Source organism: Hyaena hyaena, unplaced genomic scaffold (assembly GCF_003009895.1).
Source record: "Hyaena hyaena isolate Hyena2069 unplaced genomic scaffold, ASM300989v1 scaffold_311, whole genome shotgun sequence".
NCBI lineage: Eukaryota > Metazoa > Chordata > Mammalia > Carnivora > Hyaenidae > Hyaena > Hyaena hyaena.
In genome coordinates this window covers 1,804,173-1,948,351 of record NW_024080944.1, presented here as the reverse complement: position 1 = coordinate 1,948,351, position 144,179 = coordinate 1,804,173, and the positions used below count along the sequence as shown (strand labels likewise).

At 37.2% G+C, this 144,179-nt stretch overlaps 2 protein-coding genes and 1 non-coding gene across 7 annotated transcripts; all 3 read left to right on the top strand.

The window, feature by feature from the left end:
* Positions 1-23,568: 23,568 nt before the first annotated feature.
* On the top strand, positions 23,569-139,211 carry TFDP2 (transcription factor Dp-2). Of its 5 annotated transcripts, none has more exons than XM_039248548.1 (12): positions 23,569-23,653; positions 31,738-31,804; positions 94,226-94,329; positions 101,645-101,766; positions 103,166-103,213; positions 121,111-121,273; positions 124,490-124,633; positions 127,301-127,369; positions 130,537-130,688; positions 134,055-134,221; positions 138,693-138,798; positions 139,011-139,211. In XM_039248548.1, the coding sequence occupies exons 1-12, from the start codon at positions 23,639-23,641 to the stop codon at positions 139,192-139,194; spliced, it is 1,341 nt and encodes a 446-aa protein (XP_039104479.1). In that variant the 5' UTR covers positions 23,569-23,638; the 3' UTR covers positions 139,195-139,211. The 5 variants fall into 5 exon arrangements, with proteins under 5 accessions (XP_039104479.1, XP_039104478.1, XP_039104480.1 ...); XM_039248547.1 differs by having other exon boundaries at positions 124,487-124,633; XM_039248549.1 differs by lacking the exon at positions 103,166-103,213 and having other exon boundaries at positions 124,487-124,633.
* On the top strand, positions 38,720-38,792 carry TRNAN-GUU. The gene has a single exon. It is a non-coding gene; the product is annotated as a tRNA-Asn (tRNA).
* LOC120242655 (39S ribosomal protein L14, mitochondrial-like) lies at positions 64,216-64,776 on the top strand. The gene has a single exon (XM_039248552.1). It carries the CDS (start codon positions 64,297-64,299, stop codon positions 64,774-64,776), a length of 480 nt encoding a protein of 159 aa, XP_039104483.1. The 5' UTR covers positions 64,216-64,296.
* Positions 139,212-144,179: the final 4,968 nt, after the last annotated feature.

Genomic DNA, 144,179 nt, shown 5'->3' with positions numbered 1-144,179 from the left:
CACTGACCGTCATCTGCTCAGGTTTAGCTTGTCTGTTTTACCAAGCCAATTACTATTCAGCAGTCCTCTATCCAGCCTCAAAAAGCTTTAGTTATGTCTCTCATCAGCTGTGGTCTCCTTTCATTATATAGATGTATAGAAAGGTTTTTTGATGGGTATATCCCTTTTGTTTTTTTGTTTTTTTTTTATTTAAAAAAATTGTTAACTTTTTATTTACTTCTGAGAGAGAGAGAGAGAGAGAGCATGAGCAGGGGAGGGTCGGAGAGAAAGGCAGATACAGAATCTGAAGTAGCCTCCAAACTCTGAGATAGCCATCAACTTAGAGCCCGTCAGCATAGAACCGACGCAGGGCTGGAACCCACAAACCGTGAGATCATGACCTGAGCCAAAGTCGGACGCTCAACCGACTGAGCCACCTAGGCACTTGGGGTATATCCCTTTTCAGTCCTTTCATATCATTTTAGTGCAGTTTCAGGAGAGAATGGATATGAACGTGTATGTTCATAATTAACCAAAACAGCCTTGTAATACATTTTCATTAGTTACATTTGCTTAAAAATTGTATTGTTATAAATTCAGGAATTTCTTCTATCCTCCTTTTCTGCTTATGTTTATTTCAGTTTCATATCATGGGTGAAGAGTAGAAAGATAGGTAAATATAGGAGGGAATGCAGGAAGGCAAGGAGAGAGACATAAGAAAATCAGGCTTGTTAATAACAAAGAGTCAGAGGCTCTTCAAGATTGGTACCAGTGAGACTTTAATGAGGTAATATTGCCATCTTCTGGCTTTTTAAATTTTTTTAATGTTTTATTTATTTCTGAGAGAGAGAGACAGAGAGAGAGAGAGAGACAGAGACAGAGACAGCGTGAGCAGGGGAGGGTCAGAGAGAGACGGAGATACAGAATCTGAAACAGGCTTCAGGCTCTGAGCTTACTGTCAGCACAGAGCCCGATGCTGGGCTCAAACCCACGAACCATGAGATCATGACCTGAGCTCAAGTCAGACGCTTAATCAACTGAGCCACCCAGGCACCCCTCTTCTGGCTTTTTAAAAACTGTGTTCTGTAATTTTATCTGTGTGTGTCAGCTGTAGTGAATTTGGTCCTGTTTAGTTGTTCTCTGTGCTATTGTAGAAAAAGCCTTTTCTTTACACTGAATTTGATTACAATATAATAACTATGTCTTTTCAAGTTCCCAAAGAGAGGATTCTATCTAAAATGTTACAAAAACCATACCCTTTTTCTCTGTAGCTCAATTATTTCTACTTATATTATAAAAACAAGCATTGTTTCTGTATGAAGAAAAATTCAGAATTTTAAAAATTAAGTTTATTATATAAGTAGTTTTTGTTCTTGGTATAAAGTACAAAATGTATAAAGCGTGTAAGTAGCTCATCTTACTATTTCATTAATATTAATCAAAGAAAAGAAATGTGTTCTTTCTACTCTTTGCCATGTATCCAGCCAGTACTGTTGTCTCAGAGATGGTCTTTTTATACAGATGTTAGCATGCCACGCATACTTCTCTATTACTTAGTCTTTTTCACTGAATACACTGGAGGTCATCCAATAGCAATATACAGTGTGCTCCTTTATTCCCTTTTTTAGGCCTTGATTTGATAACCAGTGTACTATTGGTAAACAAGGTTTGTCTTATGTTTTGCTATAAAAATGACACCATTGTGAGTATCCTTGTATGTATGTATGTGTATAAGTGTGTGTGTGTATATATATGTGTGTGTGTATAAATGTGTGTGTATGTATATACATATATATGTATGTATAGTATCATGTGACTCCGTAGGAAAAAAACTCAGGATATATGCATTTATGATTTTCAGTGATATGGTGAAATTACCTGCCAAAAAGATGGCCCCTATTTATTCTACCACCAGCAAAGAATGAAAAAGTCTGTTTTTCTCCATCCTTCTTAATACAGTATACTAATTTCATTATTTTTTGATCTTGTATGTTACAACTTTATTCTTTATTTCTCTTAGGAGAAAGGTTGAACTTTTTTTTTTTTTCCTAATGTTTAAAAGCTATTTGTGGGACACCTGGGTGACTCAGTCAGTTGAGCATCTGACTCTTGATTTCGGCTTAGGTCATGATCCCAGTGTCATGGGATCAAGTCCCGTGTCGGACTCCATGCTGACTGTGGAGCCTCCTTAAGGTTCTCTCTCTCCTCCCACTCCCTCTCTTCCTTTCTTCCCCCCTCCACTCACCCCTGTTCCCACTCTCTGAAATAAAATTTAAAAATTTTTAAAAATTAAAGCCCTTCATATTTTTTATTATATACCCTTTGGTCATTTTTTTTTAGGCTCTTCATGTTCTATTTATTTATAGCTTTCATAGTATAGAAATTAACTCTTTTTCTGTAATGTGAATTGCAAACCCTTTTTTCCAGTTGACTTTTCCTATGACTTGCATTGTGGTATTTTCTTTAAATGACGAAAAAGAAAATATATACACATATCTTGTATTTATATCAGTATTTTTTCTTTTATGACCTCTGGGTTTGGGTTTGTTATTAGAAAGGTTTTTTGCACATATGGAGATTAAGAACTCTAATTCCCATGTTTTCTTCTAGTACCCCCAGAATTGCATTAAATGTTTTGATCCATCTGGAATTTATTTTGAATGAGGTGAAAATTATGGTTCTAATTAATTTTTTCTTCAGACGGTTCTCAATTATCTCATCTCAGCACTATACTTAATACTTACTTACTTACACCCCACTGATTTGAAGTATCAATTTTGACACACACTCAGTTTCGATAAAGAAAGAAACCCATAAGGATTTGGGTTTATTTTCAGACTTAATTTTCTCCATAAAACTATATGCTTTTCATTTACAATGTATAATATTTCAATTATTGTAATTTTAAAACTTGTTTTAATAATTGGCTGGGGCTAGACCTTACTCTGTGTTTCCAAAATTTGTGTGGCTATTCTTGCTCATTTTTTTATATACTTTTTTTTCTCCCTTGGGATTGACTTTGTTTTCTGTCCATGAAAGAAAAAAATTTATTGTGTTAAAATACCTATAACATAACAATTACCAATAATTTAACCAATTTAAATAACTTCAATCATATTAAGTACATCTGTAATGTTGTGCAACCACCTCTCCCGTATTCATAACTCTTTTCATCTTGTAAACTTAAAGCTCTATACTTACTGATAATTAATTCCTCATTCCCACCCCCTATGCCCCAGCCTCTGGCAACAACTATTCTGCTTTTTGTCTCTGTGATTTTGACTATTCTAAGCATCTCATGTAAGTATTATCAATATATATTATATATTTTATGTATATTATTTTATTAAGTCTTTTGTTTTAATTCCAGTATTGTTTACATAGTGTTATATTAGTTTCAGGTGTATAATATGGTGATTCAACAATTCTGTACATGACTCAGTGCCCATCACATTAAGTGTAGTCTTTAATCCCCATCACCTATTTTACCCGTCTCTCCCCACCTCCCCTCCAGTGACTATCAGTTTTTTCTCTATAGTTAGCAGTCTGTTTCTTGGTTTGTCTCTCCTTTTGTTTTGTTTTGTTAATTTTGTTTCTTAAATTCCAGATATAAGTGAAATCATGTGGTATTTGCTTTTTTCTGAATTATTTTGCTTAGCATGATATTCTAGTTCCATCTATGTTGTTGCAAATGGGAAGATTTTATTCTTTTTTATGGCTGAATAATTATCTGTTTATCTCCACACACACACACACACACACACACACACACACACACCCAACATCTTTATCCATTTATCTATTGATAGACACTTGGGCTACTTCTATAATTTTGCTTTTGGAAATAATACTGCAGTAAACATAAGGATGTATGTATCCCTTTGAATTAGTGTTTTTGTATTCTTTCATTAAATACGTAGTAGTGCTATTGCTGTATAGTAGGGTAGTTGTATTTTTAACATTTTGAGGAACCTCCATACTATTTTCCACAGTGGCTGCACCAGTTTGCATTCTCACCAACAGTGCACTGAGGTTTCTTTTTTTCCACATCCTCACCAACATTTGTTGTTTCTTGTGTGTTTGATTTTAGCCATTCTAAATGAGGTGATATCTCATTGTAGTTTTGATTTGCATTTGCCTGGCTACGAATGATATTGAGTAACTTTTTTTTTTTTTAATGTTTTATTTATTTCTGAGAGAGAGACAGCATGAGAAGGGGAGGGTCAGAGAGAGAGGGAGACACAGAATCTGAAACAGGCTCTGAGCTAGCTGTCAGCACAGAGCCTGACATGGGGCCCCAGCCCACAAACCATGAGATCATGACCTGAGCCGAAGTCGGACGCTTAACCGACTGAGCCACTCAGGCGCCCCTATTGAGTAACTTTTCATATGTCTGTTGGGTATCTGTATATCTTTTTTGGAGAAATGTCTAGTCCTGTCTTCTACCCATTTTTAATTGGATTATTTGTTTTGGGGGTGTTGAGTTGTGTCAGTTCTTTATATATGTTGGATACTAACCCTTTCTTTATCAGATGTGTCATTTGCAATATTTTCTCCCATTCAGTAGATTGCCTTTTAGTTTTGTTGATTGTTTCCTTTGCTGTGCAGAAGCTTTTTATTTTGATGTAATCCCGATAGTTTATTTTTGCTTTTATTTCCCTGTCTCAGGAGACATCTCTAAAAAAATGTTGCTATGGCCAATGCCAAAGAAATTACTGCCTGTGCTCTCTTCAAGAATTTTTATGGTTTTAGGTCACCCATTTAGGTCTTCAATCCATTTTTCATTTATTTTTGTGTATGGTGTAAGAAATTGGTCCAGTTTCATTCTTTTGCCTATAGCTGTCTAGTTTTCCCAAAATCATTTGTTGAAGAGACTGTCTCTTTCCCATTGCATATTCCTTCCTTCTTTATCAAAGATTAATTAACCATGTAATTGTGAGTTTATTTCTGGGTTTTCTATTCTTTTCTATTGTTTTAGGTGTCTGTTTTTGTGCCTATACCATAATGTCTTCATTATTACAGTTTTGTACTATAATTTGAAGTCTGAAATTGTGATGCTTCCAGTTTTGTTTTTCTTTTTCAAGATTGCTTTGGGTATTTGGAGTGTATTCCATACACATTTTAAGATTGTCCATTCTACTGCTGTGAAAAATGCTGTTGATATTTTGAATATGGATCACATTAAATCTGTAGATTGCTTTGGGTGGTAAAGACATTTTAAAAATATTTGTTTTTATTTATTATTTAACAGTATTTGCTCTTCCAGCTCATGAGTATAGAATGTCTTTCCATTCCTTAGAGTTGTCTTCAAATTTTTTTATCTATATTTTATAGTTCTCTGAGCACAGTTCTTTCACTTGTTTGGTTAAGTTTATTCCTACATATTTTACTGTTTTTGGTGCAATTGTAAATAGGGTTGTTTTCTTAATTTCTTCTTTCTACTGCCTCATTATTTGTGTATGGAAATGCTACAGATTTTTTGTTTTTTAATGTTTGCTTATTTTTGAGAGAGAGAGACACACAGAGTGCAAGTAGGGGAGGGACAGACAGAGAGCGAGACACAGAATCCAAAGCATGCTGAAGTCTCTGAGCTGTCAGCATAGAACCTGATGCAGGGTTTGAACCAATGCTTTCCTGACTGAGCCACCCAGGTGCCCCTAGAAATGCTGCAGATTTCTGTATGTTGATTTTGTATCCTGAGACTTTATTGAATTAATTGATCAGTTCTAGTATTTTTTGGTGGAATCTGTAGGGCTTTCTATATATACTATCATGTCATCTGCAAATTGTGAAAGTTTTACTTCTTCCTTACCAACTTATATGGCTTTTATTTCTTTTTGTTGTCTGATTGCTGTAACGAGGACTTCCAGTGCTATGTTGAATGACAGTAGTGAGAGTGGACATCGTTGCCTTGTTCCTCATTTTAGGAGAAAAGCTCTCAGATTTTCACCGATGAGTATAATGATTGCTGTGGGTTTTCATGTAAGGCTTTTATTATGTTGAGGTACCTTCCCTCTAGACTGACTTTGTTATCATACATGGATATTATATTTTATCAAATGCTTTTTCTGCATCTATTGAAATGACCATATGGTTTTTGGCCTTTCTCTTATTTATGTAATGTATCACATTGATTGATTTGCAGGAATTGAGCCACCCTTGTATCCTAGGAATAAATCCCACTTGATTGTGGTGCATGATTTTTTTTAATGTTCGTTTATTTATTTATGTATCTTAAATTTTTTTAAGTATATTTATTTAGTTTGAGAGAGAGAGCATGTGCAGGAGAAGTAGAGAGAGAGAATCACAAGCAGGCTTCACACTGTCAGTGTGAGGAGCCTAAGGTGGGGCTATAACTCATGAACACACCAGATCATGACTTGAGCAGAAATAAATAGTCAGAGGCTTAACTGACTGAGCCACACAGGCATACTTGTTTATTTTTAAGAGAGAGGGAATGTGCGTGTGTGCACATGTGAGCAGGGTAGGGATAGAGAGAGAGGGAGACAAAGAATCCCAAGCAGGCTATGTGCTGTCAGTGCAGAACCTGACATGGGGCTCAAACTCATGAATCATGAGGTCATGACCTGAACCAAAATCAAGAGTCAGTTGCTTGACTGACTGAGCTGCCCAGGTGCCCCACAAATGATTTTTTAAATATATTGTTGGATTCAGTTTGTTAGAATTTTGTTGAGAATTTTTGCATCTGTGTTCATCAGAGATATTGGCCTGTAGTTCTCCCAATCCCCTCCCCGCTGATATTTTTATCTTGTTTTGGTATCAGGGTTATGCTAGCCTCATAAAATGAATTTGGAAGCTTTCCTTCCTCTTCTATTTTTTGGAATAGTTTAAGAAGAATAAGTATTAACTCATCTTAAAATGTTTGGTAGAATTCTCCTGTGAAGCTGTCTGGTCCTAGACTTTTGTTTGTTTCGAGTTTTTTGATTACTGATTCAATCAATCTGTTCAAATTTTCTATTTCTCCTGCTGCAGGCATAATTTAGTTAGATGAAACTCATCTTTTATTAGATTGTTCAGAAAGGGCATACGTGCATAGTATTTCCTGGGTTCCACCATATTCAAATACTGGATTTCCCCCCAGTTTTATTGATATAATTGACCTGTAACATTGTTTGAGTGTAAGATATACCACAACACCGTGCAATACATATATATATTGCAAAGTAATAACCATAGTAAGTTTAGTTAACATTTATCATCTCATATAGTTAATATAAATTTTTTTCTTGCCATTAGAGTTTTTGAGATATACTCTCTTAGCAACTTGCAAAAATACAGTACAGTATTGTTAACTATAGTCACCATGCTATACCTTACATCCCCAGAACATATAACTGAAAGTTTGTACCTTTTGACTGCCTTCACCCAATTCACCCCTAAGTTCTACCCTCTGCCTTTGGCAACCACCAACCTATTCTGTCTTTATGAGTTTAGTTTTTTTAGGTTCCACATAGAAGTGAAGTTATACAGTATTTGTTTTCCTCTGATTTATTTCAGTTAGCATAACGCCCTCAAGGTCATTCATGTTGTTACAAATGGCTGGATTTCCTTGTTTTTAAAGGCTGAATAACATTCCATTGTCTCTATATACACACGTAATTTTCTTTATCCATTTATCTGTTGATGAACAGTTTGGTTGTTTCCATGTCTTGGTTATTGTAAATAATGCTGTAATAAACATGAGGGTGCAGATACCTCTTTGAGATAGTGGTTTTAGTGGTTTCATTTCCTTCAGATAAATGCCCAGAGTGAGATTGCTAGATCATATGGTAATTTTAATTTTTTAAAATGTAATTTAATATAACTTTAATTTTTTTGAAGAACCTGTATGCTGTTTTCCATAGTGGCTACATCAATTTACATCCCCACCAACAGTGCACAAGGCTTTCCTTTTGTCCACATCCTCGCTAACCCTTATCTCTTGTCTTTTTGATAATAGTCATTCTGACAGGTATGAGATGATATCTCATTGTGGTTTCGATGTGTACTTCTCTGATGATTAGGGATGAGCACCTTTTCATGTACCTTTTTGCCATACATATGTCTTCTTAGAAAAAATGTCTAGTTCCTCTGCCCATTTTAAAATCAGATTGGTTTTTTTTTTTTTACTTTTGAGCTATATGCTTTTTTAAAATATATTTTGGATTTTAACCCCTTATGACATATATAATTTTCAAATACTTTCTCCCACTTAATAGGTTGCCTTTTCATTTTGTTGATGATGTCCTTTTCTGTGCAGAAGCTTTTTATTTATTTTTTATTATTTAAAATTTTTTAAATTTATTATTGAGAGACAGAGACAGAGCATTAGCGTGGGAGGGGCAGAGAGAGGAGGAGACACAGAATCTGAAGGAGGCTCCAGGCTCTGAGCTGTCAGCGTGGGGCTCAAACTCACAAATCGAGATCATGACTTGAGCCAAAGTTGGATGCTTAACTGACTGAGCCACCCAGGCGCCCCTGTGCAGAAGCTTTTTAAAAAGTTTGATGTCGTCCTGCCTGATCATGTTTGCTTTTGTTGCCTTTGCTTTTGGTGTCAAATCCAAAAAAATCATTGCCAAGACCAGTGTCAAGGAGCATACCCCCCAAACTGCTTTTGGTGTCCTTGAAACTTGAAGTATAGCTTAGCTGGATATAACATCCCTGGTTTCCTATTTTCTTTCCTTCAGTTTCTTGAAAAGACTGCTCTACTGTTGTCTTGCTTTATATGTTATTTTTGAGAAATCTGATGCTAGTCTAATTCCCTTGTCTTTACTTTTGTGAACTGTTTTATCATTTTGCCTGAATGCCCTGAAATTTTGTTTGTTTAGTTTTTTCTTTAAGGAAAAAACAGTTTTACAAGATTATGTGTCCCAGTTGATCATTCTTGGTCAGTTTTCTCAAGTATCTGGTAGGCCTTTTCCAAATGTAGATTCAGCCCTTTCATTTCTGGAGTTCTCTTCTCTTGTAGTTTCAATATTTGTGCTGTCCCATTACTTTGATTTTTTTCAGTAGGAACACCAATAATACTAGTGTTCCTTTCCTGTTGCCCATGACGCTTTTGCTTCTTTATGTCATTTTCATTCTCTTTGTCATTTTCTTCCTTTTCTTCAACATCCTTTAATGAGTTTTCATTAAAATCGATTCTCTCCCATGTGTGCCTTATACTTTAGTTTTTCATCTCTTTTTAAAATTTAGTATGTTTATTTTTATCTTTGAGAGAGAGTGTGTGAACATGGAGGGGCAGAGAGAAGGGGACAAAGGATCTGAAGCGGGCCCTGCGCTGACAGGAGTGAGCCTGATGTGAGGCTCGAACTCCCAAACCTTGAGATCATGACCTGAGCCGAAGTTGGATGCTCAACCAACTGAGCCGCCTGGGTGTCCCAGTAATTTAGTTTTTCATTTCTTAGATGATTTTGTCTTTTCTTCTATTCATGGAGTTCAACTCTAATTTCTTTTGTTTTTGTCTATATTGATTCTTTGTTTCTGTATTTCTGACTCAAGGTTTTTTCAGATCTTCAGATTATTGTTTGGAGATATTTACTTCACTATAAAGGGAGTGTTGGCTTTTCCCAACTCCATGGTTGGTTCTGGGAGAGAACACTATCAACAGAAACCTTTCATCTGTATTTTTCTGAGTTTTGCAATACTTTTGTAGACATATACTTACTTTTGTGCCTCTTCATACTGTGGACAAAGTCTCTAGTTTTAGTGTTCTTCTGCTACTCTTCCCTCTTCTGTTCGGTTTCTTTCTGTTCAGTTTCTTTTATGAATTTGTGGTTTTGGTGGTGAGGGAAAGGGGTAGAAGAAGGGTTGGTATGTCTTGTTTCTATTTTGTTTCCGTATGAGGTATAATTTCTCCCTCTTATTGCCTTTTTTCTGTTAACTGCCTTGTCTGCAAGAGTTACCATCTCCTCTCTCTATCTGTATACTTAATTTGCCGCCAAATTACTCTGAATTCTTTTTACCCTTATGCTCTTTTTCATGGAATCTGTTTACCCTTATTTCACTCTTTGCATCCACAGACTTGCAGAAGGTAGATAGTAGGGTTTCTTAGAGAATTTATTTGTTTTCCTTTACTTACAGGTAATTTGAAGATTGCTGTAATCTCTGTCTCCTATTCGTGATAATGTTGAAGGCATGAGTCCTGTGTGGTTTTATTTATTCTCCTTGTTTATTTTCTATCTATTTGGGGAAGCTGAGAGATTTATAATCAGGCTACCTCCATTGTTCTGTAAACTCGAAAGACCTAATAATTCCTATTTTCATATAATTTTGTACCTGAAAAACCCGAAAGAGTCCATTGAAAAACTACTACAGATAGTAAAAAATTCAGTTTTGTAGCGAGGTATAAAATTAGCAAATAGAACAGGGGCACCTGAGTGGCCCAGTTGGTTAAGCGTCTGACTTCGGCTCAGGTCATGATCTCACGGTTCATGAGTTCGAGCCCCACGTCAGGCTCTGTGCTAAGCCTGGAGCCTCCTTCAGATTCTGTGTCTCCTCCTCTCTCTGTTCCACCCCTGCCTGCATTCTGTCTCTCTCTCTTTCAAATTAGCAAATAGAAGTCTGTAACTTTATTACATACAAATGGCTTGGAAGCTATGATGGAGAATTCCATGTATAAAAGGACAACACCCAGCTAAAACAACAAAAAAACCCTGGGGATAGCTATAATATTAAATATTTAAAACCTAGTGTGTTAGTTTCCTAGGGCTGCCATAACAAAGTACCACACACTCAGTGGCTTAAAACAATAAAAGTTTATTCTCTCACCATTTTATAGGCTAGAAGTCCAAAATAAAAGTGTTGGCAGGACCATCCTTTCTCTGGTGCCTTTAGGAGAGGATCAGTTTCTGGTAGCTCCAGCCATTTCTTGATTTGTGGTAGTATAACCCCAGTCTCTGCCTCCATCTCTACATAGCTGACTTCTTTTTGTGTCTTTGTCTGTATCTCTTCTCCTGGGTTTTTTTTTTTTTTTGAATGTTTATTTATTTTTGAGAGAGAAGGAGAGAACGAGTGCGAGTGGGTGAGGGACAGAGAGAGGAGACACAGAATCTGAAGCAGGCTCCTGATTCCAAACTGTCAGCATAGAGCCTGACATGGTGCTCAAGCTCATGAACCATGAGATCATGACCTGAGCCAATGTCAGACGCTTAACCAACTGAGCCACCCAGGCCTCCCCGTCTCTTCTCATATTGGATTAGGACTCATCCTAGTTACAGTATGTCCTCATCCTATCTTGATTCCGTCTACAAAGATCCTAATTTCCAAATAAGTCACAGTCATAGGTATCAGGGATTAGGAATTGAATGTATCTTTTTGCGGAAGTTTGACCCATAACACCTATGTAAGGAAAAATTGTAAATATCCCTGAAGGGCATAAAGGAGATTTAAATAAATGGAAATCTATTCTCTGTTCTTAGGTAAGAGGAGTCAACATTTTTAAGATGTGTAGCTTCTAAATTAAATTAATTTAGGGAGGATTGACATCCAGTAAAAACACTGACAATTTTTTTTTCTTGAAATTGGAGATGCATATTGCAAAGGCTAAATCAGGAGGTAGACAAGTAGGGGCCCCTGGGTGGCTCAGCCAGTTAAATGATTGCCTCTTGATTTTGGCTCAGACCATATGTGATCTCACAGTGGTGAGACATGATACCCATGTGGGGATCCACACTGAGCAGGGAGCGTGCTTGAGATTCTCTTACCTCTCTCTCTCTACCACTCCCCCCTTTCAAAATAAATAAACATTAAAAAAAAAGAAGCAAACAAATAATGATAATCAAACTAAAAAAGAACAAAATAAAATTGCAAGTAAATGCCATTTAAAAAATCTTTTAATAAACACCAATGAACATTCTGTACTGGTGAAGCTATGGCGAAACAAGTACTTTTATATATTGCTGGTTGGGGTGCAAATTTTCACACCTGTGGGGGACAGTTTAGCAACATTTCTGTAAGTGTATATATCATTAGATCAAAGAATTATGTATGTGTAAGGTTATTCACTGAACGATTACTTATAATAGAGAAGATTGGAAACCCAAATTCCAACAAGAGGGAACTGGTTAAATGTTATAGGCAGTTGTAAAAGGGAATAAGGATATTCTCTTTGTACAGATTTGATATGATCTCGTTGCTGTATTATTAAGTGTAAAAAAAAAAAGCAAGATATAGAACTAAATATTTAACTTTTTTAAAAAATAGGAAAACTAGACTATTTTTATTTTACCTGTACATGCTTAAAAAACCTGGGGCAGATACATAAGAAACTTAAGTATTATGACTTGTCCATACAGAGGTATAAATGAGGTAGGTAGGAAATAGGCAGATGGGGGAGCAACAATGAGAGAATGACATTTCACTGTGTACCTTTTTGTATTTTTTGGCTTTTCTCTCCTTTATTTTAAATCAGTGTTAATTTTGGTTTATTAATAAATAAATATTTAATAAATAATAAATAAAAATATTTAATAAATACTGGATAAATACATACAAATTATAAATTATGCAATAATTATCTTTAAGCGACAGGAGCTCATGCAAGTAAGACAAATGTTCTTATAACCTGCCATTTTTCCAGAAATTACTTATCGATCATTTTTTAAAAAATATTTTTATTTATTTCTAGGAGAGAGAGAGAGAGAGACAGCATGCGCAGGGGAAGGTCAGAGAGAGAGGGAGATACAGACTCTGAAATAGGCTCCAGGCTCTGAGCTGGCAGTCCGCACAGAGACCGACGCGGGGCTCGAACCCACGAACCGTGAGATCATGACCTAAGCGAAAGTCGGACGCTTATCCGACTAAGCCACCAAGGCGCCCTGCTTATCGATCATTTTAAACTGTGTGTAGTATTCAGTTTATATTCTTAACATTTGTAAATAGCACAAACCTTTAATGTCCTAACAATCTTAAATTTAAAATGAAAACTGCTTGGAACTCATCTTTTCATGATATCTTTGAACATGTATATAGTGACATCTCACTTATGTAAAACTTTATGGTAAATTTTGGTTCTCTGTGACCTTGGGCAAGTTATTTAAGCTTTCTGACTCAGTTACCTGCCATCTCCCCCATGGTAAAATGGAATAACTATTCTGCTACTGTGAGGATTTACATCATCATACTCTTATGATGATGCTGATTATAAAATGGTTTCATTTTCACTTGAATATAGATTAGGTACCTATATAAGGATGGTGATATTCCAAGTGAGGATTAGAAATTTTGCTGTTTTCCTCACAGATTGCTCCTTTTTGATTGCCTCCCAATTTTGTCTTTTTGGACTCTTGGGTAAATTGAACGTTTGATGCTTGCGTAGTTATTTGTACGGTACTTTGTCTAAATTTGTTACTACCCAAATGATATTTTAAAAACTCACCTTGCCTCTTGTGATGGATCACATTGGGATAAGTCTTCATATTTGTATTACTTATCTAAAGCTGTGTTGACGGCAAAGGAAACAATCCATAAAACTAATAGGCAGCCGACGGAATGGGAAAAGATAGTTGCAAATGGCATATCAGATAAAGGGTTAATATCCATAATCTATAAGGAACTCACGAAACTCCACACCCGAAAAACAAACAACCCAGTGAAGAAATGGGCAGAAGAGATGAACAGACACTTCTCCAAAGAGGACGTCCAGATGGCCAACAAACACATGAAACGATGCTCAGCATCCCTCCTCATCAGGGAAATACACATCAAAACCACACTGAGATACACCTCACGCCAGTCAAAGTGGCTAAGATGAGCAAATCAGAGGACTCTAGATGCTGGCAAGGATGTGGAGAAACGGGCACCCTCCTACACTGTTGATGGGAATGTAAACTGGTGCAGCCCCTCTGGAAAACAATGTGGAGATTCCTCAAAAAATTACCAGTAGAACTCCCCTATGACCCAGCAATATCACTGTTAGGAATTTACCCAAGGGATATAAGAGTGCTGATGTATAGGAACATACGTACCCCAATGTTCATAGCAGCACTCTCAACAATAGCCAAAACATGGAAAGGGCCTAAGTGTCCATCAACTGATGAATGGATCAAGAAGATATGGTTTATCTGTATAATGCAATATACATGGCAATGAGAAAGAATGATATCTGGCCATGTGTAGCAACATGGATGGACCTTGAGGGTGTTATGCTGAGCGAAACAAGTCAGGCAGAGAAGGACAAATACCATATGTTTGCACGTATAGGAGGATTAGGAGGAACTTAACGGAGGACCGTGGGGGAGAAGAAGGGGGGAAATAGTAGGAGAGAGGGAGAGGCAAACCATGAGAGACTCTTGAATGCTGAGAACAGACTGAGGACTGATGGGTGTGTTGGGGGGGAAGGGGAGTGATGGGCATGGAGGAGGGCACGTGTGAGGATGAGCACTGGGTTATATGGAAACTAACTTGACAATAAACTATTTGCAAAAAAAAAATAATAATAAAGACCACAACTGAGAATTTAAAAAAAATAAAATAAAATAAAGCAGTGTTGATCTGGAAATGTGACTTTGATAAAGAGCTTATGTGCAACAAGTGATTTAATCCATATTGTCATTGTACATAAGTGAATTAATGGTTTAAAATTTGGCTTGCACTGCTTGATAAAAGAACCTTTCTATTAGGTCTTGACAGGATTTCTAAATTTGGGTGATATCTTCTAATATTGCTTCTTTGGTCAGGGTACTTTTTTCAATGAGTAAGAACTAGTAATAAATGTTATAATCCATGAAAATATTTGAAACAAAAATATCAAGTAGGTTTTATTATTGAAGCACATTTAAGGAACATGTCATAAACACAGTTTTGTCAGAGAATAAGGAAGGACCTCTACTTCAATGAATTTACATGGTGAAATGTAATTCTATGTCTGATCTTTCTATAGTATTAAGCCACCAGTTGTGAATTATTTTGCTAATGTACTCTAACACTGCCTAACCCATTTGTTCCCTATTACCACACCTTTTCTACTGGATATAATTGGCTCTATGCCTGAAAATCAAGATAAGCAAATTTAGTAAGAATTTTATGTTAATTAAAAGTAATAACATGAAGGAAGGCCTGAAGACTTGAGTTACTGACTAATGCGTGGGTTTTGTGAAAGCTAACTTGAGGGCTGGAGACCTTTTTTATTTGCTCATATCTGCGCTTTGCTTTGAGTTTTATTTCCTTGAGTTAAGGTTGTTTGTTAGATAAATGGATTATAGATGGTGAATATAAACTTATCTGATGTACCCAAGAAGTGAGCGAGCATTTCAGTTACTAAAGAGTTCTAGAATATAGCTGATATTGCTGGTTTTTAAATAATTAGGATGCAAATAATTTCTACATTATCCTTGGTGAACATAATTTAGTATCTCTCTGGTTCAGATGTTTGGCTCCCTTCTTAAAATCTTTTTGAGGCTTCCCACTAATCAGATGACGTTTCACTGTGCACCTTTTTGCACAGTGAACACCTTTTGTTCTTTCTGGCTTTTGTGTCATCTCTTAGCAGGCTTCCCATTTGCCCTGTGTTTTCAGGTACCTAGATCTTCTTTAGTTTCTGGAACTTCCCATAGGCTTTTCTTTGGATGAGCGTTCTCCTGTGGTGGTTGCTCCCTCTGGCTGTGTTGTACCTTCTGTCTTTGCCACTGGTTTACAAAGTTCGTTTGTTTGTTTGTTGAGTTTGGCTCAAACTTCATTTCCTGAAAGAAATCTCTAAAACTGGAGACCCAGTCCTTTATTGTACATGTTTCCTTTGCATGTTTCTTTTTTGTCTACTATAGTAGTACCTACAGTAACTGTCAAGAAGTAGTTAATTATGAAATGCATGTTTAATGCCTAAATGTAGGTTCCACAAAGGCAGGGACTGTCATTGTTTCTCATAGTATCTTTAATGCTCAGCCTAGTGTTTGATGTGCAGCAGACATTCAGTAAGTATTTATTGAATAAGTAAATGAATGAGTAATGCTGAGGCTACATTATTCATTATTTCACTGCATGTCTGTAGAAGACTTAAAAGCTGTTATTGATTGCTTGCAGCATTAATCAGTTTTTATTGTTGTTCAGAATCTGAATAAAAGCTTATGTAAAACTGGAAAACTTTTTTCAACTTTAAAAAAGTAAGCAATGAACATAAAAGCAATTTTCTTTTCCTTGTTTTTATAAAAAAATTTTTAAAAAATGTTTATTTATTAGAGCGAGACAGAGCACAAGCCAAGCAGGGGCAGAAAGAGAGGGAGACACAGAATCTGAAGCAGGCTCCAGGCTCTGAGCTGTCAGCACAGAGCCTGACGCAGGGCTTGAACCCATGAACTGCGATATCATGACCTGAGCTGAAGTTAGACGCTCAGCCAGTTGAGCCACCCAGGCGCCCCTCTTTTCCTTTTTTTAAAATGTAAAATGTTGGTGGTTCTTTGGAAGAGTAACTTTTAGTAAAAGTGTTTTTCAGAAAGATTTTATTCTTGTGTACTGTTGTTTTCACTTTAAAAACTAATGAAATTAAATATGCCCTATTATAAGTATTTTTCCTATAACTTTTTAAAAAAATTAATGAAACAAAAATGCACAGTTGAATCCAAAAAAACCCTTTTTGTTCATGGTAGGAAAGTGTCACTCAAAATTATGCTATATTAGCTTAATGACCTTTCAGATGTGTAATTGTGTTATATGGTTAAAAATATTTTCATTTTCTGCTGTCAAGTCATTGTTAGATGAGATTATCGTATTACTATTATTTTTTACTTATTTATGTAAATAATCTCTACGCCCAACGTGGAGTTCTAACTCATGACCCTGAGATCAAGAATTGCATGCTTTTCTGATTGAGCCAGCCAGGTGCCCTGAGATTATCATATTATTAAAGGATGAAAAAAAAATATTGAGTATATAATTCAGCAGATAAATATTTTCTTTAAAAAGCCAAAAAACAAATATCACTTGAATTCCAACCATATGCCAGACACTGGGTATATATAATAGTGAACAGATAGGGTCACTGTTCTCATGAAACTTATACTTTAGTTGGCAGAGATAGGCCACATTCTGATAATCACACAAATAAATAAATAATGACAAGCTGCTGTGTACTGTAAATGAAGAAAGTAAGAGAGGGTAAGAAGAGGGAGACCCTGACATAGTCTGGTTAGCAGAAGAGGGACAGTTTTCCCTGTGGAAGTGACATTGAGAAGAGATCTAAAGAAAGAGGAGTTAACCTTGGTGAATATTTCAGGCTGAGGCAACAACATGTGCAGAGGCCCTGAGGCAGTAGGAGCATGTTTTTGAGGAACTGACAGAAGACCAGTGGAAGTGGATAAGAGAAGGGTGTGAGGAAGTGATTCAACACAGAGATGGAGACGTACTCAGAGGCCAGACCAAACATTAAGGATTGAGCCATTAAAATGTGATTACTGTCACCAGTTTGTAAACTTAGGAAATCTAACTGTCTATCAGTAGCAGGCTAGTGATATAAATTATGATATAATTAGGTAAAGGAATGCTATGTAGCTGTAAAAAAATGAAGTTTACTACACATATACTCAAAAATAAAGACAATTTCAATTTAATATTGAAATTAATAAAGAGAAAGAACTAAAAAAAGGTTAAAACCTGACCCAGTGTCATATGAAATGTCAAAGGATTTTTTTGTGTGTAAATTATCCTTTTGTGTAGATTTATTGTAATAGTAGTTACATATTTTGTTATATTTTGAGAATCTATTATATCTCAAGTCAGATATATTATGTAAATTAGCATAGTGATTAAGAAGAGTCTGCTGGTCTGAGATATTCTGGCATTGCCATTTAAACAGTTGGTTAACTATGCAAGTTACCTCAACTCTCTAAAGCTCAGTTTTGTCATCTTAAAAATGTAATAATATTTACCTGATAGAGTTGTGGTGTGAATGGTATGGAATCATACTTGTGAAGCATTTAGGAGAGTGTCTAGATATGCTCATCATCTAAGAAAGAGTTACATACTACCATTTTCTATGAAAATATCTTCTCATTAATACCACTTATCAGAAGTTAAAGTGCAGAAAGAGAAACCAAAGGATATTTTGCCAAAAGCTTATTTGTAGTTGCCTCTGAGAGGTGGGGTCATGGCTGATACTTGTTTCTTTATTTATTTGATTATTTGTTGTGTATTTTAAATACTTTGAAATATAGGCATGTTTTTAAAATTAGTAATGTCTTCATTTAAATATGCTGCCTTTGCTAAAATACAATTTTCATAGCCTCTTTTTCAGGACTGTTAGAAAGTCTACCGATTTAGATGATGTTAATCCTACAAATTTATCCATAATTATTCATTTCTTCTTATTTTGATTAACACTGTACCATTTTAAAAGGCTTTGTGGCTAGAACTGCTAATTGTGATTGGAAAGAAAAAGGGTTTGCATTTTGAGACCATCTGTGGGAGTTGCATTGTTTGAAACTGACAAGAGATCATGGCAGATGGTGAGGTCACAAAGATTGACTTTTGGAGCTTGACATATGTGTTCATGAAGCTGAAAGAAGAAATCTGACTTATTTTTTTAACCAACTGAAGAGTTTAGTGACAGGAAAAAGTGTATAGTTGTTGAGCCAGGATAAAACATAATGCATCAGTGCACATGAGTGGTTTATCTTTGAGAATCACCAGTGCCACCAAAGATGGCAGTTTCTTGAAACATTCAGTTCCATGTTTGTTTACTTTCTAGACACTTCATTTTAATCATATGTTGCAAATAATTTTTAGTTTGAAGACAATGTTTTTTAAAAAAGCAAAAGCTTTAAAAATACTTAGAAATGTGTATTTTTATTTATTATTTATTTGCTTTTTAAAAAAATTATTTATTTCAAGAGAGACAGAGACAGTGTGAGTGGGGGAGGGGCAGAGAGAGAGAGAGAGAGAGGGACAGAAGCCCAACCAGGCTCTGCACTGTCAGTGTGGAGCCTGATACAGGGCTTAAATCCACAAAACTGTGAGATCATAACCTGAGCTGAAACCAAGAGTCTAACGCTTAACCTACTGAGCCACGCAGATGCCTCAGAAATGTGTAATTAATTAATTAATCTATTTTTTATCTTTTAAAAATTTTTATTAGAAATGTGTATTTTTAAATTAAAGGTTATAAGTTCTCACTCAAAGGCAGTAGAGCGTACTTCCTCATTTTTAATTGAATGAGGCAGATCTCTATCGTAATCCCATTTCTTTTTATAACATTTTTCTTAATGTAATTTTATATAATTTAAATTACATTTGAGGGTTTATGCTCTCTGTTTCATCTACTAGGATGTCTTCAGTGCCTAGATTAGTACCTTTCACATAGTATTCAGTGCTTCCTGAATGAATAAATAAATGAATAAAGTTATTGCCTACTTTTGTTAATTTTAGAAGAGTTTTTCTTAACCACAGACACTTTGTTTCCTTTTTAAACTAGATTTATGGTGTGGTTATTTTTTTACGTTTACTACATGTGAATTATGTATTATTTATTTTGGAAGAAGAAACCTTAATTTGTCATGAGAAGACAGCAAACTACTGTTTTCTCTAATGTTGAGGGCTTACACTGTGCTAGGCAGTGTATATCTTGACTCATTGAATTAAGTAGATGTACTATTTATTACTGTTTTGAAGATGAAGAAATTGAAGCATAGAGATGTTAATGTAAATTTACTCAAGAAATCTGTGTGCTTTGGCTCTATCTTGAACATTTATCATTTAGGTAATGTTTAGAGGTTTTAATTTGTACTTAGTTCTGGTGAGAGGATACAAAGGAACTACTGGACAAAATTAAGCTGAAGTTAATTAACGTGATTAAGTGGTATTTTATTGGCAGCCACTTGTTATTGTGTGCTGAAATAATAATGCTCTGTTAATTTTTTCTTTTAGTTGGGTAAATATCACAGCATCGCTCAATAGCCCAGCCATTAGGAAATACAGCACCATACTGAATAGCGAATATTGTAATGAAGCTAGAAGCAGTTCTGGCCATTATAGCCATATTCTGGAATCAGAAACTGGGAGAAGGGAAAAAGGATATTTGCTAGTTGAATCTGGTAGCCCAACCCAATGATGTCTGCTTATATTTTATTGACCAGAATTATTTCATATGGTCAGCACATATGAAAGGGAGACTGAGAATGTAGTACTTTTCTTCAGTTGGGCATATTGCCACCTTCAACTTCTCCTAAGGAAGAAGATACTGGATAGGCAGCAGTTTCTACCTTAGATACATCTAGCAGGTTTCTTCCTTGTTTTTTGTTATAAATACATTTAGGGGTGCCTGGGTGGCTCAGTTGGTTAAATGTCCGACTTCGGCTCAGATCATGATCTCTCGGTTCATGGATTCGAGCCCTGCGTGAGGCCTTCTGCCGACAGCTCAGAGCCTGGAGCCTGCTTCGTCTTCTGTGTCTCCCTCTCTCTCCCCCTCCTCTGTTTACACTCTGTCTCTCCTTCAAAAATAAATAAACATTTAAAAAATACATTTCAGTAGGTCCGAAGGTAATCTTAGAAATATTTAGGGGCGGCTGAGTGGCTCAGTCGGTTAAGCATCTGACTTGAGCTCAGGTCATGATCTCTCACTGCTCGTGGATTCAAGCCTCGTGTTGGGATCTGTGCTCACAGCCACCTCAGAGCCTGGAGCCTGTTTCAAATTCTGTGCCTCCCTCTCTCTCTGACCCTCCCCTGTTCACGCTGTCTCTCTCTCTCTCTCGGAAATAAATAAAAAACATTAAAAAAAAAAAAGAAATATTTAAAATTGACTTTCTGTGGGACCCCCGGGTGGCTCAGTTAAGTGTCTGACCTCGACTCAGGTCATGATCTCATGGTTCATGAATTTGAGTCCCACATTGGGTTTTGTGCTGACAGCTCAGAGCCTGGGGCCTGTTTCAAATCTGTGTCTCCCATATTTCTCTCTGCCCCTTCCCTGCTCGTACTCTGCCTCTCTCTCTTTCTCTCAAAAATAACTAAACATTAATTTTTTTTTTTAAATAAAAGAAATAAAATTGACTTTTTGTGATTAAGAGTATTCATTGTTTATGAATAAATTGCAGGGCATTTGGTGCATTAACTTGGTGGATCTGATGATTTTCATTTGGACAGATTGTATCTAATTTACTGCTAACATAACTCTGAAAAACTCAGTATATCTATTTTCAGATGAGGACACTGAGGCTCAAAGTGGTTAAGTCACTTTGTTCAAGGTCACACAGCTAAGTGTCAGAGCTGAGATTGAGCCTAAAAAAAAAAAAAATCCATGCTGAGGGTGCCTGGGTGGCTCAGTCAGTTAAGTGACCAACTCATGATTTCCACTCAGGTCATGATCTCATGGTTTGTGAGATTGAGCCCATGTCAGGTTCTGTGCTGGGTGTGGAGCCTACTTAGGATTCTCTCTCTTTCTTCCTCTGCCCCTCTCCCCTGTTCTCTTGTGCATGCACTCTCTCTAAAATAAGTAACAGGTTGTTTTTTTTTTTATAGTTTATTTATTTTGAGACAGAAACAGAGCATGAGTGGGGGAGGGGCAGAGAGAGAGGGAGACACAGAATCTGAAACAGGCTCCAGGCTCTGAGCTGTCAGCACAGAGCCTGATGCGGGGCTCGAACCCACGACCTGTGAGATCTGACCTGAGCCGAAGTCGGATGCTTAACCGACTAAGCCACCCAGGCGCCCCTAAAATAAGTAACAGTTTTAAAAAGTTAAAAAATAAGAAAAGTAAAAATACTTTTGTTTTTTTTTTTTGCTCACAGTCTTACTTGTAGATTCTAATTCTAGTATACGAGACAGACATTTGGAGTCTCTATTTCTTCAAGCTCCCATTGTTTATTCTTTGCCAAATTAACTTTTATTTTTTCCTTTCCCTTGAATGTCTTATTAAAGCTTTAATTTTGAAATAATTGTAAAATAAGAGGAAAGCCGCAAAAAATAGGACAAATAACTTCTAAATACCCTTTTCCCAGTTAACCAGATGCCAACATTTTGCCACATTTCCTTTATCATTCCCACTCTCTCTATGTATACAGATTATATGTTTTTTTCATCATTTGAAAGCTAGTTGCTGCTATTGTACCTCTCCACTTCTAAATATTTGGGTGTATGTTTTCTAAAAGCAAGCCCATTCACTTAAAAAATCCCATGGTCCTCTGATCAGAAGCAGGAAATGGAACACTTAAACAATACTATTATCCAGTCTGTGGACTCTATTTTCAGTTTTTCCAGTTGCCCTAATAATGGTGTTCATAGCAAGTATGATCCAGAGTCCACATCAGGATCATACTTGGAGTTTAATTTTTATGTACTTTTTGTCTTTTTGAGTCTGGAATGTTTGTCAAGTTGTTTTTTTTCTTTGATGACACTAACATTTTTGAAAAGTTCCCCTGTTGTTTTATAGAATGACCATCAATTTAAATTTCTCTGATATTTCCTCATGATTAGATTTAGATTATGAATTTGGGTGGAAATACCTCAGAAATGAGAATATATCCGTCTCAGTGCGCTTGTGGAAATGTGTGATGTTGGTTTGTGCCACTGTTGGTGGTTACTTGATAGGTTTGATTACTTTGGCTAAGTGGTATGTGCTAGGTTTCTTCACTGCAAAATTTGAATTAGAAGGTATTTTGTAAGGAGATATTTCAAGACTGTGTAAATATCCTTTTTCTCACCCTCTTTCACCTACTAGTTGTAGTATCCAATAATGATCCTTGTCTAATCAGTTATTATTATGATGTTTACAAACTGGTGGCTTTCTTCTTCTTCATTTTTCTTTTATATTTACTAGTTGGTATTGAATTGCAAAGAAGAGCTTTCTCTTCTTCCTCGTTATTGTGTTTTATATGCTTTTATCACTATGCAGTCCTGGCTTGTTACTTTATTCAAAGAGTTTATAGTCTGTCATAATCTGTTATTATCACTGTGTAGTTGGGCCCTCCAGCTGTTCCAGATTGTCCAGTGGTAGAACCTGTAAGTTGGCTCCTGTATGCTTTTGATATATCTCCTTAATTAAAAAAATCAAAACTTTTTAAAAACGTTTGTTCGTTTTTGAGTGAGAGACAGTGTGAGTGGGGGAAGGGCAGAGAGAGAGGGAGACACAGAATCCGAAGCAGGCTCCAGGCTCTGAGCTGTCAGCACAGAGCCCGATGTGGGGCTTGAACCCACAAGCAGTGAGATCATGGTTTGAGCTAAAGTCGGATGCCCAACCGACTGAGCCACTCAGGCGCCCCTATCTCCCATCTTTTTTTGATCTCTTCCTTACTGTACAATAAAATGTTCAGTCATATCCTGCACATCTCCTGCCCCAACTCTGAAATTGGCTATTTCTCCAATAAGCCCTTCAGTTTCTTTCAATGTATTATCTAAAGCAACATAGTATGATATTTCAGAGCCCAGTTTTTATCACTTGTTAGCTGAGTTGATATGTCAAATTATTTCACTTCTGTAAGCCCCAATTTTTATCTGGAAAATGAGGGTTAAAATGGTAGATGTCTCATAGTGTTATGAAGATTAATTTAAATGATGCGCTTAAAGAACAATGCATGTCACATGGTAAATATATCATAAACGTTGCCTATTATTATTGTTATTATATTACTGTTCCCTCTCTTTTCCCCTTTTAACAGGATGTTCTTTTAAAGAATTATTGAAGACAAAGGTTTTTCTGTTTTTTTAATGGCTCTACAGAATTTTAAATCAAATACAATTTGACATGACGGCAAAAAATGTAAGTATTTGTAAATTTTTAAATGTATTCTTAATGTGAGTTGTACTTTTTCCTATGTACATTTTCTTCACTATTCTAATTAATCAAGTTCATTTTACTGGTATTAATTTATGATTGTTTTTGTTTATACATAGAATGAGATAGTAAACTTTAATGCTGTTTGAATATAGCACTCTACTGGGCATGGTAGCATTTTTACAAATTTCTGCCAAGTTCTGCCTTCTCAACAATTGCAAAATTGCTAGCTGTAGAAAGTTTCCTACCCCTCTGCTTTTTTGGTACTGTAATAAATTTGTTTTTGTGCTTGCTGGAGATTTTTACTTAGAAAATCACTGTTTTCTTTGGCCCAGTTTTTTCTTATGGACATAAGGATGTATGTGTTACTGAGATATTGTTCAAAAGAGGCTTGCTGTCCTCCTTGAGATGATTCCTGAGTGGACATCAGATTCTGGATGTTTTGGAGAATATATTCAGTTTGTCTCCTCTGAGATTTTCTGAATCTACTTCCTTTCAAGTTATTTTCTTATTGTCAGGCTGCATCAATAGATTTGCTTCTAATTATGTGAAGGATCATGCCAGAAAATACATACTACAACATACAGGAAATAACTTATAATTGCTTTGCTGTTCCCAGATTCTAATGTTGGAATCTTTGATGGCATGTAACAGAAGCCATTTTAGGCTACCTTAAAAAGAAAATTTATTATGAAGATACAGGAATGTCTCAAAGAATTTATGAGTATGAATTTAGTGGGCCCTCAGAAAGATCTGAGTACAGGAACTTGGAATCTACCAGGAATTGAAGCGGTGTTTAGTTTCCATTTATTATCTCTGCTTGTGTGTGTGCATCTGCTACATACTCTTCTCTGTCTTTCTGCAAATCATGCTCCTTATTTTTCCAGGCAGCATCTCAATCTATGTGTTACAGAGCCAGCCTGTTCAGAGAAAGAGAGGTGTGAAGGAAAGGAAGGAGGCAGCGTGACAGATCCTGTCTGCCCATGCCAGCTCCAATTCCGAACTACTTGGGGCGGACCTCTGACACTTCTCAAGTGCAATATCTATTAGTGGTTTAGTTAATTGTGACCAGGAGAAGCAAGCATTCTATTGTGTGAAAAGATCTTTTGTAAGCCAGACGTATAGTTCCAAATACTGTCGGTTGTACATCTAAAGAATAACATTTGAAAAAAAAACCTTAATTATTTATCTCTATTTTTCTATTATTAACTTTGTTTTTGACATGCCATAAGTAGCTATAAGTAAATATAGACTTTGCTTCATTATCATTTAATTTCATTAGGATAAATTATCAGGGGTAGTCGGCTTTAATGGAAGTCTGTTGTATATTTGTTAAAGTGCTGTTGGGTGAAAAGAAACAAAGTTTTAGTCTGTGTATTGGAAATTTTCTTAGAGGATATTATCTTGATTTTTTTTTCTCCTTTAGGAAAAAGGGGAGGTAAAAGTTATCCTGAACCACAAGATGGTTAACATTCAAATAGCAAGCATATTTTGGCTTAAAATGTGCCTTGAATCAAATATCATCTTCTTAGTCATATGTACAATTCACTATATTAAAAGTTGTTTCCCTTAAGTAGCATAAAACATTTGAACCAGTGGTAATTATATTCCCATTATTTTGTTTGTATATCTGGAAGAAATCAAACAGTGAGCAATATATTTTCTCCTTCTGCTGTGGCATCCTAGGGGGAGAGGGATAAGTGATTAGCTGATGGTCTTTTGATATCTTTGAGTTAGGGACATGGAGAGGTCAAGCTTCAGATTAGGTTAAGCTGCTGTATGTGGGAAAGAATTGGAATAGACTGTCTAAAAATAACCAATCGAGTTCACTAGCTATTCTGCAATAGATATGAACATTTTTGTGGCTTTAATATGTTTTGTCAGGATGCTTACTGAAAGGATTATACTAGTTCACAGTGCCACAAACAATTCATTGTCCTCCCCCAACCCACCAAATATGTGTACCTGATCCTGTACTAGGCTCCTGCTTTCTTCGGATTTATCGTGTAATGAGAAAAGACAATAAATACATATATAATGTCAGGTAATGATAAATGTCATGAAGAAAAATAAAACAAGGTAAGAAGAAAGAGAGTGATGGTAGCAAGAGGGAGCTCTTTCAACTTAGATGGTCAGAGAGTTCTCTTTAAGGACATGACATTTAGACAGAAATGCTCTTGAGTATCAGTTCAAGAAGAAGAAGCCAATCATATGAATATATGGGAAAAATCATTCCAGGTAGAGGCAGGAAAGTTGTGGTTGTTCAAGGAACAGCAAGATGACCGGTTTTATAAGTGGAACAGACTAATAAGCAAGGGAGAGTAGTAGGAGGTGAAATCAGAAAGGAAGCAGGGGCCAGATCATATGGAGCCTCAAAGACTGGGGCATTGGGTGTGTATTTGAAATATCAGTAAGAAACCATTGGAGATCTGGTGGATAGTTGCATGACCTGACTTACCATTTTAGAAAATTTGTCCTGACTGCTGAGTCAGTAGACTGAAAAGGGGCATAGTAGAAGGCAAGAGACTCGTTTGGCACTTAACTCAGTAGTTCAGACAACAGAGTATGGTGATTTGGGTTGGAGTAGTGATATTGGAGATGAGGAAAAGTGGCTGGATCTAGGATGTATTTGAAAGGACAGCCATCAGGAGTTACGGAGTAATTATGATATGGGGGATATATATTATGATATAGTGAAGAAGTTAAAGAAGATTTCTAAGTATATGGCTTGTGTAACTGGATGAATGGCTGTTCTGTTGAATGAGAAGAGAAACTCGTGGGGAATTATGGGATATTTGTGGTAATGTCATTTTGAACATATTAAAATCATTTTGAACATATTAAAGTTGACAGACTAAAACTGTCCAGGTGGAGATCTTGGTTAGGTAGTTTGATAAATGACTCTCTACCTAAGGGGAGAGCTTTGGGTTGCATATAGAAATTTGGAAGGCATTTCACATTAAATTATTTTAAAGTAGTGTTACTACATGAGATTATATAGAATGTGAATAGATAGAGTATACATGAGGACCCAAGGTCTGAGCACAGCATCTGGGGAGAAGGAGAAACAGCAAAGGAAACTCAAAGAATGACCAGAAAGGAAGGAAATAGTGTTATCCTGATGATCTGGAAGCCAAGTGAAGAAAGTATTTTAAGAAGGAGGGAGTAATCAATTGTCACATGTCACTGAGAAGTAAGTAATTCTTAGACATGGAAGAGATTGCCCAGGTCTTAAAGAGGCATTAGTAAACATGTACTCAAACATTTACATCCTTATTTTCTGTTTCTCATTTTACATTTCTTTTATGAGAGCAGTTTTTTGTGAAGAGTTGTTTTTGCCTTATCCATGCCCTAGTAGATCTCATGATTGCAAATGATAGCAACCCTATTCAAAATAGCAAAAAAATGGAATGTATTGATTTATATAACTGAAAAGTCTGGAGCACTGTGGCTTCAAACATATCTGGTTTCAGGGGATCAAATGATGGTATCAGGGATCTAATCTCCCTTCTTTTATCTTTTGGCTCTATATGGTAGCAGAATATCCTATATTGGCCGTATAATTCTTACCTCAGAAGAAAAGAGGGAACTTTTCTTTTTTAGCATTTATGTTTCAGATTCCATGGAGGAGCCTTGGTTGACTATGCATGGCCCACATGCTTAGACAAGTGGAGAAAGAAGTGGGCCAGGTCTGGGTCATGGGTCCACTTCTGTTCAGATAGCACAATTGAAGCTCAAAGAATAACAGCCATACTGGAACTACATGGATTGTGGGATGGATCATTTTGCAAAAAGGAAGTTCTGTAAAGCTGGCAATATATTCATTGTTAAGCAATAAAACTGTTGTCAGATGGTATCCAGTAGCCACTGATATGCTTCATGACCAGAAATGCAGGTGTGTTCTAACTTAAGCTCCCTCAATATACAATAAGAAATTTGAAAGGTAATTTGATGTGTATTTTGAGCCTCGCCAAATAATCTTTGAAAAAATATGTAAGCTGTGGGCTGCCTGGGTGGCTCAGTTGGTTAAGCGCCCGACTTTGGCTCAGGTCATGATCTCACGGTTCATAGGTTTGAGCCCGTACGTCAAGCTCTGTGTTGACAGCTCATAGCCTGGAATCTGCTTCAGATTCAGTGTCTCCCTCTCTCTCTGCCCCTCCCCACTCACTTTCTGTCTCTCTCTCTCTCAAAAATAAATAAAAAACATTTTTAAAAATGTAAGCCATGATACTCATTACAGAAAAATTAGAAAATACAGATAAGGAAATTAGCCTAGAGATTAGCAGCAGAATTTTGCCTAGGAAGACATCTGTTATACATACAAGTCTGTCTGTGTGTGTGTACAAAATATGTATATATTTTTAATAAAAATGTCATACTGTTTTATAACCTACTATTTAGCTTAATCTCTGTGACGAATGTCTTTTCTTGTCTTAATATCTTTGCAACATCATTTATGTTATCTACTATATGGACATTATACTATCTTAATATTGGCCATTAAGTTATTTTTATTTATATATATATATTTTAAGTTTATGTATATTTTGAGAGAAAGAGTAAGGGAGAGTGGGGGAGGGGCAGAGAGGGGGGACAGAGAAACTGAACCGGGCTCTGCACTGACAGCAAAGAGCTTGATGTGGGCTCGAACTCACAAACTGTGAGATCATGACCTAAGCTGAAATTGGATGTTCAACTGACTGAACCACTGAGGCACCCCAAGTTATTTCCATTTTTTCAACTTTTTTTTTTTTTTTGCTTACTCATTGGGTTGTTTTCATAAGGCAAAGTCTTAATGAAATTATTGGCCCAAAGGGTGTGTGCTTTTGGGGGTGTTTTGTTTCATATTGCTAAATTGCATTTCAGAAAGGTTGCACCAATGTATATATTCATCAGTGATATATGAGAGTGCCATTCCCCTTTCTTTCTTTCTTTTTTTTTTTTATGTTTATTTTTGAGAGAAAGAAAGAAACAGTGTGCGCATATGAGCAGGGAAGGGGACAGAGAGAAGGGAACAGAGGATCTGAAGCAGGCTCTGTGCTGTCGGCAGTGAGCTCCAGGCTCGAACTCATGAACTATGAGATCATGACCTGAGTAGCTCAAATGACTTAGCCACCCCTTTATTTTCTTTTTAATCTTTGTCAGTGTAATCAGCAAAATATGGTATATAATTTATTCACTTCTCTTATTACTAGCTAGGTCAAACTGGTATGCTATATGTTCATTCATTGATTGGTCACTTGCATCTCTTAATTCAGTGTCAAGGTTGAAGAGTTAAAAGTCATTACCATTTGTATAACAATCCATACTCGAGTATTGCTCTCACTGACAATCACATTCACGTAATTATGTAATTTGATCTAAGGAACTCTCTCAGTTTGTCGTGCACATGTGTTTTGTCGGCTCCATTTTGCAGTGACAATTCCAAGATCACCTTGCTTGTAAATGGCAGAACTGAACTTGGAATACAAATCATCTCACTCTGAATCTTGTTTTCTTTCAGTTTTGTCAATCTAAAATGTCAGTGTCTATGAAATTATAATGTTGCTAGTGGGGAATATCATTTGATTCTTAAAAATTAGGCTTGGATATTTTTTATTCTATGGACATTTAGTGACTGTTTACAGTATGTAGCACAGTGTTTGAATAACCCAGTAGAAAACTTTTCTCAGGACCTTATTAGGTAGGAAATTTTACATAAAATGGGTTCACCTTTTTCTTTTGCTCTGTGAACCATTATTATTATATCCTGTTTAAGTAGAAGAAGGAAAAAGGCTATTTTTAAATGTCTTTCCTAGCCAACTTTTTCTATTAATCCTTTTCTTTGAGTCTTTAAACTATAAAGTGTTTATCAAAGCAGAAATTATTGCATTTTTAAAAATTTAATTAAACTAATTTTAGTATTTATTTAAAGTCTAAATACAAACAGTTCTCCATTTACTAGACCAGAATTAGCATACAGTGCTGACTCACAACTGATCTTTGTTTTTTTAGAGTTTATTTGCTGGTTATTAAAATGCAAATGTACTGCTGTTTAAAAAGTTTCCAAATTCATTCACTGCTTCACTCTGCAGAAGTTGGCCATTAAGAGCAGGTGTTTAAGCATAACAGTAACTCAGTAACTGTGAACTCTCTCCACTGTGAATATGTGGTTTCAGTTGAGGTTTTGCCGTTATCTTTGTATAATAACAAAAAGGTATAAACTGGTGCTTTTGAAATAATTGTTAACACATGTGTTAAATGATCACATTGTATTAACCATGGAATATTAAAGGCTGTTTTTGCCTTCTTTGCTTTCTTTTTATATTAGAAAACCAATGAAAGTTTTTCTTTCTCTTTTTATAGCAAAAAAGTTTTTTAAAAAAGGAAGGCATATTAGTGATGCTACAGTAAATAAACCTTTGGCATTTACAAGTGAACACTTAACATTAATAAATATGAACAACTCTGGAGATCCATATGGTGGTAATTTGTTGCAAAGGGTTTACTTCTAATAGCATACTTAAAAGAAGCTTGAGAAGCTCCATTTTAGCTGTCTTCCACTCAGCTGCTGTCATAAAAATTTAGTATTCGATGCTAGAAATAGGTTTGCATCAGAGTTACTTTTCCATGATGTGAATAATATGTAGAAATATTTCTGGTAACATATCTCTTGACAAAAAGAAACAGCTATTAGTAGTGCATTTGAATTATTAAATAATGAAATAATTAGCTCTTACATTATGAAATTGCAGAATATCAAATGAGTTCTCATAAAGAATATATAATGCTAATACAGTGGGTAGTTTAAAAACAACACAAGTGCACAGATATAAAGTTATAAAGCTTTGTGTGCTTTAAAATCTTTTCAGTGTGGTAGTACTTTGAAAGGGTGTTTGAAGTACCAAGTTAGCATTGATACTTGAAAATTACATATCTTCAACGATAGCATAATAATAATAGTAGAACAGTTTATTAGAATCTTGCTTTATGTCAAGTTTTCAAAAAGGAAGAGTTTTTTCCTTCCTGGCTCTATAATAAATTTTTAAAATTTTGTTTGATGATACTACCATATTTAGCTCTGTGTTTCCAGGAAGTCCAGTGGCCATCACATTAAATGAAATAAATTGTCTAAGGGTGAGTTTATAGTCATACTTGCTATAGATAGTCCCTCAGGTATCAAATTAATAGTAAAGAAGGATAACATGGATTGAGCACTTTGTGCCCTACAGTATGCTAGATGCTTTACATGAATTATCTTAATCTTTCTAATAACCTAAACCAATAAGCACTTCTAGCACCCTTCAGATTACAGTTCAGGAGACTGCAGTATAGAGAGCTTGTTGACTTGAACACAACCGCATATCTCGATGAGCCAGAATATGAGCCCAAGCAGTTGTATTTGAGACCAGTAGGCTGCACCTCTGTAGTATTCTTAATGGTGTTTATCTGATTCATTACATATCGTCATGTTGAAAAATGCATAATAGAGGCACCTGGGTGGCTCAGTCGGTTGAGCGTCTGACTTTGGCTCAGGTCATGATCTCACGGTTTGTGGGTTCGAGCCCCGCATCGGGCTCTGTGCTGACAGCTAGCTCAGAGTCTGGAGCCTGTTTTGGATTCTGTGTGTGTCTCTCTCTCTGACCCTCCCCTGTTCATACTCTCTCTCTCTCTCTCAGAAATAAGTAATAATAAAAAAATTAAAAAAAAAAGAAAAACTCATAATAGGCAGTGATTATAAACGATAAAAATTAAGGGCAACTCGCAGGTGGAATTTTGGTAAATCTATTGGCAACATCATGACTGCCACAGCTTGCTTTCAAAAAAAACCATAAGTAAAATCTGTAGTTCTGCTCACAAGTAACATTATTTCATTAATTTTTATCTTAATCTGCATAGTTCCTGTTTTTCCCATTTCAAGCAACATTTTCTTTTAAATTCTACTCCTAGTTTTGATATAATTAATTCATTTTTATGTGGCTGTGTTTATTATTTTACATGGATCTTCAGTGGAAGGTATAAAATAACTTATTAAATGATCACATAATACTTAAGATTCTATTTTTAATTTTTAAAACTATTTTATTCAGGTTGGTTTGACTTCCACAAATGCAGAACTAAGAGGATTTATAGATCAGAATCTCAGTCCAACAAAAGGTAAGGACAGTTGAATAGAAATTTTTTGCATTGAGCCAGTTTTACTGCATTTGTTGTATAAAATATGCAGCTATGTTGTGTTACTTTATGTATAATGATAGTTATATAATATTACTGTGTTGTGTTATCATATACCAAATAACTTATATTATATGAAAGTCAGTTCTGAGAGGTGGGAAGAGAGTGAGGTTGAGAGTGTGTGTGATATTTGTGTTACTTTTCTCCATCTATCTTTCATCAGTATCTTTTAGTATGTAGAGATATTTGGTATGTAGAGATAAATACTGAAATATTTATGGTTGAAATGATATGATGTTTGAGATTGCTTCAAAATAATCCACTAGGGGAACAAGAGTAAAGTGGATGGAATTATAGATAAACTGTCTATGAGTTGATTAAACTTTTTAACCTGGGTGGATAGCTGTATGGGGTTTCATTATTCCTTTTTCTCTTCCTTTGTATATGTTTGAATTTTTTTGTTTTTAAAGGTAGGAACAAAATAGATGTCATTATAATACACATAGCTATTAGAGAAACATCAGCTTCCTCAAAGGGTTTATGTCCAAGGTAGGCTATATGCTCTGGAGAGAAGGCTAGAGAAGTCTATATTTTCAGTATTAAAAAATCTAACTTAATAGTAAAAATGTCTGTGAAAATTTAATTGTGTTATGAAACAGTGAAAGAGATACCATAAACTTCTCATTTCCCCCCCAATGTTTTCATTGTAGTAAAATACACAGAACATAAAATTTACAACTTTAACCATTTTTAAGTGTACAGCTCTGTGGTATTAACTACATTCATGTTGTGTAGTCATCCCCACCATCCATATCCATAACTCCTTTCACCTTGCAAAACTCAAATTCTATACTCATTAAACAATAACTCCCCACTCTCCCTTCCCCGTTGTATCTGGGAACCACTATTATTTATGTCTCTATGACTTTGACTACTCCAGGAACTGCATGGAAGTGGAATCCTAATAGTAATTGTCTTTTTGTGACTGGCTTATTTCATTTAACATAATGTCCTCAAGTTTCATCTATATTTTAGTATGTGTCAAAATTTCCTTCCTTTTTAAGGCTAAATTCTATTCCATTGTGTATTTATACCACCTGGGTTGCTTCCTTATTTTAGCTGTTGTGAATAATGCTTCTATGAGTACAAATATCTCTGGGACTCTTTTTTCAATTCTTTTGGGTATATACCTAGAAGTGGAATTTTTGGGTCATATGGTAATTCTATTTTTAATTTTTTGGAGGAATTACCATTCTGATTTCTTCAGTAGCTGTACCATTTTACATACCTGCCAACAGTGCACAAGGGTTCTAATTTCTCCACATCCTTGTCAACACCTATTGTTTTTTGTTTTATTATAGCCATCCTGGTAGATGTGAAGTGATATCTCACTGTAAGTTTGATTTGCATTTCCTTAATGACTAGTCATGTTGAGATCATCTTTTTATGTGCTTCTTGGCCATTTATATATCTTCTTTGAAAGCTCTACTCAAGTTTTGGAGTTGTGTTTTAGGAATTCTTTATGTATGCTGATATCAATCCCTTATGAGATAAATAATTTCCAGATATTTTCTTCTGCTCAGTAGGTTGTCTTTTTGCTTTCTTGATTGTCTCTTTGGATATGCAAAAGTTCTTTTTTTAACTGAGGTCCAATTCATCTTTTTTCTTTTGTTGTCCGTGCTTTTTGTGTCACATCCATCACATGGTTGCCACATCCACTGTCATGAAGATTTTCCTTAATGCTTTCTTCTATGAGTTTTATAATTTTAGTTCTTTAGTTTAGGTCTTTGATCTATTTTGAGCTAATTTTTATATATAAGGGAAGAGTCACATTAGCATATGAATAACCAGTTTCTCCATTACTGTTTATAATGGAGGTCACGGTCACCCTTGTCAAAAATCAATTGGCCATGTATGTGAAGGTTAATTCCTGGGCTTTTTATTCTGTTTCCTTGGTCTGTATGTCGGTTCATATGTCAGTACCATAATGGTTTTTAAAAAGTTAATTAATTTTTGATGGAGAAAGAGAGACAGCAGGGAGGAGTGGCAGAGAGAGAGAAAACAGAATCCCAAGCAGGCTCCATGCTGTAAACACAGAGCCTGATATGGGGCTCGAACTAATCATGACCTGAGCCGAAACCAACAGTCAGATGTTTAACTGACTGAGCCACCCAGGCGCCCCCAGTACCATGATGTTTTAATTATTGTAGTTTTGTAATAAGTGTCAAAGTTGAGAAGTGTGAACCCTTTAACTTTATTCTTCTTTTTCAGCATTATTTTGCTATTTAGGATTCCTTGTAATACCATATGATCTTGAGGATCTGCTTTTCCATTTCTGTAAAAAAAACTTGCTTTGGCTTTAATGACACCTTTATCCATTTTGAATTTATTTTTGTGTATGGTGTGAGAAAATGATCTAGTTTCGTTCTTCTGCATGTTGCTGTCCAGTTCTCCCAACACCGTCTGTTAAAGAGGCTGTCTTTTTTCCATTGGATACTTTTTCCTGCTTTGTCAAAGATTAGTTGGCTGTATACTTTTGGGTCCACTTCTGAGTTCTCAATTCTATTCCATTGGTCTATGTGTCTGGTTTTGTGCCAAAACCATACTGTCTTGATGATGACAGCTTTGTAGTAGAGGCTAATGTCTGGGATGGTGATACCTCCCGTTTTGGTTTTCTTCTTCAATATTACTTTGGCTATTCGGGGTCTTTTGTGGTTCCATACAAATTTTAGGATAGTTTGTTCTAGTTTTGAGAAGTATGCTGGTGTAATTTTGATTGGGATTGCATTGAATGTGTAGATTGCTTTGGGTAGTAATGACATCTTAACTATATTTATTCTTCCTATCCATGAGCATGGAATGTTTTTCCATTTCTTTGTGTCTTCAATTTCCTTCATAAGTTTTCTATAGTTTTCATCATACAGATCTCTTGTATCCTTCGTTAGGTTTATTCCTAGGTATTTTATGTTTTTTTGTGCAATTGTAAATGGGATAAGTTTCTTGATTTCTCTTTCTGTTGCTTCATTGTTGGTGTATAAAAATGCAACCGATTTCTGTACGTTGATTTTGTACCCTGCAACTTGGCTGAATTCTTGGATCAGGTCTAGTAGGCTTCTGGTGGAGTCTCTTGGGTTTTCTATGTAGAGTATCATGTCGTCTGCGAAAAGTGAAAGTTTGACTTCTTCTTTGCCAATTCTGATGCCTTTGATTTCCTTTTGTTGTCTGACGGCTGATGCTAGGACTTCCAGCACTATGTTAAACAATAGCGGTGAGAGTGGACATCCTTGTTGTGTTCCTGATTTCAGGGGAAAAGCTCTTAGTTTTCCCCCAGTGAGGATGATGTTAGCTGAGGGCTTCTCATAGATGGCTTTTATGATGTTTAAGTAAGTTCCTTCTATCCCGACTTTCTCTAGGGTCTTTATTAAGAAGGGATGCTATATTTTGTCAAATGCTTTTTCTGCATCTATCAATAGGATCAATATGGTTTTTATCTTTTCTTTTGTTGATGTGGTATATCACATTGATTGATTTGCGGATATTGAACCAGCCCTGTAACCCAGGAATGAATCCCACTTGGTCATGGTGGATAATTCTTTTTGTGTGCTGTTGGATTCGATTTGCAAGTATCTTGTTGAGGATTTTTGCATCCGTATTGATCAAGGATATTGGCCTGTAGTTCTCTTTTTTTTGCTGGATCTCTGTCTGGTTTGGGAATCAGAGTGATGCTGGCTTCATAAAATGAGTCCGGAAGTTTTCCGTCGATTTCTATTTTTTGAAATAGCTTGAGAAGAATTGGTATTATTTCTGTTTTAAACTTCTGGTAGAATCCCCCAGGGATGGCTTTAATGTCACCTTAACATTGTGAAGTCCTCCTATTCATGAACATATTTCATATATTTAGGGCTTATTTCATTATATCATTTCTTTTTGAAGTATAAAAATGTTCTGGAAATTGATAGTGGTGATAATTATACAACTTTGTGAACATACTGGAAACCACTGAATTAAATTATATAAGTTAAAAGGTAAATTTTTGGTATGTGAATTATACCTTTATTTAAAAAAAAAAAACACCAACCACTTTCTTTAACTTGATGTTTATTTCCAGCTCTGATTTGTTCTTCCCCTCATTGTCAAACTTCTGGAAGAAGCTATACACTTATAATCCCATTCTTAGCTTTAATTTACTCTTCTGCCCAATGTAATCTGGCTTTGACTCCAGTAATCCCCTGAAACTGCTCTTGGTCTTTTGTCTTTTTCCTTTTTCGTTTATCAGCATTTCACACAGTTAATTTCCCCCCTTGTTTTTTAAATAACATTTTAATTTTAGAATAGTTTTAGATTTGCAACGAAATTACAGAGATAGTACAAGAGAGTTCTCATAAGCCCCTTAGTTTCCCCTACTGTTAATATAATACATTGGTCTAGTACAGTTTTTTCAATTATTGGGTCAAAGTCAACATATGTTAATTAACATAAATCCAACTTCTTCAGATTTCCTTAGTTTTTAGCTAATGTTCTCTTTCTGCTCCAGGAGAGCATCCAGGAAACCACATTACATTACCATCATCCTTAGCCTCCTTCTGGCTGTGACAGTATCTCAGACTTTACATGTTTTTAATTGACAGTTTTGAGGAGTATTCAGGTAGTTTGTAGAATGTCCCTAAATTGGGATTTTTCTTTCTTTGTTAAAAATTTTTTTAATGTTTATTTGTTTTTGAGAGAGAGAGATAGAGTGTGAATCGGGGAGGAGCAGAGAGAGAGGGAGACACAGAATCCGGAGCAGGCTCCAGGCTCTGAGCTGTCAGCATAGAGCCCGAAGCAAGGCTCGAACTCATGAGCTGTGAGATCATGACCTGAGCCGAAGTCAGGCACTTAACTGACTGAGCCACTCAGGTGCCCCGCAATTGGGATTTTTCTGATGTTTCTCATGATTAGATTGGAGTTATGAGAAAAACCACAGAGATAAAGTACCATTTTCATCACAGCATATCAAAGGTCCATACTATCAACATGACTTATCATTGTTGATGTGAACTTTGATCACTTGGCTGAGGTAATGTTTGTCCTATCTGCACTATAAAGTGACTTTTTAACCTCTCCCCCTTTCCATACTGTAGTCTTTGAAGGAAGTCATTATGTGTAGCCCATATTTGAGAAGTAGAGAGGTTGCTCTACCTCTGGAAGGGGGAGTATCTACATAATTTATTTGGAATTCTTTTGCACCCTAGATTTGTTTCTTCTCTATCTCTTTACTTATTTAAGTATATTAGTCCATATTAGTATGGACTGTTGATATTTAGTTTATACTCTGGGTTCAGAGTTCAATACTTACTTAATTTTCTGCTTGAGTTGTTACAGCTGTGGCCACTGGGAGCTTTCAGTTGGTTTTCTGGGTCCCTTTGACATTATGTCCCTTGTTGTGGGTTTGTTTTTGTGGGTTGTTTTTTGTTGTTTTGCTTTGAGCACTATTTGTGTAGCACTACAAGATGCTCTAGGCTCATTTTACATTATTTTCTGCCTACTTCTCAGATGATTCCTTTTAAAGGAGAATGTTATTAGAAACCAAGATCTCAGTGCTGGGTGAACTCGTTGCTACTGGGACGGTATCTTTATTTTTTAATCACTACTTTTTGTGTGTCTGTGATACCACACTTTTTAAGACTTTCATAGAAAGCAGTACACTGTAGCAGTTAAGAACAAGGGCTCTGGAGGACTCAGTGTGACCTGACCTTTGTTGTACTTCTTACACCCAACCAAAGTGTGTAAACCTGAGCAAGTTGATCTCCTTAAACCAAAGTATCCATATCTATAATGAAGCAGGTAGTAATAAGTTGCTTGTAGAGTATCTGAGGATTAAATGAGGTAGTGCACATAAATCACTCTATACAACACCTAGCACATAGTAAGCATTCATTAAGTGCTTGCTCCTTTTCCTCATGTTAATATTTTCATCTTCCTTTTAGGCTGCTCTCTTTCAGTCTACTTTCCTAGCTCTTTCTTGGTCTCCTAAATGTTAATGTTCCAGGGGTGCCTGTGTGGCTCAGTCGGTTAACTGTCTCCACTCAGGTCATGATCTCATGGTTCATGGGTTCAAGCCCTGTGTCAGGCTCTGTGCTGACAGTTCAAAGTCTGGAGCCTGCTTCAGATTCTGTGTGTCTCTCTGTCTCTGCCCCTCCCCTACTTGTGCTCTGTTAATCTCTCTTAAAAATAAATAAAAACACTTAGATTGTTTTTTAAATGTAAGTTTTCCATGGGGTTTTGTCTTAGCTTTTTTTTCTCATTTTGTACATTCTCCACAGGCAATTTCATCTATTCTCATTTCTCTAGTTATTATTTACTTTGTATATGGACTATTGGCAAATCTCTATCTCTGACCGAAATTTTATCTTGAGTTTTTGTATAGCCAGTTGCTTAATGGATACCTTCATTGAGTAACTTAAAGCATCTCACACTCGAACTCAAGAGCTCAGATGCTTATTTCACCCTCAAAACCTGCTCTCCCCTATTCCTTATCTTACTGAATAGTAGTACCATCCACCCTTTCCCCAAACCAGAAATTGAGGTCTCATATTTTATTCATTTTCTTTCTGCTTCCAGTCAAATCATTTATGATTTGTTCATTCTGTGTTCTCAGTCTTTCAGCCTACCCCAACCGTTTTCTCTATCTCTGTTGCTACTATCTTAGTTCAGACTATGATAAACCATTTCCTGGATTACTACCACTTTTGTACTTACATCCAGATTTCTTTCTTTCTGTTTCATTTACTGTAGTATAGCTCTCAAACACAAACCTCAACAGTCTTTCTATGTTAAAAAAAAAAGAAAACCTAGTTTACTAGTTCCTTATTGCCCTCAAGATAAAGTCTAAACTCTGATTTGAAAGATCCTTGGGGCGCCTGGCTGGCTCAGTTGGTAGAGCATGTGACTGTTGATCTCAGGGTTGTGAGTTTGAGCCCCATGTTGGGTGTAGAGATTACTTAAAAATAAAAATCTTAAAAAAATAAAATCAAATAAAAAATCTTTCATCTTAGAGTTCTTGCTTTTATCTTTAGCTGTATCTTAGCTACCTCTTCTTCTGCCACTTTGAACTACATTCTCTCTTTCTTTCATTTCTGTCTCTGTTTCTTTCCTTCTGGACACACCTCTCTGTGCCTGGCACTCCATGATCCCTGACATGGTCCTCCACTCCACTCCACTCCTGACACTTAGTACACCTGGCTAATATCTGTTCATTACTCACATCTGAGTTTAGCTCTTATTCCCAGTTGGCTTATAAGCCTCTAATACTCTCTCCTTATCCCTACTGTAGTGTTTATCACACTGTACTTTACTGACTAGTTTACTTATTTGTCCTTCTCCCCCAATTCTGTAAAGTCAAAGACTTTGTCTTAATTCATCATTGTATCTCTAGGACAAGTATTTCAAAGCATCTATCCCCATAGTATCTGTCTCAAACTAGGAACATTATTGAAAGAAAGAATGTATGTCCTTACCTTCTGTCTATAATTTCTTTGGCCACTGGGCAAATTCCTATTTACTCTTTTGAATCTAGCTGACCACGAATTCCTTTGTGGCTCCTTGTTACTACAGGTCTTTTGTGTTAACCTTTGGACCCTGTACATACTTTATTATTGTCCTTATTACATTATATTGTATTTCTTTATAGATTGTCCTTTTCTTTTGCTAAACTCTGAGCTTCTTGAGTGCAGGGTCCTTTTTCCTATTTTTGTCCTCAGAATCTAGCTTGGTGTCTAGCATAATTATATTCAGTAAATACTGAATTGCAAGAGTTTGTTTTACCATAATGTTCTCCGACTTTTAATCATAATGTTTTATTTGTCTAACCTTTGAGAAGTATATGTAGAAGGAACTTATCTTAAAACTTTGAACAGAGTGTTAAGGAATTTAGAGTGAGGAGGGTTTCTGAGCTTTTTGTCTTAAGATACATCATCTAAGAATTGGAGGTATAAAAGTTACATAGTTAATTAAAATAAGAACAAGCCTGAAGATAATTATATTTAGTCATAACCGGGGGAGTTGTAGAGGATTTAAAAGCGATTGAGTATTTGTATATTCTTGTTATAAATCATGTAATTGTGCATTATTGAGAAAAATGAGAGGTAAAAATACTGTGACATACTTCATTTTGTATGGTGTTCAAAGTCCATCAGTATCTTTGGTGAAGATCAAGGATCCCTCAGTTACCTGGGAGGCACATGCTGTTGGGTGGTCTGTACGTTTGGATATTTCTGGCATGTGGAAAGAGGCCATACTTGCCTGCAAGCTATATACCGTTCTCTGGGAAGCTGCCTGATCAGCAGCTGCTAGGAGGGTTGCACTTGTGGGATGAATTGCTCATGTCTTTGCAGGCAAGTGAGGTCTGCCATATATCCTCCACTTGTTCCTTTATAAGCTCAGCAGAGCAATTCCACTTTGCCAGCTCCTTCATTGCTTGCACATCAAATTTAAAGTATGCAGATCTTATACTGACTGCCAATTCTCCACTGGCTAAGAGATTGCAATAGCCTCTGGCTATTAAAAGTACAACCTATTAAAATGAATTCAGCAACTCAAAAGAGGGAATCACTGAATAATCAAAGAGATTACTCCTGTGGAAGCAGAGCTAATGGAAAAGATGAGAGAAAGCTGTGATAGAAAAGGGAATGAAAACTCTCAAGAGGATACAGTTGCAACATAGAAAAAGTTATTTTGGAACTAAAAATATATTCAGAATTCTTAAATCTAAGAAAGATTGAAAATAAGAAATGGCCAAAGATGCTCAAGGTATTAAAGGGAAAGAAGGAATATTATATAGTGATACAAGGGAAAGATCAAACCAGCAATTCAATTTTTAGAAAATGGGCAAAACTTATGAATAAGGGGTGCCTGGGTGGCTCAGTTGGTTAAGCATCCAACTTCAGCTCAGGTCATCATCTTGTGGTCTGTGGTCAGTGGGTTTGAGCCCCGTGTCACGCTCTGTGCTGACAGCTCAGAGCCTGAAGCCTGCTTCAGATTCTGTGTCTCCCTCTCCCTGCCTCTCCCTTTCTCACACTCTGTCTCTCTCTCAAAATAATAAATAAACATTAAAAAGAAAGTTATGAATAAAGTTACAGAAAAAGAAAACTAATGGTTCTTATACAGATGAAATGGTACTGTACCTTATTCATAAAACACTTGTAATTTGAAAGTACAGTGAGTACCACTTTCGACTCCGTAAGATTGGCAAGTATTAAAAAGTTTGATAAAACACTGTTGTCAAGAATATAGGTTAACATATGCTCTCTTATACTGCTGGTAGAAGCATAAATTAGTACAGCCTTTAGGGGAAGCAGTTTCACAGTACTGTAATTGATTTATCATTCACATTTCCTATAACCCAGCAATCCCAGTTTTAAGAATTGATTCTACTGATGTGCTGGTAAATATGGAAAGTGACTTAATCTTTGGAGTATTATATGTAGTAGCAAAATATTGGAAACTCTAAGTTCATTGGTTAAATAGTGTTCAATATGTACAAAGAAATACTCTGCAGATATAAAATTGGGAATGGGAAAAATATATACAAATATGGAATGGGGGCACCTGGTGGCTGAGTCACTTTAAGCATCCTACTCAATGTCAGCTCAGGTCTTGATCTCATGGTTGTGAGTTCAAGCCCCACATTGGGCTCCACGCTGGGTGTGAGGCCTACTTAAAAAAGGGTTTTTTTAATATGGAATGATCTACAAAGACACATTATTAAGTGCAGAACAATATACTGTATATATAACCATTTGTTTAAGAAGAAGTGAAATACAAGCACATAATGTTTCTTGTGAGAATATACAAAGACTTGACATTCACTATCTGGTAGTAGAGAAACAGTGTCTTTCACAAAGAAGTTTTTAATTTTAATAAGTCCAACTTAGCAGTTTTTTCTTTCACGGATCATGCTTTTTGGTTGTATGTAAAAAATCATTACCACAGGCACCTGGGTTTCTTATTCAGTAGAGTGTGTGACTCTTGCTATTTTGGTCATGGTTTCAAGCCCCACATTGGGTGTAGAGGCTTCTTTAAAAAAAAAGTCATTAATAAATTCGAGGGCATTACATATTCTCCTGTTTTTCATCTAGGAATTTTGCTGTTTACATTTAGGTCAGTGATCCATTCTGAGTTTATTTTGTTAGAGGTGTAATTTTGTATCTAATTTTTTTCTTTTGCATGTAGATGTATAGTTGTTCCAGCCTCATTTGTTGAAAAGATTACCTTTTCTCCACTGAATTGCCTTTGACCTTTGTCAGAGATGAGTTGAATATATTTATGTTGTTCTATTTCTAGGCCCTCTTTTCTATTCTGTTGATCTATTTTCCTGTTCTTTTGCTGATATCGAATTGTCTTCATTACTGTGGATTTATAATAGTCTTAAAGTTGAGTAGTGGCAATGTCAGCTAGTCTTTTGCCTTTTCATGTAAAGTTTAGAATTAGTTGGTTGATATCTACAAAATCACTTACTGGGATTTTTACTGAGTTTGTATTGAATCTGGACACCAAATTGGGAATAACTGACATCTTAACAATATTGATTCTTCCTATCCATGATGGAATATCTCTCCCTTTTGGGGGTGTTGAATTGTATAAGTTCTTTATATATTTTAGATACTAACCTGTTACCAGGTATGTCACTTGAAAATACCTTCTCTCATTCCATAGTTTGCCTTTTGTTGATTGTTTCCTTTGCTGTGTAGAAGCTTTTTATTTTGATGAAGTCCTAGTAGTTTATTTTATTTATTGTTATTGCTTCCCTTGCCTCACGAGACATATCTAGAAAGAAGTAGATACAGCCAGTGTCAAAGAAGTTACTGTCTGCTGAGAAGGACAGATACCATATGTTTGCACGTTTGGGAGGATGAGGAGGAGTTTAACGGAGAACCATGGGGAAGAAGGAGAAAAATAGTAGGGGAGAGGGAGGAAGGCAAACCATGAGAGACTCTTGAATGCTGAGAACAAACTGAGGGCTGATGGGGGTTGGGAAGCGGGGAAGGGGGGTGATGGACATGGAGGAGGGCACTTGTGGGGATGAGCACTGGGTATTATATGGAAACCAACTTGACAATAAACTATTTATAAAAAAAAAACTATTAAAAAAAAGTTACTGCCTGTCCTCTCTTCTAGGATGCTTATGGTTTCAGGTCTCCCATTTAGGTTTTTAATCCATTTTGAGTTTATTTTTGTGTATGGTGTAAGAAAGTGATCCAGTTTCATTATTTTGCATATTGTTGTCCAGTTTTCCCAACACCATTGGTTGAAGAGACATTCTTTTTCCCATTGGATATTCTTTCCTGCTTTGCCAGAGATTAATTCACCATATAGTTGTGGGTTCATTTCTGGGTTTTCTGTTCTGTTCCATTGATCTGTGTGTCTGTTTTTGTGCCAGTATCATACTGTTTTTTTGTTTGTTTGTTTGTTTGTTTTGTGGTTGTTAACATTTATTTTTTTATTTTATTTTTACAAATAGTTTATTGTCAAATTAGTTTCTACATAACACTCAGTGCTCATCCCCAAAGTGCCCTCCTCCATGCCCATCCCCCCCTCCCCCCCACATCCATCAGTCCTCAGTTTTTGTCAGCATTCAAGAGTCTCTCATGGTTTGCCTCTCTCCCTTTCCCCCACCATTTCCGCCCTTCTTCTCCCCCTTGTTCCTCCGTCAAGTTCCTCCTAATCCTCCTATACGTGCAAACATAAGTATCATACTGTTTTGATTACCATAGCTTTGTAATATAACTTGAAGTCTGGATAAATTCCTTAGAATCTTCTGCATATACTGTCATGTCATTTGTGACAATTAAAGACAATTTTACTTTTCTTTTCCAATTTGTATTTCTTTTTCTTCTTGATATCACTGGTTAGGATTTCCAATTCAAAGTTGAATAGAAATAGTGAGAGCAGAAATCCTTGCTGTGTTCCTGATCTTAGGAGGAAAGTAAGCATCAAGTATGATAGCTGTAGAGCTTTCCCATAGCCTCCTTCCATCTGGTTAAGTTTCCTTTCTTAGTTTTCTGAGTGTTTTGATCATGAATGGTTGTTGGATTTTGTCCAATGTTTTTTCTGTACTTTATTATATGGTGAGGTATCTGTAGCCAATGAATATGGTGGATTACATTGATTGATGTTTACATGTAACAAAAACTTTGAATTCCCTGAACAAATACCACTTAGTTATGAGAGAATCTTTTAAATTCTTCATTTGGAGAGTATTATTGCTTAGAACCTGTTCTGTACCATTTTTAATCCTTTCCAATCAAGAGATGATTCTGGGATCCCTGAGTAGCAGCAGGGAACCAGCTAAGGTTAGAGTATATACATTTGTAGTGAAACTAATTGTTTCAGGTTTTGTAACATTTTTTGAACAGATCTTCATAGCCTGGAAACAAGAATAAAGGAATTTGTGGGCAAAGCAGTAGGAACAGAAGGAATTCACAGTTTTACAAAAAGTGTTGCTGGAATGGCTCCCTATAGGGACCTTAATAGTGCATTTCTGCCAAGAAGGGAATGTGAGCCCTTTATTTCTTGATAAGAAAAATTTTTTAAAGTAGTTGGAAAGATGGAAAAGGTAGGGAATTGGTGTTAAAGATTATTTCACTGTTCAAAATCTTAGAAGTAAATTAGCTTGTATATTTTAGATATGTATGTTTAACATTTGCCCATAGGCTCTTTCTTGGATTTTACTTCATGATTTTTGTCCTAAAATATCTAGTAAACTTTTATTTTATATTACTCTAAACTGTAGGTATAAGCAACATTTGGTTGCTATTTCTATAAAAAGTCTTTGGCAGGGTTCTAAATCTAAGGTCATGTTAGGGTGAGTTTGGCCTCTCTTACTGTGCAAGACTTAGTAAGAGATTGTATTTTAATAAACACAGTGAATGGTTCTGGCTTTGCCTTTTAATCTGGGTTTGGTTTCAGGATATTTAAAAATATCTTAATGATCTGAAAATAGACAACTATTCCATTCTGCAAATAGTTTTATTGACCTGCTCATTTCAGTAGCTTGCTTTTCCTGAAGGACCTATATCATGTGATCTTTTTTCTCGTATTCTTCCTGTGTTTGTCTATAAGATAAGCTTTATTTAAATACTAGTGTTAGGTTGCTATATTAAGTAATTAAATAAGAATTACCTTTTGGAAATAAAAGAGTTCCTGATTTAAAAAAAAAAAATTAAAGTGTTGTAAAATAGGCTGTGGTTACCACATCTTTTATCTTCCTGTTAACTGCTTTCACAATGTATATTGTGGTCAGGTAGAATTACGTAACTTTGCTTTGTGTTTTGATTGCATGTTGTAGATTTATAAGTAGGTTTGATAATGGAGTATGTTATACCTGAGTCACAATCAAATGAATAAAAATAAATTTTTATTCTCTATGCTGGTAATTCATATAAATTGCTTTATTATAAACAGTATGACATGATGATATCTATTTTTTTATAGTTCTTGAAATAGTTGTTTCTTATGAAAGAGTGATAAACTGATATTCTTCTTTTGGGAGGAAATGGCTTGTTTCAGTATGATTTTAATACTCACTTTCAGTGAATTACCTTAATACTCAGTTGGTAGAGTAGAGTAGTATTGAAAGTAAAAGGTCTTTCTTTATGTGATTTATTATTTACTTGTATTTTTAAAATGGAATTGATCTGATTATTCTGTTTCCTATTCCCACATGGCCCATTGTATTCTCCTGGAAGAAACCTTTTCACACCTTTAACTTGAGCTAGACATCTTGCTTACTATTGGTAACCAGCTATACTGGTTAGTTTCAAATCCACAACACTAAGGGAAGAAGATAATTTTGATTGCCATTTGGAATTTAGTTCTGAAACTCACACCTTAAATGTTTTCATTTTTTGAATTTGTCTTGTTTGTAAGTAACATAAATGTTCATGAGTTGCCAAATCCAAAGTTTGCCTTTGGATCCAGAAACATACTTTAAGGGTATTGGTATTAAACAAATTTGTTGCCAACACAGTGTTTTAAAAATTGCATCTAGCAATTTACCTCATCTGACATGTAGTTTACCTAAGGATCTGACGTTTAACCTGGTTTCTCCTCCTCCTCTTCTTTATAAATTACATAGTAAATAAAAATGTTCATCTTTTAAAGTTGTATCTGTCTTGGCTTTTAATAGCATAGATTTATTCTTCTCTGTTTTTGTGTTTTACATATGGAATCATGTGGTATTTATTTTTTGTGACTAGCTTCTCTTGCTCAACATTATGTTTGTGAGATTCATCCATTTTGTATGTAGTTGTAGTTAATGCTTTCTCATTGCTATATAATATTCCATTGTTGAATAAACCATAATTTATATATTCATTCTAATGTTATTAGGCATTCAGGTAGTTTTCAGTTTTGGGATATTATAGTTAATGATCTTATGAACATTCTAATCCCTATCATTGGTGAACATGTGCATGAATTTCTCTAGGGCATATACCTAGGATTGGTTAGGATATATATCTTCAGCTTTAGTAGATATTTCCAGATGACTTTTTCCAAAGTGATACTACCAATTTACACTGTTAGGTAGCAATATATGAAGATTCCCAATTGCTGATAGTTTTGCTAATACTTAGTATTTTTCATCTTTTTCCTTATACTAATTCTGGTGGGTGTGTAGTGGTAGTGCACTATAGTTTTAATTTCCATTTCCCTGATGATTAATGAGGTGAAAAATCTTTTCCATGGTTTGGCTATAAATTATGATAAAATGTTGTAGTGTACAGTTCTGTATTAGACATATTTCGTTTCACTCCAGGGAGCTGAATTTCAAGAATTATATTAGAAGTGTTATGTGCATTTAAAGGATACTATATGAGTCAAGGCCATGGATGTGGATTTTTTAAATGGAATACACCTAATACTGGAAATAAGACTGAAGTATTAGTGTAATGTCCTTAATATAACATCTAGTGAAATTTGGCCTGACTTTGTCAAGTGTATTTTTATAATTGAATTTTATTTCACTGTGACTTCATTTATAAAATTGAAGATATGTTCTGATATGAAAATCTTTCAGGAGAATGAGTTTAAGTTTTTTGGCAAAAACAAGTAAGTAGATGGATAGACTTTGTTGGCTGTTGTAATCAGGAACATTGCTAGACTCAAATAAAATATTTATAAAGCACTACACAGATTCTTATATTACTTTTAGAGCTTTGATAACTTTGAAATGTTCTTAACATCTTGGTTTTCTTTTTATTTTATAAACCAGTACCCTCTTTCTAACGCTATATGTGTAATTCTCAGAATTGATTCCTTTCTTCTGTTGTCAGAATCTTTAGAACAAGGTGGAAAGCACAAAATGATTCTAAACCTCTCCACCAAAACAACTATGTGTATGTATATGTATAATTGTATTTAATATATTTAGCTGATTTTTAAATTTTTAAATGTATTTACTATATTTAAAATAATTTGATATAAATGTAATTTTACTAGCTTTGTTAGTATTTTAAGATAAAATTATAATGGTAGGCTCTTGAGACAAAGTAGGACTTGTACCTAAAACATTACCTGACTCGGGCTTAATATCTGTTTATTGAGTAGATGAAACAGTGACAAACTGCTGTCAGTTTTTCTCTTTTCAAATTTTGTTGGAGTTTCCACTTGTCTCCTTCCCTCCAACTTTGGCTCTGGTTTACAAAGGAGTATTTGAGGTGAATTAGAGAAAGTTGTTGTTAATGAACTTTTCAAAGTGAAACTTTTTCTCAAGATAATCAGTGACATAAGAAATTCTACATTATATAGTAATTATTTATGAATTAAGAGAACTAGAGAAAAATGATGTTTTATGAGGAAGAAATAAAAGAAGTTCCAAATATGAGGAAAGAAAGGTGAGGCAGAGAGGGGCGAGCACCTGAGTGGCTCAGTTGGTTAAGCCTCCTACTTCCACCTAGGTCATGATCTCGTGATTCATGAGTTCGAGCCCGTATTGGGCTCTGTGCTGACAGCTCAGAGCCTGAGGCCTGCTTCAGATTCTGTGTCTCCTTCTCTCTGTCTTTCCCCTGCTCACGCTCTGTCTGTCTATGTCTCAAAAATAAATAAGCATTAAAAAAAAATTTAAGTAAAGAAAAGAAAGCTGGAGGCAGAGAGATTAGGAACAATGAAATAGTTTCTGAGTGGCAACTATTATCCTAGATGATTCTAATGAATTTTGTGATGAGTGGGTTTTTTTTCTTCTCAGCTTTTTTCTACTCTGGATCACAAAATTAAAAAAAAAAAATTTAATGTTTATTTATGTTTAAGAGAGAGAGCATGAACAGGAGAGGGGCAGAGAGAAAGACAGGGAGATACAGAATCAGAAGCAGACCCCAGGCTCCAAGCTGTCATCACAGAGCCCAATATCGGGCTCCAACTCATGAGGGGTGAGATCATGACCTGAGATGAATTTGGACACTTAACTGAATCACACAGGCACCCCTGGATCACAAAATTTTATATAGTGTATTGTTTAGTTAGAAAAGATAGCTAATCCTCGAGAAATTGTTGATGGTTTTGCTGGCCAATTTTTAAAGCTTTCCTTGGTTTTTGGTTCCAGATCTTTAGACCCCGATGAACCAACAATTGTTAAGAAAGATTAGATACAAGTCATTGGAAAATCTTAACCATATGTGTTAGCATAGCCATAGAGAAAATACATGGGGGTTGGACCTAAAACTTCAGGGCTTTGTTTAATATGTGTATCAATTTTTATATTCAATCAAAGCAAGAATTGGTACCTAATTCTGGAGAAAAACAGCTGAAGAACTGTTGCTTTATAATATTAGCTACTCGAATTCAAAGATACTCTAGATTTTATTTGTTTTGATTGCTGTGTTCTCTCTTCTCTTTTAATATCTAGGACTAGTATACCAAGGTAAATTTTAAATGAATTGGATATTTTTAAAGTAAAATACTTAAAAATATTAAGTGACATAAAAATTTCAAGAAAACACAGGTTAGATAAGGCTTTATTTAGATCAGTGAACTAACTATCCTGGAGATGTAAGTCTGTTAAGACAATGTCCTTCTCTCAGTTTCTATGAACATTGAATTGGGGGTCTTGTAAATAATTGTGACTGTTTTGCAGGCCATAAGGAAAAAAGTGACATCTGATATATCTGGAACACAGAACTTAAAGGATTCTAACATACTAGTCTTATTCGTATTGATCTAGCCTGGGTAAAAATATGTCATAATAGCATGAACTCTGAAATTATTTGCATAGAGAACTTTATTATAAAGCCAAGGGCTGAGTCTGGGGGCTATGGTTAAAGAAAACTTCTGACATCTCCCTGTAGTCATATTGGGTTCTATACTTATTACCCAGTCCCTTTCAACTCATCCTGTGTTTTGGGATAAAAAGAGATATGTCTTTCTCTGAGATTTTTCTGTTCACATTAGATAGTTGGAAAGAACTTAAACTTGATCTATTAGAAAAGAATAATTTATGGAATTTATTAACACTCAAATTGTTTCATGAAGCCATTCTTAGAAATTCTGGATTAGGGGCATCTGGGTGGCTCAGTTGGTTAAGCATCCGACTTTGGCTCAGGTCATAATCTCACAGTTCATGGGTTCGAGCCCCATGTTGGGCTTTGTGCTGACTGCCAGCTCACAGCCTGGAGCCTGTTTCAGATTCTGTGTCTCCTTCTCTCTCTGACCCTCCCCTGCTCACTCTTTCTCTCTCTCTCTCAGAAATAAATAAAACATTAAAAAAAAAATTTCTGGAATAGTAGATTAACCACAGTTCCCAGCTCTTCAGTGTACACTATCTTTAAGTTTCAGAAATTCCCTTCTGGATGGGAGAGTCAACACAATGTACCCAGGAGCAAACTGTTTGCCTGGTGGGAGAGTAGTATTGATTCTTAGCATACATGAAATCAAGCTGAGAACCATACCTAATCCAAGACCTGGATTTTTCCTTGCTCTGTTACTTTACTCTGTTATTTTGCTTTTCCTTCTGTTTTTACATAGTTCTCTCAAGTGATTGAGATGCACTCAGAGAAATATTTTTGTTGTGTTCTTTTAGAAAGATCTTCTTTTGTTCCAGAAGGATATGCTGTCCTTAATAAACTTTTGTTATGCTGTGGCAGCCATGGAAATACACCATTCAGATCTCCTCCTGATGGGAGGTGTAATTAAGTGACAGTCACAGCTGTGGCCCTTCTGGATCCACCACCTCATTTTTGCCAAGGCCACCCACACTAATTGTGGCTGCTCTAAGTAATGAATGAGCATGATGGGGTACTAGTGTAGGCCCATTATTTCAGGAAGCAGAACACCTCTAGTAGGCACAGCATTACTTACTTAGTGCCACATAACCAGATATCATAAAACCTGACAGTTTAAAACAACAAACATTTCATATCTCACACAGTTTCTGAGGGTCAGTGTGGCTTGCCTAAGGTGATTCTGCCTCAAGGGCCCTCATGAATTAGAATCAAGCTGCTGACCAGGGCAGTAGTCATCTAAGGGCTGGACTACGGCTGGAAGACCTACTTCCAAGATGGCTTACTACGTGGCTCTTGGTAAGACCCCTCAGTTCCTCACTGGCTGCTGTTAGGAGGTTTTGGATCCTTGCCACAAGGCCATAAACATTTTCAGAGTCCTAATTTGTTGGGGCAAGTAACAATTTAGTTTTCTTCTTAAGTATTATCTCCTGTGAGATACTTTTCTACATACCATCCCTACCTAGGGTACCAGATGTAGCAAATAAAAACACAGGACAGTATTTGGTATACATACTTTTTTTTTTTAATGTTTTATTTATTTCTAGGAGAGAGAGAGAGACAGCGCGAGCAGGGGAGGGTCAGAGAGAGAGGGAGTCACAGACTGAAACAGGCTCCAGGCTCCGAGCTGGCAGTCAGCACAGAGCCCGACGCGGGGCTCGAACCCATGAACCATGAGATCATGACCCAAGCGAAAGTCGGACGCTTAACCGACTAAGCCACCCAGGCGCCCCTGGTATACATACTTATACTGAAAAAGTATTCATTGTTTATTTGAAATTCAAATGTAACTGGATGTCCTGCAGCCCTACTAAATCTCTGGGTTTAGTTGTCCTGCTTCTCCCTGTGTTGGCACCCTGTGCTATCCTCTTTCTGCATTACTGCACTATATTTACATTGTCCATTTAGTTGTCAGTATCTTCTCAGTAGGGTAAAACTTTCCTATGGGTAAGAACTGTGTCGTGTTTATTTTATTCACTGTTGGATCCCCAGTGCCAAGCACTGGCTTGACAACGTTTATAGATACTCAGTAAATACCTGTGGGCTATTCAAAGGATGAAATCACTTGGTCTTGTAATTGCATTCTTCTCTCTTCCTCCATCCTTTCTTCTTCATCATCATCATTATCAGGATGAATATCAGTGGATGCTAATACAGAGAAAGGGGTAGGAATGCCATGATTTAGAAATGTGCTTTATCACTTTATATCTGAGTTTTAGTTTCCCCATCTGATAGCTGGAGGTAATACCTGTTTCCTGCCTGCCTTAGATAATAGCTGCCTCCTGTCTACCTTGGAAGAAAAGCAAAAATTATTATGCCTGCTATTTTCTAGAAATTGTGGGAGCTTCAATAGTTGGAAGCTGGACTTCTTATATAGTGGTAATAGGTTTTAAGTCATGGTGAGGACATGGAATCAAAAGCTCTGAATTTGACTCTTAGTCTTGTCACATACTAATGGTGACTGCTTAGACAAGCTACTAAACTGTGTTTCAGAATGTCCATTTTCTCATCTCTAAAACAGGAATAATAAGCTCATCTCTAAAATAGCTCCTTTGTAAGGGTTAGTGTGAAGATTAAATGATAAAATATGTAAACTTGCGCATGTTTTTGACACATGGTAGGTACACAGGAAATCCCTAATGAAGCTTCTCAATCCTGACATGTTGTAATTCCTTGAGTGATTCTGGCTTTTGATTTTATAGGCATTCATAATTCCACAAATTGTAGATTCTCAGCCAGTTTCATATACCAAATATCAGAACCTGTGACTTCTCTTTTACTGAAATAGGTTACTGTGGGAATAATACATCAGTAGAGTAAACTAACCTGTTTTATATCAGTCTGAAACAGCTAATTTTCCCTATGTGTGGTGCTTGTTGAATCCTGTTCACAATGATAGGAGAAAATTATGTTGGATCAAAAATGGATGCTTCTTTGATTACTTGTCTGTTACAAACCAGTTGTCCCTGTAAGTAACTTTTAGGAAGGCTCATGAGCCCCCACGTTCTCAGTCTGTGGTTCTTCTGAAAAATCAAGCTTAAGTGTGACTTTTTGGCCCTTTGCTCTTCAGGAGATTTCTATTCTTATTATGGCCTCACATACATTGGGATTACTGATTGTACCACTCCATGGTCCTCAATACTCTTTCTGCACTTTATCCCAATGCTTTTCAGTTTAATGAATTAGGAAAGCAAATCTCCTGTAGATTAAATGACTTACCACAGGTTGCTCCATGTAGTCAGCTGCAATCTGAACCCAAGTGTTCTGACTCTTTTGTAATATGTGTACTACATTCCACTTGTTGTATTGAACTAGAATTATGGAGCCTGTGCATTGATGTAAAAATGTGTAGTAGTATTGTGAAATGCCCTGCAGAGATACACAATAACCTCTATGGGGGCACCTGGATGGCTCAGTCAGTTAAGTGGTTGACTTCGGCTCAGGTCACAATCTCATGGTTCATGGGTTCCAGCTACGCATTGGACTGTGTGCTGACAGCTTAGCCTGGAGCTTGCTTCTGATTCTGTGTCTACCTCTCTCTCTGCCCCTCCCCCAGTCACACTCTCTCTCTTTCTCTCTCTCTCAGAAATAAATACTTAAAAAAAAAAAACAACACCACATAATAACCCCTATGGCAGAAGGTTTATAATTGATTTAAGGAGACTAAACATGTAAGTTAAATAACAAAAGGTAGTTAAGTGCCAGTGATTTACATAACCACAAAAATCTACTGAAAATTATTTTTAGCTATATAGAATAATTTTGGGTATTTTTTTAATACCATATGTATCTGGATTCGTTTACTTAGGATAATGCTTTTGAGATTTATTCATGTTGTGTATATTAGTAGTTCTTTATTATTACTGATTAGTATTCCATTGTATGGGTGTACCACAATTTGTTTATCCATTCACGAGTTAATGAACATTGGTCTATTTTCCACTTGTGGACTCTTGTGAATACAGCTGCTATGAACATTCAAATACAAGTTTTTGTGTTGACGTAAGTTTTTACTTTTCTTTCTTTTTAAAAAAGTGTTTAATTATTTATTTTTGAGAAAGAGAGTACCAGTGAGTAGAGGAGGGCCAGAGAGAGCAGGAGAGAGAGAATCCTAAGCAGGCTCCATGCTGTCTCTGCAGAGCCTGACATGGGGCTCTCACGAACTGTGAGATCATGACCTGAACTGAAATCAAGACTCAGACACTTAACCAACTGAGACACCCAGGTACCCCAAGTTTTTGTTTTTCTAAGGTAAATACCTAAGAATGGAATTGTTGGGTCATCTGGTAAGTGTATGTTTAACTTTGTAAGAAATTGCCAAACATGTTTCCTAAAGTGTCTATACAAATTGGTATTCCCATCAGCAACATCTAGGATCCTAGTTGCCAGCACTTGGTATGGTTGCCCTTTTTTTATTTTAGCTATTTAAGTGGGCTTATATGGTATTGCAGTGTGGTTTTAATTGGCATTTCGTTAATGACTATTTCACATACTTATTTGCCATAGCATATCTTCTTCTTTTTTTAATGTTTATTTTCTTTTTGGGAGAGAGGAAGAGAGTATAAGCAGGGGAAGGGCAGAAAGAAGGGGACAGAGGATCTAAAGCGAGCTTTGTGTTGACAGCAAACAGCCCAACGTGGGGCTCAAATTCACGAACCATGAGACCGTGGCCTGAGCTGATGTCGGACACTTAACTGAGCCACCCAGGTGCCCTACCACAAGCATATCTTTGGTGAAGCAACTGTTTAAATTTTTTGCCCACTTTTCTTTATTGGGTTATTTGCCAGATTATTGTCTTATTCTGGATACAAGTTCTTTATCAGATATATATTTTACAAATATTTTCTCCCAGCCTGTAGCTTGCCCTTTTATCTTCTTAACGTAAATTTTAAGGCACAAACATGCTTTATATTTTAATGTGCAATTTATCAATTAAAAAATAGTTTGGGGTCAACTGGGTGGCTCAGTCTGTTGAGCATCTGACTTGGGCTCAGGTCATGATCTTCCAGTTCATGAGTTTGAGCTCCGAATCGGGCTCTCAGCTGTCAATGCAGAGCCTGCTTCAGATCCTGTCTCCCTCTTTCTCTGCCTCTCACCTGCTCGTGCACTTTAAGGAGATAGAAGTTTATTGAATATACCACAAGGGAGTGGTTGGCAGGACAGCAGAGGAGAGACTGCCTCTTTCATTGATTTAAATGTCTATCTTTATATCAATAGCACACTTCTTCATGTAGCTTGGTAGTTCAACAAAGGGCAAATTTTGCTCCTCATGAGACATTTGGCAGTGTCTGGAGATGTTTGAGATTGTTAGAACTCTGGCAGGGGAACGATTTGCCTTTGATAGGGGTAGAGGTCAGGATGATGCTCAGCATTCTACAGAGTGCTGGCCAGTTTCCCATCAGAAAGAATTAGCCAGTCCCTAATGTCAGGAGCACCAACACTGAGAAACTCTCCTTTACCTGTATATTAAAGTCTTGAAATCAGGCAGTGTAAGTCCTCCAACGCTGTTCTATTTCAAAGTTGTGTTGGCTATACTAGGTCTTCTGCATTTTTATATAAATTTTAAAATCTGTTTGTAAATTTCTACAAAAGTGCCTGTTGAGATTTTGATTGGAATCAAGTTGGATCTCTAGGTGAATTTGGAAACAAATGATATCTCAATACTGAATCTTCCAATTTATAAGCATGGTTTATCTGTCCACTATTTATTTCTTCTGTAGCTTGTCTCAGAAAAATGTAGTTTTCATTATATAGGCCTTGGACATATTTTGTTACATTTATTGCTAATTACTTTATATTTTTCATGTTATAAATTGTATCTTTTTATTTCAATATCTGATTTTTAAATTGCTATAATATAGACATAAAACTGATTTTTAAAATGTATATATTTTAAGAGAGAGAGAGAAAAAACATGAGCTGGAGAGGGGCAGAGAGAGAGAGAGAATCCCAAGCAAGCTCTGCACTGTCAACCCAGAGCCCAACGTGGGGCCCCATCCCCTGAACCGTTAGATCATGACCTGAGCCAAAACTAAGAGGCACCAAGGTGCTTAACTAAATGAACCACCTAGGTGCCCCTCCAATTGATTTGTATATATTGATCTTGTTGCCTATGACCTTGCTATTAAATCTTGCTAATAAACTCGGTGTAAGTAAATTGTTATAGGTTCCATAGAATTTTCCACATAGACCTACATTTTGTCTGTTTTACTTATTCCTTTCTTATTTTTATGTCTCTTTTCCTTTTTCATGACTTACTGCACTTTCAGTGTTGAAGTAATTAAAGTGGGCGTCATTGTCTTATTCCTAATATTAAGGAGAAAGCATTCAAGTTTTTACTATTTAGTATGATTTTTAGCTATAGGTTTTCAGCAGTTTCCTTTTAAGCACATTGAAAAGATTCGTGTCTATTCCTTGCCTGCTGAAAGTTGTTATCACAAATGGTTGTTGAATTTTGTCAAGTACCTTCTCTGTATTTATAGTGTAGTTTTTCTTTTTAATTCTTTTGATACAGTGAATTACATGTTTGATTTTCTTTTTGTAAAAATTTCTGATATTAAATCAACATTGGATTCCTGATGTAAACTCCAGTTAGGCATGATATATTTTCTCTTTATATATTCTTGGATTCAATTGGCTAAAATTTTGTTTAGAACTTTTGAGGGATCTTGGTCTCTAATTTACTTATTTCTGGGATTTTTTTTTCTCTTGATTTTACTTTTTGTCCAAAGTACCATTTGACCTTAGTTACTTGTTTTATCTCAGTACTTTCAAGGGATTAACACCCTGAATGAAGAAGCCAATTTACTTATTACAAAAAGTCTGTTATGTGTTGAAGTGCTATTTGCAAAAATTGTGCTAAGCTTTTTTTTTTTTTTTTTTTTTAATGTAATCTCTGCACCCAATGTGGGTCTCAAACCCAAAACTCCCAGATCAAGAGTCGCATTCTTTACCGACTGAGCCAGCCAGGTGCCCTTGTGCTAATAAGCTCTTTATGTTTGATATTTCATATAATCCTTGCAACCTCCTTACAAAGATAGTACTGTTATTATGCCCATTTTAGAGATGAGAAAACTGAAGCTCAGAACCACTAACTAATTTCCCAAGTGGTAGAGACAATTCAAATCACATCTTTCAGGGGCACCTGGATGGCTCAGTCAGTTGAGTGTCCAGCTCTTGGTTTCAGCTCAGGTCATGGGATTGAGCCCCCCATCCATGCTCAGCACTGAGCCTGCTTGGGATTCTCTCTCTCCCTCTGCTCATGCTGTCTCTCTCTCTCTCTCTCTCTCTCTCTCTCTTTCTCTTCTTCTCTCTCTCTTTTTCCCCCCCCCCCTCTCTCTCTCTCTAATAAAATAAAAAACAAATCACATTTTTCAGGTTGGTGGTCAGATTTTTAAAACACATTGCTCTATGTTCATATCTTTCTCAAGAAGTCTTTGATTATTAACACAGAATATTATTGATGAGAGCAGAGGGGATTTAAAGAACCATACCTCTAAGTAATCTAAATCTACCTCATAATTGGTTTTAATAGAATTTGTATGCTAACGTGTTTTTTTAGTTTATTTTGAGAGTGTCTCTTATAATTGGCATACTAGCTCACCAATTTCTAAGTTTTATCATGTGCACTTTATTGTGGAAGCACTTGAATATTTCTTTTTTTTTTTTTTAATGTTTATTTACTTTGAAAGAGAGAGAGCATGAGCAGGGGAGAGGAAGAGAGCGAGAAGAGAGAGAATCCCAGGCAGTCTCTATGCTGACACAGGGCTCGAACCCACAAACTGTGAGATCATGACCTGTGCTGAAATCAAGAGTCAGATGCTTAACCAACTGAGCCACCCAGGTGCCCTGGAATTTGAATATTTGTAATTGGTTTCTATAATGCTTCTGTTTAAACTTTACATCTGTTGTCAGTTTCTAGTGTTGTTAATCTGGGCTAGAGCTTCCTTGAGAGAAAATAATACTTTTATTTTTTTCTATGGTCTATTCTATATCAATACTATCAATAAATATTTCTTTTTTTAAACTTTTTAATTTTTATTTATTTTTGAGAGAGAGAGACAGAGAGAGGCAGAGTGTGAACAGGGGAGGAGCAGAGAGAGAGGGAGACACAAAATCTGAAGCAGGCTCCAGGCTCCGAGCTGTCAGCACAGAGCCTGATGTGGGGCTCGAACTCACAAACTGCAAGATCATGACCTGAGCCAAAGTCAGATGCTTTAACTGACTAAGCCACCCAGGCGCCCAATAAATATTTCTATATATGTGAAATTATAGTATGTGTGAGTGTTAAGGGAAGCAAGAGTAGATCAGAAGCTATCTCTTCCATATATCTCTTGTTCCCAGGTTGCACATGTGCCAGATTATTATAGGACCTTTTAACCTCAAAAATTCAACTATGGGAAGCCTGGGCTTAGCAGGCAGTTAGCTAGTGGACCCAACTTAATCTCTTCTGTTATCCCATGGTCAGATAGGTGAAAATATACAGAGCAGCAGAGTTATAAATAGAATGAACAACTAGAAATACAAATTAAGATATATCAGGCATTAAGAGGATTTTCTGTCAGTAGAAGTAAAGACATTCCTGAGCCAGTAGCAAGGACCGACAGGAAAAAGGTAGATTTTTCTACCCATCTCTGTTGCATACCTACAACTTAAGGAAGTAGGGTCTTTGCCAACCAGAAACTTGGCAGCTACCCACAGTGTGTTGCAACTGTTATCTGCAGCATCCAGGGCTCTTTCTCCCCCTCCCATCTCTCTTATCGTTACCTCTCTACTTCCCTTGGTGACCGCAGTTCTGTAAAGGCAGAAGTGAACTTGTTTGGGTGCATTTTTCAGATGTAAAGGGAATAATAATAGGAAGGAGCAGAGAGGAGAAAATCCATGGGGCTGGTCTGCGTTTTTTCAGGCCCTACTTTAAATAAACATAAATGAAGTGTTTTCTTTTGGAAAATTTCACATATGTATAAGAGTAAAGAGAATAGTTTAATGAACTCTCTTGTACCAGCCACCAGCTTAAACAACTCTTAGTTAGGTCCTGCCTCTTTTCGGTTTGTTTGTTTATTTATTTATTTTGTGAGAGTGAGAGAGGGAGGGAGGGACAAAGAGAGCCAGGGAGAGAGAGGATGCCAGGCAGGCTCTGCACTGTCTGTGCAAGGTCAGATGTATTGCTTGGTGCGGGGCTCAATCCCATGAACCTGTGAGATCATGACCTGAGCCAAAATCAAGAGTTAGATGCTTAACCCAGGTGCCCCAAGCCCTGCCTTTTTTTTTTTTTTTAACTTTTTAAAACATTCATTTTTGAGTGCAAGTGGGGGAAGGGCAGAGAGAGAAGGAGACATAGAATCTGAAGCGGGCTCCAGGCTCTGAGCTGTTAGCACAGAGCCCAATGAGGGGCTCAGACTCATAGACTGTGAGATCATCACCTGAGCCGAAGTCACTCAACCGACTGAGCCACCCAGGTGCCCCTCCAAGCTCTGCTTTTGATTAGGGAAGAACTATGTCCTGTTTCAAAGTATCCAGAATGAAACTGCTAGTCATATACATTACATAACCAGGCAACAGGATCAGGAGAGCCTTCCTTAGTTCATCAGAGCAAATGGTAAATCAAGGGGTCCTTAACCTAGGATCCACATATTGACTTCAAGGCATGACAGACTGAATTCTGTGTGCTGGAGAGAAAGTATATAATTTTAATGGACCCTCAAAGAGATCCTTAATCTCCAAAATACACGAGAGCCACAATACTATGTGACTGCTTTTCACCAGATTTTTGACTAAGAGTTGTATGAATCAATCTTTTCTCCAAATAAAGAACTGAGAGTTAAAAGTCAGATAATACCTAAGTGGATAGTAAAGGGAAGAAACCAACTAGAATTTATCTAACTTTTTTCTTAGCAAACACCAAACCTGGATAGTTTTCTCAACCTTCAAATAATTGATAATTTCTTTAAGCCATCATGGGCTTATTAAGAAACTGCAGAATAAAGAAATCTTATACCTAACACACAAGAGCAAAATTGTACTTGGAACAAACAAGATATTAGGTGGTATTTGCTTTCTTCTCAAAGTTCTTTAATGAATCTGAAATGGGATGTTAAAGACAACAGATTGAAATATAAGAGAACCAATCAAGATATCAGCAAAGATTATAGTAATAATACCTACATATTTATTGAATACAAGATACTGTATTAAAACTGCTCATGAATTAGTTGATTAAATCTAATTAAATGACTATTCCCAAGAAAATTTACATAAATAGTTTAAATTACTTCCCTAAGATCATACAAGTAGTAAGAGAGAGGTCTCACATTTGATTTCCTGTAGACTGACTCCAGGGCCCTTGAGCTAGAGGAAATATGGATGATGGCAAAGTTCTTTTTTTTTTTTTTAATTTTTAAAGTCTTATTTATTTTTCTTAAATAGTTTATTGTCAAGTTGGTTTCCATATAACACCCAGTGCTCATCCCAACAGGTGCCCTCCTCCATTCCCATTACCCCCTTCCCCTCTTCCCCACCACCATCAGCCCTCAGTTTGTTCTCAGCATTCAAGAGTCTCTCATGGTTTGCTTCCCTCCCTCTCCCCAACTGTTTTCCTCCTTCTCCTCCCCCATGGTCCTCCGTTAAGTTCCTCCTAATCCCCCATACATGCAAACATATGGTATCTGTCCTTCTCTGCCTGACTTATTTCGTTCAGCATAACACCCTCAAGTTTCATCCATGTTGCTACAAATGGCCAGATTTCATTCTTTCTCATGCAAAAGTTCCTGAATCATTCTTGGTATCTTTCTGTGTTTTAAAATTTCTTCAGGACTCAACAAAACTCATAAAAATACTGAAATTCAGTATACTCTTAAAATTCACAAAGAAGGGGTCAAAAGATAGTGTGAAAATCAAGTCAGTGATGTGGAAGAGAAGTTGGAGGATGTCTTCTGAAATGCAGCAATAGAAAAAGATCAAAAAGTTGAAAATGACAAAGAGGTGCCTGGGTGGCTTGGTTGAGTGTCCAACTTTTGCTCAGGTCTTGATCTTTCAGTGTGTGAGTTCAAGCCCATCATCAGGCTCTCTGCTGGCAACTCAGAGCCTGCTTCAGATCCTCTGTCTCCCTCTCTCTCTGATCCTCCCCTACTCACACACTCTCTCTCTCAAATAAACATTAAAAAAAGATGAAAATGACAGGAACATAGAGAATCAATGTGTAGATGAATAGTATTCCTGAATAAAAGAATAATAAATAGAAGAGAAGCAATAATGAAAAGTGAAATAGAAGACAACATTCTTTGAATGGATAAAGAAGGTGTGGTATATATATACAATGGAGTATTACTTGGCAATCAAAAAGAATGAAATCTTGCCATCTGCAACTACATGGATAGAACTAGAGGGTATTAGCAAAATTAGAGAAAGACAAATATCATATGACTTCACTCATATGAGGACTTTAAGATACAAAACAGGTGAACATAAGGGAAGGGAAGCAAATAATATAAAAACAGGGAGGGGGAAAAACATAAGAGACTTTTAAATATAGAAAACAGAGGGTTGCTGGAGGGGTTGTGGGAGGGGGGATGGACTAAATGGGTAAGGGGCATTAAGAAATCTACTCCTGAAATCATTGTTGCACTATATGCTGACTAACTTGGATGTAAATTAAAAAATAAATAAATTGTTTTTTAATTTTTTTTAATGTTTTATTTATTTCCGAGAGAAAGAGAGACAGCGTGAGCACGGGAGGGTCAGAGAGAGAGGGAGATACAGAATCTGAAACAAGCTCCAGGCTCTGAGCTAGCTGTCAGCACAGAGTCCAACACGGGGTTCAAACCCACAAACTGTGAGATCATGACCTGAGCCGAAGTCGGACGCTTAACCAACTGAGGCACCTATGAGCCCCTAAATTATTTTTTTAAAGTCTAAAAAAAAAAGAAAGGATATAGAACTTCAAAAAAAAGGGCAACATCCTTGAACTTAAAAAAAACTTAGTTTATAGTTTAAAGGATTTCACTGTTATATGAATACTAGATATATCAGGTTGAAAATTGTGAGGTTTAAAAGATACGCTGTAAGCATCCAGGCAACAAGTGAAAAGGAGACTGTTACAAAAGCTGGAAATAAAACTAATCAAAGGGTCTCTGTTTACTACTAAATAGCAAAAAGACAATGGAACAATATTTATGGTGTTATTAGGAAAAAGAAGATATCTACAGTATTATTAGCAAAGGGCAGAAAATAAAGAGATAATATTAAAGAGCCGCAAGAATAATAAGAGTGATAGAATGTAAGACCACCTTATCATCCGTGAGAATAAAAATGAACACATTAACATATACCTTTAAAAGACAGACTCAAGCTGGCTCAAAAAAACAATATCCAGGATTTACATTACCTGATTTTGATGCTTACTAAGAAAGCTACAGTAATCAAGACAGTAGAGGATAAGTGAAAGAAAGATATATAGATCAATGGAGCAGAATACAGAGCCCAGAAATAGTGAACTGATCTTTGACAAAGGAGGAAAGGCAATTCAGTGGAGAAAGGAGAGTCTTTTCAGTCAGTGAGGCTGGAGCAATTGAAGTTTACATCCCAAAAAAATGAACCTATACACAGACCTTACATCTTTCACAAAAGTTAACTCAAAATGATTCATAGACTTAAATGTAAAACTTAAAATGATAAAACTTCTAGAAGAAAAGGAGAAAACCTAGATGACTTTGGGTTTGGCAACACCTTTTTAGATACAACAGCAAAACACACATATCTGATAAAGGCCTTTACAAAGTCAGCTAATTGCAAACTTAGGGGGCAGTGCACAAAAGGCTATCCTTACTTCTGAGTATCAGAAGTTGCAAGTTCAAGGGTCTTGTAAATTACCTTCAGGTTTGGTAGGTTGAGAAAGACTCACAGAAATCATTGAAAGATACTTTACTCATGGTTATGGTTTATTACAGCTAAAGGATGCAAATTAAAACCATTCAAGTAAATGAGGCACCTGGGTGGCTTAGCTGGTTGAGTGTCCAACTCTTGGTTTTGGTTCAGGTCGTGATCCCAGGGGCATGGAATTGAGTCCTGTGTTGGGCTTCATGCTCAGCATGGAGATTCTCTCTCTCTCTCTCTCTCTCTCTCTCTCCCTCCCTCCCTCCCTCTCCCTGCTTTTCTGCTATCCCTCCCTCTCTCCTTCTGCTCCCTCCTCCACTCATGCACACTCGCTCTCGCTCTCTCTCTCCCTAAAATGTAAAAAATAACCAGTCAAGTGAAAAGGCACATAGGCCAGAGTCCAGAAAAGTACCAGTGTGGAGCCTCTAGTTGTCTTCTTCCCATGGAGACACGGAAAGTGTTACCTTCCCCAGTATTGATGCTTGACAGCTTTGCACAGAGTATTGCCAACAAGAAAACTCACGTGAGCTATGGTGTCTGGAGTCTTTTTTGGGGTTCAATCACCTAAACCTGACTAGCAGTTCATGTGGTTGGTTTGTCTCCAGTCCCTCGGTAGGTCAGCTGATGTGACCCAAACACCCCAGTCTAAGTCTCATTGTTGATAAGGCTCAAAGCCTCCACCCTAAATCATATTGTTAAACACTTTTATCAGGCAAGACAGTCTAATAGTGTAGAGATTACCTACCAGGAACTAAGGACAAAACCCAGACTTCTCTTTGGGTAAGAAGTTCTTGACTACCTAGACTTGTATCCAAAATATAAAAAGAATAATAACAAGAATTGTCTTCAACAACAATAAGAAACAACTGAGTTAAAAAGTGGGCAGGCACCTCACCAAAGGATGTATACAGAAGGATATGAAGAGATACTCAGAATCATTTGTCAATAAGGAATTACACTATACTTCTTTTAGAATGGCGAAAATCCAAAAAGATGACATGCCACATTGTTGATAAGTATGTGGAGCAACAGGGACTCTCATTCATTGTTACAGGAAATGCAAAATGATGCAGGCACTTTGATAGTTGACAAAGCTAAACAGTCGATTTCAAAGCTAAACAGTCTTCGAGATGTCCTGGCTTCCATTATCCTTTATGTGTTTACTCATGTGATTAATTTCCCATATGTAACCAATTTCCCATCTCTGCCCACTGCCATAAATGAAAACCTTCCTCACGTTAATTTAACTCTGAAACTGAGTACATTAGAAACAGAATAACCCCTCTCCAAAAACATTCATGGAACATTTACAGACCATTGTCATACTGGAAAACAAAAATATCACTGTAGCTTATAGAGCAGAAATTTGATAGACCATTGTATCTGGCCACCGTGCAATAAAACTTAAAATTAATGAATGAAACCCACTTGTCAATTCTTTTCACAAAAAGTTGTTAAATCAAAGCAGAAACCTAAACAGCAACTGTTAAAAATAAGAAGAAATTATCATTTTATTTATACATACAAATACACATATATATGGGATGTAGTCAAAGTTATATATGTACTTTTATTATTTTATTTTTTTTAATATTTTTATTTATTTCTAGGAGAGAGAGAGATAGCGTGAGCAGGGGAGGGTCAGAGAGAGAGGGAGTCACAGACTCTGAAACAGGCTCCAGGCTCTGTGCCAGCAGTCAGCACAGAGCCCGACGCGGGGCTCGAACCCACAAACCACGAGATCATGACCTAAGCGAAAAGTCAGACGCTTAACCGACTAGGCCACCCAGGCACCCCATACTTTTATTATTTTAAAATACAATGAAGGGAGGGGCACCTGAGTGGCTCAGTCGGTTGAGCATGGAACTCTTTGATTTCAGCTCAGGTTATGATCTCAGGGTCATGGGATCCAGCCCCATGTAGGGCCCCATGTTGAGCTTGCAGCCTGCTTAAGATTCTCTCTCTCCATCTCTTTCTCCCTTGCTGGCCCTCTCCCCCGTTCATGCTCTTTCTCTCTTTAAAATAAAATAAAATTTTAAAAATTTTAGATGGAATGAGGGGCGCCTGTCTGGCTCAGTTGGAAGAGTATGCAACTCTTGATCTCAGGGTCCTAAGTTCAAGCCTCACACTGGGTGTAGAGATTACTAGAAAAATAAACTTCAAAATAAATAAATAAATAAAATGGAATGTAACAGTGAATTCACCTCCCAAAGTTAAAACAAAGGTTAGCAAGTGGAGGAATATATAAAAATAAAGAGAAAATTGGCAGTGGAGAGGCCGCGTGGGGGAGGAAGGCGGCGCTGGGCCAGGGAGGCCCGCCGCGGGATATTTCGGGGCGGCGAGAGCGGATTTGCCATGGCTTTCTTTGCTGGGCTCCGGGGCCCCTTCACCCGTGCAGGCAGAGCCCTCAGCCAGTGCAGTTTCAGCACCACCGGGAGCCTTGATGCCATTCAGAAGATGACACGCGTGCGCGTGGTGGACAACAGTGCCCTGGGGAACACCCCATACCATCGCCTGCCTCGTTGCATCCACGTCTATAACAAGAATGGGGTGGGCAAGGTGGGTGACCAGATACTGCTGGCCATCAAGGGGCAGAAGAAAAAGGCACTCATTGTGGGGCATCGCATGCCTGGTCCCCGGATGAGCCCCAGGTTTGACTCTAACAATGTGGTCCTAATTGAGGACAATGGGAACCCTGTGGGGACCCGAATTAAAACACCCATCCCCACCAGCCTACGCCAGAGGGAAGGTGAATTTTCCAAAGTGCTGGCCATTGCTCAGAACTGTGTGAGCCGTGGCCAGGCCACTGGCTGCTGTGGGACTCATGGGAAGTAACTCGGGGCCCCATGCTAGGGAACAGTGTCCTGTGAAAAAATAAACTTTTTCATGTAAAAAATAAATAAATAAATATAGAGAAAATTGAACAAAATAAGAAAATAGAAAAATGGTAAAACAGAAATTCCAGGTAAATTGGCCTGGTAATATACAAATTTTAGGAAGTCATTTAGCAAAATGTTAGAATATTAGAGGAATCTTTATATGAATTTTAAAAAATTATCAAATTACCATATAGCAGTTTTGTTAAGAATTTGAAAATACTGATGAAAGAAATTATTTGGTGGAGATATAAATGATCAAACGAATATTTTAACATTAAAGTTTATTTATTTTGAGGGGAGGGATGAGGGCCAGAAGAGAGGGGAAGAGAGAATCCCAAGCAGGCTCTGCACTATCAGCATGGAGCCTGACACAAGACTCGAACCCACAAACTGAGATCATGACATGAGCTGAAACCGAAAGTCAGAGGCTTAACTGACTGAGCCATTCAGGTGCCCCTAATATATATTTTTTAAGTCTGTTTGGGGCCCCCGGGGACTCTTGATTTCAGCCCAGGTGGATGATCTCATGGTTCATTCGTTTGAGTCCTGCACTGAGCTCTGCACTGACAGCACAAAGCCTGCTTGATATTCTCTCTCTCTGCCCCTCCCCCCACTCATTCTCTCTCTCTCTCTCTCTCTCTCTCTCACTCAAAATAAATAAATAGACTTTTTAAAAAAGTCTTTTATTATTATTTTTAAGTAAACTCTACCATCAACATGGGGCTTGAACCTGAGATCAGGAGTCACATGCTATATTGATTCAGCCAGCCACGTGCCCCAAAATTGATTATTTCAAAAAGTAGAAAACAGGAATTCTAATATGTTGGAAGAAATAATTAATATTGTGCCCAAAACACACTTTTTTTAGAGAGAGAGAGAAATCACTTTTAAACACACTCTTTTTTTCACAGTGTTATGGGTAAGCTTTTTTCCTGTTTCTGTGAATAGATAATTCAGGCAATAAAACATGCAGAGTATAAAACCAAAGGCTTCTATTACATGAAAAACTAATTTAACGCACATAATAAAATATAACAGTACAGAAAGTTAAAACCAGTCACACAACTATAAAAACAAGCAACCAAATTATTAGCAAATAAAATTGACATTGTAATAAAAGAACTATATACCATGAGCCAAATAGAATTTGAAAGTATGATAAGAAATTACCAATAATACATTTATATAGGTAGATCAACAGGAACCATATTTTTGTCTGAAATACTTTACGGGCTACAGTTTTAAAAATTGGGTCACTTAAAAAAAAATCTCTATGAAGTAGGAATTAAAAGATACTTTAAACTATATTTTCTAAAAGTCCGTCTTTTTTTTTTAAGTTTATTCATTTTGAGAGAGAGCAAGGGAGGGGCAGAGAGAGAGAGAGAGAGAGAGAGAGAGAGAGAATCCCAAGCAGGCTCCACACTGTCAGTGCAGACCCCAGCTCTGGGCTATAATTCACAAACTGTGAAATCATGACCTGAGCTGAAATCGAGTTGGGTATCTAACCAGCTGAGCCATCTAAAACTCCATCTGTAAGTTAATTAGCCAATATCATGTTAAAACCATTTCCATCAGAAAAAGACATTCCCATGTAAAACAAGAACAAGAAAAGAAGGTTCATTGGCACCACTATTATTCATTTGGTTTTCTATATTGTTTTTTAATTTTTTTTTTTTTTTTGAGAGATCACCTGCATGCTCATACACAAGTAGTGGGGAGGGGCAGAGAGAGAGGGACAGAGAGAATCTTAAGCAGGCTCCATACCCATCCTGGCACGGGACTCAATCTCACAACTGTGAGATATTGACCTGGGCTATAATCAAGAGTCTGATGCTTAACCAACTGAGCCACCCAGGCACCCATATTTCAGTCATTTTCAAATGTGTCATTTGGTGGCTTTAAGTACATTTACACTGTTGATGCTTAACCATCTGAGCCACCCAGATGCCCCTTTGTTGCTTTGAGGTTGTTTTTTTTTTGTAAGTTTATTAAGGTATCTACATGCAGTAAAGTTTACTCTTTCTTTGTTGTTGTTGTTTTTAGGTTGTACATAATGAGCCCTGCAACTTTGCTAAACTCATTAGTTTACTAAAATTTATTACTTTTGCTAGCCTTTTTGTAGAATTTTTTGGAGTGTCTGTGCCAACCAGCATTCCGTGGACAGACACCATGTGCTCATGGTGCACCTTTTTTATAGTGGTAAAACATACCTAACATAAAATTTACTATTTCAACCATTTTTCTCTTTTTTTGAAGTTTATTATTTACTTTGAAAGAGAGAGAGGGAGAGTGCATATGCGGGAGTGTGTGAGCAGGAGAAAGGGAGAGAGAGAGGGAGAAAGAGAATCCCAAGTAGGCTCAGTGCTGAAAGCATCTTGATGCAAGGTTCAGTCTCATCATAACCTGAGCTAAAATCAGGAATCAGATGTTTAACCGACTGAGGGACCCAGGTGTCCCTATTTTCAAGTGTATAATTTAGTGGCTTTAAGTACATTCACATTGTTGTGCAACCATCACCACTATACCTCTCCATTTTTCTCATCATCCCAAACAGAAACTCCATACCCATTAAATAATATTTCCCAATTCCTCCTTTTCTAGCCACTAGTAACCATCGGTCTCATTTTTTGTCTTTATGAATTTGATTATTCTACATAACTTAATGTAAGTGGAGACATATATTATTTGTCCTTTCTCTGGCTTATTGCACTTAGCATAATATTTTCAAGGTTTATCTGTATTATAGCATGTATCAGAATTTCATTCCTTTTCAAGGCTTGTTAATTAACTGGCTTTTTGCAGTTGTGTTCAAGAAGGATATTGGTTTGGAATTATCTTGTGATTTATTTGTTTGCTTTTGTATCTGGTTAGTGCTGCCTTATCAAATGAGTTGGAAAATGCTTTCTACTCTTCTGTTTTCTTGAAGAGTTTGTGTAATATTAGATTAGTTTTTCCATAAATGTTTGGTAGAAATTGCTATTGGAGACCTTTGGGCCTAGAGTTTTCTTTGTGGTGAGGTTTTAAACTGGGAATTAAATTTCTGTAATAGGTATGGGACTATTCAGGTTGTCTGGCTTTTGGATTTTGGGTTTTTTTTGTTTTTTTGTTTTTTTCTTTTTGAGTGAGCTCTGGTAGTTTGTATCCTTCAATGAATTTGGGAATGTGTTGTTTAACTGGGAATTTTCCAGAAATCTTTGTTACTGATTTCTAGTTTAATTCTTTTGTGATCAGAGACCCTCCTTTGTTTTGCAGTTTTGAGGTTTGCTTCAAGATTTGTTATACGGCATATCTCAGTTAATGTTTCAAGTGCACTGAAAAGATTGTGGATTTTGCTGATGTTGAATGGAGTGTTCTGTAAACATAAGTGATGCCAAGTTGATTGTTAGTGTTGTTCAGATTTTCTGTATCTTTTTTTTTTTTAACGTTTATTTAATTTTGAGAAAGTCAGAGTGCCTGTAGGGCAAGGGCTGAGAGAGAGGGAGACACAGCATGTGAAGCAGCCTCCAGATTCCAAGCTGCCAGCACAGAGCTCAACACAAGGCTTGAACCCATGAACTCCGAGGTCATGACCTGAGCCAAAGTTGGATGCCTAACTGATTGAACTACCCAGGCACCCCCAGAATCTCTGTATCTTTACTCTGTGTCTACTCGTTTTGTTGATAACTGAGAGAGCAATGTTGGTCTCAAGTTTTAATGGTGCTTTTTCTGTTTCTTCTTTGAGTTGTCACTTTCTTGCATATATTTTGAAACTCTGTTGTCGGTACTTGCACAGTTAGGTTGTTATATGTTATTTTGTTTTTTTGTGTGCTGTTTTCTCGTATCATTATGTAATACCCATGTCTATCCCTGGTAACAGTGTTTGTTCTGGGAATCTCTGAATTTTAATTAGGGTCTCTAGATAATTTACATTTAATGTAATTATTAAGATGTTGGATTTAAATCTGCCATGTTGCTAGTTTTTTTTTTTTTCTATATGTCCCATCTGTCTATTCCTTTCTTTTTTTTTTCCACTTGATTTATTTTGGATAAATTAGGTATTTTTCTTGTGATTCCATTTTACTTCCATTTTATACTTCGCTAATTTGTTATACCTCGTTTTAAGTTTTTTTATTTTTAGTATTTGTTCTAAGGTTTACAGAGTACACCTTTAAGTTATTACAGTCTACTTTCTTTTTTAAAAAATTTTTTAAAGTTTTATTTATTTATTTTGAGAGCAAGAGAGAATGAGCATTGAGAAAATCCCAAGCAGGCACTGTGCTGTCAGTGCAGAGTCAATGCAATCTTGAACCCACAAACTGTGAGATCATGACCTCAGCTGAAATAAAAAATTGAATGCTTAACCAACAGAGCCACCCAGGTGCTCCTATCACAGTCTGCTTTCAAAGAATGTTATACCATACCATATAGACTTTCTTTTCTACTCTCTTATCTTTTGTGCATTGTTAGCATACATTTGTTTTTACAAATTATTACAAACCCTATAGTACATTGTTAATGTTTGGTTTATATTCTCAGCTATCTTTTAAAGTGATTAAAGATTAAAGAGAGGAGGAAATTTTCATCCAGTCTAATAATGAGAAAGTTGAAATAGTTATTTTAAAGCACTTGTCTGATATTTCTAAGATCTGGGTCATATCTAAGTCTGTTTCTATTGATTGCTTTATCTTTTGCAGGTGTTTTTCCCCCCTTTTGTAGATGTGTTACAGTTTTAATGCCAGACATTTCATATAAAAGAACAGTAGAGATTGAAGTAAATAGTACCTATACATGGAAATGGACACACTTCTTTTGTTAGGCCATTTGTTTATGGGATTGAGTCAGTCACTCAGTAGTTGAGCTGGGTTTGGGTTCTAGTGTTGCTGTGATTAGGTTCAGTGTGCATCAGGGGAAGAAAGACATTGAACCTTCAAGAAAAATCTTGCTCTTTAGAAAGGGAAAATAATTTTTAATTAATTAATTTTTGAGAAAGAGAAAGGGTAGGGAGGGGCAGACAGAGAGGGAGAAAGAATCCCAAGCAGACTCTGCACTGTCTTCACAAGAGCCTGATGCAGGGCTCGAACTCATGAACTGTGAGATCATGACCTGTGCTGAAATCAAGAGACAGATGCTTAACCAGCTGAGCCACCCAGGTGCCCCAGAAATAATTCTTAATATTGCACAAAGGTAGTAGAGTTTGTCCTATGGCCAGACCTATTCAAATCATGTGTGAATCTTAAGAGAATAGGGTAGGTATAAATTTTTATGAAACAACAAAAAAATTAGCTTTTAAAATATAATTTAATGAGTATAATCTTGTTAACTCACTAGCAGTGCTGCCTATATGTATCTCTTATAGGGTAATATAGTAAGGGAGCAAAATATTCTTCCTTACTTCAGAAGAGGCAGAACTTGACACTTTGGCATCTCATGACTGCCAGTGTTTCCGCAGAGGAAGGGGAAGGCGATCCGTTCCTAGTGGAGGCAGCATTACTCAGCAATACTTACTGGGAATGAGCTTTTAATGAAGCCACTTAAAAGACTAAAGTGGTATTTCTTAGGTTAGATACACACTGGAATCATCTGCTACCTTTAGAACAATATTTATGCCTTAGTCTTGCCCTCAGTGATTCAGATGGAGTTGGTTTGAGGTGTGACTTGGATGTAAGTTTCCCAGTTGATTCTAATATGAAGCCGGGGCTGGGCATCACTGCTCTAGAGGCTCACAGAAATCCTTGTGGGCTGTTGGAGACTTTGTAAGGTCTGGAATATTTGTATTAGCAGATGAAGAAGATATCAAGGGATATTGAAACTACTATCATTTCTGTGATATACAGAAAAAGCAATTATTTTATTACGTACTAAGAAACATAAAAGATAACTAAATAAATGAAAGTAATCCCATATTCCTAGAAAAGTATTTTAAAGTTGATAGTTCTTTCCAAATCAAATAAAAATTATGTAATGCTGTTTCAATCAAATCTTATTACAGTTTTTAAAAACCAGTATTGGGGCGCCTGGGTGGCTTAGTCGGTTAAGCGTCCGACTTTCGCTTAGGTCATGATCTCACGGTTCGTGGGTCCGAGCCCTGCATCAGGCTCTGTGCTGACTGCCAGCTCAGAGCCTGGAGCCTGTTTCAGTCTGTGACTCCCTCTCTCTCTGACCCTCCCCTGCTCATGCTGCCTCTCTCTCTCTCTCTCTCCTAGAAATAAATAAAAAAAAATTAAAAAAAATAAAAAATAAAAACCAGTATTGTTACACACCACCCAGATTTTGGTTTCTTTTTTTAATAATTACTTTTTAATGTTTTTATTTATTTTTGAGAGAGAGAGAGAGAGAGAAGAGCGAGAGAGGGACAGAGTGGGAGGGAAACACAGAATCTGAAGCAGACTTCAGGCTCTGTGCTGTTAGCTCGAACTCATGGCCTGCAAGATCATAACCTGAGCTGAAGCTGGATGCTTAACTGACTGAGCCACCCAGGCGCTCCAGAGTTTACATATTTTAAAGGTTTTTGATAGGCACTAAACAAATTATCCTCCAGAGAGGTTGTATCACTTTGAGTCCCTAGACCATCTTCTACTAGCCCAAAGTGGTATTAATTACAAAACAGCGAAATCTTTGCCGAACTGACTGACAAACATTGGCTTTTGTTATTTAAATTTGCATTTTGATTACTGGTCAAGTTGAATACATGTTTATATTTTTATTATACGTTTACATTTCTTTTGTGAATTTCCCATGCTACTACTCTGGTTTTTCTTATAATGCCAAAATTTGATGTGTTTATTTGTATTACATTTAGTTATGTTTACTAAGCTTCTGCTGGTCTGTGAAGTTTCGCAGATCTGCCTTGTTTGTGATGGCTTTTACAGTTTTGAGAAGTATTGGTCAGATATTTTGTACAATGCCACTCAATATGGGTTTGTCTGATTTCTTCCCATTGTTAGCCTAGGATTATGAGTTATTGGGAAGATGTAATCACATCATATCAAGAGTACCTGCTATCAACATGACGTATGGCTGATAAAGTGAACCTTGAGGGTCAACTGGCAAGGGCTATTTTTCTGGATTTCTCCACTAAAAAGTTACTCTCTCACCTCTACCCTTTGCTTCCATAAATTACAATTTGGAAACACTATACTAAGTGCAGCCCATACTAAAGGCAGGGTTGGAAAGTTTAAGCTCTACCTCCCTGAGGGGGAAGTGTCTAAATAAATTATTTGGAATTCTATATGGAGACTTGTCTCTTCTCCATCACTCATTTATTCAGTAACTATTTATATGAGTATGTACTCATGTATTTTTATGTTTTTATGTTTGTTTATTTTTTGGAGTGGGGAGGGGTAGAGAGAGAGGGACAGAGGATCCGAAGCAGGCTCTGTGCTGCCAGCAGAGAGCCCAATGTGGGGCTCAAACTCAAGAACCGTGAGATCATGACCAGAGCAGACATTGGACACTTAACCACCTAAGCCACCCAGGTGGTCCTCATTTATTTTTATTTTTATTTTATATCTTAGGTTAAAATCCAACATGGCTCTATTTATTTTGTTGCTCGAATTGCTCCAGTTTTGGCCACAGGATCTTTTTCATGTTTGCCCCTGTGTTGCTTTGCATGATCCACTTTTTTGGTAGTTCTTTCTTACTTTCTGGTATAATAAGACACTCCAGCTCCGTCTTGTGTATTTCCTGCCCCAAACCTAGATTAGTTACTTTTCTATTTTATTTTTATTTTTGTATTTAAAAAAAAATTTAGTTTAGAGTGATAGAGAGGAGTGGGGGAGAGACAGAGAGTGAAGGAGAGAGAGAATCTTAAGCTGACTTCAGGTAGCACAGAGCCCCAGTTGGGGCTGGATCCCACAAACCATGAGATGATGACCTGAGCTGATATCAAGAGCTGGATGCTTAAGCAATTGAGCCACCCAGGTGCCCCTGGATTAACTATTTTCTAAAGAGCCCTGGAGAAAAGTATTAGAAACCAAAACCTGGGTGGCTTAGTAGGTTAAGCGTCTGACTTCAGCTCAGGTCATCATCTCATGGTTTGTGAGTTTGTTTGATAAGTTCCAAACTACATCCAGCTCTGTGCTGACAGCTCAGAACCTGGTGCTTGCTTCGGATTCTGTGTCTCCCTCTCTCTCTGCCCCTCTCAGACTCGCACTCTGTCTCTCTCTCTCAAAAATAAATAAACATTAAAAATTTTTTAAAAATAAAAATAAAATAAAATATGCGAACTCTGAATCAGCATTTTCTCTTCCGTGGATTTATCCTGATTATTGGGCTATCTGTGGGAAGATTTTAGCAAATATTTACCACAGCATTGTTGATGAGAATGAAAAATTGGAAGCAGTCACATAATTAGCTGAGTATTGTGACACTGTTGTATGATTGTATTCTATAGATGTTACAAACGAAATAATTTATTAAATTAAAAAAAATTTAAACTAGCATATATAGCATGATCACTCCCCCTGCTTTTTTTGAAAAAAGAAAAATATGTAGCATAGAAAAAGACTTGATGTATGTATGTAAAACAATTATTATTTCTGGGTGTTTGAATTAAGTATTTTTTGTTTCTCTGCAATGTACATGTGCAATGTTTTGAACATCATGTAGAAAGTTCATTCAAAAAATCTTTTTTCCTCTGTCAAATTACCAAAGATTTCCTTAAAATTTTGACTTTGTTAGCAAGTGTGGGGAATTGGTGTCTTCATATCATATCTACTTCTTTTTAAAAAAATTTTTAAATGTTTATTTATTTTTGAGAGACAGAGTACGAACAGGGGAGGGCAAGAGAGAGAGGGAGACACAGAATCCGAAGCAGGCTCCAGGCTCTGAGCTGTCAGCCCAACGTGGGAACTCACAAATTGCAGGATCATGACCTGACCCAAAGTTGGATGCTTAACTGACAGAGCCACCCAGGCATCTCTTTATATCAACTTCTTATTCTACTTGTATTTATTCTTATCTTCTTACCTACTTCTTATTCTTCATATCTATTTCTGTTAGGAGTGTCAGTCAGTGTAAGTCCTCCAAGAAGCAAATTGGTAATATAACATCAAACTCCTGAAAACAGTTGATATTCTTTCATCTAGTAAAAACCCTTCTGGGAGTTTGTCATTAGAAGGTAAATAAAGATTTGAGGGGCGCCTGGGTGTCTCAGTCAGTTGAGCATCTGAATCTTAATCTCAGCTCAGGCTGTGATCTCATGGTCATGAGATTGAGCCCCATGTTAGGCTCGACGCTGGGTGTGGAGTCTGCTTAAGATTCTCTCCCTCTATCCCTTTGCCTCTCTCCCTTGCTCTCACACACACGGTCTCTCTCTCTCTCTCTCTCTCTCTCCAATAAAAATAAGATAAAATAATATCAAAAAATAAATAAAAATAAAAGATTTGAGGGCAGAAGGGTTTACTACATAATTATGTATAATGGCAAAACATGGAGACTATGTAAATATCCATTTATAGGGAGATAAAATATGACACATCTGCACAGTGGGATATTGTGCATTCATGATGTGTTTAGAGAGTCTTTTGTTGAGGTCTGATAATCCTGGTGTTCTTTTTTAGAATTTCTGCTCAGAATGGCATCCATGATCCTGATTCATTCCTCATGTTCTTTGCTGTAGCCTTAGACAAAAAAAAAAAAAAAGAAAGAAAGAAAAAAGAAAGAAATGGTTTCCTTCTACTATTTTGTGTAAATGATAAAAATTAGTCCATTTTCTCCTAAAGCCATTCCCTCATGTGTATTTTATTTGGCTTCCTCAGTTTATTTTACTTACTTGTAAGATTATGGGTGTCTTGTGAACTTTTCACAATTCTGTGCTGCCTGAAACTCTCCTCTCCCTGTTTTTATCATGCTGACACGTCCTCATCTTCCAGATTGCGGCTTATATATCGCTTCCTTCAGAGAAACCTTCCTAGAACACCTTGTCTAAAGAGCACGCATGGAATACCACTTCCCAGCTCTCTGACACCACTAGTTTCTTTCCTAGCAATGGACATAGTTGGTATTTTTATATTTGTTTGCTTGTTTATACTGTTTCCTCCATCACACTGTAACTTCCTGAGGCTAGAGATTATATTTTTTCCTTCTCCAGTGTATTTTTAGATCCCCTGCTTACGATTGGCATAAAGTTAGTGAACAGTTAGTAAATATGCATAGATTGAATGAACTAACTTAATTTTGCAGCTTTGACAACATCTCATCAAGAATTTGTCATTTAATTTGGGGCACCTGGGTGGCTCAGTTCGTTAAGTGTCTAACTCTTGATTTAGGCTCAGGTCATGATCATGTTCAAGCCCCGCATCAGCCTCGGCTCTGACAGTGTAGAGCGTGCTTAGGATTCCCTCCCTCCCTCTCTCTCTCTCTGCCCCTCCCCAGCTGTCTTTCTTTCTCTATCAAAATAAATAAATAAACTTAAAAAAAAAAAGATTTGTCATGTAATTTAATTGTTATTATAATTTATATTGTACCAAAATTATTCTTATAATTTGATTTTAGCTGTTCTGGTCTTGATATTTTAATGTATTTTATGTAAGAATACAGAGACAGGAGGTTAGGCTAGATGCAAGAAGTAAAAGAAGCTCTTATAATGCAGGTGGAACTACTAATGGATGCAGAGGAGTGGGTGGACTGAAGAGGTAAAGAAGAGAAGAAAAGATATTTTCACAAGACTGTTGTATGTGTTTTTTTAAAAAGTAGACTTTATTTTATCAGCAAAGTTTTAGGTTCAAAGTAAAATTAAACAGGAGGTACAGATTTCCCATATACCTTGGGCTCCCATTCCTACATGTTTTTATTTTAATTTTTAAAAAATATTTATTTTGAGAGAGTGTGCACACAAGTAGGGGAGGGGTAGGGAGAAAGGGAGAGAGAGAATCCAAAGCAGTGTGGAGCCAGAGTCCGACAAGGGGCTCAGTCTCACAAACTGTGAAATCATGACCTGAGCTGAAATCAAGTCCGTCTCTTGACTAACTGAGCCACCCAGGTGCCCCTTGTTTTTTTAATGTTTTTATTAGGGTAAAATAGACATAATATAAAACCTATCCTCTTAACCATTTTTAAAGATATTATTCAGTGGTACTGAATGCATTCACAGTGTTGTGCAACCATCATACCATCCATGTCCATAATTGTTAATCTTGTAAAACTGGAACTCTGTACTCCCCATTCTCCCCTCCCCCAGCCCCTGACAGCCACCATTCTGCTTTATGTCTCTGATTTTGACAACTCTAAGTAGTCATATAAGTAGAATCATACACTATTTGTCTCTTTGTGACATATTATACTGTCCTTAAGGTTCATCTGTGTTGTAACATGTCTCAGAATTTTTTAAATTTTTTTTCTTAAATGTTTATTTAATTTTGAGAGAGAAAGAGTACAAGCAGGGAGGGGCAGTGAGAGGAGGGTTTAGAGAATCCCAGCACAAGGCTTGAAATCACAAAGTGCAAGATCATGACCTGAGCCAAAGTCAGATGCTTAACACTCTGAGTCACCCAGGTGCCCCACATTTTCTTCCTTTTTAAAACTGAATAATATTCTTTTGTATGTACTTAACTGCATTAGGCTTATCATTCATCCATCAGTGGACACATGGGTTGCTTCTATGTTTTAGCCATTGTGAGTAGTTCTGCTAAGAACATGGAAGTACAGATATCTCTACAAGACTCTGCTTTCAATTATTTTGGGTATAGTCCTGAAAGTGGAATTGACCCAGCGGAATCATATAGAGTCTTGTTTTGATTTTTGAGGAGTTAACATTCTGATTCCCATAGTAGCTGTACCATTTTACATTGCATCAGCAGTGCACAAAAATTGCAATTTCCACACATCCTCATCAACACTTATTTTTTGTTTTGATAGTAGTCATCCTAATGCTTATGAGGTGGTATCTCATAATTTTTATTTACATTTCACTTAAGATTAGAAATATTGAAATCTTTTCATGTGCGTATTGGCCATTTGTATATTTTCTTTGAAAAAATGGTTATTCAAGTCCTTTGCCCATTTTTGAATCAGATTGTTTGTTTTTTGTTGGAGCTTAAGCTTTAGGTAGAAGATGAGGTTCAATACCTTCTAAGGTAGAAGATAAGGGGCCAAATCAAGGAAAATGTAGACTACTGTTTTAAGTAGTTTGCTGTTATTGTCCAGACCAGAGATGTTTTAATAGGCACTGTTTTAGACACTAAGGATATAACACTGAAGAAAGTGCAAAATCCTTGCCCTCCTGAAACTGTTGTGAAGACATACTTTCAAGAGGGGACTATTTCAGATTAGGTGGGAACTAATCAAAGAAGCAAGGAGCTATCTTTGTCTAGGAGAGTTGTACATTCAGGGAACTAAAATATAAACTAATACACTCACTGAAGATAAGAGTTTTTGTTTGGCTTTTATCTGTTGTGTTCACTGCTATATTCTCAGAGCCCCAAATAGTGCTTGCTCATAATAGGCATTCAGTAAATATATGTCCTTGTTTGAAGTGTTTATTGATTTGAATTTGTATAATCATACACGTACTTTAGTAAATGATTTTTACATCTAGCTATTTGAAAATTTTATCTCAGTTACCTTATTTTTTTTATGTTTGTTACTTACTTTTAGTTTCTCCTTGTGCCCCCATGCCGGGATGTAGAAAAAGCTTATTTTATTAATAATTAGTTATAAGGTGATCTGATATTGCAAAGGGTAGATTTGGAAACGAACTTTAGAGGTCATCTTTTGTTTAGCTTCCTGCCTAAGAAATACCGAGTAAGATGATTAGGTATGTATTTTTAATTAATCATTTTAAAAACTAGGACAACATAATTGGGTTCTCTTGAGAAAATGGACAAAGGTACTTAACCCTAGATATAAAGATACTAACCTGAAAAATTTGGAACTTCTAACTGTGTGGGAAAGTGAAAAAAAAATGGAGCACAACTAAGCTGCTCTTTGTTGATATCAGAAATGGACCTGTCATTCATTTTGGCATTGAAACATAGCCTCCTATCTCAGGGGGCAGGACCAGGACTTTTTTTTTTTTCCCCTCCCAGAGGAGCTAGACAGTTATTACAGGTTGAAAAGCCCCAGCCAGCTTTTCAAGACTCTCTCCTCCTTTTTTTTTTCCCTCCTGAAACTTATGGTGGTTTTGCTCTGCTTTCAAGATGCATTAAGGTCTTCTGCTTTGTGACGGCTTTGGAGCCAGCAAATACCCTGACATGCACAATTCGAATTATGCAGATTTCATGAGTAAGTTTAATCTGATTTTTTAGCTAGTTAAAATTCAAATGATGTTTTGAAAAATGTTAGCTTGAAGTTAGCATTTAATTGTTTTAGTACTTTTGTTTTAAGCATGTTTTTAAAACAACCTTTAATTTAATGGAAAGTAATACTCTACACACAAAAAAGCCCCATTGTGTCTTTAGACTTATACTTACAGTTTCTTTTGAATGGTCTTTGTTGCTTTAGACAGTATTCATATGTCTTTTGAAAGCCAGTTACCCAACCTAAACAGTTTTCTTGAGCATCTTTTTAGTTTTATGGAGTATTTTAAATTGAGCTTTTCTGCGCTCGATTGCTTATGTCTGACACAGTCTCAAGTTTCCACTGAATGGTAACAAAGACTGTAGAGTGTTGTTGGTACTGCAGTGAGAGGCATGCTTCTTTAGACCAGGTAAGAGAGATCATTTTGTTTCTTACTGCTGGGTGAGTTTTTACCGGGTTTATTTTACGTTCTTCCAACAGCAGCAATATTAAGTTGATAAACAGCCAGGAGCTCGCTGAATTCAAGACGTCCTTGCTTGTTGCAGACAGGAAAACTACAGGGTATGGGGGTTGGGTTGGGCGGGGGGTGGGGGGGAGGGGAGGGGTAGAGTAAGCTTAGTTTATCACTCAGTTACTTATATAAATCAATTAAAATGTGAAAATAATTTTGGAGCTCAGTTTTCCTCGTTCAAGAACTGAGAGAGCAGTTGAGATGAATAATTTTGAAGGTACTTTGGAGTTATTACTTGTGAATGCAATTCAAATGATAGTTTTTACTTTCATTTCTTTCCAGTAGTTAATAAAATAAGCTTTGACCTCAACTATACATTTTTTATTTTTGGAAACTTTTACATTGTCAACAGCAAAATATGCTCCCTCGGGATCTTTGAAATAAACCTGACACTTAAGAAAAAAAAAATTCCAGCTTTTATAGCTGTTTCATTCCTTTCTTTTCCAGTTCATTTTTCTTAAAAGTATTTGTGCTTTGAAAATGTCAGCTGTATTCTAATGAAGCTCAGGCATTGTTTGCTCATAAAGGGCCCAGTGCATTCCACTGCTTTATGGTTTATTATGAGGCACAGTGTGAGAGTGTGGGTGGCACCATTTGGTGTCTGCCTCTTGGGGTAGTGACTGCCATTATGTTAGTGTTAGATTGGCAAAGAAAATATAGCATGTAAGATCCTATATGCATCTGGATCCTCTGAAGAAAATCTTAACCCTGAACAATACTGAGTGAGCCCAGAATGTGTGACAACTTGATTGAGTTGATCACTTCAAGTATACTCTCAAAAGTCTGCATTTCAATTACAATTAATATTCTACCAGCCTCATCTCTTATTTTTTGATATATATAACATACTCATTCTTTGAATTTTAATAAGGAAGTGAATGTTTCTGGATAAATTATGACATTTTAAGTAGATATAGTAAAATTTTAAATAACACATTTACTTAAAAAAGAGTTTTAAGGAACTTAGTGTGGGTGGGAAGGGGGAGTGGAAGAGGAGGTCAGGCAGAGAGCCTTTCTTTCAGTTAGGAAAGCTCTGATGAAGAAAAAAGCAACAGATGTTTCTTCTGTTACAATTGAGGTTGTTTTATTCAAAATTCACAGTAGCTGGAATGGGGAGGGAAGATCATAAATCTGACTTAATCAGGGAATAAATAAAACCTAGTCATTTAAAATTTATTCTTTTATACTCAGAATTTGAGAATCAGTAGAGTAACATTCTGAGCAACATGCCTTTTGGAGAGGCTTTTTTTAATCTTAAAAAATTAATGTGTAATTAATGGAAATGTGAGAAAGTTAATTTTAGTGCATTTAAGTTATGGAAAAAATCATTAAATGCTATAGAATATTTGGGGGAAAAGCTTAGCATTATAAAATATATAAGGAATACTGAGGTTGCAAAAGTTTGTAATTGCACAATAGATACTGAGGCTCAAAATGAAATTGCATTAGGAAACATTATTTGCATGCAGTGAGAGAGACTTTTATCGTCAGTGAGAAGCATGAGACTTACTCCAAAAAGCTCTTTCAATAAGAAATGCAGGAGGAACATTTTAAGTTTAATTAAAATGAGCCTCTAAAAAGAAAGATAGTAAGCTTAGATTGGTTGCTAATGGACAGAGAAGAATATTTGCTGAAAAAAAAAAGTAGCAAAGGAATTGCTTGGAAGCAGGATGCATGTAATGGAAGCAGTAAAAATAAAAAAAATAGTTTTTGAATTTATGGAATTCATAATGAGTAAAAACCTTTCCCTTTGCAAGTAACAAAGAGAAGTTCTGTGCTATTGTATAGTGTCCATTTATACACATTACAACTTGATTCATTTCTTAAAGTTAGCTTTTGAAAAACCAGGCCTGAGCTCCAGGTCTTTCACAAATTAGGCACTTAGTCAAACTTTGCCATGCCCTGCACTATAAAATTACAGTGTAAGAGTAGATAATAGCCAAAAAATTCTGTGAACCACAGTAAAATTTGTGTAAGGAGCAAATATTAAGTGGTTTTCTGATATTTAATTGGTATAAAGAGAAGACAGGAAAAGATACCAACATCCAAGGAGGTTATTAAAAATTTCTCTTGCTGTTAGCTGGGATCTGTTGATGTCCCTGAAGATTTTGTTTCAAATAATGACAGAATATAGAGATTTTGAAGCTTTTCAGATCACTGTTTTAATTAAGATTATAAGATTTAAAAGTTGATCTTCATATATTTTACCTTTTTAAGGAATAGCAGTAGGGAGCAGTTGAAGGGTTTTGGTTTTTTTTTTCTCTCCAGGATAAGTGAAATAACTTACATGGAGTTTAAAATGGATTTACAAATTCTATAGGCATAACTAAAGTAAGAACTTTTATAATTGTGACCAAAGTAATATATGTTTGATGAAATAGCCCTAAAGAATACTGATGGCCCCACATGTGATATATAATTATAACACAGCCCTAGATTGTAGTTATCAAAAGTGTGCGTCACTTGTGTTTATAAATGTAGGCACGACAGTAGGTTATTTAACAGCATTAGCAACAATACAGAAGTCTTTGAGACTATTAATCCTTCAAATTAAGAGCAATATACTGAAACAAGAATTCTAGAGTAAGATATCTGTGGTTCTTGCCTTGTATATATGAACTCTTTAGCAAAAAAATGGGGTCTAGGGGAATCTGAGCCTTACCTGTTCATTGTTTTCCAAGTTAGAATACCCAGAGAGTGACTGTTGTAGACATTCTTTCTGCCTTCATATATGTGTTCAATTAGAAACAACAGCAACCTAAAACTCTCTCATTTCTGAAGTGGAGGTCAGAGGGGAGATTTGCCTGCTACCTGTATTTTTCCAAAAAGAAAATCTTTTACATCATTGTTTAGGAGCAGATAAAATAGTATGAATAGTATGCTTTAAGTATATTATGAGTTAACTCTTGTGGATGGATCCAGGAACCTATCCTATAATGATAGCATTACTTCTTTCTACCAAGTTTCAAGAAACTAGTTTGCAAACAAACTTTTGGAGCTAGAGACCATCAGTAGGGGGCTTTGTTTTAGACAGTTTGTCACTCTCTTGGCAGTTTTTCTGGCAGAAAAATGAAGAGACTGCTAACTGAGCACTTACTGTGTGTCAAGTAGACCCAGGGAAGTTACTTATAAAAGTTTGCAAAATCTTTTTGTTTTAATGGTTAAGATTTTAATTAAAGAATTATTGTTGATATTGATGTCTGACTTTAAGATTTTTTGCTCTTCAGAATATGATTTAGATGTAGATTCAATAATAGCTCTCAAATGGAACATATTGTTGAAATAATATTGGTCATTGCCGTTTTGAGTATTGTATTGTGGAATATAGTGATGCCTTTTTTAATTTGCTAGGGAACAGAACTGCTTTGAAAAACTTTAATTCATGGGTGGTCTTTGATCTTTTTGAGTTTAAGTGTCCTAAAGTTTTAAATTTAAGAATGCAACTTTTAAATTGTAGGTCTGTTTGTAGTCATTGCCATCTTTTATAAAATTAGAAAAATATCTCTCTTGACTGTGAATTTTAAATGATTTATTTGTTAACATGGCCTGGGGCCAGTTATCATCTTAAAGAGTTGTAGGCTTCTTCATGAGGATGATTTCCAATTAAGAGCGCTTGGGTGTTCTAATCCTTGTAAATTCTGATCCTTGTGGTTGCACACAGCTGCCTTGATCTACTCTAGCCATTCAGTGGCTGTTAGTATAAGATAAAATGTGCTCCCTTCCTCTCACTCTTTTACTAGGCATGCACACAGTGTCTGTGTGCCATCTGGTGGGTGTATTGGCTGTGGTGATGATACTGGAAGTAGTGGTTGAATGTATGCCAAGCACCGAAAAGCTGTAACATTTAAGAACTAGAGACTGAAGAAAGGTCACTCACCTCTTTCCTTTTTTTTTTTAAATTCAAACAGAGATAAGTGTAATAGAAAGAGTCTGCTTATACTCACAAAGAGATAAAGGGACCTTGAAGCAGTCTTTCCCAGTCCTTCCCGTATTTGTTAAAAATATGCATTCCCACCTAGTTTCTGATTCTTTAGATGTTGAGTGGAGCCCAGGAATGTGCATTTTGAATAAGAAGGACACTAGTCCCCTCCACCCCTTTTGCATCTTATGACCAGTCTCATTTGGGAAGAATTGCTATGAAGGATTTGAAGAGCCATGCTGTTGAGGCCATATTGTAAACTTATTCAAATATTAATCAGAAGATATAGTGTCTAAAAAATGGAAAATTCTAATTAAGCATGTAGAAAAGAAATGAGAAAATTAAGATTTAAAGGTTTCCTTCAGTGAGCAAGATCATAAAAAAAGGACAAAATGACATGTTTTAACTGAAGATAAAGAAGCCAGTGAAAAGCAATCAGATCTCACCTATAGATGAGACCAATGTTTTCAAATAGACATTTTAAAAATACTGAAAAGGGAGCACCTGGGTGGCTCAGTCAGTTAAGTGTCCAACTCTTGATTTTAGCTCAGGTCATGATCTCATGGTTCATGAGTACGATCTCCGTGTCAGGCTCTGCTAACAGTGTGGAGCCTGCTTGGGAACCTCTCTCTCTTTCAAAATAAATAAATAAACTTGAAACTATATATATTGAAAGGAAAAGGTCCTAGAAAGAAAACCTAGTGAGACTGGATAAATGAGTTCTAAGATCTCATAGCTTTGAGGTTTGAGGAACTAAATGAAAACAACTATAATATTCTGGATACCAGAGCCTGAATTAAGGACTTCATTTAAGAAATGAAGAAGCACTGTTTAAATCCTGGCGTACGGGAAGGTGAAGGAAGAAATTCTTTTCTCCTTTCAAAGTGAAGAATCCAGGGCCTTTATGGTTTTAGATACCAGAGAAACAGCAAATCATTTTCAAAGGTGTCCTCCATGTAAAAATGCTTATCAAACCCAAGAGAACAGATTTGATCCTCTAGGCAAAGTATGTAGGAAAGACTGACAGAAAGATTTATTGACCCATTTAGGAGTATGCGCCTAGGGCCAAGAGTCTGTTTCTTGTTATGGCCATTTCAAGGGTTCTTTCTTGGGTTCGTGCAAACATTTTGGTTAGGTGGTCCATTTGGGGGAATCCTACAAGTCCTGTGTTCTGACAGCTGCAAAAACAGTGAGGCTTTTCTTCCATGCCTGTGATCTGTAGGAATGTGCATTTCAGATCTTCTGTCCTTATCTCTGCACTATAGAATGCTTGAATTCCATTTTAGAACCCGATACAGAGGGGGAGGTTCTAGAGGTCACTTTAACTACTAAACTTTGGAGATATTAGGAACTTTTATCTTCTGTTTCTCATGCTTCTATTTGCAGCAGTCTTTTGGTTATGGTTATGTAGATATGCTCTATTTTACTTATCTTACAGGTTTGGTATTTCCAGTTGGATATGCTGTCTTTTCAAATTTTTATGGGTTATTAATGTGTTTTATTTATGAAGATAGTATGTGGAACTATTGAGCCTGAGTTACTTGTCAAATAAAAGTGATAGATGTCCTCTAAGCCATCCATATTGTTTCTTGTACACTCTTCAGTGACGTATATGGCTTTGTGGATGGCTGGCTGAAATTAGAAATACAGTCTTAAGGTGTGGAATCTTTTCTCTTTGCAAAGTGAATTGGCCTATTCTAGAATTGACCTGTGACTTCACCTCATTAGTACTGTATTTGAAACCAACTGATAGTTCTTTACAGCACTTACTAACAAATAGCTGAAAGGTTAGTGCAGAAAGGAAAGAAATGCTTGACACTTTCCTTTTCTGACTGCTTATTCTCTGGTGGAAATGTTAACATGAATGAAATAAAAGCATATGATACTGTCACATAAATAAGCAGATCTGTGGAGCAGAATAGAAAGTTAATAAATTGACCCAAATAAGTAAACAATCTAGGTAGCATTTCATATCAGCATGGGGGAGGGAAAGTAGATTATTAAAAGTAGCCATCTGAGGGGGAGAGGAATTAGATCTTTTACTTCTCACATTGAATAAATTCCAGATGAGGCAAGGATGTAAAATTTTAAATGAAGGCATTAAAGTTTAAGAAAATATGGGGTGTGTTTAATGCATCTTAGCTTATAACTAATGATAGCTAATTTCAAAGGACAGCATAGCCAACTAAAAATACCAAACCTGTAAGATATGTAGAATGTAGCAAATCTATGTATAATGTGTACCTCCAAGGTACACAGTTACTCTGAGCTTTACTTTTATATGTAAACATACTTATAGACCTTTTTATGTATGACACAAAAGTTACAAAAGGAAAGAATTACTATAAAATGGACTATAGTCTTTAAAAATGTGTTTAGAAAATCATATACATAAGCAGAACGCAAATGTCAAACTGGGAAAAATATTTGCATCAGATATAACAAAGTGTATACTTATTTTTTTAATGCTTAAAGAGATTCTGCCAATACAAAAAATCAACAGCCAATAGAAAGATGGGCATAAGCTCCAGGAAGGAAAATTTAGATGACTTAAAACGTGTCAGCCTTACTTATAATAATAAATTAAAACCAAAATAAAATGAGAAACTTTAATTTAAAAGTTGACAGTTTGATTAACACACTGAGATGGAAAGATATGTGGAAATGAACGTTTTTATACATTTGTGTATGGAGGGTGAACTGCTGCAGTTGGTACAACCAGTGTGTAAAGACATGTATAGTCATTGCATTATTATTTATAGTAATGAAATATTTTATTGTTAATGGTTGTAATAGTAAACGCTTTTCCATTCCTAAGGGACTGATAAACTACTAGAACCATAAAAAGTAATATTGTATAGCCAGCAAAGTAAATATTGAGGCAAAAGTATATATACAGGTTTGGATAGACATCTAAGATGTCTATTAAGTGGGGAAGAAAGCATATGCAAACTGATATAGTACTCAACTCTAGGGGAAGGAAAAAAGAATGTTTTGCATATATGTTTGTATATGCTTAGAATCCTTCTGAAGATTATATACAACCCAGCACCAGTAGCTGTCCCTGGGAAAGGGATTGGTTAGGTGGTGGTTGAGAATGGGAGGAGACTTATGTGTCTCCTGCATCCGTATCATATGCTTCCTTCCATGGACTTCTTCCATGCAGACATTCATGTATTCATTCATGTAACAATATTTTTTGAACTCTACTATGTGTCAGGCACTGTGTGCTAGGTGCTGGAGATACAGCAGTTGGTGAGAAAATGAAGCCCCTGTCCTTATGGAGCTTAAATTCTGGAAGTGGGAGGGCTATGGACAGATAATCACCGAATCAAGTAAATATTAATAGTCAATACATCATATAGAGATAAGTACTCTGGTGAAAAATCATAGTAAATTAGGAATTCCTTGTATAGAGTGGTCAGACATCTCTGAATTGGTGACTAAGCAGAGACTAGAATGAAGCTTGGGAATAAGGCAAGTAACTATCTGAGAGAAGAAAGCAAAAGGTTGTATAATCTATAATTAGCCTCTTACTAATGACTATGAAATGGCCGAAGTCACTTTTTTCCCATCATTTTTATTAGTAAGGTATAATTTGCATGTAGTAGATCCTAGTCCTTTTAGCCTGTAGTTGTACAACTTTGACAAACACATACACTAACACAAACTAGGTCATTTTCTAACTATTTAGAGCTGAAAGTTAGCTTGTCCTGTTAAGTTGGAGCCTGTGTATGTGTATGGGATATACCACTACTTCTGATTTGAGATACTTATAAACCCATATAATAGGCGTATTCTTTCTTATAGTAACTTACTAATTTGATTCTTTGAGGAGGATGTGATACAGGCTTCGGTGAACCAATTCAAGCCAAAAGAAGTTTTTTCCCCAGAAAGTCAGTACTGTGAAAAAAATAACTTATACTGGCATCATGTAGACAAACCACAGTTATTTCACTGAATTTTTCATTTTAATTGAACATATTGAAGGTGACTAACTGTAACTGGAACCCTGTAAAGAAATATGAGTGAAAGAAATCTTTGGTGTCTAGACAATTCTAATGGAAAACAGAAAGACTGTAATTACTCAGAAAATTGAAATAAAAATTTGAGCCAAAATTGTGTGCCTCTGCCAAGATTTGGCATAAGTTTTCAGCTGTTTTTCCAAGCCATTTCCCTAGGTGATTGATCTTATTTAGTTAATTCAGGGAATTGCCAGAACCAAAATCCAGGCAGGCCTTTAAATTTTTGTTTTTAATAAATACACCAACTGCCAGGAATTGACTTCTGGACAGTGTCAGGCCCCTGTTGCCAAGGAGCTGTGAATTAAGGCCAGGTACTTAGGAAAAATTTTTTAGACTTGGTTTGGTTTACTTCTCTTGACCTGACTGAAATTTTGGGATATTGGGTGTTTATAACCTATTTAAGTATGTCCTTTTGAGTCAAACAATTTTTTAATCTTTATTTATTTATTTATTTTTTAATCTTTTATTTATTTCTAGGAGAGAGAGAGACAGCGTGAGCAGGGGAGGGTCAGAGAGAGAGGGAGTCACAGACTGAAACAGGCTCCAGGCTCTGAGCTGGCAGTCAGCACAGAGCCCGACGCGGGGCTCGAACCCACGAACCGCGAGATCATGACCTAAGCGAAAGTCGGACGCTTAACCGACTAAGCCACCCAGGCGCCCCAATTTTTTAATCTTTAAAAAAAAATTTTTTTAATGTTTATTTATACTTTGAGAGAGAGAAAGAGACCAAATCTGAAGGAGGCTGCAGCCTCTGAGCTTTCAGCACAGGACCCGACGCGGGGCTTGAACTCACAAGCTATGAGATCATGACCTGAGCCCAATTCAGATGCTTAACCAACTGAGCCACTCAGGCACCCCTTGAGTCAAAATTTAAAAAATTTTCTTTCTACTGCTAAACCTAGTTGATTTGATGAAAGTGAATAACGTCTAAATACATGGCTTTTATTTCTGAATATTACAGTTACTGAAATCCCAGTGGGGCACCTTTAACTACTTCTAAAGCAGATTTCATTTTAACTAATTATAAAACACAGATACCTCATTTATAGATCTTTATCTTGTTTCAACATCTGTGACTGATTCTCACGCTCTTTACCTTCTTCCCTCCCCTCTATCTCTTCCCTCCAGAATGGCAATAGCTTTTTAAATTATAAAACAAGCACATGCATGTTCATAAAATGTTTTTTTCAAATAATAAAAAAAGTATAAAACAAGTAAAACATTTCTTCTCACCATAACCTCTCTTAACGTTTGTTGTTTATCTTGCCATACCTTTTATGCTTATATAAACTTATGTGTATATGTAGTTAGGTAAATGGAATCTTACTAATCATAGTCTCTTATAATGAGAACATTTTCCATGCAAATATATACCTGTAATTTTGTTTTAGGCACTGTATAATATTCCATCATATACACGTACCAAAAGATGTTTATACATTTAAATTGTTTTTAGGTTTCTGCCTTTATCTATAATGCTACAGTCCTAGGACATGTATAGCTGTTTTTATCTGCTTAGTTTATTAGGCTATATATCCAACAGAGGAATTGCTGGTCAGAGGGTATTCCCATTATTAATTGTGGTATGGATGAAGAGACCACTGTTCAGCTTGCCACTTAGGTAATGGTGGGCAGTTGAAAGGACACTTGTTGAAGTGGAAAGAAGCTTTAAAATGTATATAATTGTTTTAAAGCACTTATTTAAAATTTTGTACTCTAATTATTCCTCTCTAATTACAGTCCTCCAGAAAGACACTCTAGTATCCCCTCCACCAACAAGGTGTTAGCCCCTTTTGTGCAGGGAACCATGTCATTTGCATTGAATATCTATAGTGTTTAGCTTAAGTACTTGACACATAGTAGGAGCCAAGTAAATATTTTTTAAAATATTTTTTTACATTTACTTATTTTTGAAAGAAACAGAGCACAAGTGGAGGAGGGGCAGAGAGAGAAGAAGACAGAATCTGAAGCAGGCTCCAGGCTCTGAGCTGTCAGCACAGAGCCCTATGTGGGGCTTGAACCCACATCTGGGCGATCATGACCTGAGCCAAAGTCGGACACTTAACTGACTGAGTCACCCAGTCACCCCTTATTTGTCTTTCCAAGTAAATATTTTTTAAATGTACCCATTTTTTGCCACACTTTTACCAGCTCAGGACATTATCATTAAACTTACTAATTTTTATCTATCTGATAGATGAGAAGTTTTCCTTTTTAAAGAAGTGTTAATTTTTTCATTAAAATCAAGAATCTTTTCATATGATTATAGATATTATAGATTATAGATATTTGGGTTTCTTCATGTATTCAGCTTATTTTTATATTGAGGTACTGTTTAATTGTTGTTGACTTATAAGTGGGAAGTTAAGTAAATAAAAGTTTTTAAGGATAGTGTTTAAGGATGACGTATGTATTGCAAATTTGTTTACTAAGTTAGAGGTTTGTCTTTTAAGGATATTGGGTCTTTTGCTATTTAGAAAAATACTTATTTTTAGGTAGTCATGTCTGTTAGTCCATTTTCACTTAAGATTTTTAAATTCTGGGGCGCCTGGGTGGCTCAGTCAGTTAAGCGTCCGACTTTGGCTCAGGTCATGATCTCACAGTTCAGTTCATGAGTTTGAGCCCTGCATCAGGCTCTGTGCTGATAGCCCGGAGCCTGGAACCTGCTTCAGATTCTGTGTCTTCCTCTCTCTCTGCCCCTCCCCTGCTCATGTTCTCTCTCTCTTTCTCTCTCTCTCTCTCAAAAATAAACATTAAAAATTTTAAAAAAAGATTTCTAAATTCTATAACATGCTCAGAAAGGCCTTCTTCATCCTCAAATTATAAAAAACTATAATTACACTTCCTTAAATAATTTTGTGGCTTTAATTTTTATATTTAAGTATTTGATCTTTCTGGAATTGATTTTTTTATAAGATGAGAAATTGAAATCTAAGATTTCTTTTATCAAAGTGGACAGTTTATTGTCTCAGAAACATTTCTTTTTTTTTAATTGAATTATAGTTGACATACAGTATTATATTAGTTTTCAGATGCACAATCAAAAACATTTTTTTAAGCAATCCACCCTTTCCCTACTGATTTGAAAATGCTACCTTTACCATATATAAAATTTTCATGTATACATGAAATAATTTCTGGATTTTAATTTCTGTTTTGCCAAGGTTTTTCTATCTGCCACTTAGCAATATCACACTTCAGTCACTTCAGCTGTGTAATAATTTTGAAATCTGGTAGGCTAAAGTTCCCCTCTTCCTTGTTATTACTTGGTTTTTGGTTTTTTTCTTTCTTTCTTTTTTTACTTTTCTTGGCTGTTCTCTGCCTTTATTCTTCCAAATGCACTTTAGAATCAATTTGTTAAGTTTATGAAGTTCCCTCTAAATTCTTTTGGTATTAACTGGCATAACAGATTAGGCTTTAGTGATGTTTTTCATTTTGTTTTGACCAAAGTTTTATATTCTTATTTTTCCTTTAGTGTTAGGTTTAAAATTGGAGTCAGTCTGTTCCCTAACCTTAATTGTCTTTTTGTGTGGTTTTTGTTCCACTGTTTTTTTGCAAGTTTTTGACTTTTGTTTCTAACAGTGTATCAGAGATGATCTCATCTTAAACATTCAACAGCACTGAGGTCAATTTTTAAAATCATCTGAGAAGACAAATACCACATGGTTTAACTTACATGTGAAATCTGAAAAATAAATGAACAAACAAAAGCAGAAACAGACTCATAAATACAGAGAAGAAACTGATAGTTGCCACAGGGGAACAGGGTGGGGGACAAATGAAATAGGTGAAAAGGATTAAGAGGTACAAACTTCCAGGGGCGCCTGGATGGCTCAGTCAGTGAAGCATCCGACTTTGGCTCAGGTCATGATCTTGCAGTTTGTGGGTTCAGGCCCCATGTCAGGCTCTATTATGACAGCTCAAAGTCTGGAGCCTGCTTCAGATTCTGTGTCTCCCTCTCTCTTTGTGCCTCTCCCACTCACACTTTGTCTGTTTTTCAAAAATGAATAAACATTTTTTAAAAAAGAGGTACAAACCTCCAGTTATAAAATAAGTAAGTCCACAGGATTGTAAAGTGGGGAATATAGTCAGTAGTATTGTAGTAATGTTATATGATGACAGGTGATAACTGCACTCATCAAGTAAGCATTTTGTAATATATGTAATTGTCCAATCACTGTGTTGTACACCTAAAACTATGAAATATTATATGTCGGCCATACACTAATTAAAAAAAATAAATCTGAGGGGCGCCTGGGTGGCTCAGTTGGTTAAGCATCTGACTTTGGCTTAGGTTATGATCCTACAGTTTATGAGTTTGAGCCCCACGTCAGGCTCTGTGCTGACAACTCAGAGCCTAGAGCCTGCTTTCAAATTCTCTTGTTACCCTCTCTCTCTCCCCCTCCCTCCTGCTCTCTCTCTCTCTCTCTCTCTGTCTTTCTCTCTGTCTCTCTCTCAAAAATAAACATTAAAATTAATAATAAATAAATCTGAGAGTCAGACTTTTGCAGGGCTGTGCTCTTGCTCACATGCCTGTCCTGCCTATGACTGAGTTTATGACACCGGTCTATCAATTACATTGCTGTTCCTCCCCCTAGAATCACAGATTATTATTCTCCAGTTAGGGTGGATTCTTAAATAGGTGAACAACCATATTTGGGACATTTGATATAACCTTAGTCTTTAACAGTTTGTAAGATATGCATGTTATATGAAAAACAAAAATGAATTTTATGGTTACAGAGGAAGGAAACTGTTTGATAGAGTAGTTCAAAATAATAAAAGTCCTAGCATTTTAACTTATTTCAAACTCAGTATAATTATAGTACCTGTTAAAAAGTCACAAAAAAATGCAGTTTAGGCTATATTACAGGAGATACGGCATCCAGATTGGAAAAGATGATAGACAGCTCCGATCTGTGCTAACCAAGCAGTTGTGTAGTTTTATTCATCTGTTTTGTGCCAGGGACTAAACCAGGTGCTAGGAACACAAAGCTCAAAGACATAGCCCACTTCAAACTATGTAAATGGTAGCTAGAACAAGCAAATACAGGTTTTGTGAAAAATCAGAAGGGCATCCAAGACCTAGACCACAGAGGCTGGGGACAGCTTTTAAGGAGGAGGTGATACCCAGACCAGAGGCTTGGGGGGGGTGGAGCTATTGCTCTCCTAGCTCTGGGACCTTGTATAAATTATATAACCTCACTGTATCTCAGTTTCTTCATGTATAAAGCAGAGTCTGTAATAATACATTTTACACTGTTGTCCTAAGTGTTAATGAGATGATGTATATAAATATGAGAAGCCTCTGGAACAGACTCTGGCACACAATAATGACTTAGAAAATGGTATGGCATGCCGTGTTGAAGTGCTGGGAGGTAGAGGTTATCCCAGCAGAGAGAGACTTCCAGCAGAAGGAACGGTGTGTGCTAAAGCTGGAGTGGTTGAGCTGGGGCCTTTCTGGAACTGCAAAATATTTAACCTGTTTAGAGTGGAGGGAGTAGCTGAAGATGAAGCTGGGAAGGGAGGCAGGGGAGAGATCTCCAGATAAGAGCTGTTGTGCCATGTTGAGGCATCTGAGAGGCATTGGACATGCTCTGGAATCTTTGAAGGCCTAAAGTAGGGGAGTGTCCAGAACAGTTTCCCCAGTTGAACGATGGGTTTGTTTATAGACGTGTGGAGGGGCTAGGAAAGCTATGCAAAATAGCATTTCCAGTTAGAGTGGTGGTGCTCAGCCCTGGCTGCCCGGTGGGGCCTTCTGGAAGACTTTCAACAGTCTGACCCCCAGGTTCATTCCCCATCAGTTTTGTCAGCACCTCTGGGGATGGGACTGAGGCATTGGTATTTTTTATTGAGTCCCAGATAATTCCATTGCACAGGCACCATGGTGAATCACTGAGTTAGAGAGTAACTGTAATTCGAATCAGATTTTTTTTTTTTAATTTTTTTTTTTGTTTTTTTTTGTTTTTTTTTTATTTATTTCTAGGAGAGAGAGAGAGAGAGACAGCGTGAGCAGGGGAGGGTCAGAGACAGAGGGAGTCACAGACTGAAACAGGCTCCAGGCTCTGAGCTGGCAGTCAGCACAGAGCCCGACGCGGGGCTCGAACCCACGAACCGCGAGATCATGACCCAAGCGAAAGTCGGACGCTTAACCGACTAAGCCACCCAGGCGCCCCTCGAATCAGATTTTATAATGTTTCAAATTAAACAAGTGCTAGCAGCATAAGGCAGCCAGAGTGAGAAGATAACAAGTAGGCAACGGTGGTCAGTTGAATGAGGAGGGGGTTGATTACTTCTGGATTGGGTCACTGGGATGATAATGATCATATTATCAAGACTCGGTCATATATCAATACTGAGAACGTGAAGGATAAGCAGGCTTGGGTATTAGACCTTGCTGAGTGGGCATGAGAAAAATAAGGAATTTGATTTTTAAATGTGGGTATTGAGGGAAAATGATAGAGGATAAATGGGCAGAGAAAGAAATGGAAGGAGAGAAGCCAGAGGTGCCGTTGAAAACTCAGGAGACAAGAGTAGATAATTGATGAGTGAGATCCCTGAAAAGACAGGACATGCAGAGACACTAAAGAAGTAATTTACTAATGAGAATTTCCACTCAGAGAGAAAGAAGTAAAAATTTGTGAGGATGCACATAGGTTCACAGGTCCAGGAAGAGAAGCTATAATAGAGCCTGATGACCTGGTTTCCTAAATTGTCATTTTTTTCCCCAGAGTTTCAATATTGAACCTCTCACAGGTACTTTCTGGGGTGATCTCCTTTGTTATATTAGATTACTACAAAAAACATTGATAAACTGAAGTTTCTCAAGAGGAGTTAAATAATTGAGACAGTTTATAAAATTACCAGTTAGCTTTTCATTTCATGGGTAGTCCTTGGCTGCCTTGATTTGAAACTTAAAGTGTTGGGGGTGCCTGGGTAGCTCAGTCAGTTAAGCGTCTGACTTCGGCTCAGGTCATGATCTCGCCATCTCTGAGTTCGAGCCCCATGTTAGGCTCTGTGCTTATAGCTCAGATCCTGGGTCCTACTTTGGATTCTCTCTCCCTCTCTCTCTGTCTCCTCCCTTGCTCATGCGTGCTCTCTCTCTGTCTCTCTCTCTCCCTCTCTCTCAAAAATATGTTAAAAAATTGTTTTTTAATTTAAAGTGTTGAAATCACTTGAAAACACTGTACACATCCCATAGTTTCCGTTATCACTAACTAGGTAGCATCATATTTTTTTTCTATAGTATGATAAAACCAAAAAAAACTACCAACTCATTTTGAAACCATTGTTAACTTTTAGTATGAGTATTTTCTATTATACTATAAATATAAATAAATTCTAATAGATATTTTACTTCATATTCTACTTCATACTTTTTTTTATTCTCTGGTAGCAATAAAGACCTAACTGGATTTCTCAACTCTGATATAAACTGTGATTTGCATTATGTATTGCATTGTTCTTTCCTCTAAAAACCCACTAAAAGTCCAATAGCCGATTGTCAGGCAGGCTGAACTATTTATTTTATAGTTTTCCTATTCAGCAGAACTAATTGTATTCACTACAAGAAAGCAGTCATTAGTATGGCTTTTTAGTAAACTTCTTATTTATAACTTAATTATTAAGAGAATTATAAATTACTTAAGCAAAACTGGGATTAGCAGCATGAGTGTATAGATAGAAAGTGTCCTTGATACTGCAGACCTTAACCTCATATTTGGTATCATTTCAGGTAACATTTCATTTGTTGCGTTTCCAGTTTCCAGCACCAACTCACCAACAAAGATTTTACCAAAAACCTTAGGACCAATAAATGTGAATGTTGGACCCCAAATGGTAAGAAAATCATCAAATCTTAGAATTTGAAATTTTGCTTAGGCAAGACTAATGTAAAGGATAATCGTACTAAAGCTGTGGGTCAGAAATTCCCGTTTATTGTTTTAACTCAGTCACTTTTTTAAAAAGTTTTGTTTTCATCTGAATATAACTGATTAGGTCTTGAGAAAAAGGCATTGTACTCTACAGTATTTTCATTGTATTTGAATCTATGATGTCTCGGTGTGTAATATCAAGGTTTTTTGTTTTGGGGGTTTTTTTTTTGTTTTTTTTGCTCCCTATGTGAGGCTTCTCTTGTTTTTAATTGTTTGATTAAATTGGTTCATAATCTGTTGTTTTATGTTCTCTTTTTTCTTACAAAATAACTTTTATTGGGGCGCCTGGGTGGCTTAGTTGGTTAAGCGACCAACTTTCGCTTAGGTCATGATCTCGCGGTTCGTGGGTTCGAGCCCCGCATCGGGCTCTGTGCTGACTGCCAGCTCAGAGCCTGGAGCTTGTTTCAGAGTCTGTGACTCCCTCTCTCTCTGACCCTCCCCTGCTCACTCTGTCTCTCTCTCTCTCTCCTAGAAATAAATAAAAATAAAAAAATTAAAAAAAAATAACTTTTATTGCCCCAAACTATATACTCTTATATAAATTGAATATGACCCAACAGTTAATCTATACTGAGAGCTACTAATCTTAAGCAGCAGAAATAATGAATGAAAAAATGGAAAATATTTAACTGTTTCTCTGAAGATATTCCGTTAATTATGCTAAAGCTTGAGGTATACAACACTTTTAGAAAGCCTTATTTGTAAACAAAGTTGCACGCAATTACTCTAAAAACTACTTAATGTCTTGGTCTCACCCACCTTTAATGAAAGTATATAAACAGTTGAACAGTAAACCTTCAATGTCAGTTCTTGTGTGTTCTCATTTATAGAGCAATAAGGATAATACTATTGTGGACTCTGTTAAGTGGCAAATTATTTAGGCAAAAAATATATTTTAACATACTTAATGGCTATGGCAAATCTTTAAGATTTTAAGACATTCTAGAAATGACATTTTTCTTGATCACTTGAGAGCTGTTAATTATCTGCAAAATTCAAGCCAAAAGATCTTACACAATTTACTGTAACTATGTGAAGAATGTAATCTAGCTCCAAACCACATGGAGACTTAAGCTCAGGTAAGTGTCCCCATTTGAAGGTAGTTCAGGGTATATTTCAGACATTACTAAGCTTTTGCTTCTCACCAGCCACTGCAGTGGGTGCAAATGAGATGAGGCACCTAACCTTTAAGTCTGTATTTTGAAACGCTTTTATATAAACACCAAAATTAAATAAGCATCCCCAAGCCCTTATAAGTTTCGCCCTTAGAGTACTCCTCTATTTTGAGAAACTGTTCCCTGTCAGTATTTTAGTGATGCTGCCATGGCTCAAATTTGAATTCCTCTTTGGGCAGCAGTTTTCCTTTCCATTGTCAATTTGAACTAATGTGTTACGGGAGTAGTTTTAAACTTCAGTTTTGACAATGATAGGTGGTCTTTATACCACTTATCCCCATTCCTTCAAACCTCAGAATCAGCAAAACAAAGGTCAGAAGAAGGGAAGGAGATTTGGGGCTCTTTAAACCTCACCTTAATTTGTCTCCTTAATTCTGAGCTGCGTTTTACAGTTCTTAGTTCTTGGACAGGAATGGGCGCTTTCTTTTTGAGCTCTTCATGGTTGTAGCACCCCAGTTAGCTCCACTTCTCTCTTCTCTTGCTTATCTCTTCTGAATACTGTCCTCTCACCCTCAGTCTCTCATCTCTGGTTAAAAAAGCATTTTCTTAAGTTGAAAAATTCTTGAATAAAACCTCACCCAGTTGCTTCTTACAGTTGTCTTTCTCTGCTTTCCCTTTAAATTTCACATGTCTCTTTGCAAACCAAGTCTTAATGGTAGATAGAAATTTCAAAACACCTCAAGAAGAGAGTAGTTTTCTGTGTTAATAGACACCAGTTTAGCAATAACTGTATTAGTTTGGGATACTTTGCCTTTACTTAAAGGTATCTTGTTATATATATAAATACACACACACACACACACACATACAGTATATGTATGATAATCTCATAGCTATATTTTGACATGATTAAAAAGTACATGTTTCTTGGGGAGCCTGGGTGGCTCAGTTGGTAGGCATCTGACTTCAGCTCATGTTATGATCTCACAGTTCATGGTTCGAGCTCAGAGCCTGGAGTCTGCTTCAGATTCTGTGTCTTTCTCCTCTCTCTGCCCCTTCCCTGCTTCCTCTCTCTCTCTCTCAAAAATAAATATTTAAAAAAAAATTTTTTAAGTACATGTTTTTTACAGTGAAAACTAAAATTTTGTGAAATAATGAAATCCTTTATTATAATCCTTTATAATTATATAGATTCATTTCCCCTTCAGAATACAGGTACTCTCTTGGTATCTGTATTCTTTCTTTTGTATCTTTTCTTTCTTTTTTTAAATTGAAGTATCATTGGCACACAATATTACATTAATTTCAGGTGTACAACATATGATTGGACAACTCCATGCTTTATGCTATTCCCCACCAGTGTAGCTACTGTACAAGGCTGTTACAGTCTCTTCGCTCTTACTGTAGATGGCAGTAGTACATAAGATATACTGATTACAGGCAGAAAACCTTGAGAATGAGATTCAGTTACTATATGATTTTCATAGCCCAACTGTAATCCATTGTCAAAAAAACCCACATAATTACCTTTAAATTAAGGATGTCTTTGGGCATGGGGAGAGGTGGGCACTTAAGTTTAAAATAAGTGTTTATTTTCCCTGTTAGATCAACAGAATATAGGAAGTAATTACTTCTAATTTCAACTTGGGATTTCAAAATTAAGGTTCAGTTTTATAAAGCATATCTGACCCATCCCCTTTATAATTTTCCTGGGTTCAGTGGTTGATCAAGTTCTGTTGACTTTTCTTTGTGTTTCTTAATGTTCACTGTCATTGTCCTAATTTAGGAACTCATCGCATCTCACATGAACTTCTAAATTGTCATTTTAGTTCAAGTCCATCATCTCTCCAATTTGTTCATTCAGGAAATGTTTACTAGAATTTCCATTATTAAGGACATACCAGGCTCTGTGCTAAGAGAAAGGAATGGAGTATTGCGAATCAGTCTCAGATCAGCAAAGAATATCAGCTGACAGTCTTGACATTGAGGAGGAAAAGAATAAATGAAAACATAGCAATTCATTTACAGAGCCCTTCTCAGTAATGATAACTAGTTTTTTTCTATGTCCTATTTCCCTTCATCCTCTCTTCATCTTTACTTTTCTATAAAGCCTTTAAATCAGGTAAACTGAGCCTCTAAGCTACTGATAACAAATATAGAAAAAAATATAGTAATAATATTGCACAAGGGCCCCTGGGTGGCTTAGTCAGTTGAACATCTGACTCTCAATTTCAGCTCAGGTCATGATCCTAGAGTTGTGCGATTGAGCCCTGAATCAGATTCCATGCTGAGCGTGGAGTCTGCTTAAGAGTCTCTGAGTGCCTGGGTGGTCTACTCAGTTAAATGTCCGACTTTGGCTCAGGTCATGATCTTGTGATTAGTGAGTTCAGGCCCAACACCAGGCTTTGTGTGGACAGCTCAGAACCTGGAGCCTGCTTCAGATTCTGTGTCTCCTTCTTTCTCTCTGCCCCTCCCCTGCTTGTGCTCTGTCCCTCTGTGTCTCAAAATAAATAAACATTAAAAAAAAAAAAAGATTCTCACTTGTGCTCTCTCTGAAATAAAAAAAAAATAACGGTGCACATATTATGCAGTCTGTCTCAAGGGTAAGTTGGAATGCTTAGAATTGTTTTATGGAGACACCTATTCTAGAAATAGAGTAGACCGAAGACAAATCAAATACTCAAATTTTCCTTCTTAAGCTTCACACTCAAGGTCAGCTTGATATAGAACATCTGAATGTGTGAGGCAGTGATTGGCGAGAATGATGTCCTTGATATTGTAGAGTATTTCCTTACTGGACTTTATGTAGACCTTTCTGGCATACCAATGAGCAAAGAAACTACTTTTTTTCATTTTAAGAGCTAGGTCTTGGGGCACCTGGGTGGCTCAGTCGGTTGGGCATCTGACTTCAGCTCAGGTCATGATCTCACGGCTTGTGAATTTAAGGCCCATGTCAAGCTCTGTGCTGATAGATGAGAGCCTAGACCCTGCTTTGGATTCTATGTCACCCTTCTCTCTCTGCCCTCTCCTGTTCTCTCCCAAAATAAACAAACATTAAAACATTAAAAAAAAAAAAAAAGAGCTAGGTCTTCTGTCTCAGTTCATTAAGTATTTATTGTGCCTTTTCTATGAATATCTCCTAGCACTATACTAGGCTCTGCAAACATTCACTCTACCTTTAAAGATTTTACACTGAAATGGAGGTGCAGAGGTGGAGTGGAGTGTGCAGAGGGGTAGGAGATACAAACATTGTCCAATATCCATATTTTCTCGTGAGGTAAGCTTCTGAATTCCTCATTTAATAATCCTTGGAATATAATAGAGAAACAGAATTCCCCAAATACCTATCAGTGCTTATTGTCTTTTGTTTTTATTTTGTTATCTATAGAATTAACTTACTAAAATTATTTCCTAGGCTTTTGTATATAGTAATATGTCCCTAGGCCCAAATTGGCAAAATGCTGTACACAAACAGAGGTAACTAAGTTCTTAAATATTTAGTAACTGAATAAATATTGACAAGACTTTATTTTTTTATTTTTTTTAACATTTTATTTATTTCTAGGAGAGAGAGAGTGAGACAGCATGAGCAGGGGAGGGTCAGAGAGAGAGGGAATCACAGACTGAAACAGGCTCCAGGCTCTGAGCTGGCAGTCAGCACAGAGCCCGACGCAGGACCCGAACCCACGAACCGCGAGATCATGACCTAAGTGAAAGTCGGACGCTTAACCGACTAAGCCACCCAGGCGCCCCCTCTTTATTTTTTATTTTAATAAATTTTTTTTAATGTTTGTTTTTGAGAGAAAGAGAGAAAGAGCGCATGCATGTGCAAGCAAATGAGCAGGAGAGTGGCAGAGAGAGACAGAGAATCCGAAGCTGGCTCCGTGCTGACAGCAGAGAGCCTGATGTGGGGCTCCAGCCCACACACTGAGATCATGACCTGAGCCAGTAGGACACTAAACCAACTGAGCCATCCAGGCACCCCAACAAGACTTTAAAAACCAAGTCTGCGGCCCCTGGGTGGCTCAGTAGGTTAAGCCCAGACTCTCGATTTCTGCTCAGGTCATGATTTCATGGTTGGTGGGCCTGAGCCCCATGTCAGTTCTCCGCTAACAGCGCAGAGCCTTCTTGGGATTCTCTCTCTCCCTCTAGCTTTGCCCCTCCACTGCTTGTGCACCTGCGTGCACTCTCTCTCAAAAATGAACAAACATTTAAAAACCAAGTCTGAACTGAACTTGAAATGCAAATGAATCCTTCTCTTTGTTCTCTATAGAGCAAATTAGCAACGAACTTAATTACTAGACTTAGACCTGGCCTGCAGAAACAGGTGTCATTTGGTCAGGGAGTCAAAAATTAATTAGTATTTTGACCTACATAAGGCAGTAGAAGTAAAATTATTTCTTTTAAGATCTGTCATTTAAAAATTATGTGTAGGCTTGTGGGTTCGAGCCCCGCTTTGGGCTCTGTGCTGGCAGCTAGCTCAGAGCCTGGAGGCTGTTTCGGATTCTGTGTCTCCCTCTCTCTCTGACCCTCCCCTGCTCATGCTGTGTCTCTCTCTCAAAAATAAATAAAACAAAAAAAATTATGTGTAGCCCACATACATGCTTTTCTCTCTTAATTGGGACTTAAACAAAACCTTAGTATTATGGAAATTTTCAAAAGTATACAAAAACAGAATCTCTTCCCTTAGAAAATCCAAAGATCTGGGGTTGCCCAGGTAGGGGCAGTCCCGTGCCTCTGGGTTGGAATGAACATTCTTCGACAGTTACCCACATGGGACCAATATTGTTGCATTAATACCCCCATTCACTAGAGCAAGCCCTTATTTTTTTGACAAAAATACTTTTAAAGACACTACTAAAATGCTAAATTGCTTTTTGTATTAATTATTATAAACATTTTTGGAGAGAAACATTATCTATTTACCAGTGAAGTCTAAGAAACATTTTGGTAACATATATCAAAGAACTTTTTTTAACTGTCTGTATCCTTAGTTCCATTAATTACCTTTCTGGAGTCTCTCCTTAGGAAATAGAAATTAAGGCCAAGATCATTGTACAAAAACGTTTGTCACAGTATTGTTTGTAATGTTGGATAATTGAATATCCATATATATCTAACAGTAGGGAACAGTAAATCCACATGATGGAATGTTTTACATTAAAATATCTTTGAAGAGGGGCATCTGAGTGGCTCAGTCAGTTGAGTGACTCGATTTCGGCTCAGGTCATGATCACAGGGTCGTGGGATTGAGCTCTGCCTTTAGGAGAGCTTTAGGATTCTTCTTGCTCGCTCGCTCGCCCCCTGTCCCTCCCTCTCTCTTCCTCCCTCCATCCCTCCCTCCCTCCCGCTCTCCCTTTCCCTCACTGATACTCTCTCTCTTTCTCAAATAAAAAAAATAAGTAAATAAACAAAGTGTCTTCAAAGAATATTGAATGACATGAGGAAATGCTCTTGAAAAAAGAAGATAAAACTAAATCTGTATAGTAATCCAAATTGTGGGGTGCCTGGATGGCTCAGTGAGTTAAGCTTCCAACTTCAGCTCACGTCATGATCTCATGGTTCTTGAGTTGAAGCCCCACATGAGGTTCTATGCTGACAGCACTTCAGATCCTCTTTCTTCCCTCTCTCTGCCCCTCCCCCACTCATGCTCTCTGTCTCTCAAAAATGAATAAATGTTAAAAATTAAAAATAATAATAAGCTAAATTGCATAATGCCTTGGTATATATTTGGACATGAAGATCTGATTTACTGTTGCCCTAGTTTGAATACATCAAGTTCAACTGCAGTTAAGTTCTGTAATTTCAAAGAAAACTTTCTGTTTTTCTGATTTTTACATTGTTCATTGACAACTTAATCCTTCCAAATTGCTGTTCACTTGCTGAAACCTGTATTGTGGCCTCATATCAGTATTCAAGATACTTGTGTTTTTAAGACCTTAGAATATAAGGAAATCAAAGCTTATGTTTTCGATGATTGATACTAAGTACATTTTAGGCAGTGAGATTTCCTCATTCTGTGTAGGTTAGCAATCAACATGATTTCCTATGTGTATGCTTTTCTTTATAATTAAGAATATTATTTTCTGTGTCCTAACTTTGTAGATTATAAGCACACCACAGAGACTAACCAGTTCAGGAAGTGTTCTGATTGGGAGTCCATATACCCCTGCACCAGCAATGGTTACTCAGACACACATAGCAGAAGCTACTGGCTGGGTCCCAGGGTAAGACTGTTGCTGCAAGTAATCATGTTTAAAACTTTGTTTTAAGCTGTGATCCTTACCTCTCACTCTCTTGTCTTCTGTTCTTGTTTTATGTTAATCTAGTCCTTAAAAGCTAATGTGTGGCCTTTAAAATCACCTGTTTTATTTCACTTTCTATCTCAGACATAAATCATTTATCGAGGAACCATTTTTAAATACAATAATTTGTACCTGAATCTTGTGACTTTTTTCACCTCTGAAAAAGTACTACTTTTTATGATTATGACATTTAGCTGCTTTGGAGATTTAAAAACTATATTGTTTTAATAAACTTAAGAGTTACATATTAAGTGTTGGCTATCCTCGGAATTTTTCGTGACTTTTTATTTACTTAAAAACCAGAAAAGGAACTAGGAAAAGCCAAATACATTAAAATTTTTACTGAGTTTTTTGTCAGTCCTTTTGGAACCCAGGACAATTAAATCAATATCCCTTGCAGTAGTCATTTACCACATTTAGTATCAAACTTCTACATGTTTCATCTCTGCCTGTAAAAGACCCTTATCCGGCCTTTCTCTGCTCCTTACCATTTTAGCATTTAATCTTCTTATAAAAGAAAAAACTCTTAAGTTAAAGGACTCAAAACTTCATTTTGTCACTTCAGAAGTTATTTTCATGGTGACATACTGTGCTCATAGTTCTGTGTTTGACTTACAATTGTGAATTCTAGCAAGCAGACAGTAAATACTGGTTATGTAAGAGCTTTCTTGTTTCCTGGATGTCAGATGATATAATGAAATAATCCTGGTGAAGTATTTTAAACCATATACATGCTCATGTGTATTAGATACAGAGGATGCATATGTATACATCCTTTTCCACTATCAAATGAGCTGAAATGACACGATCACCTGTAACACCATGGCCTCTATTCCTTAATACATGAGGACCTAAAAGTTACCATGGATTTCTGTACAGCCTTGAGGGATTATAACAGGAAAGCCACACCTGTGCCAGTTATATTAGCCTGCTTTGGGGATGGCCAGGGTTTGGGTATTTTCAGCCCCAGCTGTGCTTTATATTGGGGGTGGAATGATCACTCAGTCATTCTGGAGTGAGTCATACTCTCTGTGCCTTTCTAAGTCTGCAACATTTTCTCCCCATATTCCTTGAGCTCATTGCAGCCTACATTATTATATTGTGGTCTTTTTGATCCTATGACAAAATTTAGTAGGTTGTGATCTCTTATTCCTATCTTAAAATTACAGTTTTTATTTTATGGACATATCTTTTATATTTGTTAGATTTTTGTGTTTGTATATATTTGCTGTGGAATTAGACAAGTTATAGTAAATTATTCATAAAATAAAGCTGTCTTTAAATACCTGTTCTTTTTATGCTATCTTTTTTTTCTTTTTAGTGATAGAAAACGAGCTAGAGAATTTATAGATTCTGATTTTTCAGAAAGGTGAGTATAAGTGTTAAGTATTTTGTTTGAGAGATGCTGCTGTGTAGAGAGGAGTTTGGTGTCTGGACTATTCTAGTTTAATTAGAGATGTTTTTCTTCACAGGACTTTAACTTAATTGAGTTTCTGCCATTATTTGATACCTCAGTGAGTGTTCTACTTCACTTATCATTACATAAACTCATTATATATGCATAGGTTCAGAAGAGATTATCCTATGAGTAGGTTGGCTGTTGGTAGTGTTATTTAACCCTTTCCCTTTTTTTGGAGGATGAAGGGTCTTGCCAAAGTGAATATTCCACATTACCTCAACATGCCCAGACTTTTTAATGTTTTATTGAAGACATTTAAAGATTATAGTAAATTCTCACTTCTTTCTTAACTAAAAAGTCGAGTACAGTATAACCTTTCCTTAGATTATTAGGACACTGTTTCTCAGTGTGCATCAGAATCACCTGTGGAGTATTGAATGCGATACGAATGTCTATCAAGTCAGAAACTCCAGGAATAAAAACGATCATATAGGGTTATTAAAATTCAATATGCCGTGCAAGGCATTACATGAGATACCATATTGCGTTATGGGTTGGGTTTTTTGTTTTTTTTTTTTTTAAGTTTATTTTTGAGAGAGAGAGAGCACAAGCTGGGGAGGGGCAGAGGGAGAGAGAGAATCCCAAGCAGATTCTGCACTGTAAGCAGAGAGCCCATTGTGGGGCTCAGTCTCACCAACCCTGAGATCATGACCTGAACCAAAATCAAGAGTTGAATGCTTAACTGACTGAGCCACCCAGGTGCCTCAGTGTGGCACCATATTAAAATAAGACCTGTTGTCTTCAAGGCAGGGATTCTATAAGGTTGTTACTTACTATTTTAAATAAAAATTTCCCAGCTATGCTTTCTAAATTTTATTTTTTTTATTTTTGATTCTAAGATCTTGTAACTCCTTTTTCCAGTGATGTTTTAATCTCCTTTATTTCGTTAGGTCATTTGCTCTCAGTATCTTATCTCTTTTCTAGTTTGCTACCTCTGATTTGTTGTGCACTGAGAAACTAGATAGCCAAATGTGTTAGCATTCAGTCTGAAATAAAAATGAGAAGACTCTGAGTGAGGACCTTGGGGCGATATATACTTCTAAAAATGTGTGTTTTCTTGCATCAGGACTGGCTGTACTTTAGTTCCTTTGTGGCATTTGTTACTTGCTTCTTGGCTTTTAATTGTTTTCAACAGATAAAATCATGTTTGAGGAACTGCTGTATCATATAGGATTATATAGGGGAATATATATTCTTTTCTCCCTAGTGGAAATTCCTCTTTCTAACTCCTACTGGTCTTTCTTTATGTTTATCCTTGGGATGGGCAGCAGTACAAGTTCTTACAGATGCATTTAGCAATGCATAAGGCCTTAAATAGTACTATTCATTAGTTGTGATTGGTGGCCCTTATGTACTACAAACAGTATAAAAAATAAGATTCTATTTACACTCCTTCATAAGAGAGACCTCTAAAGGTCACATATAAAAGTGCCAAATTAAATTTGTTGGCATAAACATTGATTCAACTTTCCCTTTTTGCACAATTCAGTGACTTTTTTCCTAGTGATTTTTGTTTATTTATTTATTTTTAATGTTTTATTTATTTCTGAGAGAGAGAGAGAGGCAGCATGAACAGGGGAGGGTCAGAGACAGAGGGAGACAATGAATCCGAAGCAGGCTCCAGGCTCAGCTAGCTGTCAGTACAGAGCCCAACGCGGGTCTCTAACCCACGAACTATGAGATCATGACCTGAGCCGAAGTCGGATGTTTAGCCAACTGAGCCACCCAGGTGCCCCTAGTGATTTTTATTTTTATTTTTTAATATAACTTTTCTGCAATGAATCCCACTCCCACCCCCACAATCAAATCACAAAGATTACTGCACGTGATTTTCTTTTTTAAAAATGTTTATTTATATTTAGAGAGAAGGAGAAAGAGAGAACACGAGGGAAGGGGCAGAAAAAGAAGGAGGGGACAGGGAGACTATAGCAGGGGAGGGGCAGAGAGAGAGGAGAGAAAGAATTTCAAGCAGGCTCCATCCCTTCCGCACCAGTGAGGGCTTGATCAGGAACCATGAGATCATGACCTGAGCTGAAATCAAGAGTGAGACACTTAACTGACTGAGCCACCTAGGCGCCCCTGTTTTTGTTTTTCTTACAAATGTTTATTTTCCTCCAAATGCATTGTGTTTTTCTGTAATGCTGTGAAACATCTTTGTTTCCCTTTTCCCAGAGTTGAGGTTCAAAAAGCCAGCTCTCAACCATAGACTAATCTTTATCTCTTCAGTGTTTTGTATATTGATTTAGTATTTTTTATGTAAGTGTTTGTATTCATTTTCTTCAGGGATTTATACACCAGTATATAGAGATATATCCACAGTTTTTTTTTTTTTTAATTTTTTTTTTTAATGTTTTATTTATTTCTAGGAGAGAGAGAGAGACAGCGTGAGCAGGGGAGGGTCAGAGAGAGAGGGAGACACAGACTCTGAAACAGGCTCCAGGCTCTGAGCTGGCAGTCAGCACAGAGCCCGACGCGGGGCTCGAACCCACGAACCGCGAGATCATGACCTAAGCGAAAGCCCGACGCTTAACCGACTAAGCCACCCAGGCGCCCCGAGATATATCCACAGTTTTAATCCTCATCTTTAAGTGCATCTTACACAACTGTTCCTTTGTCAAGGTCATTTGTGAGAGCAAGTCAGTTTCTGAAGAAATCTTGTTTGGTAGGTAAAGGATCCTTTGAGGGATTCTCATTAGTTTTTTTCCTGTATTCTGATCCACTGGACTTCTTTTCAAAGAACTCATAGAAGCAGCTGTGAAAACCTTTCTGGTCTTGTCTGGTGTTTTAATCCTGAAAGATATTTGTTAACTCTGTCTTCCTCTGGACAGAATCTGACTGTGTCTTCTACATGCATCTCTTCCAGATAAGTCTAATTTTCCATTTGGACCTCTGCTGAGGGATGGCAATGGCAGCCTGTGGGTGTTTTTCTTTGTTCCTGTCTTAAATGAAGATTTAGCACACTAGTGTTGTGTTCTTCCTTTAGGCTCATGTAATCTCAATATCTTCTTGTTGGTGGAAAAAGTTAAAACTCCACTTATTTATAATAAACTAATAACTTGTAATTAACTAACGTACTTTGAACTGTAATAAGCTAATAGTAATCAAAATCAGTATAGTTAATATCTGTACAACTTCAATGATGTTTATGAAATTGCTCATTTAGCAAACATTTTTAATATCTACTAACTGTTATGTTCTAAGCATTGGAGAGAATAATAAACAAGATAGAAAAGTCTGCCCTTAGAGAGCTCATATTGTGGGGGGGGGGGTATAATAAACAAGTAAGATTATTTTTATTAAACTTTTTTTTAATGTTTATATATTTTTGAGAGAGACAGAATGTGAGCAGGGCAGACATAGAGTTATACACAAAATCTGAGCTGTCAGCACAGAGCTCGATGCGGGGCTCCTGCATCAAAGTCAGATGCTTAACCAACTGAGCCACCCAGGCACCCCAGATTATTTTTAGATTATGATAGGTAGTATACAAAAAATAAATAAATAATAAGAAAAGGGATGGGTGGCTACCATGGAGAAGGCCTCACAAGGTAGGTGATATTTGAATGCAAAGGAGTCAGGCATATAAATAGCTTAGGTGAGGTGGGGGAGTGGGGATTCTGGGCAAAGGGAGTGGCAAATGTAAAGCTCCGAAATAAGGAACCAGGTTAATGTATTTGGGGAAGCACAGTGGCCTGGAGATAGTTTGAAAGACAAAGAGTGATATGACATGAGGGTGGAGAGGTAGACAGGGATCAGATATGATGAAAGGCCTTTGTAGGTCCTGGTAAGAAGTTTGGTTTCTGTTCTAAGGAGGATTTTCAGCAGGAAAATGGCATGACCTAAGTCACACTGGCTGCTGGGGGGTACATAGATTCTAAGGAGATAAGGACGCAAGCAGAAAAATCACGACTATTGCAGAGGGCAGTGGCCTGGCAGTGGAGACGGGAAAAAATGGATAAATGATGGAGATGGAACCAACAAAATTTATTGATAGATTGAAGGAAGGAAGAGGAGAAATAAAGGATAGCTCTTATTGTTTTGCATGAACAGCTAGGTGAATATTGATGCCATTTACATTTAGTGCATTTAGGAGTAGGTTTGGGAAGAATTTTGTTTTGGACATAGTGAAGTTCAATAAGTTTATTAGTTATCTAAGTGATGGTAGCATTAGTGTATAAGTAGTATCATCAGCACCTAAGTGGTCACAAGCCTGAATGATACAACCCAAGGAGGGAGAAAGCGAAGATCCATAAGGAATAAACATTTATTTCCCATTTTACACCTCCTCTTCCGCCCATACCCAACACAACAGATACATACTTCTAGGAAAGTAAAGGTTTTTTTTCTAAATTATTTTACTAAATCACCACATTAAATTATTTTGCTGATTTACGTATCCTTACTGGCTCATTTAAGTGAGAAATGAAGTTCTTATTACTTTTGTAAATAAGAATATTATTGGGAAAATATAAAAAGACAGTGGTTATGGGCTCTAGTTAAGCACCTAGAAAGATAATATTCTTTGGGTATAATTCATTTGAATACTATTAAAAAAATTATGAAAGTTAACATACATTTCAAGCTATACCATATCGGTAGTTTTGTTTTCTATTTATTTTCCCTTTTTTATTTCTCAGTTTGGCTTTATTTAATAAAGAATACTTCCTACTCTTTTCTTTATTTTATTTATAGACTAATAGAGATCATGTGTTTATACCCTGTAGCTATATTTTGGTGTTATTTGGAAAGAGGGTTTTGGTGTTCCAAAGGGCTCGATTCTAAGAAAATGTTCAAACTCTAAGATTCTTACAGTGGGTGGGGCACCTGGGTGGCACAGTTCGTTAATGTCAGACTCTTTTTTTTTTTTTAATTTTTTTTTTTTTTTTACAAATAGTTTATTGTCAAATTAGTTTCCACATAACACTCAGTGCTCATCCCCACAAGTGTCCTCCTCCATGCCCAACCCCCCCCCACATCCATCAGTCCTCAGTTTTTGTCAGCATTCAAGAGTCTCTCATGGTTTGCCTCTCTCCCTTTCCCCCACCATTTCCCCCCTTCTTCTCCCCCTTGTTCCTCCATCAAGTTCCTCCTAATCCTCCTATACGTGCAAACATATGATATTTGTCCTTCTCTGCCTTCTTTTTTTTTAATTTTTAAAAAATGTTTATTTATTTTAAAGGGAGACAGAGCACAAGCAGGGGAGGAGCAGAGAGAGAGGGAGACACAGAATCTGAAGCAGGCCCCAGGCTCTGCACTGTCAACACAGAGCCTGATGCAGAGCTCAAACCCATGAACCATGAGATCATGACCTGAGCTGAAGTCGGGTGCCCACCCAGGCACTCCTAAACATTGAACTCTTGATGTCAGCTTAGATTTTAATCTCAGGATCGAGAGTTCAAGCCTCGTGTTGAGCCCAGCACTGGGTGTTAAAAAAAAAAAAAGATTTAGATAGTGAGCTTCCAATTTGAGATGATAGACTGAACATCATGTTTATGCCCTCAAACCCTAAAATCCTATTGAAATTTTCATGTAAAAAACAATAAAAAGAAATAAATCTCAAAAGTGCTATAAAAAATGATAAAGATATAGATTTTCCAATTAGAAGATGAAAGCCAATGTGATTACAATGAAGGACAAGTGATGGTAGAGAAATTCACATCCCAAAATATGCATAGGAGAAGTCAAAATGGGAAATGGAAGCCATTCTCCCCATACTGACTGAAATGGAGAGGCTGCAGGCTTGGAGGTAATAAGTATAAAAAGCGAGAATGAGGTGGCTGGGTGGCTCAGTCAGTTGAGCATCTGACTTCAGCTCAGGTCATGGTATCACGGTTCCTGGGTTCTGGCCCACATCAGGCTCTGTGCTGGCAGTGCAGAGCCTGCTTCGGATTCTGTGTCTCCCTCTCTCTGCCCCGCTCACACTTGTCTCTCTCAAAAATAAACATTAATTTTTTTTAATTAAAAAAAAAAAAGCGAGAATGAAGTGAGGGAAGTGATGAGGGCAATGAAATGAAGATTATCCAAGAGCACCCAGCAAGTTGAAGCTTTCCAATCCTCCAGATCCCTTGTACTTCCCATTTCATCTCCATACACATTGATATTACACCAAAGACATTTTTTCCCCAGGGCTGAAACTTAGAGAATTGATATCAAGGAAACAGAACTCTGTGATTGGTTAAGCTTGAAATTGGCTTCATTCATTTAGATATTTTCTTTTTTATTTTTTAATGTTTATTTACTTTTGAGATAGAGAGAGGGAGACAGAACATGAGCAAAAGATGGGGAGAGAGAGGGAGACACAAAATCTGAAGTATGCTCCAGGCTCAGAGCTGTCAGCACAGAGCCCAGTGCTGGGCTCAAACCCACAAACTGTGAGATCAAGACCTGAGCCAAAGTCAGACACTTAACTGACTAAACCACTCAGGCACCCCATGTTCCTTAACTTTCGAAGAAGTTTGTATAGACTTGGTTGCAGGAGCAATCCCCTATCTGTGTACTATAGATTTTAGCTATTCTAATTTCTGTTGAATCTTAGTGTGGGTATTGGTTGGGCTTTGGCATGATGCTCTACCACACTTCCAAAGAGCAAGCTTAATTTCTTGATTCAGCCAGTGCTGAGTAGTATCCTTCAGTTTCATATTGCTTATGAAAATTCTGGCAACTCATGAAGAGAAAAATCACCTGTGGTATCATTTAATCCTCCCTCACAGCAACCTTGTGAGACGGGCACTTGTATTTCTGTTTTTCAGACAGGTGAAGCATCATGGGTCAGAGCTAAATGAAGTAAACTGCTCAAAATACATAGCTAATAAATAGTTTACCATTGTTGATATTTAACCAGTTTTCTTCAAGTTCATGAACTGAACTAATCTTATAAAATTATTTTATTTTATCTTTATATTTTTATAAAATTCTTATATATAAAAATATATTTCTATAAAATCATGAAAAATCTTATAATTTTATAAAATTATTTTCTTTAATATCTATATTTTATAATTTAATCTAGTTTCACAAACTGAACTAATCTAATAAAATTCTTATATGTAGTCTTATAATTGTTTCAAGGGTATGTTTCATTAGCTATTAAAAGTCTAGTTGTTCCTATTTAAGGACTATGTTTAGTTTCTTCCTTTAAATATTATCCATGTCTGACAGTAGAAGGCAGATTAGTCAGGTGATTGCCCTAAACTACCCTATGATTATCTTATTGCTCCCCTCTTTTTTATTTTTTTTATTTTTTTAAATTTTTTTATATTTTTATTTATTTCTAGGAGAGAGAGAGAGAGAGAGAGACAGTGTGAGCAGGGCAGGGTCAGAGAGAGAGGAGACATAGAATCCGAAGCAGGCTCCAGGCTCTGAGCTAGCTGTCAGCACAGAGCCCGACGTGGGGCTCGAACCCACGAACCGCGAGATCATGACCCAAGAGAAAGCCGGACGCTTAACCGACTAAGCCACTCAGGCGCCCCTGCTCCCCCCTTTTTTTAATGTTTGTTTATTTATTTTTGAGAGAGAGCACAAGTGGGGGAAGGGCAGAGAGAGGGAGACACAGAATCTGAAGCAGTCTCCAGGCTCTGAGCTATCAGCCAGAGCCCGATGTAGGGCTCAAACCCAGGAACTCTGAGATCATGACCTGAGCCAAAATATGATGCTCAACCAGCTGAGCCACCCAGGGGCCCCTTATTGCTCCTTTTTTAAAAAAAGACCTAGAATTACATGAAAAACCCTGCTCCATCCCTGGCTTTTAAAAAGTTTATAAACATGGAATTGAGAATTTTGTTTACTTTAAACCATTATCCAGTTCTTAGCATAAATATAAAACCCCATGCACAACATATTTCTTTCAGAATAACTCGTGCACTCCTATTTTTAGCAATTCTTATTTACTTTTGTCACCTACCTTGTACTAATTATACAAATTTATGTGTGGCCAGCCATTTGTATCTAAATACCCCAAACTCTGAGGGCAAATCAGCATAGTGTGGGCTTTGTGTGAAAATATATGTAGCAAACAGGAATTGGTAGATTCCTTTCAAAAATGAAATTACTTAGAACAGTGACTAGTACATATATAGCATTCAGTAAGTATTTACTATTTGCCACTACCACTGGGTTTAAACTGAATAGGCCGTGATCCAGTTTACGTAGAAAGATCACCATAATGACCCTATGGAGGAGGGATTGGAATGCCTCTAGACAGCACAAAGGAGAACCCTTATAAGGCTCTGGTTATATTCTTAGAGAGATTATGAGGGCCTGAACTAGGGCAGTGGGAATGCAGAGAAGAAGTGAAATTCAAAAGCTAGTTAGGACTTGAATTAGATTAGATTTGATAGAATTATATCAATTCGTTAGAAAGGGACTTAGAAGAACATAGGATGAATCTGGGTTTTGGCTGGGGTGATTGGGTGGATGGTCCTGTCACTCATCTAGATGAGAACTGCAGTAGGATCCAGAGTTATATATTGTGTACGTTGGGTTGTCCTTTATATTAATATGGTATTGTGATGTTTAAAGACCCCTTCCTGAGAAAGCTGGGCTGACTATAGGAAACTGAGGTTAAGGACTAAACCATTGTAAATATCACAGCTATACTCAAACCATTCTTTTTTCTCTCTTTTTAAAAAACTCTTCAGAGAATTTAAAATGTAGAAGTAGATGACTAATATCATGAACCTCCTATGTTTGCACATATCTGAACTTCAACAATAATCTATTCATGGCTTATCTCATTTTGTATATATTCCCTCCTGTATTGTTGTAAAGCAAATCCCTGACATCCTATCATTTTCATCATAAATCTCTCTGTGCTTCTTTTTTTTTTTTTAAATGTTTTATTTATTTCTAGGAGAGAGAGAGAAAGACAGCGTGAGCAGGGGAGGGTCAGAGAGAGAGGGAGTCACAGACTGAAACAGGCTCCAGGCTCTGAGCTAGCAGTCAGCACAGAGCCCGACGCGGGGCTCGAACCCACGAACCACGAGATCATGACCTAAGTGAAAGTCGGACGCTTAACCGACTAAGCCACCCAGGCGCCCCAATCTCTCTGTGCTTCTATCTAAAAAAACTTCTTCTTAAATATATCTACAATATCATTGTTATACCTAGAAAAAAATAACAATAATTCTTTAATATCAAATATGTAGTAAGTATTCAAACTTCTAGCTGTTTCAAATGTCATGTTTTGTTTGCTGGGTTTTTTTTTGTAAAATAAAATTCAGTTACAGAAAAATCACCAAAAAGCAAATGTATGACTAATGAATTACTTTAAGGCAAACAGTCTTATAACCATCGATCAAGAAGCAGAACCCAAAAGCCATGTTCCATCCCAATCACTATACCCTCTCTCCCCTGTAAATAACCATTATCCCGATTTTTATAGTAATCACTTCCTTGCATGTTTAAGTAGTTTTACCTAAATGTGCATCCTTTGGCACATTTTAGTCTTGTCCATTAAAAGAAAAAAAAAGTTGAGGGGAACCCCTGAGTGGCTCAGTCAGTTGAGCGTCCGACTTTGGCTCAGGTCATGATCTCACGGTTTGTGGGTTCGAGTCCCGCATCAGGCTCTGTGCTGACAGCTCAGAGCCTGGAACCTGTTCAGATTCTGTGTCTCCCTCTCTCTCTGCCCCTCCCCTGGCTTGTGCTCTGTCTCTCAAAAATAAATAAATGTAAAAAAAAAAAAAAGTTAATATCTTTTATATATAGATTTCGCTTCTGTCCCATTATTTTCCTTATACTTTAGTTGTTGAAACTAGGCTATTTGGCCTCTGCAGTTTCCCACAGTCTAGATTTTATCTATTTGAAACTCACGTGCATCTCAATATACTCCGCTATTTTCTGTATTTCCTGTAGTTTGGCAGTAGGATTCAGTGGCTCTATCAGACTGGTGTTTGATCCTTGGCAAGACTATAGATAGTGGTGTATTCTTTCATCTCCTTTTTTAATGATGTGAACACAACCGGTGTTTAATGGTTATAACTGTTAATTTCTTGTGGGTTGCAATTAGTGTTATTCTAACTACTGGCACTACTTTATATAAAGACACTTTCCATCTTTTGCTCTTTATTTACCTGGAGGTACAGTTCCTCTAAGAAAGCAGGATACCTGCTTGACCCTTTCCCTTTATTGTCCAGTTTTCGAGATGACGAGTTTGTTCCTGGTCTTCCTCAGAGGTGACCGGATCTTCACTTTTAAAAATATCATTAGGGGGTGCCTGGGTGGCTCAGTCGGTTAAGCATCGCACTCTCGGTTTCGGCTCAAGTCATGATCTCACAGCTCGTGAGTTTGAGCCCCACATCAAACTCTGTGCTGACAGTGTGGGGCCTACTTGGGATTCTCCTTCTCTCCCTCTCTCTCTGTCACTCAAAATAAATAAATAAACTTAAGAAACTATCATCATGAATTTATTAATTTAAACATACTTGATTGGTTTCATACATGTGTACTTATTATCACAGTTAACCTTCAATTGTCCCATCTTTGGCTAGTGAGAGCCTCTTTTAATTGACTCTTGAGTCTCTTTGACATAATCCTAGTAGTCTTTGATGCTTGTTACCTGATTTTAAAAGATATTCGAAGTTCATCCTCTGTGTTTCCTTCCTGGCCTGGAATCAACCATTTCTCTAAGAAGCTTTGATATCCTTTAGGGAGATACGTCAAGTTTCAGTTAGGGGATACAGATGCTCATTGCTACAAGATTCGTCTTTTTTTTTTTTTTTTTTTTTTTTTTCAGTTCTTTTAAATGGGCAGAGATAAGATATATACACATATAATACATTATGAGTTCATATTGATACTTCCAATTCAAATCTTACTAAATATCTTTTCCATTACATCTCATTTCCCTTTCTTCCATACTGAGAATCCTGGGTGGGTGCCTGGCTGGCTGAATCAGTAGAGTACATGACTCTCAATCTCAGGGTCATGAGTTCAAGCCCCACATTGGGCATGGAGCCTACTTAAAAAAAAAAAAATGTCAACATACAGAGAATCCTGATTTTGAAGGACATAGGGGATGAAAGGGTGATAGAATCAGTGTATATGATAATTACTTCATTGGTTTTATGCCATATTACATTGCTTACTGCCCCAAGTAATAATACTAATATTACCCTTAATGTGGTTACTGAAAACATTAAAAGTGTTTTGCATATGTTCTTTCACCATTTCTAAAAAATGTGTATTTATTTATTTTGAGAGAGAGAGCAAGGGAGGGACAGACACAGAGAGAGAGATTGAATCCCAAGCAGGCTCTACACTGTCAGTGCAGAGCCCGACACGGGGCTCAATCTCAAGAATCAGGAGATTGATCATAACCTGAGCTGAAATCAAGAGCCAGATATTTGGGGTACCTGGGTGGCTTAGTCGGTTAAGCGTCCGACTTTCGCTTAGGTCATGATCTCGCGGTTTGTGGGTTTGAGCCCCGCGTCGGGCTCTGTGCTGACTGCCAGCTCAGAGCCTGGAGCCTGTTTCAGTCTGTGACTCCCTCTCTCTCTGACCCTCCCCTGCTCACGCTGTCTCTCTCTCTCTCTCCTAGAAATAAATAAAAATATTAAAAAAAAAAAAAAAAAAGAGCCAGATATTCAACTGACTGAGTTAGCCAGGTGCCCCTCTCCCCATTTTTTAACAGTCATACTTTATCAACGGTGATGGAATATATACCCACTTATATACTATACTTTTTCCCTCCTAGCCCTCATTTAGTCTTAGATCTGTTGGTAACTGTCTATTTATTACTCACCAGGTATTATGTCCATGTCTCTGTAGTCATTTTGATTTTTAGAAGCTTGTTCTCTAGTGGTTTCTTTGGGAAGAGCTTATGGGTATAGTAATCCCTGAGTTTGTGCATTTTATATTTGAATTAAATTTAATTTGAATTAAATTCAGTTTTACTGAATACAAAAGTCCTTGGCTCATACTTTTTCTCAATTTCCTAAATATACTTACTTTCCTCTGGCATAATGCCTTGCTGTCGAAAAATCTGATATTCTTCACTTCTAGATGCATGAAGGATTCTTTTTCTTTGAAATTCAGAATGTTTTTGTATTTGTCATTCTGGGTTGATATTTTATTTCTAAACATTTTCTTGAATTTAGCATTTAGTATTTATTTTGTTTTCTTGCTTTGATCTTCAGCTACTCTTAACTGTCTGTAGATATTTTGCTTACCTCCAATATTTGTCATTTTCTCTTGAATATCAGTTGTGGGAGTCCTACAGACTAGACTGTTGCAACCTTATTGTGCTCCTCGCACTCAGCTGGGATTGAAGAGGGTAAAATTCCTTGTCTCAGTTGATGCTCTCAAATTGGTCTCTTGTGCTTTCTAGTACATTCTTGTTGACTATTTTGGGATTATCCTTTTTGGAGTTCCATTATTATTATTTTTTAATGTTTTATTTATTTCTAGGAGAGAGAGAGAGAGACAGCGTGAGCTGGGGAGGGTCAGAGAGAGAGGGAGTCACAGACTGAAACAGGCTCCAGGCTCTGAGCTAGCAGTCAGCACAGAGCCCGACCCGGGGCTTGAACCCACGAACCGCGAGATCATGACCTAAGCGAGAGTCGGACGCTTAACCGCTTAACCGACTAAGCCACCCAGGCGCCCCTCGGAGTTCCATTAGATGCAGCCCCATTGAGGGGCGCCTGGGTGGCTCAGTCAGTTAAGCATTCGATTCCGGCTTAGGTCATGATTTCACAGTTCGTGGTTCGAGCCCTGGGTCGGGCTCTGTGCTGACAGCTAGCTCAGAGCCTGGAGCCTGCTTCAGATTCTATGTCTCCCTCTGTCTCTGATCCTCCCCTGCTCACACTGTCTCTCTCTCTTTGTCTCTCTCAGAAATAAATTTTAAAAAACATTTAAAAATTTTAAAAAAGAAAAGATGCAGCCCTATTGAGTATTTCTTTATTGTGTAGGCTTTTTGACTATCAGTAGTTTGTATTCTGGGGCCTGTCATCTAGTTTGTTGTAAATGTTAGCAAGGAGTTTTGGTTTTGCTGTCTAGTGCTCGCTTTTTATGTGAGGATTTGGAGAATTTGAAAACTATGCTGTTGTTGCTGTTTTCCCAGATTCCCCCATAACTGGGGTGTGTGTGTGTGTGTGTGTGTGTGTGTGTGTGTGTGTGTGTGTGTGTGTAGTCTATTTGAATAAAAATTTAAATAAGTTTATATGTCTTAAAAAATCTGTAGATTCCCCTCTGTATCTATCCTCCCCTCTTACTCCCCTTCTCTCTCTCTCCCTCCCTCCTTTTTTCCCTAACAGTTTTTTAGTTGAAGAAACCGCTTTTGGTATCCTAAAGAGAAAGCCTAAAGACTTTGCTTACTGAGCACCTGGGTGGCTCAGTTGGTTAAACGTCCGACTCTGGTTTCAGTTCAGGTTATAATCTTATGATTCCTGAGACTGAGCCCCTTGCTTTGGACTCCATGCTGACAGTTTAGGATTCTCTCTCTCTCCTTCTCTGGCCTGTTTCTCACTCACGCTCACATGCAAAGTTTGCTTATGAGCAAACCTTTAAAGTGGTAGGTAGTTGGATCTAGAGTCTTGATCAGATTCCAGTTCACAATAAAGTTGTATATTAAAAACAAACACTGGATAGAACAGCGCAAAGGAGAGCAAACAGTACAGAAACAGAAGCACTGGAGTGAAAAAACTCAAGTTGAAAACTTTACTTTGGCAAATAGGCAAATCCATAGCAACAAAGAATAGAATAGTAGACACTAGGCAATGAGGTATGACTGTCAGTGGGTACAGGGTTTCTTTTTAGGGTGAAGAAATTAGACTGTGGTGATGATTGCATAACTCTTAAAAACCACTGAATTGTATACTTTAAAAAATTGAATTTATGGTATGAATTATATTTCAATAAAGCTATTATCTTACAAAAGGAAGTTAGACTTAAAAACAAAGAGGAATACCTAATCCTTTGAAACTGGTAGGAAGAAGGTTGGCATGGTAAACATGCTCTTAAGTTTGTAGGTGACCTATCCTATAAGCTCACTTATAAAGTGAGACTTAATTATTTAACTATCTATTGAATATATCGATTGGAAAATTCTGTTGACATGTCAAACTTGGTATCATTGCTGACCAATAGAAATGTAATTTTCTTTAATGTTTATTTATTTTTGAGAGAGAGAAAGAAACAGAGCACAAGCAGGGGAGGGACAGAGAGAAACACACACACAATGCAAAGCAGCCTCTGAGCTGTCAGCATAGAGCCTGATGCAGGGCTCGAACTAATGAAATGTGAGATCATGACCTGAGCCAAAGTCAGATGCTTAAGCAACTGAGCCACTCAGGTGCCCCACAATAGAAATGTAGTAAGAGCCATGTATAGTTTTTAATTTTCTAATAATTAAAAAAACAAAAACAGATGTAAAATTAATTTTTTAAAGGTTTTATTTATTTTCAGTGTCTGGATAATTCTTTTTTCTTTTTTCTTTTCTTTTTTTTTTTTTCTCCAAGCTAGTTAACATATAATAATCTCAGGATAAGATTTTATTTTTAATGATCTCAGGATAAGATTTTATTTTTAATCTGTATACCCAATGTGGGGCTTGAACTCAAAACCCCCAGATCAGGAGTTGCATGCTCTACCAACTGAGCCAGCCAGGCACCCCTGAAATTAATTTTTATGTCTCTTATTTAATCCAGTGTGTCTAAAATATTATATTTCAGGGGTGCCTGGGTTTTGGCACAGGTTATGATTTCATGGTTCATGAGTTTGAGCCCCACGTCGGGCTCTGCACTGACAGTGGGGAACCTATTTGGATTCTCTCTCTCACTCTCACTATCTTTCTCCCCCTCCCCCACTCCCCCACAATCCCTCTCTCTCAAAATAAACCTTAAAAAACAAATAAAATATTATATTTCAACATGTAATTAATGTAAAAGTTACTCATGAGATATTTTACATTTATTTCTCATACAAGTCTTTGAAATTTAGTGTGTATTTGACACTTAAAACATAACTCAATTCAGACTTCCCAGATTTCAAGTGCTCAATAGCTGCATGTGGAATATACCTAGTTATTCGACTGTGCAGATGAGGAGGTTTAAGATGGAACTCATGAACTTGTTCCTGTCTCCTTGATCTCAGTAAATGGCACCTCTTTCTGGGGGTCATTCTCATATTTCCCTCTTTCTTACCATTCACATCGGTCACTTAGTTCTGCTGATTTTTTTTCTTTAAAGGTTATACACAGCCATCTCTTCTTATCCAGTCTACCAGTTGCCCCAGTTTCAAGACTTAATTATTTCTTTCCCAGGCTTGCCTCTCAACTGGTCTTTCTGTCTCTGCTTTTGCCCCTCATAAGTACATCTTCTACTTTGCAGCCAGAATCTCTGCCTAAAAATCTCACCATGCCACTCTCCCTATTTAACACCTTTAGTGGCTTCCCAGTATTTTAGCAGTAGCCTGACCACAGTGAATGCACAGGTGATTTTTGGGGAATTTGGAAAGAAAGTAGATATCCTTACTTCATTCTTAAGTACATTTAGTCCATTTCTTAATGTATGTAACACTAGAATGTATAAGTAATTTATGAATGAATATAATTATACTAATGGAATGTGATAAAGTGCAGGTTTATCTTTGTGGTGGTGCTGATGGTGCTGGTGCTGGTCCTGGTGTTAAGAACACTTAACATGAGATTTACCCCCAACGTATTTTTAAGTGTACGTTATCATTGACTATAGGCACTAGGTTGTGTTAGCAGGTGTTTAGAACTCGCTCATTTTGCATAAATGGAACTTTATACCTGTTGAACAATTCCCTATTAACCCCTGGCAAGCACCATTCTACTCTGCTTCTATGTGTTTGACTGTTTGGGACACCCTATGCAACTGGAATCATGAATTATTTGTCTTTCTGTGACTGTTAACGTAATATCCTCCAGGTCCATCCTTGTTTACTGCATACGACAGGGTTTCATTCTCTTTTAAGGCCAAACCATATATTTTTTTATCCATTTCATCTATGTCTGGACATTTAGGTTGGTTCTATATCTTGGCTATTGTGAATAATGCTTCAGTGAATAGGAGAGTACAAATGCCTCTTTGTGAGATCCTAATTCAGTTCTTTTGGATATATATCCAGAAGTGGGATTGCTGGATTCTATGGAAATCCTATTTTAAATATTTTGAGGAATCTCCATACTTTTTTCATAGCAACTGTACCATTTTTCATTCCCACCAGCAGTGTAAAAGGGTTGTAATTTCTCCACATTCTCACCAACACCTACCTTTTGTTTCTATTTTTTAAAATAGCCATCATGACAGGTATGAGGTAATACTTCGTTGTGGTTTTGATTTGCAGTTCTCTGATGATTAGTGATGTTGAGCACCATTTCATAGAGCTGTTGGTCATTTGTGTGTTTTCTTTGGAGAAGTTTCTGTTCGTGTATTTTGCATAGGCTAAATTAAATTAAATATTTTAATTTAGGGGTTTTTTTTGTTAATGAATGATTGGAATTTCTTAGATATTTTGGGTATTGACCCCCTATCAGATAAAAGATTTATCTCCCATTCCATACGTTGCCTTTTCATTTTGTTGATTGTTTTCATTTGGTTTTTGCCCCAGAAAGTCTTCCTATTCTAGGTTAGATGAGATGTCCCTCTTCCTAATTCCCATGAACGTTATAAATAACTGACTTGGCACTTACCTTACTACTGGAATTCTGTGTGCTTATAGGTCTGTTTTGTCTTTCTTCCATCTGCCAAGACTCATACTGAGGGAAAGGATTTCGCCTTATTATTTTTGTGCTCTAGTCCCTACTCCAGTTCTCGTCATATAGTTGGCACTCAGAGATTAGTAGAATTAAATTGAACCCCTGAAAATGTTAGTAAGTTATCAAAGTTTGGGCCTAGGCATTAACCAAACTTAAAATAATTGAAGACTTAGATCCATTATTAATACTATGACCTCTGTTTGAAAATTTAGTAGATAAATGAAACTGACAGTAGTGGTACTTTTAATTTTAGGTGAAATAGAACTGTAGCACACAGGGGTGCCTGGGTGGCTCAGTCAGTTGAGCATCTGACTTTAGCTCAGGTCATGATCTCACGGTTTGTGGGTTCGAGCCCCACGTTGGGTCTGTGCTGACAGCTAGCTCAGAGCCTTGGGCCTGCTTCAGATTCTGTGTCCCTCTCTCTCTCTCGCCCTCCCCTGATCACACTGTCTCTCTCTTTCTTTCTCTCAGAAATAAACAAAACAAAACAAAACAAAAAAAAGAACTGTAGCATACATAGAATACCAAAAGATTAAGTATGTAAACTCTACTAGGCTAGGCAGTGTTTTTGTTTTTTTCCCTTCATGGATTTATTCCTAGTGCGTAAACCAGTACCTGGTACATAATAGTAAGTTACTGGTCATTAAATACTTGTTGAATAAATGAGTGTAGAAAAGCACTCTAACTTCATACTTTATTAGGCTTTTAAGACAAAAATTAAGTTCAAAAACATTTTTTCATTCCTAATTCAATTTAAAATTTACCCCTTGAGGGGCGCTTAGGTGGCTCAGTTGGTTAAACATCTAACTTTGACTGAGGTCATGACCTTGCGGTTCACAAGTTCAAGCCCCGCATAAGGCTTTGTGCTAACAGTTCAGAGCTGGAGCCTGCTTCAGATTCTGTGTCTCTTTCTGTCTCTGCCCCTCCTCCATTCACATTCTATGCCTCTCTTTCTCAAAAATAAACATTAAAAGAAAATTTTTTTAATTCTTTAAAATTTACCACTTGAAACAAAAATCAAATTACTATATTCTCACATTACTTATATTTTTGTAAAGGAAGTCTGGTGTATAAATATATTTTTCTCTTTTAGTAAACGAAGCAAAAAAGGAGATAAAAATGGAAAAGGCTTGAGACATTTTTCCATGAAAGTGTGTGAGAAAGTTCAGCGGAAGGGTACAACATCATATAATGAAGTGGCTGATGAGCTGGTATCAGAGTTCACCAATTCAAATAACCATTTGGCAGCTGATTCGGTAGGTAGATCATTCACTTGACATTGATGTGATGGGTGATGTAACAGTGTATCTCTGGGTTGACTATATCCTTGATTTAAGGACTCAGACAAGCTAGGGAATCCCCATCTCCTTTACTTGACGGTTTCATATTGTCTAGTGAGGAATTCTTTTGCTGTTGATTTTTTGTTTGTTTTGTTTTAGAAAGGATTCTTTTATCATATACTTAAACATAAAGATGACCATGTATTTTTAAGATAAAATTTGGGGAGTTACAAAAGGAACATTTTCTTTTAAACATACCTTTTATATTTGAATGACTTTGGAGACATTTCTGAGTCCATTTTTTAGTGTTTCTTCTATGTCTAAGTCAATTAGAAAATTTTATCTTGCTTTTAATTGAAAAAATAATACATAATACATGTCTATAAAAAATTCAGTTATGGGTGCCTGGGTGGCTCAGTCGGTTGAGCATCCAACTTCGGCTCAAGTCGTGATCTCACAGTTCATGGGTTCGAGCCCTACGTCGGGCTCTGTGCTGACAACTCAGAGCCTGGAGCCTGCTTCAGATTCTGTATCTCCCTCTCTCTCTACCCCTCCCTGGTTCACACTGTGTCTCACTCTCTCAAAAGGAAATAAACATTAAAGAAAAAAAATTTTTTTTAAATATTTGCAGTTTTTTTTCCCTAGAGATCCATCTCTTGAATTTGTATTGATCCTCTTGTTTTACAGTTAGTTTCTTTTTTTAATCTTCATTTAATATTCTCTTCTCTTTCCTCAGGTTACGTTTGTTATTTTTCTACCCTATAAACTCTGATGTATACTTTATTTACTTTGATTATTTTTGTTTAGTAATGAAAATCTTTATGGCTGTGATTTTCCTCTTGTATGCTTCTTTAGCTATATCCCATTGATTCTGATACAATGTTATACTTTAGATATTCTGCAACTTTGGTTTTAATTTCCTTTCTGATCTAAGAATGGTGTTAGAGTTTTTATAGTTCCAGATGATGGGAAATTTTTTCTGAATTTTCACTTTTATTACCTGTGTTCAGAGACTGTTAGTTGAACTATTTATATTTTTGGAATTGCTTTGAGATTTTTATTGTGAGCCATTAGACAGTAATGTTGTTGTTGTTTTTTCTCTGGCACCTGTAGAGAAGGTATATGGCATTATGATTCTCAGTGAAAGCTCTCAAAATGTTCTACAAGACCCTATGTGACCTGGCCCACCATTGCCTCTCTGATCTCATTTGCTACTACACACTGTCTCAATTACTACACTCCAGCATACATAACATTTCTTCCATTTTTCTTAATTAAAAAAAAATCAGAAATAGATACTGAATTCAATAAAATTCTGCATAATTTTCCTGAAAATCTAGGAGTTTTACACTGATAGTTATGAATGAGATTGGTTGGGGGGGCGTGTTTTGTTTTGGAGTGACTGTGCCAGATGTGCTCCTTATCAGGCTATTATACCTGCTATTTCCTTTGTCTGCATCTCTTTGCTAAGGAGCCATGTAGTTTCCTCGTTTTTGCTCAGATATCACTGTACCAAGGTATTTTTTCTCAGCACGTTTCATCATCTAGCATACATTTTTACTAACCACCCCCATCCCCACCCCTGAATACAAGCAAGGTTGGGTTTTTTTCTGTCTATTCCCTTCTGTGTTTTTTTTTTTGATAATTTGGAAGGTTTGTAGTCTTTAGTTCTTTAATCGGTTATCTTTATAACTTTAAGTAACTTCAATATTTTGTTTCTTTTGTTAGTTATCACCTGCAAACCAGTTATCTATTGATTATGGAGAGGAAAAAATTAATATATTTATATGTACATATGTCTCCCATCTTTCCTCTCTACCACAGGATTCAGATTGACTTTATTAGTGGTGGTTGTTAAAAGAATTATATTATTGGTTGGTCATATGACTTTAAATAAGTATATTGTGCCAAACCTATATTATTACTTAGTTTGTCTGTCTGAATAGTTCATCTGTGTTGAATCCCAAGCCCTTTAAATGTTGAGGAGAATATCAGCAGGCCTAATTTGTTGCTCATTTTTGATTTTTTTAATTATATTATCATTATTTCTACAGTGTCAGGATTTGGGGTTTTTTTTTTTTTTAAGTTTACTTATTTATTTTGAGAAAGAGAGAAAGAGAGAGAGAGCCCGTCTGCTCTTGAACAAGTAGGGGAGGGGCAGAGAGAGACAGAATCTCAAGCTGGCTGTACGCTGTCAGCACAGAGCCCAATGTGGGGCTCAAACTCACAGTCCATGAGATCACAACCTGAGCCAAAATTGAGAGTCAGATGCTTAAGTGACTGAATCATCCAGGTGCCCCTACAGTGTCAGGATTTCTAGCATTTACATTCAGTTCTATAACTTAAATCTCCTATTTATCTAAGTTTAGTTCTGTACCTTACATAGATTCATTGTTCTCCACCATCCTTTATTATCATGTCATTCGATTAATTGGATTTTGTTCTTAGGAACTGCTTGTCCACAATAAATCAGGAGCTTTTCCACAGTCTGAGTTGACACAGTTTCCTTCTTTGAGAAAATCTTGCTACCATTAAAAAAAAATCAGCTGAAGTAAGCAGTGTGTTTTAGTCCTCTGTGTAATGACATTTTGTCCACATTCCCTATTTTCATTGTAGACTAGTAACAGGTTGCAGATCAGTATTAGACCTTGGACCACATACTTGAAAAGCACTGTTTACCTAGAGCTTAAAATATGCATTCTTTTCAGAGTCTAATATCCTCCCACAATGCAGGGTTTTAGCCTCCTTTAACTCCAGTACCCCTCTAATATACATATTCTTGTTATGTATGTTAGTTCTATATATATTCTTGATGCCACAGACATTGTTTTATACAGTGAGGTTAATTGAGATATACCCAGAGATTTACCTTTCAAGTGGTCTTCATTCTATACTATGTCTCCAAACTCCCATCTTAGATCCCATCCATCTTTCTTCTACTTGAAGAAGGCCTTTTAGTGTTTTTTAATTTAAATCTGTAGGTAACATAATCTTTACTTTTTAGATTGTTTTATGTTTTAGATTGTTTGGAAGTATCTTTATCTCATCGTTACTTTTGAAGGATATTTCACTGGGATAGAATTCTTTAAGCACTCTAAAGATATAATAATAATATTAGTTAAATATCTTAATATCCTATGAGTATATCTTAACCCTTGAAATTTATCACTCATTAAAAATATTTTTTAGCAGGCCTATGACCAGAAGAATATTAGGAGAAGAGTTTATGATGCTTTAAATGTGCTAATGGCAATGAACATAATTTCAAAGGAAAAAAAAGAAATAAAGTGGATTGGCCTGCCTACAAATTCTGCTCAGGAATGTCAAAATCTTGAGGTAAGTGAGGAATATCTGTTTACAGATCGTAGTTTGCTTTATTTTACATAAGAAGCATATTAATTTAGAAATACATATAATATTAAAATATTTCTAATTATTTGTGTATACTTGGTCTTGTTTTTTAAAGCAGACTCTTCTGTGTAGGATTTTAGAACTGGAAGGAGATTTGGAGAAATGTTATTATTTGGATTCCTGTTGAAACTGAGGGACATAGAGATTAAATGACTTGATTTTTACTGTTTCTTAGAGAAGATATTTATTTTATTCTAGTTTAATTCTGAGTACTCTGTATTAATAAATTTTTGATAACTGATGCATAGAAATAGTACTTGATGAATTGCTCTATAGATAAAAAAAAAAAAAAGAAGGATCAAACTGGCTGTTTACTTCTTGTGTTTAAACTTTTATCTTTGACCCTGTCTTGACAGCCAGATGGTATTTCATCCATATCTTTGTCATAAAGGATAGAATGTCCAGCTTGCATGAATTTTGGAATGATGTATGCAAAGACATTTTTTATTCCATTAATCGTAATCATTATAGAAAATCTGTCCTATATGAGCATGTGCCCTGACCTACTGATTTTAAATTGGTTTGACATAATTGTACTGTCATGGGCATAAATGGAATAAATTGAGGCTTTGTTTCTGGAGATAAATATGGTCGATTTCATGTTTTTCTCCGTTTCTTTTTCCCCTCAGCAAATCAAAACTTATTTAGTGGTATTATACTTGTGGATGGAGGGAGAAATTAGACATTCACCAGAAGTTATAGGATGTTATTCATATGCTGCAGTGGAATTTGAGGATCGTCTTTATTACCAGTAACATTAAGCTAATAACCGACTCTCAATAAGCAAAAATCTATTAGCAGTTACTGCATATTTACCCAAAGATTATATGGAGAAAAATCTCAGACCCCAGGAGCTTTCATTCTGATTGAGAAAAGGAAAAATGTTCAAAAGGAGTTACCCAAACTGATTGATTACTCTTGTGAAAGATGTATGTACACACTCTCTGGAAAGGGAGATAAGGGAGGGCTTTACCAAGGAAAGAAGAATCCCCGAGCTCAGTTATGAGGGAGATATAGGAGTTTGCCCAGAGGCTCAGGGCAAGGAGGGCCGTCCTGTGTGGGCTGCTCACAGCTGAATGTGAGCGGAATGCAGGCAGGGCTAACCGGAATAGATTTCTAAGTGCAAGTACAAGGCTTTGGAACCTGATCCTGTAAACTGTGGGAAGCTATTGAAAAATTATGAAGAGGAGGGCTGATAGGACACATTCTAAGGGATCACCCTGCTGGTGGATTGGAAGTTGAACTGACTGGAAGATGAGGAGGGAAATTGAGGGAGTGGATTAGAGATGTTTTGAGTTAAGTCAGTGGCATGAAGTTGGAGAAATGTTTTAGAGGTAGAATCTATACAACTTGGCCTGGTGTTAGATGTGGGGCATGAGAGGCAAGTAGGAGCCTGGCCTGGCCTGTCCCAAATGCAGATATAATAAATACAGAGTCCTACAACATCTTTTCAGATGTAGAAAGCCACACAGATTTTCAAGTGAATGTTAAGTAATTTAGGATGGCTAGAGGAAGGATGAGAGGAAACTCCTGGTACATACTAGAGTCAATAGGGAGCACTTAAGACTTAACACGGTTGTCATTTAAAGAAAGAGGAAGTGGGGTCACCTGGGTGGCTCAGTCAGTTGAGCACTCGACTTTGGCTCAAGTCATAACCTCACAGTTTGGGAGTTTGAGCCCTGTGTCAGGTTCTCTGCTGTCAGTGCAGAACCCACTTCAGATCCTTCCTCCCTCTGTCTCTGCCCCTTTCCCCCCCCCAAAAAAATAAATAGTTTAAAGAAAAAAAGGAAACATGGTTGGAGTAGACAGGAAAAATGTCATATTTGATGTTACCAACTTTTGCCCAAAGACACAGTGAGGAACTCAGAGAAAATTCAGAAAGAGTGAGGAAAATAATAGTTATGTGAAACTGGAAATTTGCCCCATAAGCATATTCCTTACCATAGGTTGGAATTGTGTATTGAATATGTAGGCTATTTGTATTAGGAGCTATGCCCACTTAAGAGCCAGTTAAACTGCGATCTTAAGTGAGATTTTACCTCATTCTTCATGTTAGGGGCTAATGTAGCAAAGTAATTAATAATAGAGTCTCTGGCACCAGGTGGCTTAGGTTCAAATCCCGACTCTTGCCACTTACTATGTGACCTTGGGCAGTTACTTAACCCTTGACGCCTGCATTTTTTTACATGCAAAATGCAGTACTTCTTCATAGTGTTTTGTGAAGATGAATTAAGATAATGTGTGTAAAGTGCTTGGTTGAGTTGCTGGCACCTAGAGTAAGTATTCACTAAATATTAGCTATTACTCTGATCAGAACTTGAGTAACAAATAGCAGCAAGTACTGCATGCCAAGTATTCATTAAGTGGATGGATTTCATTATAGATAACAGTTGCCATAATTATGCTATCATGCCTGCTTTCTTACTCTAACCCTGCTCCCCAAAAAGATGTGATTTGCCTTTATTGATATTGGTAGTTAAAATGGGTGGAGTTTGAAGAAAAATTATTGATAACTCAGAATTGGGACCTGAAAGGTAGGAAGTACTTTATATACCACATAGTTCACGTTCTTTTGTAACCTGTGTTTTAAAGATCGAGAAGCAGAGGCGGATAGAACGGATAAAGCAGAAGCGGGCCCAGCTGCAAGAACTTCTCCTTCAGGTAAAGATGCCGGGATGGTTTTCATTCTCTTCTGTATTCTGCTGCTCTGCTTACTTGTTTTTAAAGTCAGTGTTTAATACTTGGGTGCCTTGAGTCGTGTCTGATGGGACCACATTGGGGCAGCTCCCTCCACATCTGAGCCCACCACCATCTATCTCCATGGTCTTCTATCTCCATGGTCTAGCTTCATGACGGTTCCATCTCTCACCATCATCATGGCCCCTGGCAGCTCACCTGCCTTGTGCATGACTCATATATGCAACGATTTACTCTTGACACTTATTCTGACTCTGAACACAGACTGTATCAGGAGTCCTTTCGTGTGTGTTTATTTTAGCCCTAATTTGGAATGTCAAGAAGTAAGACTAGTTAAACTTTAGGCACCTGGAGTAAAATAATCGAATCCACCTGTCATACTTAGTATCCTAAATAATAAAATGATGTCATGATTCAGTAAGCTTCATAGAAATACCAAAAGTTAAAATGCCTTTCTTTTACGAAAATTAACTTTTACAGTGTAATAAGGATCCCTATATTTATACTGTTTTGGATAATTGCCTGGAATTTGGATTTTTTTAAAATATAATAGAGCCAGTGTATAAAATCATGTGAGGTAGAATCACATGGACTTATTAAAATTTTTAGTTTTGGTAATTGCAGTTGCTATGAAAATTCACTTTGAGTAGTACACTGGGGTCATTTTCATTGCAGTCAGAAACCCTTTTTAAAATGAGTCAGAGGGTCTTTATGCTTTTTTTTAAATCAGCAAATTGTCTGCATATGAAAAGTTTTCAACCACTCATAAAACCCTCTTTGATTTGACAACTGTTAGATCTTACTTACTTTTTGATGTAATCCACTTTTCAGAAATAAAGGTAACAAGTTACCAAATATCAGCAGTTTTTTTCCTAAAGCAGTCCCTTTGTCTAAAGGACAGAATATGTTAGGTATTTTTAAATATTCCACACTTTTGTTTTTCACTTTCTAGATGCCAGGATTTGTTCATTTGTTTCACGTTTCTGTATGAATGAGAAGAGCAAGGGAAGACGTTCAGCCCTTGCAGAGCCCTGTGTATAATCTAAGAAGGGACTAGGAAAGGAAGTAGGGCGGGGCAGAGTAGCAGCAGACAGAGCAGAGATTGCCCAGACACAGCAGGCCCGGGACGTGATGTCTCCGCCCTGATTAGGCCATTCTTTCTTCCTTACTGTGTTCCCTGTCTGTTCTTCACACCCCAACCCCGTTGAACCTCCCTGAGGAGCGAGTGCTGGAGCAAGCATTTTATGTATTTTTCATACAGGATTTCCAAAAAAGGTTTTATTTGGAGAGAGGGTTCTGCAGCTTAAAAAATAAAAATAAAAAACAAACTTTAAAGCTGATGGTTTATTCCTGTGTTCCTTCTTGTGGAATTCTGCCTTCTGAGACCTGGCCTACCAGGCGCTGGCTTCTAACCCACACTGCCACTTTCTTTCCTCACCTGCCTCCGCTGTCCCTGTCTCTGCACTATTTCTCACTAGCTCACAGTCCCTCACTTCTGTGCCAGGTCTTCCTTAGATTTCCTCAAAACCTTCATGGAACATTATGGAACTTGCTTTTGGGCATAATGTTACTGAAAAAAACCTATATTTTAGTATGCCTGTAATAATTTGTTTATCAGAAAGAATGGTCCTGGGCACGATCACCCTCATGTATGTGGAATGTTCACATCCCTAGAGAGCCTTCATAAAGAATGAAGTTGAAGGGAGCCTGAGTGGCTCAGTCGCCTAAGCGTCTGACTTTGAGTCAGGTCATGATCTCGCGGTTCATGAGTTCAAGCCCCGCATCGGGTTCTCTGCTATCAGCACAGAACCTGCTTTGGACCTCTGTCCCCCTTTTCTCTGTCCCTCCCCTGCTCAAGTTCAGTATTTTTTCCTCTGCTTCTCTTTGTATAATGAACATTGTATTTTTATTTATTTTTATTTTTTACTTGTAATGTTTTTATTTTTGAGAGAGAGAGAGAGACAGCCCTCCTATTCTGAGACCCTCCTGCGGCACAAGGGCCACAAAGCTAGGCAGAGTATGAGAGCATCTCCTGAGATGCTTCTTCTAGTAGAAGGGAAGAGATTCTAGGCAGAAGTATTCAAACATTGCATTATTTTTCTCAGTTTTACAATAATAGCATATATTTTTCTATGTTAAGTAAATTAAGCAATGAATATAAAACAGCCCTCATTCTTCAGCAGCAGAAAATAATGAAGTGCGTGAAGTAACATTTGATAGTATTGACAGTAATAGTTTTTTGATAGTGAGTGATATTGATAGTGATTTTTAGATACCCTGTTGGGGCTAGAATAAATAGCTATCCCATCTGTTTTCTGCATTTTAAGAGTAAATGTTCACTTTCTTTTTAACTTTTTAATGTTTATTTATTTTGAGAGAGAGAGACAGAGAGAGTGGGGGAGGGGCAGAGAGAGAGGGAGACACAGAATCTGAAGCAAGCTCCAGGCTCTGAGCTGTCAGCACAGAGCCCGACATGGAGCTCGAACTCATGAACCATGAGATCATGACCTGAGCCAAAGTTGGTAACCTAACTGACTGAGCCACCCAGGCGCCCCATAAATGTTCACTTTCTAGGGATAGTACCCAGTCACTGTAAGATAAAAATAATATATATATATATATTTTTTTAATGTTTGTTTATTTTTGAGAGAGAGAGAGCAGAAGAGAGGCAGAGAGAGAGGAAGACACAGACTCCGAGGCAGGCTCCAGGCCCCAAGCTATTAGCACAGAGCCCAGCATGAGGCTCGAACTCATGAACGGTGAGATCATCACCTGAACCGAGGTCAGACACTTAACCTACTGAGCCACCCAGGCGCCCCTAAGATAAAATAATCTTAATCAAACTTGTGCTATGGTTTGGAACCTAAAATCAACAACCCTAGGATAAGATTGCTAAAACATAGAAAGTAACTTAAACTCATCACTACTGAGAAGATGAGACACACTGATGAAAGAGAATGAATGGATCTGACTTTAGGAGCATTTAAAACCACTCTGTTTCAGGAACAGATGAAAAAGTTGAATTGCATAGTCTTTCTAGCTGTGGAATTCTATGACACATTTGCCTTATTAAAAGGGAGTTTTAACTCATCCACATTAAATGACCATATTCTTTTTATTGATCATTACAGCAAATTGCTTTCAAAAACCTGGTTCAGAGAAATCGGCAAAACGAACAGCAGAACCAGGGCCCTCCAGCTCTGAACTCCACCATTCAGCTGCCGTTTATAATCATCAACACAAGCAGGAAAACAGTCATAGATTGCAGCATCTCCAGCGACAAGTGAGTGCAACTGGGGCAAGAGAGTAGGGCTGGCCTCCAGGTAACATATTCCCATCATTTGCAACATAAAGAATGGTGTACTTCCTAATGTGAGGCCTCCCAGGCTGACCTCCTGGGGCATGTGAAACATCTTTGCAGACAGGGAGTGTTACCATATACTAGTGCATTCTTCCTCACTCATCGTCTGCCCGTCCGCGCCTGGCACTGTGCTGCCCGTGCTAGATACATGGTAGAGCCTGGAGCCAAGGCAACATGTGGGTATATGTAGGCATATGTGCTAACTCTGGGCAAGTAACTGCCTGAAAGTAGACCCTCCGTGAGGGCCTGCGACAAGGTGAGTTCACTGAGGGTTTACTTCCTCGTTTATTGTCGAAATATTTTACATCAACGTGTGGCCTTAAAGCGATTGTTTCTTCGTTTTACTGTATCGAAGTTAAGTGTGCTTCTGTTTATTAATTAATGGACATGAAAATGTTAGATGCGTTCTCTGCTTTTTTTTTTTTCCTTATCTATTTTATAACTAGCAGTTTATAACTTTTGACCACCTTCAGCTATTTCACCCACTTCCCTTCCCTGCTTCTGGCAACCACCAGTCTGTTCTCTGCATCTATGAGTTCTTTTTCTTGGATTCCATATATAAGTGAAATCATACAGTATTGGTCTTTCTCTGTCTGACTGATTTCAGTCAGCATAATGCCTCAAGGTCCATCCAGATTGTTGCAAATAGCAGAATTTCCTTCTTTTTTATGGCCAAATATTCCATTTATACACACACACACACGTTTTCTTTATCTGTTCGTATGTCAGTGGACGGTCAGGTTGTATATCTTGGCCATTGTAAATAATGCTGCAGTGAACATGGGGGTGCAGATATTTTGTGAAATAGTGCTTTTATTTCCTTCAGATATATACCCAGAAGTGGAATTGCTGGATCATATGGTAGTTCTATTTTTAATTTTGTTCTATTTTTAATTTTTTTACATTTTAACTAAGATTGATGATGATATTTATTACAGCAAGTGAGAAGTAGCAGTTTTTTAAAATACTGCTAAGAATTAATTTGTGATTTATTTTACCCTCCAAGAAAAAGTAGTGGACCTCAGCCTGCAACTGGGGTCCTGAGATAGTGAAGGGAACAGGGTGTAGAGGGAGACAGACCCGAGTGTGGAGGGTGGCTTCCTCCCCGCCCCCCCAAGCTTAGCAACTTCAAAGCAGTTTTCTGAAGAACAAAAGGGGATGATTCCAAGGCCTCTATCACATGCTGGCCTTGTGAGGATTAAGTAAGATGGTGTTTATAAAGAATCTGACCCAAGGCCAGCCCTTTATAAATATTAGCTGCTGTTACAAGGAGTCAGCATATAACTTATTGACCAAATTGGGATTCATTTGAAAGCAAAAGAAGGCTCAGTAATCACATCAGTACCAGAGGCATAGCCCAAAACTGTCCGGGGAGACTGGGACCTCTGGTCTGCTCTGAGCTATAGCATTGCCCTTGGCCTTGGCCTTCTCTGGTCTTTACCACTCTTCTTGGGCAGTGTTGCTTCCCTGTTTATCTTGATGACATACAGAGATTCTAGGTCACTTAAATAAAAATGTGCCAAAAAGGAAAAGAAAAACAGTGAGCAAGGATTTCAAAAGTATTTGATAGTTAAGACTCTAGACACCATTAAAAATAGGGACCGTTTAGGCTATGAAGTCAGAAGATCCCTTTTTCAATCTTTCCTCTCACTACAGTTTCTTAACCTCTCTGAGATCTGGATGCTTCTTCACAAAAGTAAGAATTACAGTATTTAACTTGCTGGTTTTCAAAAGTCATAGATAGGTCTTAACGGACCTAGGCCACTAGGAGCCCAGTGCTCCTAGCCATGGTGCATGTCTGTGTTGTTCACACACTTGTAAATCTTCACAAAAACCTGTATCTAAAGGGACTGTGTTAATATATTCTCATAAAACTGGGAGTCCTAGAGAATGTTTAATATATTTTCAGGGGAAACAAACTTAGAATTCTAGTTCCTCTCTCCAGTTACCTCTTGTTTTGTGAGGGATTATTAAATTCTCTCCATCATTTAGTCTTCTAAGCCTAAAAAGGGTAACAGGAAAATCTGAGAGCCAATGATCTAAAGGAATTGTGGATTCTGTTCCCCCCAGGCTGGACCTAGTAAGATTTCCATCCCTGGGTGGTTATTGATCCCTACCCTTTCCCAACCCTTCCCTGAGTAAAGGGAAGAAGGCTCTGAACTACTTGTAGAAGCTTGTTATTCAAGGTAGGTCCCTAAAGCCTTGTCTTTCCATTACTTTGATGATGCAATCCTTCCCCCTTAATTAGCCTGGAGGTTTTTTCACCACAGGGATTAAATTTACAAAACCATCTGCTTTTAACTTATGCCAAGAATCATCCCTATGACAGGCGCGTACTTCAGACTTCTGTGGGGTTTTTTTTTTCCTGAAAATTTGTTAATGTCCTTTATTCAGCTTTATATACTTCAGATTATTTAAAAACATGGCATTTTACATTAAATTGTAATTTTTGCCCTGATCTAAAATCTTGCATAAATAAATTTTACCTTCACATGGTTTTAGTAAGAATTTTATGACAACATAAACCCACCATTATCCCAAAACATTTCATCTGCACTCTGTCACAGTAGAGTTGAGGCCTGTGGGTGAAGGTACCCCAGGGCCAAGTTCAGGAGTCAAAAGGACCGTGTTCTCCTACATTCAGCTTTTTTTTTTTTGAAACATATACCAGGTAGCTGGACATCCTGATTTGGTAATTTTCAAGAACATTTGGGAAAATGTACTATATATCTATGTGGTACTTTTCCTTAAGGTGTTTCACTTCTTAAGCTCTTAAGACAGGATTTGAGTTTTGATTTGTTTGTTAAAAGTCTTCCATCTATTACTTATCTAAAGTATGCTATAGCTGACACTTGATTTGTGAACATGAAGTAAACATCCATTATGGTTTTCTTTCTCAAACCTAATAGGCCAACTCATGGTAGGGATGTCTTATATTAAACTGGAAAGGCTCTCTTTTTATTTAATCTTTTTGATGAAGCTGAAGACAGTTTTTAGAAGTACTAGATTTAGACCAAAGTTCCTGACCCCTGTTTCCAGCAACTTAATGAGGGCTAAAGTTTATGGACTCCTATTGTCTATCATAAGAAAGTTGTTTTAATTGGGAAAGTGGTGTATTTGAGATGTCATTCCCTGGAACACAGCAGAATGATTCTTACTGCTCTGAAGAGTAAGTTTCTAGTACTGAATTTAGGGCCTCATCCTTTTGATTTAATATACAAAGTACAGCACTGTGCAGACGCCCCCTTTGCCCCTGAAACACCATTCTAACTTTGTTTTCTGATGCAGATTTGAATATCTTTTTAATTTTGACAACACCTTTGAGATCCATGATGACATAGAAGTACTGAAGCGGATGGGAATGTCCTTTGGGCTGGAGTCAGGCAAATGCTCTCTGGAGGATCTGAAACTTGCTAAATCACTGGTACCGAAGGCGTTAGAAGGTTATATCACAGGTATGTTAAGTAACATTTTTCACAGGTTGTCCCTTATTAAAGGTCAAACCCTAACCTGCTAACACCTTTCTCGTAGAAAAATAAAGTCCATTCTGTGCCCTTCCCTGCCCCTTTAAATGTAACCATTCTCTTAAATTTCTTTTTTATCATCACTTTCTATTTTTAGAAATACAAACAAATATAATAAACTGCAAACAGTTTTTTTATTGTCTGTTTCTGACCTTGATATAAATGGGATCATAGTGATATATTCTTTAGAGATAGGGTTTTTTTCCACTCCACATCATGTTCTTCTCATCTGTCCACATGATTTTATGTAGCTATAATTCATACGTTTTTACTGGTGTGGAGAATTCTATTATATGACTATACCACCATTGATTTTTTTTTTTTTTTTTCATTTTACTGGTGATAAACCTTTAGGTTTATTTCAAGTTTTTTGGTATTACAAAGCAGTGCTACTTTGAACATTCCTCTAACGATAACCCAGGGCCTGCATGCCCGGGTATGGCGTCAGATTGCTGGGTCAGAGGTACCTGCGGCTCAGCTTTACCAGATGATGCCAGAGCCTTATTATTTGATTTCACAAGTTACATTCTCACCTGCAGAGTGGAAGTGTTCTGTTTTCCCAACCAGGTGGATGTGATTTGGTATCCTATTTTTTTTTAATTGAGATTTAATTCACATGCCATAAAATTCACCATTTTCGATGGTATGTACAATTCAGTGATATTTCATATATTCACAAGGTTGCGCAATCATCACTGATTCTAAAACATTTCTATCACTTCAGAAAGAAGCCCCATACACATTAGCACACTCCCCCATTCCTCCCAGCCCTAGCAACCACTAATCTACTTTGTCACTACGGATTTGTCCAGTCTGGACGTTTCATATAGATGGACTCATGCAATAAGTAGCCTTTGTGACTGACTTCTTTGACATAGCTTTGTGTTTTCAGGATTCATCCATGCTGGAGCATGTGCCAGCACTTCATCCCCTTTCACTGCCATTCTGTGAATAATAGCACATTTCATTTATCCATTCACTAGTTGGTAGATATTTGGATTGTTTCCACTTTGGGGCTGTTATGAATGATGCTGCTATAAACATTCTTGTACAAGTTTTTGTGTGATCATAAATTTTCACTTCTGTTGGTTGTATACCTAGGAGCGGAGCTGCTGGGTCATATGGTAACTCTGTATTTAACATTTTGAGTTACTGCAGTTGTACCATTTTATAGTACTATCAGCAGCGTGTGAGGGTTCTATCTTGCCCACTTATTTTTCATTTAGATGTTACTGTCTTTTTTATTATAGCTATTCTTGTAGACATGAGGTAGGTAGTATTTTACTGTGGCTTTATTTTGCATTTTCCTAATTACTAATAGTGCTAAGCATCTTTCTGTGTGCTTATTGGCCATTTGTGTATCTTCCTTGCAGGAGTGTCTGTTCAGATCTTTTGCCCATTTTTGCATCAGGCTTTTTTATTATGAGTTTTAAGAGCGTACTGAGTAGGCGTGCCTTGGTGGCTCAGTCGGTTTAGCGTCCGACTTCAGCGTCATGATCTCACGGTTTGTGGGTTTGAGCCCCACATCGGGCTCTATGCTAACAGCTCAGAGCCTGGAGCCTGCTTCAGATTCTGTGTCTCCATCTCTCTTTGTCCCTCCCCTGCTCATGCTGTCTCTCTCTCCCTCAAAAAATAAGCATTAAAAATAATAATAAAATAAAAAGAGTGTACTGAATATACTAGAAAACAAAAATGATATGTTTTGTGTGTTCTATAATTCAGATTTTTTTTCAGTGATTCAGAAATCTTTGTGATTGTCATAATTCCTAAGACTATAGTATATTCTGTGCTTTTAATTTGGATGCATAGACAATGCGTTCACCCTTTGCTTTTGCTATTTCCATCAGTATTACCACCTAGAATGTCACATCACTTTCTGAAGGCATTGTAATATTAGCTCTAAGGTATATTAAATCAAATATAAGCTAAGAGGTAGTTCTTATTTTTTTTAAAGAGTTTGTTTTTAAGTAATCTCTATACCCAGTGTGGGGCTCTAACTCACAACCCCAAGATCAAGAATTGCAGGCTCTACCAACTGAGTCAGCCAGGCACCCATCATTCTTATTTTGTTTTGGCCTTTTGGTCAAAACACAAGAGTTCGTTGATTGATATTTGGTTTTAGTTGGATTTGGTTCTTAAAACTGGCACCATCCACCTGCGGCAAGTGTGACCGCTTCTTCTGCCCCTCAGTCAGCTCGCTCCTTATCTTCACCAGCCCCCCTCCCCATGCTCTTTTCTCCTCCCTTTCCCCCAGAACAGGCCCTGCTGTTTTATTAGCAGCTCACTCATACTGGCAGTCCAGCAGGGTCTGAAGAAAGAGCTTACTCAATAAATCGCCAGAACTTTATTTTAACCTATTCTCAGTGAAAAGGCTCAGGGCAATTAGGCGGACTCTGTGGTTTTGATCTCTTTGTGACCTCATTTGCAGACTAGGATATAGACTTTCTGGTTACTATAAAAGAAATGTGTGCCTTTAGTGTGCAAAGGGACAGAATGGCTCTTGAGTAAGGTTGTGAGGACTATTGTGTGGATCTCATGATAATGTGAAAGAAATGTAGGCTTTTCAATGCCATTGTGAAAAAGAAAATTTAATGTAGTATGCACTCGCAAACAAGTAAATAGCTGTGTTCTGACAGAAGGTTTCCATATATACTGATTAATATTCACCACAGGATTCTGGCTTTAATTTCTTCTTGCACAGGCTTGTTCTTATTTAATATATTTAAATAAGTCTCTTGTTCCCTTAGAATTGAATTTTTTTTCCACAGCTGCCTTAGCCTCTAAAGAAAAGGTTCACACAGCCATTCTAAAATTAATCATTCAGTGACCTTTTTTCCTACATAGGAAGCCTCTCACTTGCTCAGACAGCACAAGGATAGCAGGGGTCCCAGTCCCAGTCCAGAGAGTTGTGGGGGTTTTTTTGTTTTGTTTTGTTGTTGTTGTTTGCACAGTAATTAATTACAGAACAATTTCAATTAACTCTAATAAAGATTCATTACTAAATTGTACTTTCTGAGTGTACATTCAGTATTATTTTTTAATGTAAGTCAAAGAATTTCTTTTTAGGAATACGGTTTTATTATTTCTTCCACCTCTTTTGTAAACTTACTGTTGAAAGACTATACTCAGGCGTTCAGTAACATTTAGATCTTATATGTTCCAGTCACTGACACCTTTGAGCTAATATTCTAGATAATGTGACAAGCATTTGATAAAATTACAATAAGAATTTATCAGGGTTGTGATTGGAGAAATATTGTATATGCACAGAAAATAAGATTGCAAGGATATACCCAAAATATTTTATGCAGACTAAAACAGTAATGCCTGTCTCACCCTCGTTAAAAATGTGACTGCATATGACCTTTTATACGGGCTAGTTTGGGCCACCTGGGTGGCTCAGTCGGTTGAGTGTCTGACTCTTGATTTTACATCAGGTCATCATCTCCGGGTTGATGAGATTGAGCTGTGTGTCAGGTTCCACACTGAGCATGGAGCCTGCTTGGGACTCTCTCTCTCTGCCCCTCCCCTGCTTGCTCGTGCTCTGTCTCTCAAAATAAATAAATAAATGTTAAAAAAAAAAAATAAGGGCTTGTTTGAGTTATAAAGCCAAGGAAACCAGGATAAAGAATGGATCTTTGATCAGTAATAGCCCTGAGTTCACTAGTTCACATGTGAAAGGATGGTACGGGGGTGGGGGGGAGGGGGAGGGGATAGCAAATGTGGGTCTGTCCTCCTTTACCTGTTTCTGATTTGACTTCCTTTTTCTCACTCCTGGCTCGGCTTTTAACACCAGAGTCTTTGGTGGTGAGGACACTAGGTGTCCAGGAATAGTTCAGCAATCTCTACTCTGAGCTGCCCTCTCCAAGTGTTATTTAAGAAAAAAGAATGGGAGGGGCACCTGGGTGCCTCAGTCGGTTAAGCGTCCAACTTCTGTTCAGGTTGTGATCTCACAGTTTGTGAGTTCGAGTCCTGCATCAGGCTCTGTGCTGACAGCTAGCTCAGAGCCTGGAGCCTGTTTCAGATTCTGTGTCTCCCTCTCTCTCTGACCCTCCCCTGTTCATGCTGTCTGTCTGTCTGTCTCTCTCTCTCTCTCTCTCAGAAATAAATTAAAAAAACATAAAAAAAGAAAAAAGAATGGGAGTCCGTGATTGGTTTAATTTGAATTCTTCCTCTCTATAGTCTGCCTTCCTGTATTTTTTTTCCTGTTCTTTTGTCCTAGAGATTTCTTTTTTTCCACTCTGAAGAAACGTGGGTTCTCCCCAAGGGAGGAGACTCATCTAGCTGTGGTTTTTAAGTCAGGCTCATCTCCTTACTTGTCTGTGCTCCCTTGAGACCGTAACGGCAGCAGCCACAGAGCCCTCAGCGCGCCTACATCTTCTGTTTTTGTTTTTTCCTGTAGATATCTCCACAGGACCTTCTTGGTTAAATCAGGGACTACTTTTGAACTCTACCCAATCAGTTTCAAATTTAGACCTGACCACTGGTGCCACCTTGTCCCAATCAAGGTACGTATTCTTTCAGGGCCAGGAAGAGAAGCCACGCAGCCCTGACCCTCTCTGCGGGGCAGAGCCAGGTGTCACTGCCGTCTCAGGTCTCGCACAGATTTTGGCACAATTCCCCAGTGCCACCTCCTTTCCCATGTTTTGATTCCTACACTTTATGATGCTTAAAACATTCGCCACATTAATGAGCTTGTGTGTTTCTAATTATTTGCTAGCATAAACCAAGGGTTGTGCTTGGATGCTGAAGTGGCCTTAGCAACCGGGCAGCTCCTTGCCCCAAACAGCCACCAGTCCAGCAGTGCGGCCTCTCACTGCTCCGAGTCCCGAGGCGAGACCCCCTGTTCCTTCAACGACGAAGACGAGGAAGATGACGAGGAGGATTCCTCCTCCCCAGAATAAAGCCAGGAGAAAACCCACGTTTTACTAGTTGATGCTCATGTGTGTTTTTAGTGTGAGCTCTTGTTTTTGAAATGATTGCTTCAGTCTTTGCCTTTGTTTGCACTGTGTGTTCAGTGAAAACTAGGGAAACACAATAAGCAGATTCTGTGAAGGCTGAGATGATTGAGATGAAAAAAGCTAACATAGTTGAATGAGAACTTTAAACAACAGAGCAATAGATCACACCACAGACAAAGCGGTTTTCTGGGGTGATAGAGGGGACAGTCCCTAAGGAATTGGCAGCATGAATGAAGCTCATTTATCTTCCACGAGGTGGGATCTTTGTGTTCCCCCACACCCACGTAACCCTCCTTAGAATCAGGGCTGCTGTCATGAACAGTCCTTGACGTCATGTGTGTCGTGTTTCTCTTCCTTGCCTGGGCTGCCTTTTACAAGCAGAAGTGAGCGTCAGATCCCAGTGCAGGGGAGTGGGACGGCGCGGGGCGTAGACGGTGGTTCTTGTGGGCTGAGGAGCATGGGTTGAACTGCCTAACTAGCTGAAAGTCTGGTTGATGTGCTTTCTGCATCAGCTGCCTTAGATGGCTTCTAGAAAGGAGCAAGCGCTAATCCTGAAGTACTTACGTGACATTTAGGATAATTTATAGTAAAACTGAAATGATCATTATTAGCCAATGCGTTGGTGCATAGTTTTTTTAGGGCTACTTCTGGAAGCCGAAATAGAACAGCATTTCCACGTGCATTATTACTTTGCCAGCACTGCCTTTGCCAGCCTTCTAAATCTGGAGTTTTACAGAGAAAGAAATTGTACCTATAGTTTTAATCAAAGCTATGCATTTCATATAGCTTTTTCATTTAAAACAGAACAGACAAATTCCTGTGACCGAATTGCTTGCTTACAGTCCCCTGCAGTATCCGTTTGGTGTGCAATTTGTAAACATGAACCAAACGTTATTACTTCTGTCTTTAAAGTCTATTTCAAGAATATGAACATCAGTGTTTTCCTTTACATGTCACCATTTGTACATTTTCATTCACCAAAATCACCTTATTGGGTTTATTCCTGGGTAAATTGCATTTCAGATTAACCCAATAATTCAACATTTCACAGGAACACTGAAAAATGTTGATCACTCCAAATGATTGGATTTATAGCAGTGCTTTCTACAGTTTGTTATTTCATAGCCAAAGATGCCGCTGGGCATACTGCACTGGTGTGGTCACAGCCCCTGCCCCTCTGAATATTCAGGGAGTGTGGTGACTTCTGCCAGCATGGCCTAACCTTGATTTAATTTCACATTAACGCCTTGAGAAGAGCAAATAATCATGGAAAATAACTCTTCGACTCAACTCGTTTGGATATGCCTCTGGATTATGCATCTGACACCTTTGGGCCCATCACCAAGCTCATCCCAAATCAGTTCTTTCCTAAATCCATGCAGAAAGTGCAGGTGCCTTTTGATGCCTTTTTAAAGTTCTGCCACTCTGCTTAGAGTAAACCAGGGGTGAAAGATTTGGCTGACCTAAAATTTTGTTATTAAGGCCATGAAACTTAAGACACAAGGACATACAGCTTTAACGTAAGTTCTTTGAGACAGCACTCATTCTGTCAGAAGTAAGCCATAGTGCAGACTCAGAGTGGTCAAGAGTGCAGAGATTGAGGCAGTTTTTAGAGAATCGTGTCTCAGCCCGAGTTCTGGGGCACGTCTTCAACTGGGTGGACGGGAGGGTCCGAAATCCTGCTGTGGTTGCTGCACATCCCTGAGGGCCTCCAGGACAGTTCTGATTTGAAGATTGTCAGCTACACAGGCGGCTAAAACCAAGTTTCCTTCCAAACTGCTGCCTCCTTTACTGACCCCAGTACTGACCTCCTTTACTATCCGCATCCCTATACTTGAGGGGCCCCTGAGCAAAGGGCCACAACTAGCCCTGCAGTCTTCAAGATATTGCATTCAGGTCCCAAGACCTGTGCAGCAACATTTGTGATAGGTACACTAATCATTCCTCCACCAAATGGCAAAGTCCTTGTTGGAGTTGTTGGGGTGCCACCCCCTTCTTTGTTTTCTCTCTCTCTGCTGCAGTAGTGTTTTAAACTGATAAAATACAGGTGTTTTGTTTTTTTTTAAAAGCAACCAAAGACTCTTAATGTTATTAGTGCCCCATCATTGGCCATCCCAGCGTAGGTGTGTGCTCTTTGTGGGAAGCGGCCTCCATCCCTCAGCTGTGTGTTTCAGTTACTGCTGGGGACATCTATTGGCGTCGCACTGTGGTCACCAGTACATGTTGTTGGTGTAAAGCCTTGCCTGAGCAGAAAAGGCGGTTGACCTGTTTAGAAAGATAAATTCTGTTATTCTTCTGTGTCTCCCCCAAACAGATTTTTGAAAAGTTCAACACTTAATCACAGTTCCATGTAGAAATCAAAGTAACAAAACGTTAGGAAATGATGGTTATGATCTCCAGGATTCTCTATAGGAGTAGCACTTGGGAGTTGCACACTCACACACCTCCCAAAGGTGCTGGTCACACGCTACTTGTTGGGGAGTTTAAGAGTCCGTTTTCCCCCTCAAGGGTCATTTTCGCAATTAATCCTTTCAAGTGCATAGTATCACTGGGTCAGTAAATTCCTGTTCCCTTTAGTACTTGAACAGGGGGCACTGGACCTGCCTCGTCTGACCCTTGTGTGGGAAGGCAACACTGCCAGAGTCCATGGCGGTGCTGAAGGCACCCAGGCGCCTGCCCCAGCTTCCCTTCTATCCACTGAGAGTTTGTCTCATCTATTTACACTCTTCATGGCGATGACAAGGTGTTAAAAACAGCTTCAGTAAGTGCTGATGTGTATTGTGCCTTATGATCACAGAGGGCGTCAGGGAGGGGCAGGAATGGAGGTGCGAACACAGTGATTCTTCACCTCGGTGATGTGCACTGTCCCTGGAAAACTTCACAGATCATGTCCACATGTTTTGTTTCCTTCAATTTAATTTTTTATAGAAATGATGGGGAAAAAAACGTTATGTGCTTTCTGCCATTTTACCAGGATGAAAGAGGATAACTCCCTTCATTAGCACAATTTACACTTGCAATCATAACCCTGCCATACTTGAAAAGTCAAGCCAGGGTCAGTCCTCAAATGGAAATGAGCACCTACCGGAAAATTAAAATGGAAGTATTTCACAAAGACATGGCTCACGTTAGCCATCTATCACTCGGCTATTTGCTAAGCCATGACTCTTTATAAAAGAGCAGAGTTGCTCCAAGTACAGATGTCACTTCGGCCCTGGGACAGTCAGAACATAGTGGCTGTGCGTGTTCCTGGGGGCAGAGTTACATAGGAAGGGAGCTGCCAGAGCTGTTTCTCTCATAACCCCACTCAGAGAGAGAGAGAAGCCTGCTTATCAGTGATTCACTTGAAGGCCCTTTAAATACCTTCCCAGCTCCCTATCCTCAGGCCTGTGGAAGAAGGGTCTCTACCCAACAAATCTGTGATGTAGACGTAAAGATTGTGCCTCCTTAGCAGGGAGTATGGGCTGGGAGTTGGGACAGTGAATGTCAAGATTGAATCCTCCAGTAAGTATTTTGAGTGAATACAAAACAAAACATAGAGAATGATTAGTGCTGAGGGAAAATAGGACAGGGTAATGAGACAGTGGGGGAAAGGCTACTTTGCCTGGGGGTGGCCAGGGAATGCCCCCCTGAGAAAGTGATGTTTGTCCTGAGTCAGACACTCAAAAAGACTGATGTCTCTGTATGTTCTTACCACACCACTCTAACAGGCACTTGGAATTGCTACTAAATTCCAAAGGTCACACCGTTCCAGTTTTAAGCGTACACTTTGGGGTTTGTTAAGGAATTTTTAAGATTTAAAAGAAAACCAACCTTAGCTACCAGCAGTATCCATAAACCGAGAGAAGATTCTGACTAATCTAGGACATTCTCATTAGCTCCATCACCTTGCAATGGAACCTATCCCGTCAAAAAGTAATCACTTCTCTGCGTGTTTTCTTCTAGTTTTTCAAGTTGTTGGATACATAAAGATCTACTTCTTAGATAGATAAAAGATAATCTTTTACTCTGCATATGGATTGGCTTTAGTGGAGCCACAACTCTCTGAGGATATTTTCACAAATAGGTTCCCCATTTTCATGACCCAAGGTGATGATCCCCAGGCACTGATGATCATAAATGTCTATTTATCAAAGACCCACAGGGTTTGTGTCAGGGGCCTGTGCCATGCTTTCTGACCCTCAGAAATGTGCCTCCCTGCCCTCTAAATCACAGTCAGTACAGCAGTCAGTCAGTTTCACTTCCATTCAAGCCACACTATTATTCAAAGGGAAAAGTCTGATGTTTGCTTAAGATCTTATCTTTTTAAGAAAAATTCAAACTAAATGCCCACATAAATTATAACCTTTCTCAGGAATTAGCCCCTCAAAGGTATCTCTGAAAAGTTACACCCACCTAACCTTTGAGATCCAGTTTCCCCAGACACATCTACATTCGCTCCATGCTAAAGAAGAAAAGTGGGGAACACAAAACTTTGACCCTCCTGTTATGCCTGGGGGATCTCTGACAAGTACGGAAACTTAAATGGCAGCAAATGTCCATTCATTATAGTACTAAGACAGCAGAAAGTGTAGTCGTTTCTTAACGTGCATTCTGTGCAGCCATTCTCTCAGCCAAGGTGAAATCTTACATTGTTCTTTACCCTTTGGTTTACGTAAAGGGCTATAGAATTCAATGCTGTCTTGACCCTTTGTTAGTGCAAGGGCCTCCCAGCTTATAGCTGCATTGGAGGCCAGTGTAGATGAAACAGAGGAGCCAGACTTCCTCTTTCTCCAGAATGGAAGAGAATATCTCTTCCACCCCACGCATAGAGACAAGCTGAGAGCCTGACTTGCCTAACATCCCTCAGCTTGTCTGGCAGAGTCTGCACCACAACACAGAATTTCTTCCTCCTCTGAGGGCCACATGGCCTCCTGAAAACCACACTG

What these genes read in the sequence shown, in the direction of transcription:
- TFDP2 (XM_039248547.1), top strand. An exon ending in TGCAGCATCTCCAGCGACAA is followed by an intron (nt 130,689 to 134,054) that starts GTGAGTGCAACT and finishes TTTCTGATGCAG; the next exon opens with ATTTGAATATCTTTTTAATT. An exon ending in GTTAGAAGGTTATATCACAG is followed by an intron (nt 134,222 to 138,692) that starts GTATGTTAAGTA and finishes TTTTTCCTGTAG; the next exon opens with ATATCTCCACAGGACCTTCT.
- LOC120242655 (XM_039248552.1), top strand. Translation starts at nt 64,297, where the DNA reads ATGGCTTTCTTTGCTGGGCTCCGGGGCCCCTTCACCCGTGCAGGCAGA.